This window comes from Saccopteryx leptura, chromosome 1 (assembly GCF_036850995.1).
Source record: "Saccopteryx leptura isolate mSacLep1 chromosome 1, mSacLep1_pri_phased_curated, whole genome shotgun sequence".
NCBI lineage: Eukaryota > Metazoa > Chordata > Mammalia > Chiroptera > Emballonuridae > Saccopteryx > Saccopteryx leptura.
This window is the reverse complement of record NC_089503.1, coordinates 199547360-199663523: the sequence shown is the minus strand read 5'-3', so window position 1 is coordinate 199663523 and position 116164 is coordinate 199547360. Positions and strand designations below refer to the sequence as shown.

Sequence of the window (116164 nt, the reverse complement as noted above, 5' to 3'; positions counted from 1 at the left end):
CAACCTGTTTCTAGTGAATAGCTGCATCTGGCTTGGTAAAAAGAAGTTGGGTTCACACCTCTCATTCATGCCTAGCAGAAAATCTAGAGAAGTAACTCACTGCTATTGGTCTTGGCAATAATTTTTTAGGCAAGTTGTCAAAAGCACAAAGAACAAAAGGAAAAAAAATCAACAAATGGGACTACATCAAATTCAAAAGCCACTACACAGCAAAAGAAACAACAAAATGAAAAGACGACATACAGAATTAAGAAAAAATTGCAAACCATACATTGGATAACAGGTTAATATCCAAAATATACAAAGAACAAGGTCAACTCAATAATAAAAAAACCAACCCAATTTAAAAATGGGCAGAAGAACTAAACAGACATTTCTACAAAGAGGACATAAAAATGGCCAACAGACACATGAGAAGATGCTCAACATAACCAGTCATCAAGGAAATGCAAATCAAAACCACAGTGAGACGACAACAGGTCCGTCTCATTCTGATTCCCAGGACTGCTGAAATAGCGATGTTAACAGTTACTGAGCGCTTTCTGTGCGTTCGGCCCTGTTCTCCCTCCTTCCCATGGACTCTCTTATTTCAGACATGTGCCTCCTGGATATGGTTATCTCATTCTGAACCTGTAGACGAGGACAGAGGGTTTGAGTGACCAGCTCATCATCACATGGTCCGTGAATGGCGCATCTGGACGCTGAGTCAGGCCTGCTGCCCCTGCCACGCCCCGGCTCTGCACCTCAGCCCACTGCTCCTCACGCCTGCGCAGGTGTTCTCTCTACACAGGACAAGCTCGCAGCCCGTGTTTGCGGTGGGAGAGAAGCAGGAAAGTGAATCTCTGTTGTTTGGAAAAGCAAGGGAAGTCAGAAGTAAGGAAAGTGATAACTCTGCAGAAGTGAAATCGAACAAAAAGATAATTTTTAAAAAATTAATAGAATTTGTAAATTTAGCAATAGAGAGCCATTCTGTGCCTAGGAGTAGGCAGTCAAGACAAGCAAATAGCTTGTAAGATCAGAGATGATAGGGATACAAGTTATTACTTGATATTTACATATGGCCACCCCCCCCCCATTGTTTTCCCTTGCTTTTTTGGGGATGGCTCATTTTAACCAGAAAATTTTAAGTACAAGTTGAAATACTTGTTAAATGAAATAGGGAAACAAACATCTAATATTAAGAATGTTACCCACTAAAATCAGTGGGTTTATATATTATACAAACGGAGCGTGGAGGTCACACCACTAGAGGGCGTCGAGGTCTAACCTCAGTTGGGTGAGTGAAGGGGTGCTTTGATTTACGCTTATTTTGATTGACATAAATTAGTTGAAGGATTTTTAAAAAGATCAAAATTAAAGATGTAACTTATCAAGCATAATGAGAAAAAATATATAGAAATTGTATTATTCCTGACCCTACTTTCTTGGTAGCTACTTATGTTAATGAAAAGCAATATGACGCTATTCAAAATGTAAACTGTGGGATTGGGGGGAGGAATGTGGTATTTGAAGATTTTTAAAAACTATTTTTCCTTCCAATCTGATTTTGAAGATGTTTGACATTTCCCTCTGTCTATATGAGGTAAGAATTTAATCATTTCATGTAAAAAATGACAAGAGAAGACTCACTAAACTGTTGACAATGCTTACTTCTGGAAAGGGAGGGTGTGATTTGGGAGAGAATGAAGATGTTTGATTTTTAATCTCCATACCTATGTGTGGTTTGAAGTTTTATGAACATAAGCTTTATAATTTAAATAAAAAAGAAGTTAAAAAAAATTCAATTGCTTTTGAAAAGTAGATTAGGGAGCTACTATAAAAGTAAATTAGTAATATAAGTCCAAGTTAATATAATCTGCCTAAATATTTATAAATATGGTGTGCAAGTGACAATAATAAGCATTTTATAATAATTTATCAAAAAGGAAGGAAGGGTGTTGGTTACACTTTATCATGGCTTGTACTGTATAATAGTCACATGTAAGTTCTGAAATCTTCAAAAATAAAACTTATTTAATTTGTTCTAGCCCCAAATACAGCAGTTTCATTGAAAATGGAACACTTTTTTTTCCATATTTAACAAAAGAGTTAATGACACAGGTCTATAGACTCAGTTTGGGGGAAAGTGACATATTCAAAAGAATTAACTATATATAAACAAACACCCGCAGTCAAAATAAATTCTGTTCTGGAATAAGGTTTTATAAAGGAATTTTAAGCTAATAAAAATACATAGATACACTATATAACATTATTTCTTTCTGCCTTTCTATTAGACATATGTAACTACCTTTTACTTCTCTTAGAAATACGTTGTAGATAAATATCAAATCATATAAGAATTACAAAGTAAAAAGCCCATAAAGACAAGTAGCAACCACATACTATTTCTTACTAAACACCCCTGAACTGCCGTGTCCTGAGGGGTGTTCAATGGTGAGATGCAAGAAGTGTCATGGCTTTGTGTTTCCATACGAACCCAATCAAAAAGGCCCTCTTCCTGCCCAACAGACTAGAGTTAAAAGTATCCCTTCCACCGACCTAGGAGGGGACTATTACAGAGGCTTCCACAGCCAGAGGATACAAAGCACACAAACGTTTTGCCGAGCATGTTGAAAGAAGAGAATATTTTAGGAATACTTTTATCAAGATACGATTAAAAATGAATTTTTAAAAAGGAGGATTTATGCCTGACCAGGCAGTGGCACAGTGGATAGAGCGTCAAACGGGGATGTGGAGTAGCCAGGTTCGAGACCACGAGGTTGCCAGCTTGAGCACGGGCGGGCTCATCTGGTTTGAGCAAGTCTCACCAGCTTGAGCCCAAGGTTGCTGGCTGGAGCAAGGCGTCATTCGGTCTGCTGTAGCCTCCCAGTCAAGGCACCTATGAGAAATCAATCAATTAACAACTAAGGAGCCACAACGAAGAACTGATGTTTCTCATCTCTCTCCTTTCCTGTCTGTCTGTCTCTATCTGTCCCTCTCTCTGTGTCTGCCACCAAAAAAAAAAAAAAGAGAAGGATTTATTTCTTTTACCGTAGCGGGGGTGGGGGTGGAGGAGAAGTATTAATTCATAGTTGCTTCACTTTAATTGTTCATTGATTGCTTGTTGTATGTGCATTGACCAGTTAAGCCCAGGGTTTTGAACTGGTGACCTCAGTGTTCCAGGTTGATGGTTTATTCACTGTGACACCACAAGTCAGGCTTAAAATGAATTTTGAAGAATTAGCTGAGAGTTTTGTTGTTGGCTTTTTTTTTTTTGGCAAGTAGAGATAAGGGTTCTGATGATGAAAGCAACAGATGAGAGTACTTTGGGATACACTGTACAGGAGCAGCACAACCCAAGTAATGTAAAAAGACAGTAGAGGCATTTAGCATGGTTGGCTTAGCATGTAATGTGTGTGTGTGTGTATGTGTGTGTGTGTGTGTGTGTGTGTGTGTGTCTCCCTCCAGCTGTGTATTTTTGGTAAATATGTAGTATGAAAGTATGCATAAGTTCTATTTTGTTATTAAAATAAGTTCAGTCCTCCTTCAAGTTCTTTTATATATCTATTTTTCATGAAATGTAGGTTAAAAAATTCAATCAGGTGTCTCAGGTTGGCTTATAGTACCTAATTCAGTAAAACTCCTTACCCCAACTACATACAACATGATAAAGGTCATGTGTGAAGCATGCTTATGTCCATCTGGGCATGTCAGGTGTTGCCATAGTAAAGCTTAACCTTAATGTCCTTGGATATTTCCTACCCATTGTTCCAACATATCATGGAATCCTTCATGTCATCCATTCTTCAAAAATTTAATCACTTGATTTAATTTGGAAATTGAGTATAAATAATAAATAGTTCTCGTGCTGTCCATCTACATGGAACAGCACTAAAAAATCTATCCTCCAGCCCTGGCCGGTTGGCTCAGCGGTAGAGCGTCGGCCTAGCGTGCGGAGGACCCGGGTTCGATTCCCGGCCAGGGCACATAGGAGAAGCGCCCATTTGCTTCTCCACCCCTCCGCCGCGCTTTCCTCTCTGTCTCTCTCTTCCCCTCCCGCAGCCGAGGCTCCATTGGAGCAAAGATGGCCCGGGCGCTGGGGCTGGCTCTGTGGCCTCTGCCTCAGGCGCTAGAGTGGCTCTGGTCGCAATATGGCGACGCCCAGGATGGGCAGAGCATCGCCCCCTGGTGGGCAGAGCGTCGCCCCTGGTGGGCGTGCCGGGTGGATCCCGGTCGGGCGCATGCGGGAGTCTGTCTGACTGTCTCTCCCTGTTTCCAGCTTCAGAAAAATGGAAAAAAAAAAAAAAAAAAAAAAAAAAAAAAATCTATCCTCCAAAGAATGGTAATGTCCTAATTAAAATCTTTGGGCCAAAATGAGCTATAACGAGTAAAACCTCCATTTTAAAGCTTCTTCCAACTTCTCAATTGTTTCAGAAAATTTCCAGCTCAGTAGTCTCGTTTTCTCATATTCTATTTTTTCAGAAGTGGAAAATCTGAACTCTCCTGAGTACCACTGACACCTGGAGGAAGTCCAACAGGCACCACATCGACCATGGAAGTGACTTGGGAACAGTAAGGGTCTGATGAGTCAAACATGCTCTTCCACAGTGGGATGTGATTTGCATTGTCCCAGGCTTAGAGGATGAGGTAGGAGACACAGTCTCTATGGCACATAATTAACAGACAGAAAACTAGTTTCTTTTTTTTTTTTTTTTATTTTTTTTTTTTATTTTTCATTTTTCTGAAGCTGGAAACAGGGAGAGACAGTCAGACAGACTCCCGCATGCGCCCGACCGGGATCCACCCGGCACACCCACCAGGGGCGGTGCTCTGCCCCCCAGGGGGCGATGCTCTGCCCATCCTGGGCGTCGCCATATTGCGACCAGAGCCACTCTAGCGCCTGAGGCAGAGGCCACAGAGCCATGCCCAGCGCCCGGGCCATCTTTGCTCCAATGGAGCCTTGGCTGCGGGAGGGGAAGAGAGAGACAGAGAGGAAAGCGCGGCGGAGGGGTGGAGAAGCAAATGGGCGCTTCTCCTATGTGCCCTGGCCGGGAATCGAACCCGGGTCCTCCACACGCTAGGCCGACGCTCTACCGCTGAGCCAACCGGCCAGGGCCAGAAAACTAGTTTCTAATCCTCAAGTCACCGTTGAACTAGATCCGACACTTTGGCTAAGTCACCTGGCACTCTCCGGGCTGTCCATCACAGCATGTATACCAGGACCTGTCTGAAAGCACCGTTGTGCTGCTGAATACCCGGGTGGTACGGAAAAGCATGCTTCTGTTAATAAAATGGGTGTAACCTACAGAAAATAATGCCACTATCACCATGCATTTACCAGCCAGACTTCGAGGATGCGAAGTTTGCTGAAATCGGCACACGTCTCATTTTTTATTAAGAAATAAAACATTTGCACACAGAGCAGAAGTCCCTCCCTTGCCCATTATCAGTTCCCTTCTCTTCTCAGAAGCAGTTGGTGTGTATTGTTTCCAGGCATTGTCTGTACTTTTATACACACGTACGTACGGATCCCTGAAATTATACTCTTTTGAATTTTACCAGATTGCATGGATAAAAATCCTTCTACAGCTTGATTTTTTTCCCTTGACATATTTTTGAGATTTATTTACATTGATGCATGTTAATATTGCTTCATTTCAACTGCTCTAAGAATTCTGTTATGTGAACAGTTGATTTCTCTACAGGAAGTCAGTCTGTTTTCATGTTTTTACTATTAGGAAAAACACAACAGTGAACATCCTCACATTTCCTTCATACATCTATCTGTATAAGAGCTTTTCTAGGGTAGTCAGTGCCTTAGCTCGGGCTGCTATGACAAGATATCATAAACTGAGTGGTGTAAACAGTGGAATGTTATTTTCTCACAGTGCTAGAAGCTAGATGTCTGAGACCAGGGTGCCAGCATCTTCAGGTTCTGGTGAGTGCTCTCTTCCTGGCTTGTAAATGTCACATGGCAGAGACAGGGACAGAGCAACCACTTTGTCTCTCTTCTTATTCTATGGATTTAGGACCCCACCCTAATTACCTCATTTAACCTTTGTAACCTACTAAAGACTCCATCTACAGATATGGTCACATCAGGGATTAGGCCTTCAACATACAAGTTTGGTGGGGGGGACACAGTCGTCTCTAGCATTTACCTAGTAGTAAAATCGCTGGGTTGCATACCATGTGCATCTTAAAATTTTAAAATATTTCCAAATTGATCTCCAAAGTATTTGTAATAATTTACATGCCCAACAACAAGTATACAGGTACTAAACTATTTTTAACTAGAAGAACTTTAAAATCCCAACTGGAAGACAGTATAATGCTTACAAATCTTTTTCCTACACCGCCGATACCGGGAAAATCTTCCATATGGGCTGTTGCCAATCGGCTCTTCGTTTGTGGCCATGCATGAAGAAAACTGACCCACTCAATCCAAGAATGTTTTGTTAGAGGTCAGGGTGTGGACTAGAGCTCTCCAACAGATTCGCAGTGATCGCCTGAGGTCTTGCCAGGAGAAGCTGGGTCTGGCTTCCTGGGAACAAATGACACAAGTGAAGTTTCAAGTCCACTGCTGCAGAGATCACCAGGCTCCGAATCTCTCTGGTTCCATGATTTTTTAATTTTAATTTTATTTTTTTACAAGTAGAATATTTAATTGTTCTTAAAAATGGTCTACATGGCCAAGTGCCTTGCTGTCACTCCCAGTCACAGTCTCTGCCCTCACTTAGCATACTGCTGCCTGGTCTCTTCAGCACCCAGGACCTCCAGTCTCCCTGCGTTGACGTGTCCCCTCCTCCTGCAGACGCAGGGAAGTTCTGCTCACCCCCCCTCCCTGGGGTTCTTGTCTGTAACTCGGGAAGAGTCTGGTTAGAGAGAGAGATGGTGTCTTCTGTTTTGATAGTGTAGACAGTCTGTGAATCACAAGGGACTTCTCAGACTGAGTTAACCCATCTATTTTCCTTCTCGTATGTGTCACCATTTTTTCTGGAAACTCTTACTTACTGGGTGAAACGTACTCAGGGAGGCTCCCCAGCAGCTTAACCAGGGTGCACGCTGGACCCCCCACAGGAGAGCCAGAGAGCTGAAAGTATTTGTCCTTGCATTTCCATGGTGACTGTCAGAGGGCCAAATATGGGACCATTGTTTTGCTATGGTAGACCCAGCAGAAGAAGAGACTGAGTGGTGAGGAAAACCCCTGTTAGTCAGAAAAATTTCTTTAGGAGGTCAAGACCTTTGAAAAATTAATGGAAAAGTACCAACTGATGTTTTTCTTTCCCTGCACACACTGATGCAGCATTGCTCTGAACTAGGGAATTTCACGCCTGTGTAGTCACCAACCCGCTGTGCCTCTGCTGCCCCGGGCTCCCTCTTTCCGTGCCTGTCCATCTGTCCAGTCCACGTTCTTTCCACTGTACTGTCATGCCGCTCCATACCAGCAGGAACCAGAAAGGTATTTTACAAAGTAACACATGCGTCCAGTTCTGAATAATCCCATACGCGAGCGTGTGTGGCTCTCCGAGTGATGGACCCATAAACCCCTGCCCGAGTGGTGCTCGCAGAGCCCCGGCTGTGCCTGGAGGGAGGAAGGCTCTGGGCAGGGTGCACCCTGGGGCAGGTGAAGGATGGCTCTGAGCTGGGCGCACTCTGGGGCAGGTGAGCAGTTGTCAGTTTCCTCTCAGGTCCTCATCACTCACTCTCAAAGACTATGAACTTTTAGAGGATTTCTCTGACATTCAAATAAGATTTGTGTGGATCACCAACCATTCTCTTTGATGTGAAAACTCAAAAAGATAACTATCCTGCCTCTCTGTTTGAAGGATGGTGGAGACGTGTTCAGGCCACGTGTTAGTCAATACGCAAAACCCACCAGAAAGGACTTGGATTTCAGGCTGTTGCCGCCTTCAGAGAAAACCTTAACATCTCTGCACATTGGGCGGTTTGACTTTTGATGGGCGCAGCCTTCATTTCTCCTGCTTAGGAGCTGTTGTGGGTAGCAATAGCAGTCTTACTTAACAGTCTTATTGGTGTATTTGATAGTTTCTTTAGATTTATAGCACGAGGAATTCTATAAGCAGTTAGAGAGATTTTACTATGCCCTGTAAACGACTACTCATTGTAGTTTTTCTATGGAATCTAGAAGAAAGGAATAGGCCCAGTGTTTCCAGTGAGCACTGAGGGGTGACAGGGCCAGGATGGTGCCCGCCTACACCAAAGCTCAGGAGGCGGGCATCACAGAAGACTGTGCTCTGCCACCCTCCTCCTCGGCCTCTTGACAGCTGGTGGCACTGTCACTGGGGCACTTGCGGAGTGGCCAACAGCAGTGCCAGGCTCTGGACACATGCCCGCTTCTGCAGTTCAAGGAGAGGAGGACTGATCTGTTTGGAAGAGAACTGAGTCACTCATGCCACTGTGGGATCAGGGGATCCATCTGATCCTTGGTGACATGGGGCCAGGATCAAGTTCTCCTGCGCTGCCTCTTTTCTGGGGCCTGTCCCTGCTTCTCTTGGAATGTCCCTGCTGCCTCGTGGCCCAGCAGCTAGCCTCGGCCCCAAAACCACCCCCTCTCCACCTGCCATGGACACGCACCAGGACTGTGCACGGGGCTGAGCAGGGGTCATGGCTGCCACAGGCCCAGTGTGGGTGGCATTGATCCTGAGCCTCCCAACAGCGTGTAAGAGTAGGGTGTTCCTGAGCCTGTAGAGTGCTTCTGGAAGGTATTCCGAGTTGATGCACAAGGTCGCCTCACTTGGGCTTTCAGCCCTGGGCTCAAGTCACCTGTTCTCCATAGGTGAGGGCTCCCTTTGACCTTAAGAAGTATTTCAACTGTAAGATATGATACACAGATTTGAATTTGGTTTTAAATACCAACTATATAAAAAGAAGGCTGGAAAATCTCAATATTTTAAAGGTTTTATTAAATTTTTATAGTTCAAATATATTACTATCAGTAACATGTTTTACTAGCTAAAAAATTTGTAAGGAAAGCAAAGGATAATTTACATAGTCTTTCATTCTAACCCATTAAGCTCTTACGAGACTTAGACTATAGAGAGAAATGGCTTTCAGAATGAATTTAGAAAGTTCTAATTAAAAACAGGAAGGCCACCACATGTCTATACTAAATAGTTTGAGTTGAAAAAGATGAGACAGAATTAATCAAGTTTTAGCTGAATAGAAGAGTAATGTCAGCACAGTGATACAATTGAAGACTGTCAGACACCTCGCAGATAATGATGCTGAGTTTTCCTCTTAGAACACATTTGTGTCGTCGGTTGAAGCCAAGGTCAGGGAGCAGTCAGAGCTCAGAGTTCTGAACTGAGAACAGTAAGTTGGTGCATTCTTACGCCATTTTAAAGAGGTGGGATGCAAATATACTTCCTCTCTTAGAGTCTCCAAAATCAACTCAATATTCATAGTGGCAATACATGTATGACCACTACTCCTCCATGAAAAACGGGAGATTCTTCCAAAACAGGAGTCACTGTGAAATGCAAGGGTCCCCTCCAGACACGAAAGGGGGCTGCATCCGAGCTGCACTCGGCCCCTGACTTGGAACATGGGAAGGACATCCCGCAGGAGATACGCACAGAGCGAACCGGCTCTCTCTCGGGACCCCTAAGCTGCCCCTGGGCCCTCCGGCTGGCTGGCTGACGACGTAGCCAGCGAGGATCACCAGCTACATGAGAGACACCAAACACTGGTTCATCAACCTGCACAGGCATTGTCTTAAACTCCCGGAGAGAATGGTTTGGTTACTCTGTGTTCTAGAACCCACCTTAGACCTGAGACTAAAGTGGGATTTCCTGTTGCCTTTGCAAATATGAAACATGGGTCAGATATGTCTGTGATGGGGGTGGGGGGGAGAGAGAAAGAGTGAGAGTGTGTGTGTGTGTGTGTGTGTGTGTGTGTGAGAGAGAGAGAGAGAGAGAGAGAGAGAGAGAGAGAGAGAGAGAGAAAGACTCCAGGTCCACGAACTCACGCAATCATGTGGGAGAGGATGGCAGGTTGAGAGACAAATAGTGGCGGGTGCTCACGGCCTATCGATACACTGATCCCGCCCACTTAGGAAAGGAGACCCAATAAACAGCAGGCTTTAACCAATCAGCTGCTCCTCCTCCTCTGGAAAGAGCAAACAAGGAGAAAGGGGACCCAGAGAGAGGAGACCCCAACAGTGGAAAGTCAAGTGTTTTCCCTGTGCTCCATGATGTCGTTGGCGTCACTGGGCTGAGCATGTGGTTCAATGGGCTGTTGTGTGCTCGCTAGGAACATTATATTGGTGTTTCTATGGGAGAAGGTGCTCTGAGCTCTAAGTAAGTGACTCATCCATGAACTTGTCTGCCACCCAGCAAGTAGACTTAGCGGCTTTCCAAATGAGCTGTTTGCCTCAACTGTGGCAGTCTCTGCAGGAGTCGTGGCTTTGTCAGCAACACGTGGACAGCCTCCCCACCCCAAGTTCTATAGGATGAAAGTGCAGACGCATTGTCTTCTTAGACTATGCCAGCAGATACATATATTTCAGCAAATAACACAAATCGGAGTGAATTCAATCACTTAAAATAAGCTAGCCAATGCAGACAAAGGGGAAATTATTCTAAAAGTACTAGTGTTTTTTTCTGGTTTAAATTATACCACAATTCTTCCCTGTACTAAAAGTGATCGGATTGGTTAGCTGCCAGTACATTATAAACCCCATCCCAAAGTCAGTGGCTCCAAACAGAAATGACCAGACCTGCACGTCAGGTTGGTGAAAGGTAATCTTCAAGGCCCCTGAAGGGCTGGGCTCAGAATGGGATTGTGTCATTTCCATTTCACTCTGTTGCCCAAGGCCAGTCACAGGGCTAAACCCAAAGTCAGGGGGTGGGGAACATATTCTGCTCCCTGAGGGGGAAGAATTGCAGGCCAATGGCAAAAAGCAGGGACACAGGAAGAGGCCGAGAATTGGAGCCCACCGTGCAATCTACCACAATGATTGCTGTCCGATAAAATTTTAGAACATTACTACTTGAAGATTCAGGTGACTCTATGAGCACATGGGGGCCCCGGGAACAGGGGAGCAGGCAAGCTTTTGAGAGGGGAGGCATGTCTCACAAAGGCACCAGGCCTGAACTGAGAGTCTTTGAAAGCACGTGACCCACCGGTCCTGCAGAGGGCGCTGTACAAAGCCAGCGGGGCCTTTTCCATGAACTCGAGTTACTGGGAGGTGGATGCCAGACAGAGGCAGAAACACAGCAAACGCTAAGGAACTAAAGGAAGTGGGGACGCCTTACCAGCTTCGAGTCGTCCCAGTTAATTGGGGAAGACTTGGGAACGGCCCTGGGGTGCTAGGGATATGCCTGTGGGTCACTACCCTCATCAGGGTTCCACAGAGGAAAGAACTATGGAGCGATTGGTTTGGTGACTGTGCTTAAATTTTGTTCGGAGAGTCTATAAATGTGAGAGTTATATTTTCCTAAAGCTCTCTCTATAGTTGTGCTAAGGGGCCCCCTCCCCCCACGACCTTTCCCTTCTTGTATTGGCTTAACAGTATCTTCGCCAGTTTTTACACATTTTCAGCCTATGTTGGCTGTTCATCTGATCCTGGCATTTAAGATGAGGTCCTGTTCTCAAACTAGATTAGAAGCTGATCTTCCTCCTCCAGCTCGGGCTGGATCTGGCTCTGCCCCCATCTCTTCCTCCCTTCTCTACCCGTGTTTCCATGAGTGCAGGGGGCCGCAGAGCTGCAGGGCTCTCCTGGGCTGACCGTGACCACACTGTTGCCCCATGTCTACAGGGGCTCCAACATTTTTTGCAAATGAAGGGTGACAGTGGGTGGGAAGGGGGAGGCTTATTCCTGTGCAGCTCCCCTGGACCTGGCTATCCTTGCCTGGTTGGACCATCTACTCTAGGGACCACCCCCCCCCCCCGCCGCAGTTGGGGGCATTTACCTGTAAAGCATGTGCCTCTCTGCCAGCACCCACCTTTCCAACACTCCCGCACACACATGCTGCCTACACTGCCCCGAACGACAGCCAGTTCTCACCTGCCCACAGAGGGTGAAGTCGTCAGGCAAACATGGGATCCAACTTTGAACAGACACTGACAGAGAGCTTTGGAGTCAGGCAACGCTTGTTTCCAAACTAAGCTCAGCCACTAACTCCTGACTCTGGATTTCTCCACCTGGGAACTCCTGTGCAGGGTTATTGTGATAATAAAATGGACGGATGCCATTTGGCACTCACACACAAGGTGTTGGCTACATTAGTTATGTTACCTCACCATCCCATACTCCGTGCCCACCCTCTGTGTCTTCCTTGCAACCTCTGTGTAGGTGTGTGTCTCTGTGTAGACAGAAATACATGTGTGTGTGAGTGCGTGTGTGTGTGTGTGTGTGTGTATTAAAATTTAAGCCTCTGATATTTTTGCCCCTTGAATCCATATTATATTACTGGTGCAGAAAAAGATATTTGGGACGTAATCTTCACCATTCAGTAGCAATCGTCCCGAGTTCCTATATGACTCATCAAGCCACAGTTACGGAGGGGATCAGGTATGGACCTCGGCTTCCTGCAGCACGCCTGTGTAGGTGTGCTATTACCAGAAACCCTCCCGAATGCTACCCAGCGCTCTACTGAAATGACTAGGATGAAAGAAAAGAAAGACTGAAACAAAGAAATGTGATTGTTTTTATGTCTTACCATCAATAATATCGTTTTAGTTAACATGACACCCTCCAAATGAGAATAAACAAATTTAAATAAAAAAGTTTTTATGCTGATTTCTAAACTGAGTGGGGTTTTACCTGATGAAATCTACAAAGCAGAATATTTATCCTCAAAACATGTCAGCTGCACAAAATCTTACTCATACTTTCACATGCTTCTAATATGGTAGATTTTTTAACAAACTAAATAGGTTGATACCTGGGCTCTATGTCCAGAGGAACTATTATTCATGCAACAACCATTTGCAGAATTACAAAACTTGGGGGGGCTCTGTTCGTCTTCTCTGTTGTTTTAAAGTTTAGAGCTTAGTCTAACAGAGAAGAAACAAAGTAAACAGACCAAGAAAGTCACACATCAGTGTCTTCCTGTCTCCTCTACTGCCTCGGCCAGCCCCACCATCTCCAACGACTGGGGACACCCCCAACACCACCACGACCACCTCTGCTATCATTGAGCAATCTTTAAAAGCTGTGCTGTGTAAGCCCGGCAGGAAAGTATACAAGAATTAGAGAAATCTTGAATCGTAGTTTCTCTAAGTTTCACCATCAACAAAATCTGCCCAGCATTGCTCCGCCTTCTCATATTAACCAAGTTACCAGTGTCTTCTGTAAGCCGTGTTTGGTAGAGGCAGTGAAACACACTTTGCCCACCTGCAGCCAGGTCCTGCTTCCATATACAGCTGTATGCGTGCGCGCGCGCACACACACACACACACACACACGAGAGAGGCAGAACTTGTGGTTGGTTTTATTTCTAGACAGAGGATACACTCAGAGCTATGGCCGATTTTGACAAACACAAGTGACTTCAAAAGTTCTGACATACTAGTGAGAAAAGTTCCATGAGTCTCATGTACACACATAGACCATGGCCAAGGCACCCCAGTAAGAGGATGCTGAAACTGAAGAGTCTCGGAAGTCATGAATTCAAATCTCTCCTTTTACAGGTAAGGAAATAAGCCTTTGACTGTTTCAGGGAAGATTTGAACAACATCTGAAGAGAAAAAAAATAGACTCACAGGGTGTCTTAGCTAATGTGGCCTCCCAGGTGGTTTGGTCTCCAGGGAATGAGAGCTGTCTGTGAGCTATTTGATAACTCGGTCTTAGAAAATGTACAGTAATACAAATCATTCTTGTCCACAGTAATGACTATTTTTTATGTGGAATATAATTGCTGATGGCCCTGTGGACAAGGGCACTGGTTGGACGCAGGCACCAGTGTTGGTTACAGGACAATAAATAAATAAAGACCTGGGGTGTACTGAACCCTGCCCCATCCTACGGGATCAGTCTGTGAATGTGAGGCCCACGGACACACTCTGGATCACAGAATATTCTGAGGCTATTAAAGGGGGAGGGAACAATGAATTAAATGGGGCAGGAAAAAAAATCCCTACAACTCTGACCTAGTTCCAATTTTAATATTGAATGAGCCAGAGAAAGTTACATCCCGTGTCTTCAGTGTAATGGCTTCAGACGCAGGCATAGCTTTGTCAGGGTCAGCCTGTCTCTATTCACGGGAACCACCGGCCACGCGGCTCGAGCGCAGGAACAGCCTCGCCGCCAGTGCCGAGCCAAACATGGGCAGAATGCCCTCAACAGCCCCCACTTCTTGGGGTGAGAATTAAAGTCAGGATCCTTTTCCAACGGGGATCTGTTTATTTTTACAATCAACAAATAAAAATTGTTATTCTTTGAGATTTCTTCATTGACTTGGTGATTCTGAACTTAAAACACTGCTTCTAAGAGAGGACTTGCCCCCCCCCCCCCCCGGGGTGAACTCACCCTGTGGAAGCCAAGTTTCTTCACGATGAAAGAGAAGGTGTCCTACAGGAAAATACAAGAAGGCAAAAGACGCAGGGCCATCCCAGGACCTTCGGGGCCAGGTGAACTTGAACTCTACGACCCGCTGACTGAACCTCTGGTCTGAAAGGTTCTAAAAGCATCAGTGTAACCAAATTAATTAGATCATAGAAGACTTGAGCTCTGTAGACGGACCTTAGTCGACATTAGCTGCTTCCAAATTCTTGAGTGTTGAGTTCCGTGTGCACTGTGTGGTCAGTGAGATCCTTTACGTCTCTTTGTGAATGCAAATCCAGCTGGGTTGCTCAGTACTAGCTTTGGGCCACGGAGATAAGAAGCCCATTGGCCTTAGTCATCAGCCCCCGAGGGCAGCCATAACAAAGGACCAGGGACAGAGTGGCTTAGAACAGGAAGAATTCCTGTCTCAGAGTATGGGGGGGGCTGGATGTCTGGCAGCGGGCACCAGCAGGCCTGCATGCCCACTGAAACCTGCCCAGAAACGTGGCCTTGCCTTGTCCTGGCCTTCGGTGTCCTCCTGGCAGTCTTGGCATTGCAGTTACATGACTCCAACTTCTGCCACCATTGTCTTTGTGACCATGTTCCTATAAGAACATCAGTCCCACTGGAGCAGGGCTCTGCCCAATGCCAGTACGACTGTGTGCTAACTAATCACATTTGCAACTACTCTACTTCCAAATAAAGTCACATTCTGAGGGGTTTGTCCCCTGACTAGCAGGGGGCCTGTAACAAGCTGGGCTGACAGATGCAGCAGTCGCATGGGACACCCCCCCCCTGCGCCCCGTGGGGTCCCACACTCAGGCCAAAAGGTAAGAGTTGGGTCAAAACTGATCAAGAACAAAAAACCTGGAGAAAAACAGGGAATATCCAGAAAAAAGTAGGTCAGACAGAACAAGAAAAACTAAGAAAAATCACCTTGAATTATTCTTTAATACTACCCCAAAAAAGAGAAGTCCTTAGAGCAAAATTCTTCTGATAATGAGGAAAACTAAATTCCCATAAAAATAGGTAACAGAAACTTATCCAGGCCAAATCCCATACAAAGACACAACGTACTCTCAGTAAAAAAATCCTGTTTGAGAACTTTCACATCTTGTGAGAGTGAATTAAATGATCGTTTTTGCCATCTTAAAATTTCATGAGGAGAAAAAATTCAAAATCTTGACAAATGACTTTCAATTTTGACAAAATAAGGAATGTAGAAAAAAAAGAAAATGAACTACATTGCTAAACATATTTAAAACACATTTAATTTCACTAATCAACTTTCAATTGGTGACTACTGAAATTATTATAATAGTCTAAATTTTTAGTTATTTTTCAGATTTATCCTAGATTCCTAGTTCTTGTTCTCATTTGGTGTTGGCCTTGATTTCAGCCAAATATTGACTTTAATTCTTGGCCCATTTATCATTTAAAAAAATATGTATTAGTGCACCTTAACCCTGTCAGTTTCACAGTGTGAATGACTAAAGGAGAACAGGGATTCTTCCTCCCAAAAGGAGAAAGAGAGAAGGGGTTGAACTATGGACCCTCAACCTCTCTTTCTATACTCATTAATCAGATTAAATGTTAATGAATTATCTACTGCTGGTTTTGGGGGGAGGTTGTGGCAGAGACAGAGCGAGAGACAAATAGGGACTGACAGGCAGGGAGAGAGATGAGAAGCATCAATTCTTTGCTGCAGCACCTTAGTTCTTCATCTACTACTGTTTAAAACCACCTGAAAATTTAGTGGCTTAAAACAACAATTTCACCTGTTCATAACCCAGTGGGGTGTGATCACTTCAGCTGCACATTTACTAAAATTGAGAAAATAAAGAGAAGATCAGCATGACACCTGCACAAGGATGACATGCAAATTCATCAGTGTCCTATTCTTTATGAATCGATAGGGGTCAATTCATCAAGAAGAGACAATAATTGCAAATATATCAATATATGTTCTCAACACTGGGGCATCTAAATATATTAATCAATAGTAACAGATCTGAAGGGAGAAATAGACAATACAATAATGGTACAGCACTTCAATACCCCACTTTCAGCAATGGACAGGTCACCTAGACAATCAACAGGGAATGTTGGAGTTGAACCATACATTAGACTACATAGACCTAACAGGCATTTCTAGAACATTCTATTCATCAGCAGTAGAATACACATTCTTCTCAAATGCACATAGAACATTCTCCAGGATAGATCATACGGTAGGCCACAAAGCAAGTCTTAGAAAATTTAAGAAGATTGAAATCATACCAACTCTCTTTTCCAACCACAATGTTATAACAAGAATCAACAACAAGAGGAAAGTTGGAAAATTTACACACATGTGGAAACTAAACAACACACTCCTGAACAATCAATGGGTCAGAGAAGAAATAAAAAAGGAAATAAAAATAATCTTGAAACAAATAAAAGTGGAAACAGAGCATACCAAAGCCTAACGGATGTACCAAAAGTAGTTCTGGGAGGGCAGTTTATAGCAATAACTGTGTATAGCAAGAAAATAGAAAGATCTCAAATAAACAACCCAATTTCACATCTCAAAGAACTAGAAAAAGAAAAACAAATGAAGCCCAAATTACCAGAAGGAAGGAAATAACAAAGATCAGAGTGGAAATAAGTGAAATATAGATAAAAAAAAAAACAATAGAAAAGATCAATAAAATGAAAATCTGGTTTTTCAAAAAGATAAACAAAATCGACAAACCTTTAGCTAGACTGAGAAAAAAAAGAGAGAAAAATCAAATTAATAAAATCAGAAAGGAAAGAGAAAACATTACAACTGATATTACAGAAATTCATAGGATCATGAGACTACTATGAGTAATTATGGACCAACAAATTGGATAAGGTAGAGGAAATGAATAACTTCCTAGAAACATACAGCCTACCATATCTGAATCAGGAAGAAACAGAAAATCTTAATAGGTCAATAGGTCAGGAAATTGAATCAGTAATCAAAAACTTCCCAACACAGAAAATCCCAGGAGTGGATGGCTCTGCTAGTGAATTCTACAAAATATTTAGAGAAGAATTAACAGCAATCCTTCTCAAACCCTCCCAAAAAATTAAAGAAGAGGAAACACTTTCAATCTTCTTCACTTTATGAGACTACATTACCAAGGTACCAAAGCCAGGTAAGGATTATAGAAAAAGAAAACTATAGGACAATATCCCTGATGAATATAAATGCCAAGAACCCCAACAAAATATTAGCAAGCTAAGGCCCTGGCCGGTTGGCTCAGCGGTAGAGCGTCGGCCTAGCGTGCAGAGGACCCGGGTTCGATTCCCAGCCAGGGCACACAGGAGAAGCGCCCATTTGCTTCTCCACCCCTTCGCCGCGCTTTCCTCTCTATCTCTCTCTTCCCCTCCCGCAGCCAAGGCTCCATTGGAGCAAAGATGGCCTGGGCGCTGGGGATGGCTCTGTGGCCTCTGCCTCAGGCGCTGGAGTGGCTCTGGTCGCAACGTGGTGATGCCCAGGATGGGCAGAGCATTGCCCCCTGGTGGGCAGAGCGTCGCCCCTGGTGGGCGTGCCGGGTGGATCCTGGTCGGGCACATGCGGGAGTCTGTCTGACTGTTTCTCCCTGTTTCCAGCTTCAGAAAAATGAAAAAAAATATATATTAGCAAGCTAAATTCAACAACATATTAAAGGTGTCATACACAATTACAAGTGGGATTTATCTCTGGGATGCAAGGATGGTTCAAGATACACAAACCCATAAATATGACATTAATAGAAAGAAGAATAAAAACCATATGATTATCTCAACAGATACAGAAAAAAGCATTTGACAAAATACAACATCCTTTCATGATAAAAACCCTCAATAAATTAGGTAGAGAAGAAACATACCTCTATATATTGTAGTAAAGTTCATATATAACAAAACCACAGCAAACAGCATACTCAATGGTGAAAAAGTGAAAGCTTTTCCTCTAAGATCAGGAATGAATCCAGGATGTCCACTGTCACCATTCACATTCAAGATAGTACTGGAAGTCCTAAAGTAAAAGGTATCCAAAATGGAAAGGAAAAGGTAAAATTTTCATTACTAGAAGAAGATATGATCTTATATATAGATAAAATCCTAAAGATTCAACCAAAAAACTGCTGGAACTAATCAACAAATTCAGTGAAGTTGCAGGATATGACATCAACATACAGAAATCAGTTGTGTTTCCATACACTAACAATGACATATCTGGAAAAGAAATTAAAAAAACTATCCCATTCACAATAGCATCAAAAACAATAAAATACTTAGGAATAAATGTAACCATGAAAGTGAAAAATCTGTACAATGAAAACTACAAGATTTTCCTCAAAGAAAGTAAAGAAGACACAAATAGAAAGGGATCTTATCTTCATGAATAAGAAGAATTAATATGGTTAATATGTCCATACTACCCAAAACCCATATATAGATTCAATGTAATCCCTATAAAAATCGAATGGCATTTTTTAAAGAAATGGGAAAACAATCCTAAAATTCTTGTGGAACTACTATAGACCCTGAATAGCCAAAGTAACCCTGAGAAAGAATGAAGCCAGAAGTACCATGCTTCCTGATTTCACATTGTACTACAAAGCTGTAGTAATTGAAACAGTTTGGTTCTGGCTCAAAAACAGACACATAGAAGGGAGAGCCCAGAAGTAAATCCCTGCAAAGACTGACAATTAATATTTGACAAGACAGCCAAGCACACCCAATGGGAAAGGGTAGTCTCTTCAACAAACAGTGCTGGGAAAACTGGATATGCTAATGCATAAAAATGAAATTGACCCTATCTTATCCCACTCACAAAAAATTAACTTGAAATGGATTAAAGACTTAAACAAAGGACCTGATATGAATATGATAGCAAAGCTCAAGCAACAAAAGCAAAAATTAACAAGTGGGACTATATCAGGCTAAAAATCTTCTGCACAACAAAAGAATCAACAAAATGAAAAGGCAACCTATGGAATGGGGAAAATGTTTGCAAACCATACATCAGGTAAGGGGTTAATAGCTGAAATGTATAAAGAACGCATACAACAACAACAAAGATTCATAGGGGGCAGAGATACTGAAAAGTTATTTTTCTAAAGAAGATACCCAAATGGCCAACAGGTTGTTTAACTTCACTAATCATCAGGGAAATGCAAATCAAAATCACAATAGGATATCATCTTACACTGGTAAGAATGGCTATCATCAAGACAAGAGATCACAAGTCTTGGTGAGGATGTGGAGAAAAGGGAACCCTTGTGCCCTGTTGGTGGAAATGTAAATTGGTTTCAGCCCCTATAGAAAACAGTGTTCCTCAAAAAATTAAAAATACAACTACCATATGATCCAGCAATCTCATTTTTGGTTATATATGAAATGAAATTTCATTAAAATTCATTGAAAGAATATTGAAAAGATATCTGCACTCCATGGTATTACAGCATTATTCACAATAACCAGGCTATGGAAGCAACCTAATGCCTGTCAAGGGATGAGTGGATAAGAACTTTGTGGCATTATATATAGTGGACTATAATTCAGCCATGAGAAAGAAGGAAATCTTGCCATTCGCAACAACATGGATGAACTTGAGGGCACTATCTTTAGTAAAATATGCCAGAAAGAGAGACAAATACTGTATGATACCACCCATATACAGAATCTAAAAAAGCCAAACACCTAGAACCAGAGAGTAGAAGAGTGGTCACTGGGGCCTGGGGAAGGTAAACTGGGCAGATGTTGGTCAAAGGGCACAAACTTACAACTAGAAGATGAATAAGATTTGGAGAGCTCCACTCAGCAAAGTTGTATATGCTTCAAAACCGCTAAGGGGCTCCCACATTACGTGTTCTCACCACAAAGACAGAAATGGCAATTCCATGACACATGATAGACGTGTTAGCTTAAGGGATTGTGGTAGTCATATTGCAATATATAAATGTGTCAAACCAGCACATTGTATACCTTAAAGTCACACAATGTTGTAGGTAAATTATAGCTCAATAAACAATACAGTGGGTCATCAATTTGCACTGGACCCCATCAAGGGCAGGTCCTTCTGCTGGTCCTGTATGGGTCGCATGAGCAGCTGCAGTCCTCAGCGGCTTGATGGTCTAGGGAAGGGGTCAGGAACCTATAAAAAAATAATAACATTAAAAATATAAAACATTCTCATGTATTATAATCCATTCATCTCCTACCATTCATGTTCATGGTTGCGGGTGGCTGGAACCAATCACCGCTGTCCTCTGGGACAACATCAAATTTTTATTGGATAATGTGTAATGTACACGGGTCATTGTAAGGTCAGGAAGTAACTTCTCTCCTTTTAATCAAGTAGTCAGCTAGCTAATTGCAGAAACCCTTTTGACGAAGAAGATGGCTAAAAGAAAAAAAGATGAGGAGTATTGTACTTTTCAGCAGGAATGGACAGAGGAATTTGCCTTTGTGGAGAGAGCAGGTTCTGCAGTGTGTCTAATATGCAATGATAAAATTGCATCGATGAAACAGTCAAATATAAAGCAGCACTTCGACACACGCCATACTACATTTGCATTGAAATATCTGGCGGGGGACAGCAGGAGGAAAGCATGTCAAGAGCTACTGTGAGAGTGCAAGCTAGTCAGCAGCAATTCTGTGTTTGGACCCAACAAGGTGACTGGAATTCGGCTAGCTCTGCTGGTGCTTTAGCAATTGTGAGAAACAGAAAGCCATTCACAGATGGGGAGTATGCCAAAACATTCATGCTTGATGTTGCCAATGAACTTTATTTATTTTTTATTATTTATTCATTTTAAAAGAGAGAGAGAGAGAGAAGAGAGAGAGAAGGGGGAGGAGCAGAAAGCATCAACTCCCATATGTGCCTTGACCAGGCAAGCCCAGGGTTTCAAACCGGCAACCTCAGCATTTCCAGGTCGCTTTATCCACTGCACCACCACAGGTCAGGCCGCCAATGAACTTTTTAACAACTTTTCGGATAAAGACAAGATAATCAAACGAATAAAAGACATGCCTTTGTCGGGAAGAACTGTTCACGATCGTACCATCATGATGGCAAATCAAATTGAGGCAACACAAGTGAAGGACATAAATTCAGCACCATTCTTTTCTCTCGCTTTGGATGAGTCAACAGACGTAAGCCATTTATCCCAGTTTAGCGTGATTACAAGATATGCTGTCGGTGACACACTACATGAGGAAAGTCTTGCTGTTTTGCCCATGAAAGAGACAACAAGAGGGGAGGATTTATTCAAGTCTTTCACTGAGTTCGCTAAAGAAAAAATCTACTGATGGATAAACTTATTTTTGTATGCACTGATGGTGCTCCGTGCATGGTGGGGAAAAACAGAGGATTCATAGCGCTTCTTTGTGAACATGAAAAGAGACCCATCCTAAGTTTTCACTGCATCCTACATCAGGAGGCACTTTATGCTCAGATGTGTGGTGAGCAGCTTGGTGAGGTGATGTCGCTGGTCATTCGGGTGGTCAACTTCATTGTTGCCCTAGCTTTAAAACATCGCCAGTTTAAAACACTGCTGGATGAAGTTGGGAATAATTATCCTGGTCTGCTTCTTCTGCATAGCAATGTGCATTGGTTGTCAAGAGGGAAGGTGCTCAGCTGTTTCACGGCTTGTCTGAGTGAAATCCGGACTTCTCTTGAAATGAAAAATGTCGAGCATCCTGAGTTAGCTAACACTGAGTGGCTCCTGAAGTTCTACTATCTCATGGACATGACTGAACATCTGAACCAGCTCAATGTGAAAATGTAAGGCGTTGAAAATAGTCTTATCCCTTCAACAAGCAGTGTTTGCATTTGAAAACAAGCTGGAACTCTTTATCACTGACATTGAAATAGGTTGTTTACTACACTTTGAAAAACTGGGAGAGTTTAAAGATGCATGCACAACAAGTGACCCTGCTCAACATCTTAATCTCCAGCAGCTAGAGGACTTCACATCTAATCTCCTGCAGTCATTCAAAGTGTGCTTTGGAGAATTTAGTGAGCACACTCGTCTTTTTAAGTTCATCATCCATCCACATGAGTGTGCAGTGGACAGCACCAACCTGAGTTACATCCCCGGTGTCTTTGTCAGAGATTTTGAGCTACAAGCTGCTGACCTGAAGGCCTCAGACATGTGGGTGAATAAGTTCAAGTCACTGAATGAAGATTTGGAAAGACTTGCATGACAGCAAGCAGAGTTGGCGAGCAAACACAAGTGGGGAGAAATAAAAAAAACTTCAACCCGCGGACGAGCTGATTGTCAAAACTTGGAACACGCTTCCCGTCACATACCACATACTGCAGCGTGTGAGTATTGCTGTACTGACAATGTCTGGCTCTATGTATGCATGTGAGCAGTCTTTCTCACATCTAAAGAACGTTAAGACCAACCTACGATCATGTTTAACAGATGAAAGTCTCAACGCCTGCATGAAGCTTAACTTCACCACATATCAACCAGACTACAAAGCCATCAGCAAAACCATGCAGCACCAGAAGTCACATTAATGGTAAAAAGTACTTTATTCATCATTGGTTAGCAACAGCATAACAACATTTTTAAAAAGAATTCAGAGACTTATTGTACTTTAAAAGTGTTGGTCATACATAAAATGCACACATTTACTTGTATTTAGTGTTAAACATATTGTATGGCTCTCATGGAATTACATTTTAAAATATGTGGTGTTCATGGCTCTCTCAGCCAAAAAGGTTCCCAACCCCTGATCTAGGGTGAGTGCTCTTGCCTATGTGGCGGTTGGTGTTGGCCATTGTTGGGCCTGACCCTCACGTCTCCCCATGATTAAGAAGTCTAGTCGTGGCTTCCCTACACAGTGGCAGCACACACAGGACTGGGGCAGAGGGGGCAAGGTCACTTGAGGTTGAGAGGTTCAGAAGCCCCACACCACCACTTGCACGGCATTCTGGCGGGGAAATCAAGTCACAAGGGCAGCCCGACTGAAGGGCTGGAGAAAGTAACTCCATCTTTGGGTGAGGAGTGGCTCACTCCCATCATCCTGGGCCTGGGAAGGGAGAAATGAGCATGATGGCTTTCGCAAGTAATCCTCCCCAGGTGAGTCAAGGGACAGAGAAAGGCAGGCAGTAGGCAGGGCAGGGGGCCCCCTGAGAATGGAAGGGGACAGCAGGCCGAGGAGGAAGTGTCTGTTGTTTGCAGGCACCCCATAAACAGATGCAGCAACATAGAGGATACATACCCATCAACCTACGAGCAGCAATGTCACACACTTCCAGAGAATAACGTTAACTCTAATAACATTATTCTCTGCTTATCACTACCTTTAAGTCTTTAAAAACCATAATCAGAAAATATATTGAGTAGTGATTCTAGATTTTTAGATTATATCTTGTTGTTAAACTTTGGTATTGTTATGGAAAGTTTAATTAAAGAGAGTTTAAACATATTTTTCTCTTGAGGTAAAAAGTAAGTCAATGAACAGGCCGGGCAGCAGGCGGAGGGTTCCATATACACACAGGTGATCCCTAAACGCTGGCATGATGAAGGGAAGCTTCAGGCTTCGTTTTCCTCCTCAGGGCTTTACAGATTGGACAGCTTTATCTGTATTTAGATGGTTTAAATGGTGGCCTCATGCCCAGGGAAGAGGGGATGAATATGCCTAACCATTTCTGCCACACAGGGTTGACCTTGCTCACTAATGAGAAAGACCAGCCTGTGAACTTGGCTGGGGAGAGGAGAAGGTGGTTCGCACCATCAGCAGCAGCTGAGACAGGAAACAGAGTCAGGGAGGACAGACTGCATGTGGGTCACTATGTCGGGGCTCTGTGGTTACCAGGAAGGTTGCTCCACAGCAGCTCCAAACCCTTCCCTTTGGTAAAATCCAATGCCTGTGGAGCGCAGCTGGACCCAGAGTAGGAAAGAGTCTGTACTGAATGTCTACCAGGGGTCCCCAAACTTTTCACACAGGGGGCCAGTTCACTGTCCCTCAGACCATTGGAGGGCTGCCACATACAGTGCTCCTCTCACTGACCACCAATGAAAGTGATGCCCCTTCCGGAAGTGCGGTGGGGGCTGGATAAATGGCCTCAGGGGGTTGCATGCGGCCCACGGTCCGTAGTTTGGGGACCCCTGGTAGGCCTTGTTTTTTGAGGGCTCGGCTCTTGTGCATTCTGATCATGGAGGAGGGGGAGAGGGAGGGGGGGAGGGGAAGGGGCCGGGGCTATCTCCCTCAGTATGTTCTCACCTTCAGTTGGAAAATCAGAGCCCAGGAGGGGGATGAAAACTCCTTCCTCTGCCAGGGCTTTCCTGGTGCTGGGTGTGTTCTGAGGGCAGAAAGCTGGTGGGAAGGGAGGCGCCCAAAGGAGCTGCTGGCATCTGGGGGGCTGTCCCCACATGGGAAGGTCCCAGAAAGACTAGCCTCGCCAACAGTCTCTCCTTCCTTTTTGTTTGTGGTGACAAATGGGCAATGGTCATTTCCGTTACTTTTTTTTAAATTTCTCATGACTATTCACTATGAAAAGGGTAAGAATGACCGTGATTGAATGTGACTGGCATCCACACAGCTCAGGGACATCCACAAAAGCCGTCTGAACCATAAAACTGTCAGAAGGGTGACTCAGAATATCTTCTTCAATGTGTGAGAAATTCTGAATTTTGCATGTCTTTTGTTTTGGGTATGCATGTGCATACACACACACTTAAACCTTTAAAGCAGTGGTAGTCAACCTGGTTCCTACTGCCCACTAGGGGGCGCTCCAGTTTTCATGGTAGGTGGTAGCGGAGCAACCAAAATATAAATAAAAAGATAGATTTAACTATAGTAAGTTGTTTTATAAAGATTTATTCTGTCGATTCCCGGCCAGGGCGCACAGGAGAAGCGCCCATCTGCTTCTCCACCCCTTCCCCTCTCCTTCTTCTCTGTCTCTCTCTTTCCTTCCCACAGCCAAGGCTTCATTGGAGCAAAGTTGGCCCGGGCGCTGAGATGGCTCTGTGGCCTCTGCCTCAGGCACTAGAATGGCTCTGATTGCAGCAGAGCGATGCCCCAGATGGGCAGAGCATCGCCCCCTGGTGGGAGTGCCAGGTGGATCCTGGTCGGGTGCATGCGGGAGTCTGTCTGACTGCCTCCTTGTTTCCAGCTTAAGAAAAATACAAAAAAAAAAAAAAAAAAAAGAAAAAGATTTATTCTGCCAAACTTAGCGAAAATCTGACATAAAGTACTTGGTAAGTAATTATTATTATATGCTTTAACTTGCTGTAACTCTGCTTTATAAATTTTATAAAGTAAAGTTACTTCCTTACTTTATAAATCACCATTACTGTGGAACCGGTGGGCAGTTAGAAAATTTTACTACTAACAGAGATACAAAAGTGGGTGGTAGGTATAAAAAGGTTGACTACCCCTGCTTTAAAGTAATGTTTTCCCCCCTGAATTTTGGAGAATCATAGCAAGACTGGGTTGTCAGAACAATCAGAAAGTGGATATATTGCATCTTACGTCTTCACTAAAGACACATCTGATGTTCAGTCTGCCGTGGTAAGAGCTGCAGCGCGGTGGAAAACGTTTGCTTCTTTATAACATGCTCTTCAATCATTTTAGGTACTCACTTTTATCAATTCTTTCCAAAGCAGAGATGATCATCGCTGCTGTTGACTTATTAAACACCTCCTTTCTGGGCTGACGTTTGTGTAGCACATCTGTACTAAGTAGTTCGAGGGAAAAAACGGGTCACCAGCACAAAAGGATGGGGGAAGGCCGAGGTTCATTCCCATGAGGGCGACTCCCTGCAGAGAGGGTCACCCTGCACACGGAAGGATGCTGAGAGAGCTGACCGCTGGCCACCGCTGTGTAGTTAAGGAGTGAGATGGTAAAGTAGTGGTGTTATGGGGCTTGTGTTCACTTTGTAGTTGTTTTCTCGTAATGTTTTGGAAAAGGTAGAGAAAAAATTCACCCAACTCCTTACCTTCCTACATCAGGCAATGTGTACAACCCTCTACCCCCACCCCCACCACCATAGTCCCTGGAGTAAGTCTCTGTAGCCAGAAGAGGTGCTGGTCCAACTCTTCTCTAATAACGGTGCTGTTGTAGATCCCATTCCTCTCGGGTCCCATTCTTATCCTTCCCGTGGGGTGAGGATCCTGAGGCAAAGAGGGGCCACTAGCATGTCCAAAGCCACGCCCCGACAGGCAGTGACATCAGGATTTGAGCCCATTCATCTTCCTCCAGACACATGATGCCACATTGCATTTGTACCGTGATGTCAAAGCAATTTATGGAGGGGATCCTACTTAACTCATCCTTCCAGTAGATAGCGTTTCAATGCAAGCGCACTGACATGTTTCACCTTGGGAGGCGGAGTCAAATGTGAATGAGGCAGAGGAAATTCCGCTAGTGTCATTGTGTTAGACGGGTCATCTCCTTGTTTCAAGACCTCTGGCGGCTCCTTACTGACCCATACCCTCGTGGTTAATTGAAGAAGTGAACCATGGTGAGAAATGAGAGCACGCTGTAGACGCCCAGAGCCTTGTACACTGGACGGGCATCGTGGGCAGCTAGCTAATGCAACATCAATTATTTTAGGTTCTCACTTTTATCGATTCTTTCCAAAGCATTCTACTTCGCTGTTGCAGAAGTTCCTGTCCCATCATGCCCCGCACACTCCTATTTCAGCAGGTTCCATGGCATTTCATTAAACTACGTCATTCCGGTTACGTATGAAGGAGACAAACAGGCTCAGAGCAAAGGTAACCGCGCCTTGGTTAGCCCTGTGCTCTGGTGGGTGGCAGAGGCAGACGTCCCCAGCACTGGGGGCCGGGGAGGTGTCTCCCAGGCTCAGGTGCAGGAGACATCAGTGAGCATACTCCACAGAGCAAACGAGGAGCACAGATTATCCATGGAGCTGACTGACGGAACATCAGTTAGGAGAGCTGCTGTTCAGATTTCTCCATCTGGCCTTTGTCGTCCTCAACTATGACCCCAGCATGCCCCCCCAGCATGGACCATCCATGAGACCCTTACCCACACCTCTGCTGCAGAAGTACCCACACTCCCTGTGTTACAAGAGACTTTGTCCACACCCTCCCTGCCGTGGTTAAAGCTGTCCCTGCTCACCACTTCACTGAGTTAGAACAAACCCCTGGACACACAAAACAAAGTGTGTCTTGGGCAAGAGAAAGACGGTTCTTGAGTAAATCCCTGACGGTCTGCTCACACAGGCAGGCTAGTTCTGCACATTGAACCCACAAAGAGATGCTCATAGTATTTGTAACTTTGAGAAGAGCCAGACGTTAGAGCTGTGCTCTCTCTCTCTCCTCCTTTCTGCCTCATAAGCAAAGACTTCTCAATTTAAACATTTTGTTCTGTATTCTTATGATGCTGGCAGACTGCAGCACTGGGGGCTGGCTTGCTTCTGCTGGTTTGCTCGTGCTGTCTTTCCAGGAACGCCCTTCTCTCTGGCATGTGCTCCCCTTGCCAATCCCCCCTCCCAACTTCCAGCTTTCCCCGGGAGACAGATGACTGACCAGACCGTATGCCCAGCCTGAGTCCACATACAGTCCCGTGTCGCCATTGACGATGGGCTGCACCTCACACGCGATGGTGGGCGCGCACAGCTGCGGTGTGCAGTGGGCTGTGCCATCCACAGCGACATGGCCTAACGATGCACTTCCCAGAACACATCCTTGTTGTTAAACTCTGCATGACTGCATGTGCCGCTCATGTTCCCAAAGGATTCCCAAAGAACTTGAAAAAATTCAAAACAATGTACAACAGGACAAGGGAAAGAAGAAAAAAATGTGCTCAAGTATTTGGGTTGCTCCTTGACCTCAGCGGAGTTCCTAATTTGGTTCTTGGTTTTTCTCAATTTAAAAGACAAAAGGAACACATAATTTTTTTTATCTGATAAAGGACTGTAAGCTTGTTCACCTTCAAGACTAATGCATTCCTGATAGACAATCCAGATACTGTGAGACTAGAGGTCACATGGTCAGTAAGCGGCACAGAAGGGGCAAGGAGAGAAGCCTGGGGACATGGCTTGACAGCTTTGCTGAGACCATTATGGCCCTGTAAAAATCCCTGAAAGCCTCCCCATCTTATACACAGGTGCCCGACATCACCCGGCTGAGGTGCCAGAGCCCTGGAGTAGGTTCTCCTGCGCCTGCACTGTTGTCAGACCGTAGGGCTCCCTGAAACGGTTTTACACACAGTGGGATGGGTTCTGTCCTGCCAGATCCACTGGCTGGTCCTGTCAAGTCACCTAATTCCCTGACTCTTCATCTCCTCACCTGTGACATGAGTACCATGATTAGAAAAAGACAACTGGAAATGACCAATCAGTGCCTGATACATACTCAACCGCATTTAAAAATATTATTATTATTACTAGTTTTCTAAAAACAAAAACAGTTACACACACACACACACACACACACACACCCCTCCCAAACAGACAAAACAACACCAGCAAGAACTCGTTCCCCTCCCTGGTTCCTTTTCCTGATTTAAAAATGCACAGTCTCCCAAGTCCTGGGGAACCATCAGTGTGCCCGCTGCCGTGGGGTGCCCTTCTGTAAAGCCAGTATCCACGGCCAGGGCCACCATCACAGCAGCCTGGCCCATGCAGGTTCGCATTGGATTCGGACAGTCGGTAAAGAAACAACGGAGCCACAAACTGGTGGGCCATAGTCTTTAATTCTAGCTTGCACCCGGCGGGCAAGTAAAAATATACACTGGGCTCCAAAACCCACTCACATTCAGTGCTCACAAAGCCACTGAATTATCCGAGTTTCCTAGAATCAAAGGTTTCTAGCTCACCAGCCTTATTCTCCTCAGTTCCCCATCTCCTTCCTCATCTCAGATACAAACTCTACACAAACTGGCATCTCACTCAGCACTCTGTCATCTTGGCTGCTTTTCCTGGCCTACTCCACGTGGCCTCCTTCCGCTGCTGGCTCTACTCTCTTTGCTCTCTCATGCTAATCTCAGGAACCAAGAGAGCAAGTTCTCGTTCTGCCCCCATTTTATAGTGTAGAAATCCAAACCCTTAATCCAATATACAAAATAGGGAAGTCTCTAATACAAAGTCACTTCTCTGAGGCATGATTGGATTGTACCACCCCACATCAAAAAGGGTGGGAAAGGCTTAATCCCAAAACCAAGCCCCAGGCTACAGGGATTCTGCCTGCCCACAGAGACACACATTAATATCACCTGGGTGACGGCCTCCTCGTGGGCAGTGCCGTCTTTAACAAAGTGAGCATAATACATATTTTATCTGCCCAACACCTTCCATCCGCACCTGCCTTTTAACCCCCTTTCCTTACTGACTGCTTGTAAAGCCAGTAGCCGCGGCCACCATCACAGCCACCTGGCCTGTGAAGGTTTGCATTTGATTAGGACAGATAGTAATGAAACAACAGAGCCAAGAACTGGTGGGCCATTAGCTTTAATCTTTGTTTGTACCCGATGGGCAAAAAATACACACAGTGGGAAAACACTTCCCTTTCCATTCAGGGCTCCCAAAGCCACTGACTCATCCGAGTTTCCTAGAATCAAAGGTTTCTACCTCATCAGCCTTATTCACCTCTGTTCCCCATCTCCTTCTCTCTGCACAAACTCTGCACAAACTGGCTTCTCCTTCAGCACTCCGCCATCTTGGCAGCCTCTCCTTTGCAATGCTGATGGCAGGAACTGAGTGAGCAAGCCTTTGGTCTGCCCCATTTTATAGTGTAGAAATCCAAACCTTTAAGCCAATATACAAAAAAGGAAGTCTCTGATTCAAAGCCACTTATTTGAGGCATAAATGGGATTCCTCATGAGAGTGCACCACCCCACATCATGCAACAGTCAAGGGTGTGGGGTGTGGGGAAAAGCTTAGTGTTGACAAGATCTTAGTATTAAAAGGGTGGGAAAGGCTTAGTCTTAAAACTTACAGCCTGTCTTCCACACCCAATGCAGACTATAAGGAGCAAACGTATACATTATATTTACAAACTTATTTGACCCACACTGCTGTCTCATGAACACTTACAAATCTGGCTGCCCTGAGGCTTCTTCACTCGATGGACACCTCATGACCCCCAGGGAGCCTGCCAGTCTGCACAACATCAAGAGATTTTCAGGGACATGGAGATTTCCCCTTCTTGGACACACACTACTTTCCTGTCTTTCTCTCTCTTCTCCACGCAATTTCTCCTACCTCAGCTCTGTCCCAGGGGTGGGTATTGCCAGGCGAGTTGTGCTCAGACCTCTGCTTTACGTAATCTCCACTCCCACTGAGTAATTTTTAAAAATTTTTAAATTTATTTATTGATTTTAGAGAGGGGAGAGAGAGAGGGCAGTGGGAAGGAGAGAGAAGCATCAACTTGTATTAGTTGCTTCTCATATGTGCCTTGACTGAGCAAGCCCAGGGCTTCAAACTGGCAACCTCAGCATTCCAGGTCAATGCTTTTATCCACTGCGCCACCACAGGTCAGGCCCACTGAGTAATTTTATCAACAGGTACCTTTTTGAAGATGCCTCCTGAATCATTCTTTTCAGACCCAATTATCCTCCAGATCCCAGTTGCAAAATGTGTAACGCCATGTGAATGTCTAACAGACGACGCAGACTCCGCACGCTGAAGCACATCACCTTGCCCAAGGGTGATCTAGAAGTCATCTTTGATTCTTCCTTATCTCTCACATCAAATCAGATATGAAGACCGACCAGGTCTTCCTTTCTTAGGTGACTCCCTTGCCACACCCCCCACAGCCACCACTTGTCCCTCCTGACTTCTGGGATTATTATAACTTTCCCAACTCCAGTTTTCTCCCATCTCAGTCTATTCTGCACACCAAGTTGGTATTTGTTGGGCAGATAATATATATTATGCTCACTTTGTTAGAGATGGCACTGCCCACGTGGAAGCTGTTGCCCAGGTGATATTAATGTGTGTTGGGGGTGGGCTGTGGTCAGGCAGGATCCTTGTAGCCTGGGGCTTCGTTTTAGGACTAAGCCTTTCCCACTCTTTTTGATGTGGGGTGGTACAATCCCATCATGCCTCAGATAAGTGACTTTGTATTAGAGACTTCCCTGTTTTGTATATTGGATTAAAGGTCTTGATTTCTGCACTATAAAGTAGGGCAGACCGGGAGCTTGCTCTCTCAGTTCCTGAGATTAGCATTAGAGGAGAGAGGAGAGAGGAGAGAGGAGAGAAGAGAGAAGAGAGAACAGAGAACAGAGAACAGAGAGCAGAGAGCAGAGAAAGGCCAGGTGGAGGAGGCCAGGAGAGGCAGACAAGATGGTGGAGTGCTGAAAGAGAAGCCAGTTAGTGCAGAGTTTCTGTAGGAAGAAGGAGATGGGGAACAAAGGAGAATGAGGCTAGTGAGCTAGAAACCTTTGATTCTAGGAAACTCAGATAAGTCAGTAGCTTTGTGAACGCTGAATGAGTGGGTTTTGGAGCCCAGTGTGTGATTTTACTTGCCTGCCGGGTACAAGCTAGGATTAAAGATGATGGCCCACCAGTTCGTGGCTCTGTTGTTTCTTTACCATCTTTTCAAATCCAATGCGAAACTGCATGGGCTGGGCGGCTATGATGGTGGCCGTGTATACTGGCTTTACAGTATTCTTTAAAAAAACACTGCTCTATCAAACACATGGAATGACTTTTCACCTCAAAAACATATACGACTCCCTACATTTTTTTTTTTAATAAGTGAAAGGCGCGGAGGCAGGGAGGTAGACTCCCGCATGCGCCCAACCAGGATCCACTCGGCATGCCCACTACCAGGTGATGCTCTGCCCATCTGGGGCGTTGCTCTGTTGCTCGGCAACTGAGCTATTTTAGCATCTGAGGTGAGGCCATGGAGCCATCCTCAGCACCTGGGACTAACTTTGTCGAACAATTTGAGCCATAGCTGTGGGAGAAGAAGAGAGAGAGAAAAAGTGAGAAGGGGAGAGGGGGTGTGGAGAAACAGATGGTCACTTCTCCTGTGTGCTCTGGCTGGGAATCGAACCCGGGACCTCCACATGCCGGGCTGATACTCTACTACTGAGTCAACCAGCCAGGGCCATGACTCTCTAAATTTTAAGGGAGAAGAGATGACCTACTTTGGCATCCCAGAGTTAGAGTTACTAAAACTGGATTTAAATTAGCCTTTTTAGATTTAGCTACAACTAATTATTAAGACTGATATGCCTACTTGTCATTCATAAAGGCTCATGGTGTTTTCAGAGTCCAGCATCCATTCCCTATCTTCCCTTGCTTCCCTGGCTTAATAAAGACAAACCAATTCCAGTTTCTCTTTGGACTGTCAACTCCCCTCAGCATCAGTCCAACTGTCTGCCAAAGTTCTGCGCCCAACTCCAGGGGTCCAGGATGGGGCCCAAGCTTGGTCAGTCAACACACCAACTCCCTCTTGGCCACAAGCATTGCTTCAGGGGTGGTTGGAGGGCCCATGTGGGTTCAATTAGAATAAGCCCTAGGATTTATGAAGCTGTTCCTGACAAAGAAGCCAGAATGGGATCAACCAGGCTCAGCCCGGGGCGGATGGGATTATTTAGGAGTGTGGGGAGTCAGGCCGGACCATGAATTCTGCTTTCCCCAGGTCCGGCCCATTTGCCGTTGGGCTCTTCTTACGTCTCTGGGACAGAGTTGGAAACAGAAGGAGGGATGAGTCAAGAGGACGAGCCTAAAGAAAGCCGTGGAGAACTAGAAGTCAGACCGTCTCGGGGACCGACTCGAGGAACCCCACAGTTTTAGACCATTGTTCTTAGGACTAGGAGGGGAGGAGCTGTAAGATCCCCGAGCTTGGAGGAGAGCAGTTTCACCGGCTTGGCTAGCAAGGACAATCGCTATTGATTGTCATTCCACAGTTGGAGGCAACAGTTTCCCCTCTAAATTCCCATAAATGCAGGAAACCAAGTTTTAGTTTACAAAAAACATAAACAAATTCTAGCTAAGCCAGAGGGAGACCAAGAGTTGTGTTTGACACAGTTTATTAAGGGACTGCTGTACTTATTCTACTAAGGTGGACAGTGGGCTGGGGGCAATGATCTCTCTCCAGGGAGTATCTGGCCTTCTGTCATCACAGGAAGCCAATTCTATATGTCAATTCTATACATTTATACTCAATTCTATACGTCAATGTGGCTAAGTCATAGTAGCCAGAAATGTAGTGCAACATGATTCTCGATGTTTCTGTGAAAGTACTTTTAGATGACATTGACATTTTAATCAGCAGACTTTGAGTGAAGCAGATCACTGGTACTCCACGACATGGGGGGGGGGGGGTGTCTCATCCGAGCCATAGAAAGCTCTAATGGAGAAAGTCAGCTCCCTGAAGAAGAGGGAGAGCTGCCGCAGACTGCCTTTGGACTTGAACTGTAACACTGACTCTTCCCTGTGTCCCTAGCTTTTCCATCAATCCTGCAGCTTTGGGATTCACCACCCTTCACCAATCATGTGAGCCAATGCTTTAAAATAAATCTTTCTCTTTCTTTAAGCATGTATATACATCCTGTTGGTTCTGATTTTCTAGAGAATTCTGACCAGTCCCCTAGTCTGCAGAAGTTGGGAAACTTCCCTGAAGGGTGAGTTCATGATGCCTCGACATGGACTCGTCTCCTACCTTACCCTCAGAGGCAGCTCGTTCCGATACCCCCGTCTGCCTCGGAGAAAAACCGCAGGCGTTATCTGTAGACAGGTAGAAAGGGCAAAGGAAGCCAAACAAAACTCATTCTGATAGATATTAATGTTGTAGTACCATATGGGATTTCTTTGTAGGAACTAATGTTAATACTATCCAAAAATGAAAAACAAAAAACTAAAAAGAAAGAGGAGGAGGTAGAGGAGAAGGAAGGGGAAGAAGAGAAGGAGAAGGAGAACAAGAATGAGAAGGCAAAGAAGAAAAGGAAATGAAATTGTTAAAATTAACATGAGGTCTTTAAAAAAAAATCTAAAATGAGAAGGAAAAAAAAAGCATCCGTCCAGGATGAATCAATAGGTTGGCTAAGCCCTTTTCTAGTAAAATGATATTTAGTTGTAAGAAAAGCAACCACAAAGGGTTTTTTTCTTTTCTCGCTCTCTCTTTAAAAAAAAAATTATTTATGATTTGTACACTGTCTATTCCAAAGTCTCATTTAAACACTCTATGGTGAATCATCCCCACTACCACTACTTATTTTCTTAGTAATAGTAGTGAATCACTTTTGAATGTTTTAAGTATCTAATGCACCCTAGCATTCCACACCTAACAAATTTGCTAAATGCTACTGCATAAATACTGCTAAACCACGTCACAAGGTCATGATTTCCCATAGAACCGAGTAATGAAATGAGATATATACAAGGATACTGTCTTCGTGCTGATATTCCTGAAAATATATAAATATTAATTGTTGACCAGATCTGAATAGCACAGCCTCAACAAATCCTGAACTGGAAGCCAAAAGACCTAGATCCTAGGCCTAGCTGTTGCTACCGGGGTCACCTTGGGCAAACATATTTGGAGTCTCTGAACCTCAGCCCTGGTCTTATCCACAACATCCAAACATTACTGTGAGCATTCAGTGAGAGGCTGTTTTGTGTGAGTGTGTTTGGTACAGACAGGGATTCATGTACAGCAGCCATCTTCAACAGTCTTCATCTCGCAGCACACAGAAACCAACTACTGAAATTCTGCAGCACTCAGAATAATACATTTTTTGCTGATCTGACCAAAAAAAAGTATAATTTTCATTCACTCACACCGGACAGCTATTGTTGTGTTGGCTATTGTCATTTTTCTTTTTTAACTTTTCCATTGATTTGAGAGAGGGAGAGAGAATGAGAGAAGAGGGGGAAAGGGAGAGAGAGAGAGAGAGAAAAGCATCAACTCATTATTTTACTTCGTTGTTCCATTTAGTTGTATACTCACTGATTGCTTCTCCTATGTGCCCTGACCAAGGGTCAAACCTGTGACCCTTGGGGCACCAAGTTGATGCTTTATCCTCCGAGCCACCTGGCCAGGGTCAGCTGTTGTCTTTTTTTATTGGACAATCTAAGGAAACAGAGGTCAGTGCCCCTGGCTAAACAGTCAGGTGCTGTGGCACACTGGTTAAAAAGCACTGATGCGCACTGATGACTTGTGAGGACACGTGAGACCAGTAATGTTCTGTGTAAGGAAGAGCACAGGGTTGAAGAGGCGTGGGATTTGAGAGACATTCAAGGGTCTTTCCCAGAGCTCTGGGCTAAGAACAGCTGGCACGAAGCACTAAGGACCTCTCTGGGCTGACACTGAAGGGCTACAATTGGGCCATGGTTTTCCCTGTGTCCCAGGCAGGGATGGGGGGGGTATGGAAAGTATGGCCACACAATGTGTCTAAACAGAATAAATTACCACTGATCCCTTCGGGTGAGGGGCCTCTGGCTGGCAGAACCGAATAATCCAGAAAGCTCTCTTCAAAGGGAGCCCCAGATAATTCAGGACTGTTGCCTTGGAAGGGATAATCTTAAGGTCAAGAAAGCCATGTGTAGACAAAACACACATCTCTGAACTGTAGGAAGGATTAGGTAGTCAAGGACGTGGTACAGTGGTACATTGCGGGTCTCCGGTGAATGAGAGCTATCACCCTGTTTACTGTTACCATTGCCACCACCACTAAGTGACAGGAGGTGGGGAACGCACCACAGAGAGGGGCCCTCTGTGGCTTCTTTCTGAATTATTCTAGAAAGGATTTAAGAACATTTGGTTTTCTCCAGATGAGCAGAACAGTCACTGAAACTGGTACAGCTCAGTGCCTGTGTCTGAATTATGTGACTTCAACGTGGGGTGGGGGTCGAGGTGATGCACACATCACCCCGAAGGCCCCCAGAGTGGTGCGAAGAGTTTAGAAACTAGTGATGCCCCTGGCAGTCCCTGTGCACCCCATGTGAGAGCCCAGGGTGGCATGTGCACACGCGTGGAGAGCCAGGCAGGGATTTGGTGGGACCATCGGCACACCAGCATGCATTTTCTCATCGATGTTGGAAGCCAGAGAAGTCCGTCTAGAACCCAGACAGTGAGCTTAGCATGTCAGGTGTTTTAATTAAGTGCCCGTAACAGTCTTCTAAGGCTGAATATGTCCTCCCATGTAAGGTAGGAGAAGTCAGGGTGCAGACAGCTTTGTGATTTTCCCAGCTGGGACTGGAACCCAGGGCCATCAGTGACCCCAAACCCTGCCCGTGTAACTGGGACCAGTCCTGTGGGCCCTCTGGTATGCCCTCCCTGCCTGCCAGCCTGGTGTCCTAGGCAGAACAGCTCTGTCTAGTGTGCAGTGTCCTCGACAGAATTGTAGGGCAATTCTGATTCTGCTCACAGCACTGAACTGGGCTGTTTGAAGTGGTTTCCTGGGAGCATTGTTTACTGTTACCGAGTTGCCTGTTGTCTCTACACGTGGCCAGCGCGGGCCAGTGCTGGCAAGCACACGCCATTAGGCAGTCTGCACTTTCTTTGGCCACAAACCACTTGTGCCACTAAACAGAAGAAACAAATGGGAATTAAGACTACAGCAATGGTACAGGTGTTAAATGCCAAGAGTCAGAATTCTTGGTTCCCTCCCCCATACATGTCTCGAACCCAAGCTCTCTCCTCCGGCCATTCTCTCTGCAGATTTCAGGCCGTTAGACACCCCCTGACACTATGCATATTTTCTCTGCTTTCCAGTGGGTAGGTTCTTCTTTGTTTAAAAGAACATATCTAAATTTAATAGGATGTCAAAATGGAATATTGACGGCAGGGCTGATTTCTCCAACTCGGCAGGCTCTAAAACATGCAGCCAAGCAGAAGGAGGAATTCTTGTTCAAGTGGCAGGATTATATCTTTTTAAGAAGAAAGTTACAGTTGGATCTTCATATTACTGTTTTCTGTTCACTCTTGTCTCCACATCAGAGAATTAGCTGGAAAGAAAGCATCCCCACTTCAGATTACTTTTCATCTCTAATTAGAAATGCTTCCAGGTAACCAAAATTAGGTCACACCCAACTTTCCAAAATATGACACTTCACAATTTTGGTTGACTTTTGACATCCCCATAACGTCTACATACAGAGTGAAGAATAATCCTTTTTTATTCAGAACAGAACTCCCACACTGACTGTCCTTCCAGGCCTTCCTCCGCGCCCATCAGAGAAGGACTTTTTTTTTTTTTTTTTTTTTTTTTTTGAGAGAGAGAAAGAGAGAGAGAGACTGAGAGAGAGAGAGAGAGAGAGAGAGAGAGAGAGAGAGAGAAATGTTCGAGGAGCATATGAGTTGTTTTTCCAGGCAGCCAGTCACCCACTCCCTTTCTCTGATGGTTGGGAGTTTTAGCATTTCACAGGTAAAAACATCCCTTCAGTTCAGACTGTAAGAGAGACCTGGATCTTGAACAGGAAGGCTCAAGGCAACAGAGTATCTCATTCGGTAAAAGAAAAAAAAAAAGGTGAGTTGCTAGAAACCATTGCACCCCCTTCACTGCGGCCCCTCACTCCCCACCCGGCTCACTGAGGGTGCAGGGGCCTGGGGGCCGCCTTCACAACTTTCCGCTTGCGTGGAATTCCATTTGTTTAATCAAACTGAAACCGATTGTAGTGTCAGGTCCCTGTACCTTAGAAGATTTCCTTCCTATTATCTTGTTAACCCATTGCATCATTCAGAAGAATAAATACCCCAGCTCAGCACACAGGAAATGTAACAGAAAAAAAAGAAAAAGAAGGAAACAGAGAATATTAAGATATATATATATATGTATCACACACATACATACACACACACACACACTCTCTAAATATATGGTCTTTGTAAACAACAGAAAAGTCAGTAATTTATTTATTTTTTTATTTTTTTATTTTTTTGCATTCCTCTGAAGCTGGAAACGGGGAGAGACAGTCAGACAGACTCCCGCATGTGCCCGACCGGGATCCACCCGGCACGCCCACCAGGGGCGACGCTCTGCCCACCAGGGGGCGATGCTCTGCCCCTCCAGGGCGTTGCTCTGCCGCGACCAGAGCCACTCTAGCGCCTGGGGCAGAGGCCAAGGAGCCATCCCCAGCGCTCGGGCCATCCTTGCTCCAATGGAGCCTCGGCTGTGGAAGGGGAAGAGAGAGACAGAGAGGAAGGAGGGGGGGGGGGTGGAGAAGCAAATGGGCGCCTCTCCTATGTGCCCTGGCCCGGAATCGAACCCGGGTCCCCCGCACGCCAGGCCAATGCTCTACCGCTGAGCCAACCGGCCAGGTCCGAAAAATCAGTAATTTATTAAGCACGAGTAATGTCATCTGCCTAGTGCATTTAAAATGATAAGACCTGCTAATTAAAATTTGGTCTTGCCTTCCCATTTTTCAAAGACTGGAATGAGATGTAATCCCGAATTTGTGCTAGAATTGTATAGCAGGATTCCAGATTCACTCACAGCACACCTCCCAGGTTCAAGGAAAATGCAGCGTTTCCTCCTGTTGGGCCCCTGTTCTGCCTGGTGGAGGGGACATGTAGACACACCAACAATAACTGATGGCTTACACAGTCCCTTTCGGGTCTATGTTCCAATCTATAAAATATGATAAGATAACCATCAATCAGAGCTGATTTAAATGGTTTCTTTATTTTTTTAAAAATTTTATTTGGAAAATTAAATATAAAGGGGTGACATTGATCAATAGGAGTACATAGGTTTCAGGTTTAAATGGTTTCTTTGGGTGATCTAATTCTTCATGAATGCTCAGACTTTTCTGAGTTTTTCCTTTTCCTTTCTAGTAGCTGCTGGGTTTGTAGCTGAGGGGTTTTCCTAGGCTCTCTGGGGCATCCCTGGCCATGTGCTGGCTGCTGTCCCCGACAACACTGATCTGCTTCTGCCCCTGGGCATGCTGCTGGTGCTGCCCCTGAAGTCTGAAGCTGGTGTTCTGTGTTCCACCAGCCCGGTCTGAGACCACCGTTTCCGTCTGGTGACTTGGCCCCGGAAGGTTGGCTGCAACGTGGCTCCAGGGCCACTTGGTGCTTGTGTGGGGACTTCTGCCAAGCTGGACCGCTGACACCAGTCCTTCCTTCTGCAGCTCTCCTCCTGACGGCAGGGACTTCAAGACACTCTGTGTGGTCCGAATGCCAAGGGCAGCTCTAGAGGGCTAGCTCAGACCCTGCCTTAACACCCTACAAGGCAGTCCCCTGCCACAGCACCAATGGGAGCCGGCGGCCCAGTCTCTGCAGCAGACCCGGCCCTGCTGGGGCTTCAGGGATGAGAAAAGAGAGCGGCCCGGGCTCCCCGCACCTACATCCCGGTCACAGGTGCTTACCATACTCCTCCTATTGCTCTCTGACCCTCCCGCCCTCCCTCTGCCACCACTCAGGGTCAAGTCACCAGATCAGGTTTGTCCCATGCAAAGAGAATGAGGGTTTAAAAAAATTGTTTTACTTTCCAGCGAAATCAGGCTGTCTTGTCTCAACTAAGCCAGAACAAAACAAAACAACAAAACAACACCCTGTTTGGTTTTTCAGAAGGCAAACAGTGACTCTTGCTCTTCACACTCCTGCCACAGAGGGTTCCACACACGAGCCCCTCCCCCACTCCAAGCCCAGCTCTCTCCGGGTCCCAAACAAGGAAGCCCACTGATCCACTTCTGAAAGGTGTGGCCCGAGGTCCAAGTGGAAAGGGGGCTGTGATTTCAAAGGTCTCTTGAATGTTAATACATCAATAGAGGCATCCCATTGTATTCTGAAAGGCAAACAGCCTTAAAACCAGAGAAAGCCCCTGTAGTCAGGACTCATTCCAGCATTTTCCTGTAGAATTGGTAACTTTGACATCGGATGAAACTGTTTTTCACCTTATTTTATAGGATTGTTTCCTCTTTCATTTCTTGTTTGGGCATCCTAAAAATAGCTTATGACCAGAGGCAGATTTAATGGCGGGCGCATGGGCGCGCCTTGGGCCCCAACTTCTGAAGGGCCCCGCAAAACCCCAGCTTGACACTTTTCTAATGACAAGGGGCCCAAGATTTTCTTCTGCGCCTGGGACCTCAACCAACCTTAATCTGCCTTTGCTTATGATCCTCTCCATATTAATAAGATATGAGTTAGAGTTCTTTTAATAAAGAAGTCTTCAAAAAAAATTCAACATTTCACTCTGAATTTGGAAGATGATCTCAGACTCTATCACTGAAATCAGATTTTGATTTCATTCTTTCGAACCTAATGAGAGGTTTTCGGTAAGTACCTAAGGCTCTGTGTGTAATTTCTTATTTTTACATCAAAACAAAACTGCCATTTGATTGTTTATACAACTTTTGAACTCAGGATTTTTAAAAGGAGATCCTTGAACTCCCTGGAATCACACACACTATATATTTATATTTATATTGAATTTATTAGGGTGACACTGGTTAACAAAATTATACAGATTTCAGGTGCACAATTCCACAACATACCTTCTGTACACTACACTGTGTGTTCACCACCCCAAGTCAAGTCTCCGTTCATCACTGTTTATCCCATACACTCCCCGCTCCCAGAAATCACCACACTGTTACCCGTGTCCACGAGTTGTTGTTTTTTACTTTTTGCTCTATCCCTCCACCCCCTCACCCAGCAGTTCCCTTGACAACTGTCAACCCACTCTCTATGAGTCTGTCTCTATATTGCTTGTTAGTTCGTTTTGTTCATTAGATTCCACATATGAGTGAAATTATATTGTTACATAGTTTTTTCTTTGGCTTATTTCACTTAGCATAATGATCTCCAGGTCCATCCATGCTGTTGCAAAAGGTAAGATTTCCTTCTTCTTCTTCTTCTTCTTCTTCTTCTTCTTTTTCTCCTCCTCCTCCTCCTCCTCCTCCTCCTCCTCCTTCTTCTTCTTCTTCTCCTACTTTTAAGTTTTTATTGCTGAGTAGTATTCCATTGTGTAAATGTATCACAACTCTTTTTTTATCCACTCACCTAATGGTGGGCACTTGGGCTGCTTCCAAAGCTTGGCTATTATAAATAATGCTGCAGTGAACACAAGAGTGGCAAATATTTTTTGAATTAGTGTTTTGGGTTTCTTTGGATGAATTCCCAGAAGTGGAATTGCTGGGTCATAAGGCAGTTCCATTTTTAATTTTTTTTTTTTGTATTTTTTTTTTTTGTTTGTATTTTTCTGAAGCTGGAAACGGGGAGAGACAGTCAGACAGACTCCTGCATGCGCCCGACTGGGATCCACCCGGCACGCCCACCAGGGGCGATGCTCTGCCTACCAGGGGGCGACGCTCTGCCCCTCCGGGGCGTCGCTCTGCCACGACCAGAGCCACTCTAGCGCCTGGGGCAGAGGCCAAGGAGCCATCCCCAGCGCCCGGACCATCTTTGCTCCAATGGAGCCTTGGCTGCGGGAGGGGAAGAGAGAGACAGAGAGGAAGGAGGGGGGGAGGTGGAGAAATGGGCGCTTCTCTTATGTGCCCTGGCCGGGAATCGAACCTGGGTCCCCTGCACGCTAGGCCGACGCTCTACCGCTGAGCCAACAGGCCAGGGCCCATTTTTAATTATTTGAGGAAATGCCATGCTGCTTCCCACGGTGGCTGCACCAGTCACCATTCCCACCAGTGATGCAGGAGGGTTCCCTTTTCTCCACTCTCTCTCCAGCACTTGTTGTTTGTTGACTTTTTTTTTTTGACGCTCTACCACTGAGCCAACTTTTTGATGACAGCCATTCTGACAGCTGTGAGGCGATACTTCTTTGTGATACGCAGTATTTTGTATCTACATTTTTACTGGAGAAAAATTTTTTGCTTTCATCAACTCTTCAAACTTGGGATATTGATTCCCAAACAGGTTTAGAATTTGTGCTTTATATCTAATAACATCAAGCAGGCAATCAGTTGTTTGAGAGAAGTAGACAGGAGTAAGTAGGTTGAAAAGGTCCTTATTCTGAATAAAGTCTTCATCTATTAGAGGTGAGTAGATATGTAAGTTCTCTTTCACAGGAGACGTGAAATCCAAGGATGAACAGACCCACCTTCGACAGTGCCTCCATATCCACTGCACAGCATACAGGCCACGAAGCCTGGCACCAAACACCATTGCCAGCCTGACCTGCCAGCTGCCCACCCTGGGTCCAGGCCCTGGGCGCAGCCACACCCATCACTCACTTCTCTCTGAATCATTCCTGAATTTTCCAGCCTCTCTGTTCACCAATCCTCTGTCTGGAAAATTTCTCCCATTCCCCACTGTCTCCTTCCTCTGCGAAGACAGTCGCCACCAGAGCACCCCGCACGCGGCTGCCCGCAGGTGCGGACGGCAGTGGTTGTTTCCACGTCCTTCCCGCTATCAACAGTGAGTCCTGGTGCTAGGACGCTATGGTCACCCCGAATGCCCAGGATGGACCACAGTGCCCGGCACAGAGGAGACACTCTTTCTGTGCATGGTTGAATTAATAACAAGAGGAGTCCAGAGCGCGGTAAAGGGTCCCGGCAGAGGGCAGTGGAGGGCGGCTCAGTGTTTGGACAAAGAGACATGAAACTCTCTAGAATGAAAAGTCCTTGTTCTGGCCAAGATCTCACAGGCAGCGGGGCACAGGGGTGAGTGCCGGCTGCTGGGGCCACCAGGCAGAGAGGAGCGCCCTCCACAGGACGCACCGCGCCCATCCTCTGCGCCCTTGGCCCTTACTGTCCCCTCTCGCTTCTTTCCTCTCTGCTCCCGCTACTGTCCCTGTCGCTGCGTCAAGGTCATCAGACCCATACACCTCTCTTCTCAAAAACGGGCCAGGGAAGGGGACTGCCCCAAGCGAGGACAGTCTAGGTGGGTCGCTCTGCGTGCTCTTTGACAAGCCATGCTCTGAGGGTCAGCATGTGGAAGTTTACAGTTGGCAAAGCATTGTCACTGTCACATACATCATTTCTTTGACTCTTCATCGGGGACTCATTTTCTCAGGTTAGCAGAGGTGGAAAAACTCCAGGCAGCTTAAACCTCCGCAGGCAAGGCGCTGGGACAAGCCGTGCTGGGTCAGTTCTCTAGCTCCACGTGCATGGGGCGCTCATGCCGGAAACGGGCTGAAGGCGCACAATGGTGTCCTCATAGAACTAGTCATGAAAATGTTTTTGAGGTTCTTAAAGTAGCAAATGGACAGGAAAAGAAATTAGTAAGACCATTAAACAAAATACAAGTGTATCCTTCCACATCCCATTGCCAAGAGCCCATTCCTACATAACAGCCGGAAAAGTTTCTGTGCTTCCCCTTCATGCATGCATACAATACACGTTATACAGAAACACTGTATCTAAGTGGGCAATATAGGGACATACATTTGTGTACAAATTATAAGACCCTTACATTATAGGAATACAACATCTAAAATCATACACGTATAATTCTACATAAAATTCTACCTGAATGTATTGTTTGTAGGCAGGTATACAGATGTGTGTGCATGTATCCAGATGTATATACACATCCACAGTCAACCGTGGACCTACCCCTGGCTGTAGGGGCGTGGCTGCTGGTGGAGGCTGGTGACATTATTGTTGCAGACAGTACACAGAGTTTAATGAAGTGAACCAGTAGCATTAGTTTGTTGGTAGAGAAGGCAGCTCATACGCAGGCCCGTTCTCCTGCTGGCCCAGGTTGGTTTGGTAGACTTGTCTTCCTTAGGAAACTCGGTCTGTGGGTCCCCTTATTTAATGACTCTCGGAAGTTGCTCTGCTGGACAGCAACTGCTTGTGACCATTTGAACTCCAATATTCACCTGCTGGTTCTGTTGAAACACATCCATCCAAGCATTCCATGGTGTTGTCTGGAGTGTTAAGTGACTGTCTATGGAGGCCACCGGGCCTCCCTGCTGGTGATGGCAGCTGGAGTAGTGAAGACAATGTCTTGATCATCTTTGTGGGCCCAGCAGAGAACACGTAGTTCGATGAGCGTCTGTTGGGCAGATCTGACACTGTCCCGGGTGCTTCATGGAGCACTGCCCTTGTGGAGTCCCCATGGAACCCCATGCAGGGGCAGATGTATTGCCTCACTGAACAGTTATCAGCACCCTCTCTTCCAGCTGCCATTTGGAAGCAGATCACTTATTTTTAAAGCTTCTAGTTTCCTCTCCTGTCCTCACACTGCTTTCAAACTGGTGAACTAACGCAAGCCATTCAATGTGATTTCTGCATTTAGAAGCCCGGGTTATTGTGAGTGTGTGTGAGAGAGGATTGCTTTATGTTCCGAAATATCCATGCAGAGCACATGGCACACGTAAACTAGGAGAGAGGAGTCTAAGTGGACACAATAGTGGCCTCAGTGCTCTCATGAAGGCCCAGGTGGAAGAGGCACTACCCTCACCCTGAGTTTGGAGAGAGAGCACAAGTTGCAGGATCGGGATTTTGACCTGGGCGAAAGACCTTCCTAAGAGAAAGCTTTCACAGATCGGATCAGACCACTCTGTAAGGTAATACACTCTTCAGTATCGGAAAGATTGGAGCCATACTGAGCATGTGAAATGTGGCTGGTTAAGCAGAGAACTGCATTTAAAAAAATTCCTTTATTTTTTTCAATTACAGTCTATACTCATTATTCTTTGGCATTAGTGTCAGATGCACAGCAAAGCAGTTAGGAAATCATTTACTTTGCAGAGCGGTCCCTCCTCTCACCACACACACACTGCTTCTAGTATCCACCTGGCCCCATACAGAGTTACCAATAATTCTAGTTCATTTCAATCTTTCTGTATGTTTTAGAAGGCTACTTCATTTTTTCATGTTCAGCCATTTTTATTTTATTTTAATTCTTTTAATTAATTTATTGGGGTGACACTGGTTAACATTATTATACAGGTCCCAGGTGCCCAATTCTATAACACATCTCTGTCCTCCGTGTTGTGTGTTCACCCCCCAACCCTCCCAAGGTCAAGTCTTTGTCCATCACCATCTACCTTCCCATCCCCTCCTCCACCTCTGTCACAGCTGCCACGCCAGCCCAGCTTGGAAACCCCGCCCTGTCTGTCCAGCTCCCATCCTCATTGTCTGCTACAGGACCGTCACACAGGGTGTCCTGGTTGTTTTCGGACACGCTCTTTTTTTTTTTTTTTTTTTTTTTTCATTTTTTCTGAAGCTGGAAACAGGGAGAGACAGTCAGACAGACTCCCGCATGCGCCCGACCGGGATCCACCCGGCACGCCCACCATGGGGCGACGCTCTGCCCACCAGGGGGCGATGCTCTGCCCATCCTGGGCGTCGCCATGTTGCGACCAGAGCCACTCTAGCACCTGAGGCAGCGGCCACAGAGCCATCCCCAGTGCCCGGGCCATCTTTGCTCCAATGGAGCCTCGGCTGCGGGAGGGGAAGAGAGAGACAGAGAGGAAGGCGCGGCGGAGGGGTGGAGAAGCAAATGGGCGCTTCTCCTGTGTGCCCTGGCCGGGAATCGAACCCGGGTCCTCCGCACGCTAGGCCGACGCTCTACCGCTGAGCCAACCGGCCAGGGCCCGGACACGCTCTTGTTTTAGAGGAATCACCTCCCAAGAAAGAAGGAGAACCCATGTGAAGACAGGGATTCAGACAGGAATAAAGAATGAGAATAGATAGCAAATAAAAACATCACCAGACTGGACAGAGCTCCCAGACAATCTGCTTGCGGCCACAGTGCTGACAGGACACGGGCATTTCTAAGAAGCATGAAGGCGTGAGCCCCGCCCACGTCAGGGTGGCAGGGAGCGGCTCAACCCGGGGAGGACCCATCCCACCCATCCCACAGGCACAGGCCGAGACTCCCAGACGATTGGAGAGAGAGAGAGAGAGAGAGAGAGAGAGAGATTTAGAGCAGTTGCTAAGGTAACCTCAGGCTGCATGCTGCCCCACCAGAAAGAGGAAGTTGTTTGAATTAGAGTTTATCGTGTCAGATCAGGAAGGGGCCTCAGGGATTATATAATCTGCCTGGGCTCTGTCTGTCACAGAGAAGACTACCAAGGCCTGAAACCCAGAAGAGGCTGCTGATTGGCTAGTCATGTGGTTATTTATAAATAGTAGAATATTTCATTTGCGTTAAAAAACAAAAAAAACAAAAACCACTTAATAGGTAGTAAAGTAAATAACAAAGAGTTGCTGATCTAAAATGTATAAAATGTAACCTTTTTATTTTTTTTACAAACAAAAACTAAACAGTGTTTCACGGGCACCAGGGAGCCCTGAAGGAGGTCAAGGCCGCCATCAATGGCTGGCCCGTGGGCCGTGCCTGCTCCTGGGCCCTTTGCTGGAGCTGGTGTGAGGACCGAGCCCGCTGCTACCTGTGCTTGCCTCTCCTCCGACAGCATCCCCCAGGACGGGGCCCGGAGGGCACCCGGGCAGTGCCCCCCACCCAGGGCTCTCCTTGGCTGCGCCCTGGAGGAAGTCCCCCTGGCCACTGACTGCACCGCCTCACATGGCCCCTGGAGAATGGTGAAACCTAAACACACAGCTTCTGTTTTCAGTGTGTCTTCCTGAAAACCATACTGCACCCACGTGAAACCAGTAAGCCTGCTTCAAGGGCTGAAGGCTTCTAGGTACTTTCTGAGTTTGCTCTGACTCACGTCTTACCTACATATTTGTCCTCAGTGTAAAAAGAAAATTAGATGCAATAAAGTAGAGGGATGGGGGCTCCCTTTCACTGTAGAACACTCTGCTGCCTTCCTCATCCATTCCCATCACCACGTGAAACGTGCTTTTCCCTTGAAATGAGGGGAGAGTTCAGATAACTCACATGTTTGGGAGATTATTTAGGGAGCATTCAGACTTCAGAAGCCAACAATTTAAGAACAAGTGCTATCACATCAAGTGCTATGATCAAATCAAGATTTCTTTTCGTGACAACTGATAGGTTTTTATGATGTCACTTGTCCATATAAAGAATGTCACAGGTCTTCTACCGGGATCCCTTTGGATTGATATAACCTCCTGGTCCCTGCAGCCTAGCATTACTGCCCCCCCCCCAACCATTCCTTCAGCTCAGTCCCAGCCCTGCTCCATCCGGTGCCACCTCAGCCAGGCAAGTCCCCTCCCCCCACGCTGTCCTCCACCCCCGCCACCCCCTGGTCTTGGTGTGGTCCCACCGGGCCTCCTCGCAGACCACTCCATGCCTCTTTCCCTCTACTTGGGCCTCTCCCCTCCTGCTTCTCTTCTGGAAATCTTCCCATCTGAGCCCAGGCAACATCCGTTCTATCACTTGTCCGCTCTGAGAGTCTCCACACGTTTGTTCATTTGACCTCCCCGTGGAAGCCTGTACCCCCTGAGACCCAGGGTAGTGGTGGTGGGTGGGGGCGGACCACACACTCACCAGCGGCTCTTGCCCAGCCTCTCCCCAGACAAGGGCTGGGGTTCACCCTGGCTGAGCCGTGTGGCCAAGATCACATGGGGTCAGGAGCCACACCTCCGAGACCACGGCTCATTTCTCCATGCCACAGTGCCTCTCAGATTCGTACCTGTGTCACCCTAAACACTCAGAAAATAGCGTCATGTAACACACAGAGAAAATCCCTAACTTCATTAGACTTACGATGCTCCTGTTGCTATCACAACAGAGGCTAACTGTTGTGACAAGTGACATCATAAAAACCTATCAGTTGTCACGGTGCCCAGTCTCCGCAGCAGTGACATGCAGCCACAAGACTGAGTCCTGGCCACGGGGGCGGGTGTGGACGTCACGGGTGCAGCTGTGGACCTGGCCCATCAGAACCTCCTGGCATACTTCCACACCCGCTTGCCCTGAAGTGGACGCCGGGCTCTAGGGCAACCTCGGAGGCAAGAGCAGAAGATGGCGGACTCCTAAGATGGAAGAGGCTTTCTTTTGAAGCACCACCTGGAAGACAGCGGCCTGGTGGTTCAGAGCACGCGCTCTGAATGGCAGCATGAGTAAGAAACTGTCATGTTAACAAGAGGGACTCTCAAGCCACTGAGACTTTTGCCAGCACTTACACGTATACACATTTGTTCATGGCTTCTTACACTACCCCTGTGCACTAGATACGATCCCCATTTTCCAAATGGGAAACCAGGAGTGAAAGTGGGCACACTCCTCACGTGAGGCACAGCAAAGACTCGAACCCAAAGGTGCACCTGAGTCCTCAAGCCTGTGAGGGACATTCAACCTGAGGGTTTCTATGGGCATGAACCCTTTTATGCACCTCAGCTCTGCCCACGGCCAACAGAGGGCAGTAGTGGCCGCCGATTGGCTGTCAACTTCGAATTGATGAAGAGATGGATCCAGGAGCACCACAGAAGGAGATGTGGGCTGTCGGTGCAGAGAGAGTTTCTGAAGGTTCCGCCTTCTTGAGAATTAGCTTTGCGAATTACTCAACTCCTGGGCCTCCCGTTGGAAAATGAGGAAGTTGGCCTAGAATCCGATAATCAATATGCTCTTCTCAGATTTGGACGGTCCATTGTGCACATATGAGAAAACACGAATGACTGCCTTTGTAAAGGAAAATTATACTTATGGTTCACACTGGGCTGTCCCTCTCCCCAGAGGAGAGAGGCTGGGTAGTAAATTATATTGTATTACTTTCAACAGTGGGTAAACAAGGCTAACACTAAGGACAAAGTTAAACTTTTCTTTTCTTCCCCCTCCTCCCTCCCTCCCTCTTTTTCTTTCTTTCTTTCTTTCTTTCTTTCTTTCTTTCTTTCTTTCTTTCTTTCTTTCTTTCTTTCTTTCTTTCTTCCTTCCTTCCTTCCTTCCTTCCTTCCTTCCCTCCCTCCCTCCCTCCCTCCCTCCCTCCCTCCCTCCCTTTTCTTTCTTTCTTTCTTTCTTTCTTTCTTTCTTTCTTTCTTTCTTTCTTTCTTTCTTTCTTTCTTTCTTTCTTTCTTTCTTCCTTTCTTCCTTCCTTCCTTCCTTCCTTCCTTCCTTCCTTCCTTTCCTTTCCTTTCCTTTCCTTTCCTTTTCCTTCCTTCCTTCCTTCCTTCCTTCCTTCCTTCCTTCCTTCCTTCCTTCCTTTCCTTTCCTTTCCTTTCCTTTTCCTTCCTTCCTTCCTTCCTTCCTTCCTTCCTTCCTTCCTTCTTTCTCTGTCTTTCTTATTTCTTTCTTCCTTCTTTCCTTCCTTCCCTTCTCCTTCCTTCCTTTTTTCCTTCCTTCCTTCCTTCCTTCCTTCCTTCCTTCCTTCCTTCCTTCCTTCCTTTTCTCTATATTTAAATTTTCTCCAATGAACACCTATGATTGGATAATTAAAATAATACTGAGAAAAAAGAGTGAGACACATAGACGCTCAAAACCAAGCGAGTGGTGTGGAGGACGTGTCATGCAGAAGGAGGCGGGAGTGTGGACAGCTGAGCAGAGAGGCTTTGGATCATGGTGGTCCCGGGCTCAGAGCCCTGCTGCCACCCACTTACCATGGGCCCTTTAGTGAGTTTCCCAGCCTTCCAGAGCCTCAGTTTCCCCATCTATGAGACAGAGTGGGGTAGCACATCCGCTTTGTAGGGCTTTGGGAGGATTAAGCACAATCAGAGGGTTGGGGGCTGGGGTGGGGGTGCACAGGGGCCGGACATCCATGAGATGACGTTTGAGTGGTTTCAGTTGGCAATAAGATCAGAAAGAGCAACTATGTGCTAATTATTTTCTGTCACTCCTCACATTAGCCTGAATTATTTTCTGGTGTGCACACAGTTTGACTTCCCTAGGGGGGTCACCCCTTCCCTAAACAGAAGCCACATCTCTTTACCTCAGGTATGCCTGGCCCCTGGGAGCAGAAGGCGTGTGCGTCAGCCTGCACTTCCCGAGCAAAGGCGTGGTCGCAGGCTCCTTGCTCTGTCTGCAAGCGCTTAGCCTCAGGGAGTCTCGGAGCCATTTCCACAGCACTGCAGCTGGCTGGGTGGCCGTGGAGAAGGTGGGATGCTGACCCGTCATCACCAAGCTGCAGAACTATGGACCTCACACTGCCCTGAGGACCACAGTAGATGCTCACCACTTGTGGCTATTTAAATTTAAACTAATTAAAAGGAAGTACAGGCCCTGGCCGGTTGTCTCAGTGGTACAGTGTCAGCCTGGCATGTGGAAGTCCTGGGTTAGATTCCCAATCAGGGCACACAGGAGGAGCGCCCATCTGCTTCTCCACCCTTTCCCCTCTCCTTCCTCTCTGTCTCTCTCTTCCCTTCCCACAGCCAAGGCTCCATTGGAGCAAAGTTGACTGGGTGCTGAGGATGGCTCCATGGCCTCTGCCTCAGGCGCTAGAATGGCTTTAGCCGCAATGGAGCAATGGCCCAGATGGGTAGAGCATCGCCCCCTGGTGGGCATGCTAAGTGGATCCAGTCAGGCGCATGCAGGAGTCTATCTGACTGCCTCCCTGCTTCTAACTTCAGAAAAATACAAAATAAATAGAATAAAATAAAAAATAAATAAAAGGAAGTACAATTAAGAACACACATCCTCAATGCCAGGTCATGTTTCAAGTACTTGGTAGCCCATGTAGCGGCGGCCACGTGGACCAGCACACAGGCACTTCCACCAGTCCCCAGGGATCCGCTGGACGGCGTTGCCGGTGAGCTCCACGGAACGCACTCTCGGAGTCAGGGCTCCCCGCCAGCCACGCCCTTCTCTATATTAATGGACTAGGACATTATTAAGTGCCCACTATGGGATATCGTAGTGGCTACCATTTATTAAGCATTTACTATGTGCACGACATAATGTTAAGCCCTTTGCATACATAATCTATCCCATTCTCATGCTCTGAAAAGCAGGCATTATTAGCTATTATAAGAGTTATTACTGATGATTACAGCAGTCATGATCATTATTATGCTTTAATAATTATGATTAACTTGCTTTTTGGAAGAAGGAGACTCAGAGAGGTTTAGTAACTTACTTGAGATGTCCAGCTTGGCAGAGCTGTGGTGCCCGCCCGGGCAGAGAGGGAGTGCAGCTGGGGAGACGGTGAGAAGTGGTCAGATACTAGGAAGGCTTTACTGTTCTCAGTAGTAGTTCAGCTCAACTCCTGTGCCACTAAAATGCTATAGAAATCTTCTGCAGTTGATGGACCTGAGTGTGTTCATGTGCTGTCTCCTATTGTAGCTTTTCCCTAGATTAAAAACAAACAAAAAACCGCACAAAAGACTAGTGATTCTCAGATAACAATCAGCTGATGAAAAACATTCTGGTACTCTAGGAATAAAGTTAGGACACATCACCTTACCTATTTAGAAAATGCTCGTATACACTAAGGTTGTTTCCCATCCATTTGGAAAAAAGCCACCTTTAAACGAATGACGTGGTTGTGAGCGATCCTCGGTTCTAGACCCAATTAGCCTAAATACAGAGCAGCTCTCCCCAGCACCCCCTCCCGCAACACCTCACGCCCCCCGCCTCCTTCCCACCATGCAGTGCGGAGCTGTGGCGACCACAGTGCGATCGATCGATCCATCGATCGATGAGCAGGAGGAGAGAGCCAGGGAGGCCCTATGCTGGGCCTCACCAGGGATGGGTCCTGGAAACACACTGTCATTTCCAGTGGCGTCAGCCATTTCTCTGCCTCCCAGAAAAGGAGTAAGAGGACCGGGCGCTTCCTTCCACTGTAGCCCCTTCTCCCAAAGGGCACGACCACACTTTGTCCTCTTAGGTCACACGGCCACCCTGCCATACCAGTCCTGTCCCTCTATGAGAAGTGCAGGGTGTGCCCAGGAGGGGCGTGCAGAGACCAATAAAGATACCAGGCCAGTATACAGATGGGCGGCACAGAGGTTCTGCGCATCTGGGTCCGGGCTTGGTGCTCGGGGTCTCTCTCTCTCCAGGGACAGTGGTGACAGGTAAGTCCATCTGCAGAGGACTTTCTTCGCACACGGCCAGAGCAGTGAGGCGATGAACCTGGGGCCTCAGTGACAGTGAGTCCGGTCAGGAGTGAGAGCTTCCCTAGATCCTCAGGTTCTCGAGATTAATCCAGTGCTTTCCAGTTGTTCTGAGAGCCACTGGGGGCCCTTTCAAGCTCATTAGATGCTTTCCTGGACGCCCCTCACATCCATCCATTCAGTCCACCTTCCAGGACGGACACTGGACACTGTCCCTCGCCCCTTTCCTCTGCAACGGTCAGGGCTCCGGCCAGAAGCAGAATCGCTGTGCACACCACGGATGAAGGAGTTCGGGACGGGAACTGCACCTCGCACAGTCATGGGGGACGTGAGGGAAGGGACGGCTGGGAAAATCAGAGAATGCTTACCACCCCGCTGCAGCAGGGGACATCTGTGGAATCCTGGATACCACCGGGGAGGGGCTGTCCAGGAGGGCTGGCCGTCGGGAAGGAGCAGTGAGGAAGAGCCGGAATCACAGGATACACTGACACCAACCAGGAGATGCTACAGCTGCTGCCCGAGTCTCAGTGCACCGACCCCCGGCGACCAGCAGGACAAGCTGCCCCTGGACCCCAAGTGCTGCTCACACCCAGCCCAGCCCTTGGAAGGGTGCAGGGAGGAGATGTGGGCTGGCCGCTGCCCGGGTGACCAGCAGGTCAGCAATATCATGAGGGCTGCTCATTCACTTCCAAACCCCAGCCGGACACCTCAGGTGGCCACCACTGACCAGAACCACACAGGGAAGTAGTTCTGGGAAATGTAATTGCAGCTAAGCTGACAGAACACAAATCAACATGCTCTGTAGAGAGCGATCACTCCAGTCCCTACAGGTGTCCCATATGTGCCTTCCTTTTCCGCTCTGCAGCCTCTGTGCTCGCTCCGACCCCTGACCTCTCTCCTAGCCTCCCTGCAGAGCAGAGACAGAGCCCTGTGATGAGGTTCAGGGTCCTGGTTGTAGGTGCTGCAGAAAGCATCCGCTATGACAAGAACTGCCGCCCACCAAGCCCTTTGGGGCAACCAGAAATCTTTGCAACACACTGGACTGTGATGGCTTCATTATCATTACCAGCCAGTACTGCTGGCCCTGCCCTGCCCTGCCCACTGCTGACCCCTCAGCCCTGTGTCCTGCGGACTCACCGGGACTCAGGAGCGTGCACGGGCCAGAAAGCAGAGGGGAGGTAACAACAGCAGCTGGCATTTACTCTGCTGCGTCCCCAGTCCATAGATAAATATTACTATCCTCACAACAGTGTTTTGATTAAAACCTCCATTTTATAAAAAAAAAAAAGAAAATTTAAGTTCGCAGCAGGTAGTCAATCACCCCAAGTTGAACTATTAGCAAGTGCTGCGCTCAGACTTAGGCCCGGGCGCTGGTTTCCAGGGCGGGTGCTCTTTGCATTATGCCAAAGAGCCTGGGCAGCCTGGTGCCCTGGGCTCCCCTGCCTGGGGTTTCCACAACCAGCAGTGGGCTGGGGTTCCTGTCAGCTGGGCTGGCTCCCCCGTGGGCGCTGTGGAAGAGGGCCCAGCACAAACGCCCGGGCTGGACCCCGCTGTAAGCGGGTACGGAGGCCAGCTACGGAGGAGGTGGGGCGCAGGACAAGGGACCTGCCCCATGCAAGGCAAGTCCGCCCCACCTGGTGACTGTGGCTGGAATGCAGACTGTGCTGGCTCCTAACTTTCAAATCGACTCAACGGATTTGCTAAAGACAAACAAAGATGCCGTGTGGGCTAAGGGATGGGGACAGTGACCAGCAGCAGCTAGGGGCAGCCCGGAGACCTGGTCCTGGGTTCTCTAGAGTCACACATACTGCCGCACGCTCCTTGAATGCTGACCCGAGCATGAGGCAGGGGTGTGGAGTCACAGGCGCACTGCGGCTGGTTTGGCTGGTCCGGACTCCCAGAGGCCCGCAGACCCATCGGCTGCGCTGGTGAGAGTCAGGCCGAGCTGAACACCAAGACATCTGGATAGATGTGGACGTGAACGGAGCCACAGCAAGCGGCCGTGTGGGTGACTGTGAGAACGTGAGTCAGTGGGAGGCAGGTGGGGGTGGTCAGGGCACCTGTGCGAGGTCAGAGTTCAGCATGGAGGACCGTAATCAGGATGAGAAGCAGGAGAGCGAGGGCCCCCGACAGCAGGAGGAAAAGGAGAGGTGCATATTGCGGGTCACAGAGCCACGTCCTGCCTGCTCTGTCTACTCCCTGGTACACACAGGACCAGCAGGTGTGAGTGCTCACCAGGCAGAGACAGGAGCCGCTCGGCCAAGGCAGACGCAGTAAGGAACGTCGTGTGGCCACTGCCCTCAGCAGAATCTGTCCCTCCCCGCATAGTACGAATGGTTCCCTGCGTCTAACTGCCGACACGTGTCTTGGCGTGGTCCGGCCATCTCAGCATCCCTCCGGGACAGGCAGAGGGTGGCTGAGTGAGGTGAGGCTATCATTATAGTGCCAGTTTCCCGGCCATCCCTGCCCCCCCCCCCCCACACACACACACAAAGGACCGGCGAGCAGACGTGGGCGAGCATTTTGACATGGAACCAGTAAACTGACGAGAGCGAGGGGACGAGAGTGTGGACGCAGCGGGCACAGCACAGGAGCGGCCGGCCATCAAGGCCGCAGGGAGGGGTCTGCGCCCAGGGCTCCCCCGACGCTGTGACCCCATTCTTAAGGCACCTGGTTCCTTCGGGAGGCTGGGGGAGGGGCCGAGTGCATGATCTGTAACTTCTTTTTTTCCACTTGGTGAGAGAAAACTGCACACTGTGAGGTGAGGCTCACACGGTGGAGGTGCAGTTTTCACATCATGAAAGGCAGGTGCTGAGTGAGTCCGGGGCGGCAGGACTCCCACACAGACACCAGCGGCAGAGGGAAGGCGGGGGTGTCGCGTGAAGCTCACCTGTTAGAGGGAGGGCGGGGGGCCAGCGACGGCCTGGGAAGCCCGGCATGCAGGCCAGCCTCGTACAGCCCACCTCACGGGGGCTTAAGGCCCTGCTGAAGTTTTGGAAAAAGACACCACCATTCTTACTTCATTTAGTATTGTCCTCAGATTTTAACAGACTCCCTTTTCCCAGTTCTCACCTCTGTCTCCCATAAAAAAAATTTTTTTTTAAGTCAATAAAGGTGAAGTTTTCTCATCAGGAAGATAGGAGACTTAGTCTTAACCTTCTTGAGTCAGGAATATTTTTCAAGACGGGAGTGAAAACCGTGGACCATGCCATAACAATGCATGGGCCTCCAAGGTGCAGACCTTTTCCGGCTCCTCCCAGGACAATGGCTCCCAACTGGCCGAGCCACAAGAACCCCCCCACCTGCCCTGCCCTGAGAACCTTAAAAACACAGATGCCTGCCACCCCATGCCCTGCCCAATGACATGAGAGTAGCTCACGGTAGGGTCTAGATGAGGTACAACGGTCAAGACTGTTTGCAGCCGATTCCAATGCACAGCCCGGATGGGAACGAGAGCCCCGGGGCCCGAATGGACAAAGTAGGATAAAAGGTTAGGGCAGAGGTCCCCAAACTTTTTTGGGCCATGGGCCGGTTTAATGTCAGAAAATATTTTCATGGACTGGCCTTTAGGGTGGGATGGATAAATGTGCCGTGTTGTATGTGCCGTGCCTGCCTGGAAGGATCTGCTACAGAGGGCGCACGAGACAAAGGGGGAAGAAGCCAGGCCGGCTTGCCTGTCTGGCTCATTGCAGGTGATTCCTGCTTTGTCCTTCCTAAGCACAAATCGCCTGCCACCAGCCACACCACCAGAGGGTCCACTTTCAGTTCTTACATTCTCCTCACCCCTCAGGGTCCCTTTCCTTCGGTTCTTTTTTTTTTTTTTTTTTTTAAGATTTTTTTAATTGATTTTACAGAGAGAAGAGGGGAGAGAACAAGAAGTATTAAGTCGTAGTTGCTTCATTTCAGTTGTTCATTGGTTGCTTGTTGTATGTGCCTTGACCGGGCAAACCCAGGGTTTCGAACCGGCGACCTCAGAGTTACAAGTCAACGCTTCATCCACCGTGCCACCACAGGTCAGGCTCTCTTGTTTCTTGAAATTTGAAGTCTTAGTTAACAGTCACTCCCTTCCTCCAACATTGTGCCTGACAATTCCTGCTGATTTAAATGTTCGTGTAGATAATCCTGTTGACACTTTGTCCAGAAGTGTCTTGACCTTGTCTGTTTCAAAGATCTTGCCAACACCATTCCTCCACCACTCACTGCCACGGTGGGACCCCAGCAGACCACGTCATTATCAGTCACTTTCATCCCTTTATGACCTCAGTTCCAGGCGTCCGCCCTCTGTTCACCTCCTGTCTTCCCAGCTTATTCTCTCTGGTTCCCAGCTCCACTGCTGACAAGTCTACTAAGTGTGGACTTCCCCTTGCTCCACCCTCATGCCATCACTGCCCTCCTCCTCCATCAGGATGACCATCTTCACTACCTTCAGTTAGCCAAGAACAGCCCGGGTGAAATGCACCTCTGCACCTGCTCTGCACTCACGTGCCCTCAGCTGAGGCTGGTGGAGAAAACCACGCACCCACGCCAAACGGTCTCACTGAAAAGTGCACAACCATCCACCCCAAAGGGGCTGTAGGGCTGCTCGGTAACCTCACGAGGTCTTCTCTCACTCCCACTGATGATGTCACTTCCTAGCCACCTGTCATTATCATGTGTGTGTGTGTGTGGGGGGGGGGACAAGGTGTGGGGCCTGGGAACCATCCCAGCTGACCATATCCGGGGCGGCTGTTACCACATGTAAGAGCAGATGTGGTCAAGAGCTGCAAGGGCTAGAGAAAAACAGGGAAGGAAATGATGGCACTGTTGGAAACCAGGTCTTACAAGGAAACATTAAACCCATTTGGCTAACAGGTAGAGGCAGCAGACCAGTGCTGTCTTCAAATACAGGAGGCTTGTTCAAGGGTGTGAGCCACCATGTTGCCACGGCAGATCTAGAGACTTAAGCTGAATCAGAAGCTGCATTTGCCAATGTTGAGGGTCTTTTTTAAGGACCCTAATGCTAAGGTCGTGATGAGTGTAGAAGGTGGAGGAGCTGCAGGTCATGCTAACTGCGGTTTTGCAAACCGGTTGGAACCGGCTCTCTCATGGTGGTTCTGCTGCCCTCTCCGAGTTGCTTCTCCGCAGCCAGGACACATGAATGTCACCAAGGGGGGCTGGGGGTCAGCCTTCCACGCTGCCTTAGTGGGGACCCCTCGCCTCTGGCCTGGCTGCATGCTCCAGAAGTCACCCTGTCTCTTAATGTTTCATCCACCTTAGAAGGACTTTGCTAACTGATTTCTGAAAGATCGAGTTATATATATGACTGAATATGAAAACAATAAAGTGGACTCCAAGAGGCGTTTACAAGCTAGACATCTTTACAGTAATCTGGGCCGTGCGTGGTGGGTTGTAGTAGGGGCCCCAGCCTTGCATGCCCCCTCGACCCATCTCCCCCGGCATAACCTTCCACGCTGGCTGGGGGCTTGGCCACATGACTCAGTTTGGCTAATGAGATAGCAGTAGTACACTTGACTTGGGCAAAGACCCAGAACAAGACTCACTTCTTCCACTTCCTCTCTTGAACCTCTGCCAACACCATCAGAACAGGCCCAGGCTGGAGGGGCGTGAGAGTCACATGAAGGAGAAGTTGGCTGAGTGAGGGCATGCGAGCTACTCTGGCCAAGATCAGCTAAGAAGCCTATCCCAGCTCACTAGAGCTATGGAGCCATCCTATAAACACGGGAGAAATAATAAATGGCGTCTGCTTCTGGCCACCATGTTTGGAGGTGGTTGTTACACAGCAGTAGCTAACTGACGTGCTGTGTGGCTGCTTGATGCTTTAGGAATTCATCTGCTTGAAGGATTATTTCAGAAGACTCTCTCGCCACCGGCTGATTTTGAGCGCATGTTGAGGTGTCAGTAAACACCAATTATTTGATTCAGGCACTTGGCTCTTCTCTCCTAGAAAGAGAACAAGTGTCTGTCGGGGCATTGAGTAGTAACAGGAACATAGGACAGTAGTTCTGTCGAAGCTGATAAACTGCCAGCCCTTATTTGCTATAGATAAATGACCAGAGGGTGTGGTAACTGGCTGAGTGGCAAGTGTGGATAAACTTTTAAGTGCTAGTGAGACTGATCAATGCCAGGACTCTGTTAGGGAGAATGCAGGAATTGGCTGGCTCGGTTTTCTGGAGGTTTGGAACAGATGGATGATGACATCATCATCATTATCATCATCATCATCATGGCTCACCACTATTGAGCACTTACTCCCGATAGTACAGTCGTCCCTCACCACATTGCGGTTCACTCTTTGCGGTCTCACTGTATCGCAGATTTTAAAATTGTATCTATCTAATTTTGTATCACAGATTTTTCGCTATATCAAGGGATTTTGAAGTATATAGGTATTTTTATATATTTATTATTTTAATTTTTTGTGGTAAAATAAGCAAAATAAAGTGTGGGAAAGGTTAATAACAGTGTGGCAAAGGTTAATAAGAGTGTGGGGAGGGTTTATAAAGCCTTAAAATACATACAAATAATAAAATAAATATAAGGTTGCTACTTCGCGGATTTTCGCCTACGTGGGGGGGGGGCAGTTCTGGAAACTAACCCCCGTGATAGACGAGTGACCACTGGACTTCACGTGCTTTATCTCATTTCATCTTCATAATTACTCTATCAACTTGGTACTTGGTACTCTCATCTCCATTTTACAAATAAATAAACGGAAGCGCAGAGAGACCCTCCGAGGTCAAATGGCTCTTATGTCCTAGAGCTAGCATTCAAACGCAAGCAGTCTGACTCCAAAGCCCATGCTCTTGACCTCTCTACTATGTAATCAAGACACAAGATATTTAGCAGAAAAAAAAGGAATCTCATCCAACTTCCCGCATTTGGCAGAGGAGTTGAGACCAGAGTCTTCAGCTCACATGAATTGAAGGACGTCTCCCCACTCTTGGTCCGAATTACCAAAAGCTACGCAAAACGCACGGTGTTTGCGAGGCTGCATCTAAGTCCGGCCTCCACTGGCCTGCATGTCCAGTGAGCGGCATGCACGCAGTCCTTCCCCCAAAGGTACCATCCGTGCTAGGCGGTTTCCGCTGCGCCCCCTGCAGGTTGTGTAATAACACGCAGCCGAAGACCACCCCGCTTTTCCAGGGATGGAAAAAAATAGAAGAGAAAGTGTGGCTAGTTGATAATGAATACTTGAGTGGATACATTTTGAGTGAACAAGGACAACTTCCCGAGACACAGACATGCAGGGACGAAAGCACACGCCCGTTCAGTCACCACGGCCCGCGTCTCCGGCACCTCACCTTTCACGGGAAATGACGGATGCGATCTAATTTGGCACACTCTTTAAAATGAAAAAAATAGTCTCTACAAGGCTGTCCTGAGACACCACCTGATTTCTGTAAGTGAGGCTTCCATGAAACTCAAACTCAATGAGAGTCCAGCGCCACATTCCTCCCCAAGCAACTCTTCTATGACGAAGGAGATCGCCGGCCCTTGCCAAGCCGGGCGCTTGGCCTACTGACATTCATGCCTATCTGATGCCAAGCCAGGCGAGCCAGAGCCGTCCCCCACTCTCACATCCTCCCGGCCGGCCAACCCACGCCTCTGCTGATGGCAGCGATCCGCACTGCGCGCTCCCGGCCAGTCTCCTCTCTGCCTCTAATAACTGGGTCTCACAACGTCCCTGAGTCATTTCCCTACCATTCCTGTTGTTTGCAAATGCTAACAATGCTGCACCATGCAGATCACAGATCAAGCACGGCAACTGAAAAAGAAACTACCGAAATTATTCTTTTAGAGTGATCATCAAAAGAATTGCTTTTCTGCAGGAAATTTCTTTGTAACTGCTCAGGCATTTACAAAGCGTTCTGCTTGAGTGACCGCTTCTTTGTTACTGAGCAAATGCTTCTGCTGCAGGAGCGGAAACAGTTCTGTCTGATCTAGGGTACACCTGCCGCCTCTTTGGGGTAACTGTAACTGCAGGGACGTCGCCGTCTGCTTTCTAGAGCCTGCGCTGTCTGTTCCGGTGATGCTTGGGCAGGGTGGAGGGTCTCCTCCCATGCGGGTGCCACTGAATCTTCTATTGGCAAGAATCAGGGCTGAGTTGCTGACTGGTTGCTGGCTATGTCCAATTATGTTTCTAGTATGGGCCAGTAGTTGGTTATTGAATACATTCATCCATTCAATCACCAATCGTGCATTCAGGCAACACCTGTCTATTAAATTTGTTTCTGTGCTGGGCTTTGTGCTGATCCCTGGGAAGAAAGCTGTGGGCAAGATGGTCACACAGAGTCTCAATACCACACCATGGTGGGAGGCAGTTATCTGAGGTGCTCCTGCCTCAAAAGGGAAAACATGACCAAGGAATTTAACCTGATATTATCAAGATGAATTCTAGTGCAGAACCGAATAAAGGAATTCCACCGACCAGCATGTTGAATGGCTGACATGGTTAATAACGTCATGATAATAACCCCGGTGTCGTTTCTTGGGTAGTTCACAGGTAACTATACTACCGCATGACTGCCGTATCTTCCTAGGGTTCTACACCAGTGTGTGTTTTACTAGCCTCCGCCCAAATTCATCTAAGTCTGGACTCTTTCTCCTGAAGCTTCAGTCATACGATGTAAGTGCATGGTTTTAATGACTACCAAGCTCTCAAAGACAAAAACCATTTTAAGGGCAAAGATGACACTTCTAACTCTTGGTACTCATCATGAAATCCTAAGTCCTCCAGGAGGAAGTGCACTACAGAAATTACGGCATGAGAACCCTGGGCGACTGGGAACCAAACCTCAAGAGCACAAGCGCCCGATCACACCGAGTGTCCTTTCCACACATCCGGGCCAGCACGCTTTCAGTTTCTCAAGCACACGGGTGGGTGAGGCTGACCACGCGCCTTCACAGGGCAGTGACCCGATGGCCCTCAGCGGAAGAGCAAACACACACAGGCTCTATCCGTGTTTTCTATTTATTGCTTTCAACCGCAAGCCATTTTTATCTCTCAGATGGGTGCGTTTTCACTGGAAATGCTGAATAACGCCTTCAAGAATCCTCAACTTAAAGAGATAAAGAAAAAATTCCTTGAAAGCAGTTTAGTCACCTTGCCTCCTAATTTTCAGAATGCTGTTTCATCTGCCAGTGACTAAGCTGTTGGAAAAAACCTCTTTCTGTTGTTATGTAAAGGAAAATGTGGGTGGAGGGGATGAGGTCTGGTTTGTGTCCACCTCCGAGAGAGGAAGAAGGAAATCTCTGCTCCCCCCAGATCGGGATGGGAGGTTGCTCCGAATTCCACTTTTGGGGAAGTCCGCTGTCAAGGTGATGTAAATTCTCAAGTAGCAAGTTGAGTCAGCGTGTTCCTAAGCCACAGACCTCTTAGGTGACAGGTGCTACACGCACGTCACTTGCCCGTTTGCTCCCCCGGGGCGACAGGGAGACCATGTATTTTCCCCACCCCATGCACACACCAGGCGGAAGTGTGTTGCACACCCCTTGCTGGTCCTGTTCTTATTCATGTCTCTGACAACTGGGACAGTCTGTCGCGGGTCAGAACCCGCTCCTCCTCCTCTCCTTGGTCTTCACTCCTGGGACTCCGGGGCACTCACAGGAAACGACCACAGGGGATCCTTCTCAGCCTCCACGCTTCTCTCTCTTGACAAGGGTGTTTTACCTTCCAGACTCTGTTTGGAAGACAGCCGGGGTTGTCAAAGCTCTACCCCACAACATTCCTCAAAGCTCCCGCTTCCCTTTAGTGGATACCATGGACCGCAAAGGCGGCAGCCGCCGCCCGACACTCTGCATGTCTGATCCACACAAGAGGTCCCCCACCACCCTCCATGGAAAGACAGGGAACTAACACTTAATGGGTCCCTGTGCAAGGAACAGTTTTCATCGTGGACTTACCTATGTGGTATCCTTTATAGGCAAAAACGTCCTTGCCAGCGTTTTCATGGAGAGAGGTGATGCTTTTCCCTGGAAGGATTTGGTCAGCAAGGGCCCAGGTGATAGAAAATGTATGGGAACGTAACAGTGATTAGATGATAAATGTGAGGATTAGGTGGCGTATTGTACTTGTTTGAATCTTAGTTGTCCTCGATTCTATGAGGCAGCCTGATTTCTGAGATATTAATATAAAATAATGCTGTCCTAGAATTTATGAAATACAGCAATAACTAAAAGACTGAGTAAGTGCAGAACTCAGAATAATGGCGGGCACGTCCATGTGCCCAAGAAACTGACCTGTAAACATCGGGGATCAGCCTGGGCCACCGCACAGGTGGGGGCTTGCTGGCCCCGGGGCATCCCTCTGGAGGCAGAATGGGAACACAGCAGGAGCCCCCACCACCCTGGGCCCATGATCAGGGGCTCTGTCAGTCACTTAAAAACCTTGACTTTCTACTGGGTAAACCCATTTTCCACCTAAATCTTCCACAGGGCCCGATATGTGGAGCAGATGAGCGAGGATTTTCTCCGGTTAAAGCAGGGGTGGGGGGTCCAGAGCTCCCCGTCTCCTGACCCTCCCCTGCAGGGCAGCCCCTCCAAGGATCCCTGTAAGGGCCACAAGGTCACTTTGTTGTCCTAGTTAAGAGAACGAGTCTCCTAAAACTCTTACAGGTGTTTGTCAATCACTTACTCCAAGCCCTGTCAAATTTCATTGTACTGAAATGTCACCTTACCTGTGGTACTCCACCCAGTGCCCAGGTGCACTGGTGAGCGCAGGGCACACTTTCAAGGACCCTGCTCTCTCCTTCCCCCACGTTGGTCCCCACACTCCTGCCCTTCTGCCGCATGTGACTGAGACCATCCTCTCCTTTCAAATAGGTCACGCCGGGCCCTCCTTAGGGCCGTCCGAAGGCAGACCCTGAAGCATGTCGCATGTCTGTCCAACACAGAGCATTCTGCCACCAGGGACTTCTCATTCTAACATCTTCCTCAGGAAACCCTCCCTGGGTTCCCTGAGGACATGGCCACAGCCTGACCATTGTTACTGTATGTCAGTGACAAGTCCACGGGCAACCTCCTCTTTCTAAACAACCTCCTCTTCCTGGATTATCTGCAGAGGACTCAGCAGAACGTTTTGTGCGGTGTCTGTCACACACAGGACTGCCAGGCACGTTCACCTCCCTGGTGGCACCTGCTCGCTGCTGTGAGAGGACCCGGGTGCAGACGAGCTGTGTGCTGAGAGCGACTGGCCGCGCAGAGGCTCTCCACCCCTGGGGAGCATGGCGTTTAACCCATTCCACTCTGACATCTAGAGGCTAGGAAGCCTTCCCTAACAAAACAATTACAATGAAACTATTCATGAACAAGAAACAAACATATGAGTGGAAGAAAACAAAGCGAGAGAGAGAGCAGAAGGCTGCAGTGGACGAACAACGGAAGCAGGAGCACCCAGGGTGAGGAGAGGACGACGGGGGGGGGGGGGGGAGGCGCGTGGCGGGCTGGCCGGCTCTCCTAGGCGGTGGTCCTCTCTCTGCTGGATGACAGCCGACCTCAGCCACCTGGCTCCTTGCGTTCCTAAGGCACCCGTTCTAAGCACAGACCCGAGCACCAACCCACCAGTGGAAGTGGCTCTCTGAACCCAGCATGAGGGTCAGGGCCGTGGTGGTGAGAGCCGGGTGCAAGTCAAGTCTAGGGCCAGAGACCCATCCCCACCCATGGTGACATTAGAGCTTCCAGCTGACACACACACGACAGCAGCAGTACCAGGACCTGCGATGACGTGACTGCCGATGACCACGGGCCCGCCGTCTCCTAGTGTCACCGAGCTTTCATTCTGACTGTCTTCACAGGCACGTGTCCGTTGCCTCCCAGAGCCCCCGTGGTGGCCGTCTGAGACTCCGGGAGCTCCTGGGAGCGGGAGATGAGTGTACTTGTGTTCTCACTACCACAAGCAGGCCCAGGAAGCCTGGCACCCCAACAACACTTGATTACATACATGTGAATTACTTACTCATACTTTAGCTATTAAATTCTCAAGACAGCTGACTTCCTGACTGATTTTGTCCATGTTACTCAAGAAATACGGTGTTTTTCTAAACAGAGACCCTGGGCCTCCAGCAGGATGAACGAGGGGATCTCAGAGCAAATGAACCCTGAAACATGGCTGGAGGCAAAGATGGCAAAACTGAAGCTGCCCTCCTTGGGCACATGAAGAGAGGGGGGAGTTCTCTGGAAAAGACAGGAATGCTGGGGACAGGGCAGGCGGCCGGGAAAGGGGAAGAGCAGACACATGACAAGGATGGATGGACTCCATGGGAGAAGCCACGGGCTGAGTCCCCAGGGCTGAGTCTCCAGGGCTGAGTCCCCAGGGCTGAGTCTCCAGGGCTGAGTCCCCAGGGCTGAGTCCCCAGGGCTGAGTCCCCAGGGCTGAGCAGGGCCGTGAGGACAGGACACAGTCAGGGGTCTGAGTGGACTCAGCAGCACAGAACTCACGTTCAAGAGGAGTGCAGGAGTTCACTCACTTCTTTCTCTCCCCTTTTGTGGGTACAAAAGGCCAGGAAACGACCGTCCACCCTTACACTGGACCAGGGGGTCCGTGCGTAAAGCAAATTAGAGGCAACGAGGCGTTCCAACCCAGACTGGAAGCTGACCACTTAATTAACCCAGACGAGACATCCATTTACATCCTGCACACCACCAGGAATAACTTCGCAAAAGGACTGTGTGCCCTACCCCAAACCCAAGTGTCAGAAACATCCTCGCTGTTACCCAATCCCTTCCCAGAGTCTCACAGACTGTGCTGTCCTGGCCTGTGGCCCAGGCCCCACAGTGAGGGGTCAGGCTCTGCGGTCAGTTCCCCCAGTCGTGCCAATGTGTCATTCAACATTTTTCTGTGTCTCAGTTTCCTCACCTGTAAGAAGAGAATCACAGGACTGCTCTACACATTGTTGCTTTAAATGGCAGAGTATCTACACAGCACGTGGCCGGAGAAGCGGGGGCCTCAATAATTGTTCATTATGTTACCTTGTTCATTGGTCCCGGGTCCTCTCCTGGAAGGAGAGCCCCTGGACCCCTCTGTTGGCAGCGTGGGTGCCTCCGGGTGGGACTCTGTTTCAAGGTAAGGACAGATCTCAGGGCCACCTCTGAGCCCACCGAGCCAACCTCCCGGTCTGGGTCTCCCTGCCTCACTTTGTTCCCAGGCTGCTCTCACCGGCAGACTTACCATGCACACGGACACGGAGAAACCATGTTACAAGAATTCAGGTGAAACGGAACAGCACTAACACTGTAGCAAACACGGCTGGTGGACGGCTCAGGTGCCGGTCAGGGCTCTGCAGGGCCCTGTCCCGAGGGTGCTGTGAAATTGTGTATGTGGACGTAAGAATTCTGTGTCACAGCCCACTCCGTCTAAAACAATGGTGTTTGGTACGTCTGCGAACCCACTAATGCAAGGGCCATTGTCTACAAACTGATTAAATCATGCTCAACCACACATGGAGTATTATTTTTCAAAAAATATGCCGCTAGCCTGGTGATGCGTTCAATGCAAAGTCATTTAAAAGCTCTCCTGAATTCAGAGTTACCCCCTTGGCATTAGAATTCCTCAGGTTAAGAGGAAGACTAAATCGATTCCTACCATTTACTCTTACAGAAGGTGAGATATTTTTTGATATTAAACAGCAGTTCCTTCCAATAAAACATAAGATTCTCAGATACAATAAAAAACTTATGGTAAAAGACACAGAACATCATTTCAACATGTTTAACAAACATATTGTTAACAGAATGAAAGCCCTTACAAGAAGATTAGAAACAGCCCCAATAGCTGGGCCAATAATAGGAACAACACTGTTCGCAGAAACAGAAATACACCGATAAAGGTATGAAACTATACTAGCTTGACTGTTGATCAAAGACGGACCAAAGATAAACGAACTCTCCGCCTGAGAATTCTGGCAAACGTTCAACATATTCATGATGTGTTGGCGAGGATGAAGGAGGAGGGAACAGGCTCTTGGTGGGAACACAGACCGGTATGAGAGGTGGGCGAGCAGTTTGGCAGTTCCTGTCAAATTTTTAAAAGGATATCGTCTTTCGCCATTTAGAAAGTAGAATGTGGGGTAGGGATCTAAGAGGGATATTTTTCACGTGTGCTTAAAGAGACAGAAGTTTAAGGATCTTCATGGCAGTGCTGTCTGTAGGAGATGAAAAGGGAGAACAGGGTAAATGCCAACCAGCAGGTCGGCCTCACTACGGACTCTCACTCCACGGACTCTCACTCCATCTGCTTACACGCAGTGTCCAGGCGGGAATACTGCTGGAGCTGCTGTCTCTGACATACTGTTGAATGACAAAGGAAAGTTGTAGAATATGTACGGTAAGATTATATTTTTAGGTAAAACCCCCACATTTTTTTTCTACGCCTACTATCTCTAATATGTCTTTTTCAAGCCATTTTTTTTTTCTCCAGGTCTCATTCTACTTCCTTCAACCTCTCTGTCCACATCTATTCCTCTGTATTGTTGGACGTACATGAGAACAGAGTCGAGAATGATACACAGTGAACTCTCAAGAATGTCCCCAGGGAGTGAAAATCAGAAAGAAAAGGGAGCAACTTTTATTTTTACTTTCTACCATGGCATGTTCTTTGAATTCTTTGTTTTGTGACATGTGTATAACTTTTATAATGATAAAAATGCCAAGTAGTGATTTTTCCAGAAATGATCATCATTCCTGGAAACAGAAAGAAGTGCCTAGACTGAGGGGCAACCTCGAGGGCAGAGCGAAAAGGATCTCTTTGATGGTCAGCACTGGACAGGAGGCTGGGTGGGCTCCCGGAGTGGGGTCAGCAGGAACCTGGCTGAGCACCACAGACCTGCCTGTCCTCTCCCTGTCTCCTCCATGCTTGCTGCCATGGGATGAGGGACATCCAGTCGCTAGTGTCACTGATGAGTGTCACGGTAGCCTAGAGACAGCCACCTGTCTGAACACCTTTGCTGTGCAGGAGTGGTGCATATCACATAACAGCTTAGCATCACTCTGAGCACTGGAGGCCCCTCCTCCCAGAGTGGGCCACGCAGACCACCTGCTTCTACATGAGAGGCCAAAGCGCGTGGAAACAGGAACGGAGCACATGGCATGCAGTGGTCCCACGGAAGGGCTGTGAGGACAGGGCCAGGGAGCTGGACACTGGTCGTACCCAGCACAGTTCCACACCTGGCCCAGCTGTCCCCTGGCACAACCGTGAAGTGGCAGTGTCCTGTCAGACATCAGCTCCTCTGCCCTGCTGTCCCTGACTCCAGGACACACCGGTTCCCTGGCCCGTTCCTATCCTGAGCAGCTGGTCTATAAGACAGTCCATTAGAAAAAACTCTTGAAATATGTCCATGAATCCCCTTGGGTAGGTGACTAATGTTTCCCACTCTCATGGGGACAACCTAGGGTCTCATCCAGGAAAGAATACAGGTAGCAGACCCAAGTTACCCAGGAGTTGGGTGTGGGTGCGAGCAGTGTGCTTGCTGCATGCCAGCAGCTTCTGACCAGAGCCGCCTCTTGGTGTCCCCTGTGCAGAGTTTGGGGCTGCCCTGCCTGTGCGCAGATGTGCGCACACACTGAACAAGCACGGGGCGCGGGTGGGGGGGGGGGTAAAAAACCTGAGCTCAGATGGCCCGTGTGCAAAAGTAGGAAAGAAACAGTTTGCTTTTCATTTGCCCTCCCTTCCTCCATCACCCCCTTTTCTCTCTGTCCTTAAGAATAAATCCTTCATTCTACTCTCGTTTGTCACCTGGCCCCAGCGAGTTGCGGTGCAGGCTTCAGGGTGACTGCTTCCAGACAGATTCCAGGGGGTTCTGCTCTAATGTGACCTGCTTTCCTAACAATCACTGTGCAGTACAAAGCTGCACAATGGCTATCACCAAGCCTAGGGGGGGAATGGGACTGGGATTGGGGCCCCTCATTCAAAACCACATAAAAAAAGATGATAGGAAACTACTAAAAATGACAGCTATTTGACACATGCTAAGTGGTTAAGAAATACACAAGTACTACAATAACGATGGCACTTTGCCTAGAAAAAGACCTGCAGTTGCCTCAGGACAGTGAGCTTGGGGAGGGCTACAGCTTGTGAGGCCCCCTGGGTGGAGAGTGCACTTCCCGGTGTGGACGGCTGGGGGCGGTGGTAGTTGGGGCGCGACCTCCCCATGCATCCGTCCATAGCAGGTCACTGGCATGCGGGTTCTGCGCTCACCTGGAGTCCCTCGCCAGAGACAGGGCGCAGAGGCAAACACAAAATTCATGCCATACCCAAACGGTCCTCTGCTGTATAAATCACGTTGAGTAAATTCTCACCCTCAGTGCAGGTGTCATGGCAGGACAGACTGGTGCTAGGTGACAACAGTAATTAAAGAGAGGAGGAGGCTAGGAAGACAGGAGAGGAACGCACTGCAAAGCGGTGGTGAGGTCGTCGTCTGTAAGCAGAGCCGGAGCCCCTGGGCAGCCTGAGCTTCCTCGGTCCCCCTCTGACGCCCGTCCCAACATAGCAATAAACTCCACTGAAAGGCAAATCGGGCTCTATGATTTTGAAACATTCCGCCAACCCCGAGCAAAGCCGCCTGAGCTCTAGGAAGAGGTTGTGACGATGCACACCATCCAACATCTGGACCATCGTTCCCCACACCATGTGGGGAACCAGCCTCACCTCCTTCTCTTCCTCAGGGATCTTTGTCGCTGTCCCCTACCCCAACCACCCACCTAAAGGCCCAACAAACAAAAACCCAGCCGTGGCTGGTTCTCCCTTATCTCCGCTCCCATTTCTCCCACCTTTTTTCCGAGAGTAAAGATTCCGTTCCTAGGTGCACTGCTCTCCTGCTGCTACTGTAACAGTGAGCAACGGTCAGGGGCGCAGAACAAGGCGGAACGGGCTGCCTCCCCTGAGCCGGCTCCTTCTGGGAACGGACCCGCTGTTTCCAGCTTCTGCGGGGCCCCATCCTGTGGCCCCAGAGCACGCTGTGCTAGGCTCATCATCACACCTCTGACTCCCACTCTGGCCCTCCGCTCAGGGGCCCCCTGGGCACCCACCAGCCTGGGGCACTCTCTCGTCCCAGCAGCTTTTTTTTAGTCGCACCTGCAAAGATTCTTCTGTGACCTGGGAAGGCAGCAGGTCCAGAGGTTCCAGGAATTAGGTTGGAAGCATCTTTGGGGTGCTATGACTCAGTCTACCACACCAGTGATGATACACACTGCTCACAAAACTTAGGGGATAGTTCAAAATGAATAGGACGCGATGAAAAAAAAGAAACATTTGATTTTTTTATTTTATTAAACAAGAACATCAGAAAAGCAAACGACAAGTCAAAGAAAGTTGTTGGATTATGCAAATGAGATGCAAAAGCAACTTTGATTTCATGGGTGAAAACGCACTGTACAAAAGGCTGCAAGTACTAGAGTGTCTGTACGTTCCCTGATCCCCTGATTTTTATGAGCAGTGTATATTCAAAATGCTTAACAACTGATATGCCACTTCAGGCAGCGGGTGTGATGCTCAGAAAGGTCTTCAGTCACTCTGCTGGGGCAGGACCCTGGAGGGGAACAAAGCCAGGCGCCCCTGGGCACAGCACAGGAAAGCCATGAGCAGGTTCCCAGGTGGTGGTGCTTGGGCGGAGAGATCTCTCTGGGCCGCACGAATGGCTTTCCACTTGTGCCTTTTGGCCGAACACCGCCCTGCTGTGCTCCCCATCCCGTGGATCCAGCCGGCCTGCGACCTCCCCTCCCACCCTGGTCTGCAGGCAGGAGCACACATATCTGCTGGGACGGCAGTGCGCGCTGCACTTTCCTCATTTCACTCGGAATGTCTATTTAAGCCGCACCACAACCCAATGATTAAATTCTACGCTTAACTTTCCTTTTGCGAGAACACCGCCAGCATCCTACGAGCTATTAATTGTCAGGGCCTGGGCTTACACCCCAGCACTGTGCTTTAGACTTTGAGCTCTTAACCACTGTGGTTAGTGTCTTCACGGAGACTCAGGTTAGGCAGATAAGGGACGCACTCACGGAGACGCTGCAGGCAGTGCTGCGGTGCCAGGTGGCGACCCCCAGCCCCGACCCGGCGCACCTCGGAGGCCCGCACAGAGCCCTCCCCTGTGGAAATGAACGGTTACAGGGAGGACTTCTTATTCACAGAAGATAAGAAGTCTTATCTCTCCGTTAGACCAAACCTGAACACTCCTGAAGAGACAGTCTATGATGAAAAGATTACAGTCAACCTTCAAAGCAAACCAAGTCCAAACCAATGTATCTCAGCTAGGTAACATTCTAGTATAAAGTATGGCTGTAAGCTGGTAAAGAGATAGAGGAATAACTATGCTCCCCAGTCAAGAGGTGTGTTTGTGAGACCTGACGGGCACCAAGCTGCCTCTGGCTGGAACATTCTATCCAGTGTCCTTACATGGGCAGAGCGGCAGGGACAGAAGGGGCAGAGCTGGGAGCAGGACAGAGGAGCTGGGCAGGGAGCAGGACAGAGGGGCAGGGCGGGGAGCAGGACAGAGCCATGGCTGGACGTGGAGTCCTTCGTTAGCTTCTGCCTGGTCATCGTTAGGAAGCCCATTCATACCAGAGAAAATAGTATCTAAGAGATAAAAGTAACACTACACAAAGAGAAAAAAGAAATAAGTTATGAGTATGTTTAATTCTGTTTTTTAAAAAAAAGCCAACAACTTTGGTTTGGAGAGCAGTGTTAGCACTTTTCATTCATTTAACTGAAACATTGTATAGAAGAGATGGTCATGAGAAGGTGTTTTTAAATGAAGGCAGAGTGAAATCTTGAGTGAATTTCTGCACAGTCCCTCAGAGTCATCTATTCTGTGCACAGGTCAGCTGGCTAAGCAAATGCCAGTCGCCGCTGAGAGGGGTGTCATTGGAAGAGGCTTTGAGGAAGCGGTGGGAGCCAGTTCTACTCTGAACCCCCTTCACCTGACAGGGAACCTACATTGGTCTTGCTAATTTGGAAAATACCCCTGATATTTAAAATTTCCTACCCTTTCTGATGGAATACTGGGTGATTTCAGTCAAAAGGCATAATGATTACCATAAGAAAAGTCCTAGGAGAAAGCACTGAGGCCACTTTAGTCATTACTGAAGCGCCCTATGACTGTCAGAGGGAACAGGTGAGAGGCCAGGGGAGGCAGAGAGACAGAGAGAGATCAGAGTGTTGTTGTTTACTCCTTTGAAGTCGGGTGCACCTACTGTTTACAGGGCACACTTTGCGACTCATGCTATAAGCTGGAATTCACCCGTGCCTCCCCTTCCTGTCTGAGATGCCGATGGAGCACATTCGTGGGGTCCATCCATCCCTGCCCCCATGCGTCAGCACACGCACACCTCGCCAGTGGAAAAGAAAAAAGAGTTACTCACATTCATCCACTTTACAAAGATTTCCAGGCGGCGATGGGAGGGCTCTAGCTCTCCCTGAAGGATGAATAAATACGTCACTCTGCTGACAACCTGGTCACAGTCAAACCGAAGTGAAAACTGAGACCAAGGTCTTGCTCGACTGGCACCTCTGAGACCCAGTCCTGGCAGTATGCAGGGGACACTCATCTGCCTGCTGGTCATCTTCTTGGGGACGGTGGCTCATAAGTCAAGTCTCCAAGGGCCAGATCGCCTCTTGATTAGACTGCGTCAACTTATTGATGTTGTTGATGAGCTGAAAAATTATGTGAATGACTTGGTAAGGCCATACTTGTCAGAACGAAATTTAAATAATATTCTTCAATTAATACAAAAGGAGTTTTTTGACATAAGAGTAACTCAGAACTGATTTTCTTTTGCTCTAGGACCCTGAGTTTCTGCTAGCTCCAGAAGATGTAAAGGTAAGACTAGTTGAATTTCTTTGTGAAGATATATTTGATATGCTTTTAAATCCAATTAAGAAAGGCATTAACGTAATTGCTTAGGAATATACTTAGTTTCAATGAATTTGGAGGTTTAATAACTGATAAAATAGCTCTTTCTATTTTGGTCAAATATTCATCAATTTACCAACAAGCCAACCAATAAAATGCTACATAGCTTATAAAATATATTTTTATCTCCGAATAGCTCTAAGAGTATATCCAAGTAGTACTGATGAGACAGAATAACAAGACTAGAAAATAAATCCATATTGTGATCAGTTTCTGAGCAATGACCAACTAATTACATTTTAAGAGCCCTTGTGCATGAAAGTTCTTGAGCCCTCTAGTAGACCTAAGATACCGTAAGAAGCAGAATTCACCTTTTAATTACAAGAAAGGATAGAAAGAAAGAAAGAAAGAAAGAAAGAAAGAAAGAAAGAAAGAAAGAAAGAAAGAGAAAAAGAAAGAAGGGAGGAAGGAAAGAAGGAAAGAGAGGGAGGAAGAAAGAAAAGGGAGAGAAAAAGAAAGGGAAGAGGATGAGATGACGGGAGCAGCATGGAGGGCGGACAGGAAGGCCGGCCGGTAGAATGGAATTCCCATGTACTGGCCTCTGTGAGTCTCACCTTTGGCCTTCGGTGAGGTCTTTTGAAAGAACCATTTTGAGCAACTCATCCCATTCTCTTAAGCCATTTAAATCCATTGGGTCAGGGGAAGAAGAGGTCTAGCATCCAAGTGTGCTGTGTCCTTACTTAGTCTTCAGGTTTGGTACCTTGAGGATATATACGCAAGTGGGGAAGTGTTTTCACTGTCACAGACCTTTATAACTGCATAAATTAGAATAACTATAGAAGTGCTACCAGTAATTGGGACACTACAGAGGGGGACACTTACAAAGACACATTGCAAAGAAAACAATTACTGTAAATGCCCTACGTGTAAAAGTGTAGAAAGTGAATGAGTCACAACTATTGCTTTTCTCTAAAATTCACTCACTCGCTCTGAGCCTAACCACTCTCATTCACTAGGCCCTTTTCTAATAAGCAGCATCTAAAATGAAAGTAGCACATTCAGTTTATTGGAAAGACTTTTCCAATAAGTAAGAATTTGTCTTAATCAATGTCCTAATTATTGATACATATAACATGTTCCAGCATCTCATGCCTTTTGTTTAACTCCTGGGGCTAGAGTGCTTTCTGAAGTCTTTGAGCTGCAGCCTAGAACTTTCAATATAAGAAATAAGAAAGAAGGCCCGTTTTCTAGCCTGAGCTGACCTAGTGGGTGCTTTTTTTCACGAGCTCTGTTAAAGAGAGATATTTTTAGCTACCACCACAGCGCAAGGGCTTTGTCTTAGTGACTCTCTGTGCAGTTCTGGCTGTGAGGCCGCTGGGTGACAGGGTACCTAAGATTGTAAGCTCTGCCAGCAGGCTGACTCGGGCAGGAAGGAAATAATTCAAGGCCACTGTAGTGTGATCTCAAGTTTTCCAGGGCTAGTGTCAAAGCAGGGTCTATAAGAGAGTTTAGGAGAATAAATTAATTTAAATTTTGCAGATGAATCTTGCCATATAGTCATGATCTCCGATTGGCCTCAGCAGGCATCTTTCTTTCTCTTTCTCATCATAACCGATGGTGCTGAACTGGTGGTGATTCTGTCTGCTCCCCCACCCTCCGGACATCTGTCAATGTCCAGAGAAATATTTGCCTTTCACAGTTATGTGTGTGTGTGGGGGGGTTCTATTAGCACCTAAGAGGGGGAGGCCAGAGATGCTTCTGAACATTCTAGAGGAACAGCCCTGACAATACAGACTTCCCAGCCCGGAGTGTCAGCAGGGCCTGATCTGAATCTAGTTTGTGTGTGGAACAGAGGTTATTTCATTCATTCAGCAAGACTTCCCAGTGTGAATGGCTGGGGCTTTCAGGTGAAAAGTCAGCTGTAAGGCAACCATTTTCAAATAGTCAACTGTAAAGTGACCAAGCTGTGTGCACCTCCTTGCGAGAGCAGCACTCGCTGACTGGTCTCGGGCTAAGGACGGGTGGACTCCGCGAGAGGAAGGTGAGACAGCTGCGTCCTGTGTCTGCGTCTCGTGTCTTCCTCTGTTAAGGGAGGAGGGGACAAAGCCTTGCTCTGCTGGACACAGCACAGGAAAGCCACGCTTTGGCCCCCAGGTGATGGTGCTGCACATGAACTTAGGGTCGTCTGGGAAACCCCATGGGTGGAGGGGGGGGCCCTGCGGCTGCCTGGAGCTCAGTTCTTTCCACACCCCCTCTCCACCACCCTCACTGCAGCTGGGGCATCCTAACAACTGCTGCAGGGCGGCAGCCCCTCTACCTCTCTGAGGCTGCCCCTGCTGTGCTTCCGCAGTCAGACCAAGCGAGTCCTAGCGCCGGGCGTGCTGCTGGTGCCCGCCCTGCTGCTCGCAGAAAGCACCAGGCCACAGCCCGTGGTCCGTGGACACAGGGAGGGCGGGAGGGAGGTCCATCCGCACGAGTAGCCGTGACCGGGCTGTCGAAGCTGTCACCGCTGCTCATGACCCCTCCCAGCAATGTTGTCTCAGGGGGGCTTGCTCGGTGGGGCCCCTCTCCTTCTTTGAAACCTGATTTTCTTTCAACACACACGTAAATGTTAACTCAGCAGAATGGGCCTCTGTGAGAAATGCTGGTTTCTCAGATCAGCGCAGATGAAGCAGTTCGCGTTTTCAGTTTCAGCTGGAAAATTTACCTCTTTAAATATGAATATTATTTTTTTCCAGTAAGTTAAGCCGGTTGTGGTCAAAAAGAAGAGAAAAGAAAAAACCTCCAACAAACAAGAGCATGTGGTTTTCAAGGAAAAAAAAGTGCTATAATGAACATTTATAAATAGTTTCTATTAAATAAGCATTTTGGCAAACATGGAAGGGACACTACCTTGCCCCCACGACAGGCGAGCAGCTCAGAGGGAAGGAAACTAGATAAGCTGGCTTTCGGCTTGTGGCTGCGTATGCAAAGCGAGCCCGTGGGGTTGTGTCTTAACCATGCATGTTATTAATCAACATCCATATTGGGTGAGCAGATGGGTTGGAAAATGCAAAGCAGCCCCAATGCTGTTTTCAGCTGACTGTCCATGGGAGAGCTGGGCAGCACCGGTAAGTGCGGGTCCGCCCACAGGAACCTGAGAGGGTGAGGTTTCTGGTCTGCGGCCGTGGTGTCCGCACACACAAGTGAGATGGAGGTGCAGCAGGGTCAAGGGGTGCGACAGCGTTACATGCCCTTCTTGCCGAAAGAAAAAAGAAACTTGAATACAAGGTCTTAGGGTAGCATTAAAATGCTTTCAAGAGGTTGGTATAAACTTTGTTCTTCTGATAAATTCCCTTTTTTTTTTGCAATTTTTAAGATTTTGACTTATTCACTAGTTGCTAAGTATTTGACTAAAACCAAGAGCCACGTTCTGATCTCCACTCTGTCCACTTCTCCGTCCTCTGAGATGACAGCTTCCTGGTTCTCTCACTGTCTGAGGAACCCTCTTCCTTCCCACCAGCTGGGCAGGATGCCGCCTCTGTTCCCTGACTGCTTGACTCAGGCAGAATCCTACCCGATCTGACCTGAGAGTATGGACAGCACTGTAGAAAAGCTGAGCATGGTGGCCAATGGCGAGGGCCTGAATCTCAGATGAGGATGCAGGCGCCCAGGTCCTCTCCCGGCAGGAGGGGCTTCAACGTCTTCACTTACTTTGTTGACTCCGCGGATCCTCACTGGGACCCGGACTTGGCCCGGTGTTGCGCAAACGAGGATGCTGCGGTCAGACGCTCTCGTGCACATCACAGAGTGAAACAAAACACAAATGCAAAGATTCCGGATCAGACGACAGCATAGCTCACATGAGCGGCTGCTAGTCAGTGTGACTTTTAGAGCCTCGTAATTCAGAAAACGTGCTCTAAAACCAAACTAACTCTCCGATACAGAACAAATTCCCGCCCACCACCCAGACCACCAAGGCATTGGGAAACACAGATGTGTGGAGAGCGAGGCTTGCCTCCTCTCTGCAGCCCAAGGGCTAAGTGGGACGCGACGCCATTCCTCGGGTCTGCTGAAACAAATGTGACCCAAGGCAGTGCCACACACAAGTAGATAGAGAGGACTGGGAAGAACATGTTTCCTTGCTGAATACCTTTTATGAACTTGTCCACAAACTATTTCTCTTTCAGACACACTGTGAGCGGTCAGCTTTCTCATGTTTTCAGGAGGTTCAACTCAAGTCAGTGAACGCAGGGAATAACGTGACAATCCGCGCGTTAACGAAGAAGCTGAAGAGGAGACTGCCTCCCGCAAGTGCAGGGAGGACGCAGAAGCAGAGCCTAGTAAGATTGTTACTTGTTGCCCATTTTATCTGTGCTGAGTCAGTGTATCTAACACACACACACACTCTCTCTCTCTGTCACACACACTCACTCCTGTAGCCAGAGCTGCAGGGCTTTCTGCCAGTTACACTTGATCTACTGGGTTGTTTTGAGATGTGAAGTCACTTCGTCTAAGTCCACACTTGAAAGTGCCCAGCAGCCCAGCTGGACCTTGGAATGGGCCCGGGTAGCTGGAACGAATTAGTACAGCTTCCCACAACGAGGGAGTCACTATGCAGAAGGTGCAAGTGTGACTTGGGAGTTTCCCTCTCGTTAGATGGTCACATATAACTTGCAGTCTTATTACAGGCCCTGGATCCTAGCTCTCCTACAAGGAAGAAGACAGCCTCACAGAGACCAGGGGAGTCTCACACCGGGCCTTCCTCTCTTAGAGAACAACCTTTTCCCGGTGCGTCCCAAGTTCATATTCATCGAAACGCCTGGGCACTGATGTTTGGCTAAAGATTTTCAACAGTCCCTAGTTTGGGGAGAGGACCCTGAGACCCTCTTGAATATCTCTTGTTTTGCCAACTCATGAGCAATGCAGACACTCTCATGAACGATTTAAGTATTAATCAAAACCAGTGGAGAAATACATATGATAAATTTATCGGTTCTCTTTCCTCCAAGGAATTTCACAGGTAATTCAAATGAAATCTTAGTTACATTGTCAAAATGATTTTTATTTCCTTTGGCTGGTCACCTGGCCTGGTCACAGTGTAAAAATGATCCTCTCCAACCTTCCTCAGAGAGCAAGGAGCTGTGTGTGTCCCTGAGAGCCAGTGTGAAAGTCACAGGAAACGGTAGTGAGCTAGCAGTGGGCTTGGACAAGTCCTTCCTCTGATAGAAGGGAAAATGACCACAGAGAGGCCAAGTGACTTGTCCCCTATGAACAGTAAGAGCCAGAATGAGAACCAGCGCTCTGTCCCCCTACCTATCAGTCAAGCACGCTCCCCACACCCTCGGGCCGGCACTGCCAAAGCCAGAGACCAGGTGCGGGGCTCTCAGCAGGAATGAGGGTGAAGTGTGCAAACCAAGAAATAGTTTCCAAAAATGAGATATAAGTGGACGATACATACATGAGATTGTTCACTCTCCCTGTAATCAGGTAAGTGAAAATTAAACTGAGAAAACCCTATTTATCCAAAAAAAATTTCTAATTACCCAATAATGGTAAGAATGTTCTATGTGAATAGAAGTAAAACTTTTTACAATGTGTAACAAAAGCCTTAAAGTTTGCATCCCTTTAATTTAGTAATTCTACTTCTAGAAATTTATCAAATAATAAACAAAGGTGCATCTGAAAAACTACTAGGAGCTGTTCTTTGAAGCACAGTATAAAGTAGTGAACTGTTAGAAGCAATCTAAGCATTCAAAAATAATAACAGTTTAATCTTATGTTGGAATGCAAAGCTACCATTGTGAATCACACTTTCGAAGAATATTTAACACAATAGAAAATGCTCATGGTAGGTTAAGTATAAAAAAACAACAAATTACCAATCTGCTTAAATAACATAAATGCAAAGAAAAAACTCACTGGCAGGGTATATATCAAAGCTTTGCCGAAGTTAACCCTGCGGATAGGGAACAACTGGTTTTTCCCATTATTATTTCCTGAACCATTTTATGCGTTTCTCCATTTTTTTCACTGAATATGATCTTATGTCTCTAATTGGAAAAAAAATGTTAAATTAACATTTTATTCAATAGGAAACATGTTTTAAAAAAGAATGTTACTTTTTCATTGATTTCTAGACGTGCCCTTCATGTGATTCCTATGAGAAAAAAACACCCAAAGAATTCCTAGAGAGACTGAAATCCCTCATCCAAAAGGTATCATCTGAATTATACTTGATTTCCTCCCTCATCTTTCTCCCAGTCGCCTCCTGTGTGGAGGGGACTCATGGCACACTCTTCCCACAGATGGTCCATCAGCGCCTCTCCTAGAGCCCCATGGGACACGGCGGTTCCTGAGGACCCACCTTGCAGATGGACACTAGATGACGTACTCTAACACTGCGGTGACTCACTTCCAGGCATTCCACGTGGAGGAAGGCAGTAAAAAGTAGTGATGGCGGAGAGGCTCAGCTAAATGTTCAAAGTCAAGACTAGCTCCCCCTTGTCACTCTGCGATACTTCAGTGTCACCCACGCACTCTGCATTTTGTCCTTGAAAAAACTATCTATTTGTTAGAATGCCCATGTTCTAGATTTCTGTGACATAACATGTTTATACAACTGCCCAGCTATCCCATTTCTTAGTTGGGGAGAAGCCTAAAATTTTTAACTGAAAGCAGAGTTTGGGAATTTATTGATCTTATGTTAACTTTGATCTTGATTACCACCACAAGAATGAAGTCTCTGATAATAATAACTTAAAAGTTGTACACTTTCATTCAAGCTGAAAAATATAGAGGCATAGGATTGAAACGAAAAGTTGAAGTCTTTAGTCATCTAATGAAATGAAAACTGAGTGTTTAAAAATGTATATTGAAGAGTTTACTTTTTATCTCAGAATGTCTAACATATAAATACATAATTTATTTATGTACCAGGAAGATATCTTTACAAGATGGCTACACAAAAATGTCTTACTTCCTTATTGGGATTTATCAAATATTTAAATACTATAGATATGAATGTATTTATGAAATAGACTCTTTTAGGTTTTTTTTTTCTTTAAGTGGGTTTCATAGTACCTTTCCGACTCAAGTTCCCTTATAAGCTAACACTTTATGCTTGTGGAAATGGCAATTAAAATCTATAGGGGGACATCCTTCAGGTGGTCTTCTGGAACCAAAATGAATTTTTAAAAGTCTTGTAGCTAGCTAGCATTCCTGTGAGATCATACCGTGGTTGCCTGGGGGTGAGCCGTTACCTCCAAATGCCCGTCTCCTCCTTGCTTTCTTCCTTCCTTTTCTTTCTTCTCTTAAAAGTGACAGACGATTTGTGTTTCATGCTTCACATAAGGCAAACTCTGTCACCTGTAGAAAGTCAAAGTTGGGGTACAGCTGGGGCAGCCAGGGCTCCTGCCCTCACAGAAAGCAGACTCGGGCATAAACATGCCCTCTTCCCCGCCACGGGCAGAAAAAACCAGCACTCTGCTCTGACTGCCAAGTCATGTAGACTCCAGCAGTTACTCAAGTAGAAAGGTACAAACTCTAGGAGAAGAAAAACTTCATTGGAACGTTATAAGCTATTTGAGAACCTCTTCCCGTTAGAATGGCTGTGCGTGTGCAAGAAGATGTTGTACGGGAAAGGCTTTATGCTCTAAGAAGTGAAAGGATCTACTCGAAGGTGTTTTAAAAGCAAGTACTTTTAGAGTTCTAAAAGGTGTGTTACGAATCAACGATCTCATCAAACCTCCATGAAATGTTTTATCATCAGAAATGAGGTGTTGTGTCTTCAGATGCTGTGACAGAGGAATCCCGGAACGATGACGCTGTGCATCCTGAGCCCCCTCGGCGTGCCATGGCCTCTGGCCAGGTCGCCCGGGAACACCAGCAAGCAGGCGCAACATTGATCCCAGCAAGTGGAGTCTTGACTTCTTCTTTCTCACTTTCTAGTTGTTGACTTCTCTGACACTGTGATTTGGTATTTAAAATAATGTATTTATTTTGGTATGTTTACTGTTGTTCATAAATCTCTGTTCTAATCCATTTGATCAGAGATTCTACCTTCACGATAGAAATAATTTCCTGGGCCGTTGGCTAAGAGCGTGCACTAACCTGAGGGCAAAGACTTGGGCAAAGAAAGACGGGCAATGTCCCGGGAGAGGCCAGGTGTCGGAATAACCGAGGCAGCAGTGCCACCTGAATGGCTCCACCCTTGGTGTTGAAGACTTAGCCAGCCTTCCGAAGCCCCGAGGTTGACCCACGGCATTACTGTTCGCCCACGGATAGTGACACAGGAGACCTGAAATCTGGCTGGCTGTGTCACTCACTGCAATTTTTTGGGTTTCCATTTCTTATTTGTAGAATGAGGTTGTTGGATTTAATTTCCAAGGTCTATTCTGCCCTCCTCTCCTTTCTTAGAGCTTTATGTGTTCTATGAGTTGCTAAAATTCTATAGGAACATCTGACCATAGTTCTGAGTAAAATTTTCTACTGAACCTGATATTTAGTTGATTGACATTATTTCAATAGGATTTGTAGCAACAGTGTGGGGACAAGGAAAATGTTCTAAGAAAAAAAAAGAAGAAGAAGAAGAATAGAAAGCATTGTTGTAAGTCACGGGAGTTCAGGGAAATGAGTCATGATATTTACTATTTTAGCTGAAAGTGTCTTCTGTGGACACTTGCATAAAACTATAGCATTATTATCTCTATTATTGCTCTGTTGTATTGACATTTGCATCTGAGAAGTTAGTTTTAATATGAACTATGTACTTTATAACTTAATGATTATTTATTATATATTTGGTTTTAAATGTTTATGTTCATGGCTTCTTATTTAAGACCTGGTCATATTAAATACTACCCAGTCAGTACAATCGTCTTTTGTGATTCCCTGGAAACCCTTAATTCAACCATCTTAGCAGAAAATAAAATATGATTCCTAGTTTCTGGAATTTATAATTTTTACATGTGTATGCTAAAGATGATCTTCTTGCCTTATGTATTTCATTTCTGTTTCCTGTCCCTTCTTCCTCTAGGGCAGTGGTAGTCAACCTGGTCCCTACCACCCACTAGTGGGTGTTCCACCTTTCATGGTGGGTGGTAGCAGAGCAACCAAAGTATAAATAAAAAGATAGATTTAACTATAGTAAGTTGTTTTATAAAGATTTATTCTGCCAAACTTAGCGAAAATCCGACATAAAGTACTTGGTAAGTAATTATTATTATATGCTTTAACTCTGCTTTATAAATTTTATAAAGTAAAGTTACTTCCCTACTTTATAAATCACTATTATTGTGGAACCGGTGGGTGGTTAGAAAAGTTTACTACTAGCAGAGATACAAAAGTGGGTGGTAGGTATAGAAAGGTTGACTGCCCTGCTCTAGGGCACCACACCTGTGCAGCCCTTCCAAATGGGCGGCAGGTCCGGGAGGACCTGAAGATACTCTTCCCAATGCCCATTACTTTTGAGCCAACCTCCCTCCTCACTTGCCTGACCCCTGACTTCTTATTGACCACTGTCATCTCATGAACTCTCCTCCATGTTCACCGATGATGCAAGCACATTCTTTTCCTTGAATCCAACTTTTGCCACCAACTGGGTGACTTCAACGCCCACGATGAGAATTCCACCCATGCTATAGCTTCCCAGAACCTTAATTGTCTCAGTTGCAAATGCCTGCATCTTTCCTCCCATTCTCATCTGCCAGACTTTACCACCTGGACCCGCTCTCTGTCTGAGATCTTTACATCTATGAAACCACTGCCTGCTCCTATTCCATTGGTCCTGAGATCTCATCGAACAGCTTGGCCTCCCCCCCCCCCCACATTCCCTCTGTTTATTATTCCCCTCTGCCCCTTGGAGCCTAGGCCCCTGACCAACCCTTGAACCACAGATGCATCAGCGCACACAGCGCATTGGGAATCTGCTCACAGACTCCCTGCCTAGCTCTTCTGTCTTGGTTCCCTCATGGAGCTTTAGACCCTGGCTCTGGCCCCTCACCTTTGGGGACTCTGGCTTACTGGAGTCACTTTTCCACGTCACTCTCAGCTCTGAACACTCACCTGCTCTAAACATCTTCCTGCTTCTCCTCCAGTCCACAGGTGAGCAGGGCATGACCTCGCCTCCCATGGCGGACAGAGATTTGACTGTTCAGAGCCAAGCTCACTGCAAGAATAGTCTACACCTGTGTCTACATCCCTCACTTCCTACCCACTTACCAAACCACCGTAGTCTGACTTCTACCAATCCCACAGCCTACACTGCATCACTGAAGCTGCCCTTGCCCTGGTCAACAATGACCTCCAAATGACCCAACTCTGAGAAGTGTCTGAGTCCTCATCTCACTTGATCTTGCCATGACTCTTGCTACTTTGATCACGCTTCTGCCCTCCCTGGCTGTGGAGACCACACTTCCTCCAGATTCTCCCCTCCCGCTTGGACTACACATGCACGGTGTGGCTAGCTGTTGCTTTCCTGTAACCCCCCCCCCCCCCTTGGAAGTGGATGCTCCTGAAGACTCTATCCTTGGTGACCTTCTCACTTTAAATCTTTTCTCTCAACCATCAGATGAGTTCCTATGCTTTAAACACCCTCCTGTATGTTGCTGACCAACTCTATAGACAAAGGCTAATTCATTTATCTGCAAATTCCCGGACCCATGGACCCACCTTCTCCCTGGAGATTCTCATCTCTGTCTCCCTGGCCTGGCACCTCAATGTGCCAAAATTGACCTCATCGCTATACCCACGTTCCAGAGTGTCTATATCCCAGTCCCCCCCCCCCCCCCGGTCTCAGGGACGGGAGTACACTGCACAGCCTCGCAGACTTTGCCTGCTCTCTCCTGCACAATGACCAGGTGGCCGGCGGGCCTTGCTGCTTCCCTCTCTCAAGTTCAGCCTTTCTTGTCTGCTGCCCCTGCCATCGCCTTAAAGCCGGCTCTCTGCAGCAGTCGTAACCACTTCCACTTTGGTGTCTAGCCTCTTGCCTCCTCTTCTTCCCAGTCGATCTCCATGTGGCCACCAGAGAGAGGTTTTATAAAACCTAAGCCTAATCACAAGATTCTGTTGTTAAAACCCTGCCCTCTCCTTGGGATGAAGTGTCGGCCCACAGCAGGGCGTGCAAAACCCGCTGTCCTGTGCTGCGCTCAGCCCCCGGCCTCTCTCCACCTTCAACTTCACACTCTGGCCGACCCGGCTACTTCTGGCTCCCTGGGCCCCACACGCTGTCTCACTGCCCTGTGCCCTGCACCCACGGCGATCTCGCCCAGGAATGTCACTCCTCCACCACTCCCTCGACACCGGGAAGACCCCCACGCGTCTGTCAGTACTGAAGTCAGTTATCACTTCCTCCAGAAGGGTTTCCATCACCATCTTTCCCTCTGGGGAGCGGCAACCTCTCCCTACTTTCACAACTCAGTCATTCTGTGATTATTAGACAACGCAGTGTATCTGAATTGACTGATGGCTATGTCTGTTTCGCTCTCCAGAACGTAAGCCCCTTGGCAGAAGGAACTGCGTGTTGCCGGCACGGTGTGTCACATACAGTGGATAACATAGTATAAAATAAACGTGTATGAAATTGACTTGAACTACACACAAACTATGTGATTATGCATTGGAATTTTCCTTGGTATCTTCCTTCTACACATGACTCCAACGATCACAAAGCCAGTGATAATTGCCAGCTGTTTCCAAAATATCACTACTCATCACCATCTCCAGCTTCCACTTTGTCTGAGGCCACCACGGTCTCTGACGCTGATGACTATGACTCGTTCCTAAATAGTTTTCCTGCTTTTGTCCTGGTCCCCTCACCAAAATCTGTGTGCTGCAAAGCAACCTGAATAACCCTTTAAAAAACTGAATCACCTCTCAGCTCAAATCCTTCCAATGGCTCCCGCCCCATTCAGAGCAGAGCATGGGTCCTCCAGGGGCCTCCTGGGGCCAGCCCCTACGCCCCTCCCTCACCGCTGTCACCTCAGGCGCACTCTTTGTCCTTACCCCGCCCACACTGTTGCCCTCTCCCTTCTCCGCGCCCCGGGAACACTGCCGCCTGAGGCCTCTGCCCTCTCCAGTCCTTCCATCTGGGGGGGCTCCTCTGCCCGATGGGCCCATGGTCCGTCCTTCACCTCCGTCCTTCGTGTCCACGCTCAATGGTCACCTGCCACTAGGCTCTCTCTGACGACTGCTACATTCTACATTGCAGCTCCCCTCCGAAAGTGCCCTGCCTCCATAGCACTTACCACCCAGGACATATATATCTCAGTAATTTATGTGTTTGCAGTCTCTGTGAGCTCAATGTGGGCCAACATGTGGTCTGTTCTGCTCACTGCTGTAGCTCCTGGCACCCAGGACAGAGCCTTGAGCCCAGAAAGAGCTCATCCAGTGCCTGTAGGAAGAGCAGGTGGGTAGTGGTTGGCCGGCATCGGAGCTGTCCCCCGGGGCGCTCAGTCCCGACACCTAGTCCAGTCCGCCTTCTCTTTCTCGTGTTGGGGTGCACCACTGCTTTTTCCTTTATAGCTTCTCCTTGATCTCTGGGGAGCGTGTATTTTCTACACATTTTCCCCCATCCTCTTATCAGATGTAACTACACCTCTTGTTTTTGACACTGGCCTTCAGCAATCTAAAATTCGGAAGATTAAAATGAAAACATTATTCCACGTAGCTTTAAAATTTTAGCAAAAAAAAAAAAAAATTACACATATTTTTTCCTAAGGCAAGCTTCCGGGTTTCTGTCCTCTGTGGTTTTTTTCTGGTGGGTAAAACGTCCTGATGCCTCCTGATTTGACAGCCAGGAGTCTTCCATGCTGGATTCCGTCCCCCTTACAGAAACAGGAAATTCAGAGCATTCATTAGGAGTTTCCAGAGATGCTTTACTCTGCCTTCATTCATAATCAGACAGTCTTTTCAAGAAGGCTTCCTTACATGTTTCAAATTATTTTCTCTCTTCTACTTTCCTTATCTCTCCTGAATTCCCTCCTCCCTCCTGAGATGGTCACAGGCAAGGAAGAAATTCCACAGAAGGTGAGAGGCGGGGGCGGAGCACGAGTGGAGCAGACGAGGGAGCGATTTTAAATAGGAAGGAAACTATGCTCCCTGGATTCTTCCTCGCTTTCAGGGAGGTTAAATGCGAATGACATAGAAGGTTCGCAGTATTGCCATGGTTACTAAGAGACGTTCGGACAGAGGACTCTTGGAGACGCAGTGTTGGAGTGGACTCCAGTTCAAACGAATTATCTGACAGGTGTCAACAAATTGGCAAGCGGTCCTCAGCCCTCGCACGCATCATTGTCATCTGGGGACCTTATGAAAATACCACTGGATATTTCATCAGAATTAAAATGTCCCGGGCCAGAATAAAGGTGTTTTGGGAAACTCTCCAGGTGACTGTAGAGTGATCCAAGGTCATGCTGACAGAGAGAACAGGTCATCTCAAACCTGCTCGGGGGGCTGTCAGCCCAGGAGAGAGATATGCACCAAGCAACTGTGAGTGCATTCAAGTCCTTTTTCTAAGTCTTTTCCTCTTTGCAACAATTTAGTTCTCTCTGAAGCCCTGACCACAAGAGAACACCCAAAAGATGTGCTTACCCTTTATAACAAAAAGATAATGTTGGAGCTGTTTCAAGTATAATTGATTACTTGTTCACAAAAGGAAAAGTAGACTGTGGAACGATCATGTAGTAGAGTTCACGACAGCAATAAACAAACGGACAGTAGCTACGCGGCTGGATCTCAGAAACCATGGAATGCTGAACAAAAGATGCTAGACACAAAAGAATACATACTTTATGATCCCATTTTTATAAAGTTCCCAAACAGGCAAAACTACTAGCACAGCTGACCCTTGAACAACAGGGCACTTAGGATCACCGGCCCCCACGCAGCCAACAATCCTCATATAACTGTGACTCCCCCCCAAACCTAACTCTGAATACCCTACTGTTTACCGGAAGCCTCCCGACATCAAGTTAATACATTTTTTGTTATTTTGTATATATATTATTCTTATATACTGTCTTCTGATAATAAAGTCAACTAGAGAAAAGCAAACATTTTTCAGAAAATCGTAAGTTGTGAAAATACATGTGCAGTACTATACAGATTTATTGAGAAAATCTGTGTGGAAGGGGAACCTGCACAGTGAAACCCACGCTGCCCCAGGTCAGCTGCATGGGCAGGCGGGTGGCGGTCACCCTAGGAGGAGAGGAGGAGGGGACCTGCAACAGAAATATAGTAATACGGCACTTTGCGACCCAGAAGGAGGTGATTATTGAGCTTATGCTATACTTTAATAAAAAGTTGAAAATGAATAAGAGAAGACATGTTTCACAGAAATCCTCTCTGTCAGAGGAACGGAGCACAGCACTCCTAGAAATACAGAAGCAGAAGGCGTGGAGAGGGCGGACAGGCGGCCGCCAGGGGCAGGGCACAGACCCAGGGGAATCCCAGCAGCTGACATAAAGGAAGATTCTAGGCTCTGATACGTTAATTCACACTAGCACCTTTACAATCATCTTTTTAAACGGGCTCTGACCAGGTTACCAGCTTTCCATTACCCTGAGAGATGACTGATTTGGAGAAGAAAAGTTTGTGCCACTGTGTGTTTGTTCCTTATCATCTTCATTCATGCAATTTTCCAAATCGAAGTTACAAAAGAGAAGAAAGAGAGAGACAGAGACAGAGATAGAGAGTCAGAGAGAACCAGTAAGCATCTCTCCTTAGTCTGGTTTTCCCTGTAGAATTAGAAGTAGAAATGCCACCATACGACTTCGACTTCTGCTCTGAAGTTATCACTACCAGTGCATCGGAATCTGTTACCTGACCCGGGTTGTGACCTTGAGCAGTCCATTCATGGTGGGCCGCAGGGAGCATCGACCCCTGGCCTTAATTATGATTGGTACCCCTTAATTTCTCAACAGAAGGTTTTCACTGGGTATGTCCTTTTCAAAAGACACGCTTAAAAGGAGAGGACATGCTGCCCCCTACTGACAGGACACAAGCACACACAGATGCCCGAGTCTAATGTCAGGACCTTGTCGCCTCCCCCGCACCCGGAGAGACAGAGACAGAGACATCAAGGGGACTAGAGTAGGGTTTTTTTTCTCAGCTCTGTCAGTCCTGGACTTCTCTGGGACTGTTCCCACCGCTGCGACCATCGCTAACCAGAGCTTCGGGGCCTGCGGAACGTTTCTCCTTCGCAGCGGAGCCCAGTGTGACCACGATCCGGGACCACCCGCCCACGGCCCGCTCCCTGAACCGCAGGACACTCCAACGGGCAGGATGCCTGCCCCTCCACCCCTGGGCTCCCGGGAAAGCTTGGGGTCCTTTTTAGAGGTCCCTGAGTCAGGACATGATTCTCCCTTATCTTTCCTTCCGATGACGCCCGAGACGGCGCAGAGCGCCTCCCCCGTGACCGAGCGGTCCCCCGTGGGTGAGCGGTAGCGATTCTGCGCTCTCACAGATAGGAGGCTCAGACACAGAAGGAGACCGGCCCGGGAGGGAGCCTGGGCGCATGCGCACGTTGGCTGGAGGGGTTTGTTTTCAGGCTGACCTCGCCACTATGCCAATGCCCTCGGGCGGCTCTCACTCCCTGCGTCTGCTTCGGGAGTTCCTCTTGTGACAAGCAGCTCACGTGGGAACCTCTTTCCACAACCCTGGCCTCGCTGAATTGTACTCTAATACACAGCTTCCTAACAAGTGTGAAATGTTCCTAGTGGTGGCCACAAAATAGGGAGAGTTGAGGCCACAGCACTTTAAACACATCAATGACACTATGCGTGGCTGCCTTCGACCTGCCTCCTCCTCGCAAAAGCTTACCGCTGTTCTCTGCGTAATACAGTTCTCCGCAATGGAGTCCTTTATGAAGAAAATAGATTAAGTTTCACAGATTCTTTCAGGAAACAGAGGTGAGGGGACACTTCCAAACTTATTTTGTGAGGCCAGCATCATCCTGACACCAGAGCCTGCGAGAAATCTTCCAAGTAAAGAAGTTACAGACCAACAGCCTTTGTAAACAGAACTATAAAAGGCACTTCAAACGGGCTGATTGTATCCAGCAATACGTAAAAGTGTCTCAGTCACGGCCAACTACAGTCCACGCAAAGAATGTAAGAACTGCTCAACATTCAATCCATGGAATCCAACATATTCATAGGACAAAGGAGAAAAAGAAACATCTTTTCAATGATGCAGAGTAAGCTTTGGATAAAATTTGACACCTAGTCACCATTTAACAACAACAACAACAAAAATCTCTGCAAACTAAAACAGTGAGAGACTTCCTTATTCTGATAAAGTTTTAGAAAACCTACTGCTAACTTCAAATTTAATGGTTCTTTTCATGTCAGGTCAGGAGTGAGACAAGGCGGTCTATTCTCATCTTTATTCAAAACTGTTCTGAAGTCCAAACAAGTATAATAAGGAAACAAAAGACACAGAAAGCATGCATTTTCAAAAGGAGGAAGTAAAACTGTTTTTATTTCCAGATGACATGATTGGTTATAAAGAAAACCCCATGGAAATCTAAAAACTCTACTAGAGCCAGTAAGTAAATTTATCAAGGTCTCAATATATAAAAGTAATTCTATATATACCAGCAGCAAAAGCTGGGAAATAATAAAGGTTAAAACCTTATTTATAATAGTATCAAAGTTGTAAAATGCTTAGCAACACACTTACTGAAAAAATATGCAAAGCCTCTAAACTAAAACTATAAAACATTACTGAGACAAATTTAAGATCGCAGTCAATGGAGAAGTATATTTATGTTCATAGATTGGAAGACTGAATATTTCTAAGAGTCAATTTTCTTAAAAATTGATCTATCAATTCAATGCAATCATTATCAAATTCATGATTCAAATAGACTTTTTGAAGGGAAGAAGTTGGCAGGTTGACACTAAAATATATCAAAAAGCAAAGTACCAAGATGAGCCAAAATATCTTACAGAACGAAGTTGAAGGTCTCATATAATCTGAATCCAAGATTCCCATGAAGCTATGATCATTAAGACAAGTGTAAAGATAGGACAACTAGATTATGGGATTAGAGAAGAGAATCTAAAAATAGATGCATGGACCATATTATTCCATTTATATTAAGTTCAAGAACAGGCACTACTACTCTGTAGCAATAGAAATTTGACAGTGGTTGCCTGGGTGGGGGGTGCCTTGGTGGGGCCTTCAGTGTGTAAAGACACACTCGGAAGGAATATGGGGAATATTCTATCTCCACAGAGGAAGAGGTTAAATGAATGTTTATACATCTATTAAAAATCCTGGAATTATACATTTAAGATAGAAATATCTCACTGTATGCAAATGTTTCTGTATCAACAAAACCTAAGGAGTCAGGAGGGCCTCCTGGAGGAGGAGAGTATTTGAAGAAGAACTTGGAGCTGGCTAACTGAAGGCTGGGGGAGAAAGTTGAAGCAGAGTGTGACATGGGGAAAGGACAGACATGAGAAGTGGCGGTGTGCCTTCAGGGGGAGGAGAGAGAGAGCGGGAGGAGGAAGCGAAGGCCGGAGTGGAGAGGGGCTGCAGGTAAGGTTAAGTTCCTCCTGAGCACCAGAGGAAGCCGCAGGGGCATGTTGTGTTGATCAAACTGAGAGCAGACCAGGGTGGCTGTGAGGGGACATTGTCCAGGGTCGGGGAGGTCAGGCTCACAAGTGGACACAGACAAGAAGAGGCGAGGGTCATGGCCGAGGTGGAAAGGGACCCCGAAGGGCAGGGAGGAGGCAGCTCTGGGGGTTTCCACAGGAGCAAGAGTGGAGGCAACACAAGGAAGAAGAGGCAGACGCAGGGCGGATGGGGCCTGTGTCCCGAGGACCCCCGTCTCCCTCCGGCCTGTCTTTAGCCTTTGAGAGTGGGTGGCACACGGGGCAGACGGCGGGCAGGAGCTGTGAGCACCAAGCGGATGACAACAGTTCTCATCGAGTTATCGACGATGTCAACTAAGAGGAAAGACTTAAAAGGCAAAATGTGTTTTGTCCCACAAAGGTCAAAGTTTTACTGTGAAAGAAATACTTTCCTGTGATATAAAAAGTGTTTAATTTATAAAATGAATAAATAAAAGGAGTAGTAGTCTAATAATGCTGACTTCAGTGAACGCAGAGTTAGTGCACTATCTCCGCAGCTGCAGGCACCAACCTCAGAGGCTGATACGATGGCTGTCCCTTCTTTGCAGCAGAGCTGGGGTGGCCCCGGTCACTCAGTGCTGTCTGCCTCCAGTCACAGGTGGAAGGCTGACAGCTCCAAGGTCCCACCAGGGATTTTCATTCTGACCCCACTGCCCCTGGTGACCTGGAGGCTGGACAGCTGTTGGAGAAAAGGCAGAATTGGGAGGGACCGGGACGACTGCTCTTCCTCAGCCAAAACACCTCCTATGGAGCTGAACCTCAGAGTGTTAGAGACGACGAAAATCCATCTGTTGTAGGTTGAACGGCGTCCCCCCCAAAATTCGTATGTTGGAGACCTAACCCCTATCACCTCAGGATGTGACCACATTTGGGAATGAGACTTTCAAAAGGGTGATTAAGTTAAAAACTAGAGTAGGCCCTGATCCCACTGACTGGGGTCCCTGGAGGAGAGGAGACGTGGAGGCTCACACAGAGAGATGAGGCCGAGGGAGGACACACGAGACGACGGTGACCGTAGGCGCACACACGTGTGTAACGCTAGGCTGCTGTGCGTGGTGCTGTCGGCAGGAAACGAGGACCTGAAGACCAGTGGGGGAACCTGGGCATTTCTGTATTGGGTTTGGCGAAGTTCAGAAAGTCACGGAAAACGTCACAGTACAAAGGGGACAATCGGAGGACGGTGAACTAGGGGACCCTTAGCAAGGCCTATTGGCGTGAATTCGTCTCAGTGTCCCTGTCTTCAGAGATAAGGACTCTCATTTCCTGAAGGTGTAAGAAGGGCACCTCTCACACGAGGGTCTTTTCTTTTTTCTTTTTTTGTATCTTTCCGAAGTGAGAAGCAGGGAGGCAGACAGACAGACTCCCACATGAGCCCGACCAGGATCCACCCAGCATGCCCACCAGGAGGCGATGCTCTGTCCATCTGGGCCATTGCTCCATTGTAACGGGAGCCATTCTAGCACCTGAGGCGAAGGCTATGGAGCCGTCCTTAGCACCCAGGCCAACTTTGCTTCAATGGAGCCTTGGCTGTGGGAGGGGAAGAGAGAGACAGAAAAAAAGGAGAGAGAGAAGGGTGGAGAAGCAGATGGGTGCTTCTCCTGTGTGCCCTGACCAAGAGTTGAACCCGGGACTTCCACATGCCAGGCCGATGCTTTATCACTGGGCCAACTGGCCAGGGCTCACACGAGGGTCTTAACACCTGCTTCAGGGGAGGCGGGGAGAGTCCTTCCTGCACCTAGTACCTCTTGAATCTTTTACTTAAACTATTAAATATGCCAGGGGGCAGTAGTCTGGGACAGCGCATCCAGAACCCTATTATCACTTTGGAATAAGGATTATTTTGAACTGAAGACATCTGAGATGGAAGAGATGCAGAAAGAAGCCTCCCAGAGTGTCCCCTATCTGACAAAAGGCAGACACTCTTAAGGAATAAGGACCACCACCACCACCACCACCACCACCACCACCACCACCACCGTCTCTGGTCCCAGGGGAGTTTAAGGTCGTGGGAAAGATGGAAAGTCGGCCCTGAGCCGGACCTGCACCAACAACCCTTGCTGAAATAGCCCCGTCTCCCATGAGGCTCCTCCATGTATTTATCTTACAGGGTCTGCTGCTCTTGGAAACCCCAAACCCTTCACTTTATCTTATCATGCCGCCGCAATTTATTGTTCTTGCTTAAAAATGGAGGATGTCTCCCGTGTCCTGTAAAAATGAACAACAAATAAAATCGACACGCCTTTTCTCCAGTTCACCTGACTTTTGTCCGTCTGAGCTGAGACCTCCCAGTAGGTAGGGAACCCTCGAGCGTAGAGGAAATTCTCCTCCTCTACTGTTTGCTTACATGGTGTCACAACTGTCTCTTTTCTGGACCTTGTTTACAGGTTCACATTTTGCCATGTTTGTGCTGTCTGTCCTTGTATCCACAATCCATGCATCTGTTTAGTGATTTTACTGAGTCATTTCAGAGTTACTTGTAAATATCATGACACTTCATCTGTAAATACGTTAGCAAGAATCTCAAAAAAAATAAAACAAAAAAAACCCCAGCAAATTTTCCTATGCAAACATGATTATCACACTTAGATATTTAATATCGAACTAATACTGTTAGTTAATATCTTGCTACTCAACCTGTGGTCCCAGGGACAGCAGCATCTGACCTCACCTCTAGGGTCTCTCAGATGGGTTGTGTGTGTGTGTGTGTGTGTATGCCTGTGTGCACATGTGTGCTGGGTGGGGGAGGCACTCTATGTCTTAACAAACCCTCCAAGCAACCTGATGCATGCTAACCTCTGAGACCCATGCTTCTAGGTAAGAAGAGACTGAAGAGTCTCGTCAGCTAAATGCAACAACGTGTGATCCTTGACTAGATTCAAATTTGGGGTGGGGTGGGTCAGGGAACAGCCAAGAGGGATGCCGCTGGGATAAGGGGGACATCTGAAGGTGAAGTGGACATGGGGTTATAGTGTCTCAGAACCGACTGTGCCCGGGACTCAGCAGGGACCCTGTTAAATGTGGCGTTTGGCTCTGAGTCTGGGGTGGGCCACTGCATTGCCGGTGAGCTGCCAGGCGAGGCTGATGCCGCTGACCTCGGGGCCATGTTTTCAGAATAAATCTAGGACGATTCTCTAACCTTTTTTTTTTTTTTTTTTAAATCACACTGACATTTCTGCAGAGCCCTGGCCAGCTATCCTGCAGACATTTCGTGTTCAGATGTGCCTGGCTGTCTCCTCGCCCTCACATTCAGAGTTGGGGTTTGAGGCAGGAATACAACGTGGGTGACACGGTGCCCTCTTCTGCTGCACTGCAGGGATATGCGAGTAAAGGCTCCTTAATACACAGGCGACATCAACCTGCAGCCTCCCTTCCTCTGCCCCTCCCCCCCGCAGAGGTGGTGCCAGGGGGCCAGCACCTGCAGTGTCCCCAGTGCTGTCAGCAGCAGCCACAGAGAGGAACTGATTGGACAACAGAGATAACATTCCTTGATCTGTCCCCTCCCCGAACTCCAGGGAGTCAACACATGCCGCATGTGTGTTAAAGTCCCCCCTGTGCTGGGATGAGCCACCAAGTCGGCCTCAGAAGTGACAGGAGATGGAATCAGAGGAGCTCTGCTGTCACAAATGCCCCACGGAGGGGGCTTCAGCACAGAACGGAGGGCGAACACACCGAGGGGAGCTGACCGGCGACCCCCACCTCCTCGTTCAGCTCTGCTGTGTTGTGGTTAACAAAGGGCCATCGCAGGGAAAAGGCTTGAATGCAAGAGAAGGTCAGGGGTGCAATCAGCTCTGCAGATGTGGGGGACGTTCATGAAGCTGCCAGAGAATCAGAATCAGCGACCTCATCGCTCTGGCCCATTTCTCCCTCCGCACCTGCACCCGTCAGTCACTCAGACCATTTCGGTGCCTCGAACTGCACACTCCTCCTCCAGGCTGCGTCCCAGCCTTTCCCGTCAGCTGGCCTGCTTCGGATTAGACACCTCTTCCCAGGGAGCCTCTCCAGGGCTGTCCACACCACGCTGTGCACATGGTCACGGGGGTGTCTGTCTCTTCCCCTAGACCAGTGGTCGGCAAACCGCGGCTCGCGAGCCACATGCAGCTCTCAGATTGAAGACATATTTAGCAAAGGCCAGCTTAAAAGTACCCTAATTAAGTTAATAACAATGTACTTACCTATATAGTTTAAGTTTAAAAAATTTGGCTCTCAAAAGAAATTTCAACCATTGTACTGTTGATATTTGGCTCTGTTGACTAATGAGTTTGCAGACTACTGCCCTAGACTGTTAGCTCCTGGGAGGCAGAAACCCTGCTGCTTCTACTCTGAAATTCTTTTCTATTTGGAAACTTCAGCATCTAGCCCAGTGCCTGACACATGGTATTAGTCATAATGGAGACGTGCTTATTGCATGCCAGGCATGACTCTTAGTACTTTACATTGGAGAATTTGTTTTATGTTCACAACAATGTCATGGGTTCTGTTATGATCTCCATTTGATGAGAAACGAAAGACAAAGTTTCCATTGGACCACCTATCCATGGTCTTCCAGCTGGTAAATGGTAGAGCTACAACCTATGGCCCATGCCCTTAAACTCCATGCTGCTCTTAAATACTAGGTGGATGGATGAATGGATGGATGGATGGATGGATGGAAGGGTGATTGGAGATAATATATGTAAGGATGGATGGATGGATGGATGGATGGATGGATGGATGGATGGATGATTGGAGATAATATAGGTAAGGGTGGATGAATGGATGGATGGATAGATGAATGGATGGATGGATGGATGATTGGAGATAATATATGTAAGAATAGATGGATGGATAGATGGGTGATTGGAGATAATATAGGTAAGGATGGATGGATGGATGGATGGATGGAAGGATGGGTGATTGGAGATAATATATGTAAGTATGGATGGATGGATGGATGGATGGATGGATGGATGGATGATTGGAGATAATATAGGTAAGGGTGGATGAATGGATGGATGGATAGATGAATGGATGGATGGATGCATAGATGACAGAACGGGTGGCGGGTGGGTAGGTAAATGGATGGATTAGTGTTCAGGTCTGTAGCCCATTAGGAGGGCTAGGACATGAGGGAAATGTGCCCACTATAGGCCTTTTCTAAGGAAGACCCATTTAAGCACAAAATTTTAAGCACAAACTATTTCATGCTAAGGCAGGAATCTATATCTTGGTGAACACACAAACGTACAAAATTAGACACGAAGGAGCTCCCGGAAATGCTTGGCTGTTAGAATAGAAGATCAGCTCTGAGTCATGGTGCTGCCAATGTGGGACCCATGGAATAGGCGCAAGTGTCCAGCTGAGGGGCCTTTTCATGAATTCAGTTCCTTTCCCACTCTGGGAAAGGGCGTTCCCTGGATCTGACTTATCACAAGCAGGAAAATACTGAGAAAAGGACTGCAGTGGCTGGAGGGCAAGAAGGAAGGGGTTTTCTGGCTCCCCTGTTCCCTTTCCTGGGACTGGGCTTTGGGGTTTTTTTAATGTGTGTGTGACAGAGACACAGAGAGAGGGACAGACAGGGACAGACAGACAGGAAGGGAGAGAGATGAGAAGCATCAATTCTTCATTGCGGCACTTTAGTTGTTCGATTGCTTTCTTATAGGTGTCTTGACCAGGAGGCTACAGCAGACGGAGTGACCCCTTGCTCAAGCCAGCGACCTTGGGTTCAAGTTGGTGAGCCTTGCTCAAACCAGATGAGCCCGCGCTCAAGCCATCGACCTCAGTGTGTCAAACCTGGATCTTTCACATCCCAGTCCAACGCTCTATCCACTGCGCCGCTGCCTGGTCAGGCTGGGCTTTGGATTTTGAAAAGAGAGGTGGACTCCCAGCTTCCTGAGCTTTACCAACTCTATAGGTTCTGGAACTGGCTGGCAGTTCACACGCCAGCTTGGGAACACGTGAGATCTTTGAGGTCAGAATGTTTGATATTTATGTTTTAATACCTTTTCTCAGACAATAAAAGTGCTTAAAGTTCACTGCAAAAAAAAAAAGAAAAATCAAGAGATGCAGAGAGGTATAAAAAACAAGAGACCAGTCTGTGTCTATCACCTTGGAGGATCTTCCTTAATTTCTTTCCATATAGATAAGCACGCACCCTTTTTAGAAAAACAAGCAGAATTAGACTGTACGCGGCACTCTGCTATTGTCACCTGATGGTATATTGTGGATCTTTGTCCCAACACAGGCTCTCATCAACTGCGCAGCGACCCAACAGACGGCTACACCACAAACTCTTCAGCAACTCCGTCACTGACATTTATAGAAACAATGCTTCAATGAAAATTTTTCTGTGCACCCCTTTGAGTCCCCTTTCCATTATTTACTTTTAAAAGTTCCCCAAATGAGGATTAGCAGGTTAAAGGTGGGCATTTTTATCTTGATATCCATTGCCAAGCTTTTCTAGAAAGATGGCATTTCATCAGTAGAGTAGGAAAGTTACCTATACCCTCACTAACACTGGGTATAGCCATTTTGAACCTTTGTCAAACCAACCAAAAAAGGAATGACTTTTCATTTTAACTTATATTTCCTTAATGCTACTGAGTCACACATGTTTGGATGTTTCTCGACAATTTGAAATTTTCTTTTGTGAATTTCTAGTTCCTGTCCTGACCACATGTTCCTATTAGTTCGTAAGAACACATGCTCATCTTTGCACATCTGATGCCCAGTGAAGAACCAAGTACATGACAGTCATTCAATATAACTTGTTGAATCCTTATTCACTTGCTGTGACATTCTGTTTATCCCCACAGGACACAGGGACAGAGGTTCTTCCACACATCCTGCATCTGCCCAGAATTTACTGTCGAACTCTGAGAAAATCAAATTCTTGGAATCTGAGAATGCTGGCCACAGTCAGACCCCACTGGCCTGACGTCATGTATACCCCAGCCCGATACCTTCAAGAGAATAGCTCCTATGTAGAAATGTTAACGGACCAGAAGGGAGAACAGGGCCACCCCCCAGCCACCACTGAGAGGGGCCGCAGGGCTGGTCTGTCCGCAAACCTTCCTCTTTCTTGGTCTACACATACACCAGGCAGAGTGCTTGCATTCTCAGAGACAGAAAAAAACTGCAGTCTCAAAGGTCGAACTTTCCAGTGGTACAGCTAAGAAGCCACGAGGGACAGTGGGAGGGGCACAGGTGGCTAGACACGCAAAGGTATGTGTGTCTCCCAGAACCCTCAGTGTTATAACTGAAAACACTTGGCGATCCCAGTACCTTCCCTAGCAGGAGTGCAAGGCAGTCCCTGGGCAGGTGCCGGCGGCCGGGGCTGGACCACACGCTGCAGTGCCGCCTCGCGCACAGGCTTTGCAATGGCCACGTCAGCTCCAGACTTGGCCGCATCGTCCTGTCCTCAAGCGGCGGAGCCGAGCCACTGACCGTCACACCCACCCCAGCCCCTGGGCGGGGCTCAGTAGCAGTCAGCGTCAGTGAGCAGACAGGTCGTCTTGACGGGGGGGGGGGGGGGGTGTACAGCGCCTCGCAAAAGTGACTGTCGCTGTTGTACGCGCCGCCCGGCACACTGCCCACCTTCCTCCGCTCCCACCCGGAGGGTGCCAGGGAAGAGAGGCTCGGTGTCGGTGTCGATGAGCTCCGTCTGCGCCCACATGAAAGGCAGGGAGCGGCTGCGAGCTTGCTGGGGAGCAGTTGTCTGCCTGCGGGGGTGCCCCCAGCCCGGCCCCCCAGGGCCCCTGGGCCCCCCGGGCACCAGCTCCTCGGCGGCCTCTCCTCCTGCCATCCACCGGGGCAGGAGCAATGGCTTGTGCCAGCTCCAGAGCTTCAAGGGTGTCATTTCTGAAACCACAAGAAGTCGGGCAAGCTTCCTGAGGAAAGGGCTCGGGGTGGAAGGCCCTGAAACCACAGAGCTGACTGCTGAACACAGCCCCCTGGTGCCCGGGCCTGCGCCTCGGAGCTCGGCTGGCCACGTGAGCGCCAGTCACTGAGAGTAGAGAGTAGTGACTGGGGGGTGGGTGGGGGGAGGGGGCGTCTTATCTGCTCAGAGCAGTCACACCCACCAGACAGTCCCTGCCTTCTCAAGCACAAGCACCTACTTGTAATACCAACATGTTAGGAAGCGTATTGTGAGCAGAATCTAATTCAGAAAATGTATAATAACCAAAAGCTGGCATCAAGTCAGTAGTTACAGCACATCAATTTGTATTTTACTAGTTCCTCATATTTTAAAAAATATATCGGTGCATTTGCGCAAAACTGTTTTTGCTCCTGAAATAATGCATCTGGAATCCAGATGCACGCACACCTTGCAATACCGCCGTTGCCCACTAGGGGTCCTACGGGAGGAAGGAACGGCGGGTCGATTCCACAGCACTACTAGTCACACCTAGTAGCTAACAGGTAGAGAAACAGGTGTGCCAACGCCCAGGAAAGAGAATTCACCAGACATTTGGATGCCCTTCAATTCAGTGTTTATTGAGGGGTCTAGAATTACTGGAATAAAGTCTTCTTGGAATGTAAGGCCAGAAATTAGGTAAATCATGCTCTCTCCCTCTCTCTTTTAAATCATTAAAATATTTCCCGGCCTTATTGAGATATAATTGACATCAAACACTGTGTAAGTTTAAGGTACACAACATACCAGTTTGATACCTTAACGCACTGCACAGTGACACCACCATGGCACCAGCCCTTCCCCATGGCAGAGGGGCTAGGTCGGTGTTTCCCAAAGTGGGGCCCACGCCCCACAGGGGGGCACTTCGATAGTTAAGGGGGGCAATTTGAAAATGGACTCGACAGGACTTTAACTCTTTCACCCCGGGCCATTTAAATGCAATGCTAGATATCGGTGCCAAATTTAACAAAAAATGCAATTCTTAAATAATTGCGGTAAATAATTATTAAGTATAATTTCATTTGACGAGACCAAAATATCAACTGGGTGATTGGCGTCATCAAGTAAACTTCGTCCTGGGTTCACCGCGGAGCATGCTGTCTGCCGTGGGGAACCTGGGACATTTTAAAAACTCGCTAAAGCCCTGGCCGGTTGGCTCAGTGGTAGAGCATCGGCCTGGCGTGCAGAAGTCCCAGGTTCGATTCCTGGCCAGGGCACACAGGAGAAGCGCCCATCTGCTTCTCCACCCCTCCCCCTCTCCTTCCTCTCTGTCTCTCTCTTCCCCTCCCGCAGCCAAGGCTCCATTGGAGCAAAGATGGCCCGGGCGCTGGGGATGGCTCCTTGGCCTCTGCCCCATGCGCTAGAGTGGCTCTGGTCGCAACAGAGCCACGCCCCGGAGGGGCAGAGCATCGCCCCCTGGTGGGCAGAGCGTCGCCCCCTGGTGGGCGAGCCGGGTGGATCCCGGTCGGGCACATGCGGGAGTTTATCTGACTGTCTCTCCCCGTTTCTAGCTTCAGAAAAATACAAAAAAAAAAAAACAAAAACAAAAAAAAACCTCGCTAAACAACGCAGTTATCCTCACCTAATTGGCCCATTGCAACTTCTGCAGTGTTTCACATCATTCAGTTGGTGTTAATTTGAAATGTCAGTTAAAACTGTTGTAAAAGCTCGTTGATTTAATAAATATACATATATTGTATAGATATAATTGGTAAGTATTTGATTTTATTTTTATTAATATTAAACTCTTTATTAAGTACTTCTTGCATGGGGGCTAGAAAGCACTAATATTTTATAAATATTATTGGGGCTATAATAGTGCATGCACGACAATTTTAAATTTAGAAGCATAACTTTCCAGAAAATTTTGTCAAGTGGAAAAAATATAGATACCTTTTGATTTGTGGTGGTAGTGTAGTAAATGTGTTATATACATTTAAATAAATATGAATTTTTAGTATACGTTTACTCTATGTCACATTGAATATATTTTAACACATGTTTTAAAATTAGTTTTTAATTGATCTTATTTTTATTTCTTATAGCCCATAGTAAAATGAGTGGTGCAAGCAAGAAAAAAACTCGTCAATATTCAGAGGAATATTTAAAATTTGGGTTCATACCCGCTGTTCACAATGAGCGGATTCCTTTTTGTCTTTTATGCCAGCAATGCTTGACCAACGAATCAATGAAATGAGGTCGTCTTGAGGCGCATTTGAAGGCGAAATATAGTGCTCATATTAATTCAGATTTGAGTTACTTTAAAACTTTAAAGAAAAATTTTGAAAAAAGAACATTAAAGTCTCTATTTACTGCTCATACTTCAACTAATAATCGTGTTCTTGAGGCTAGTTATCAAATTTCTTTATTCATCGCTAAAAGTGGAGAAAATCACACTATAGGAGAGAATTTAATAAAACCGTCAATATCAGCATTTCTTAAAACGGTTCTTGAAAAAGATGACAAAGATGTAAAAGCTATGCCACTCAGTGACAATACTGTTAGCAGAAGAATAGACGAAATGAGTGAGGATATTGAAAAACAACTTATTGAAAAGCTAAAAACAAGAAAATTCTCCTTGCAAATGGATGAATCAACTTTGAGAGACAGTGAGGCAGTATTGATAACTTATGTAAGATATATTGATAAAGGACATTTTGCTGAAGAAATGTTGTTCTGTAAAAGATTAGAAAGCACCACTACCTCCAAAGATATATATAATAAGCTAAAAAACTACTTAGATTTCAATGATATACCAATGAAAAATATAAGATCTTGTGCTGCAGATGGTGCTCCCAATATGATGGGCAAAAAAATGGCTGCTTAAAATTGATGAAAGATGCGAATCCAGAAATGATTCTTGTGCATTGTGTTATTCATAGGGAAAACTTGGTAGCTAAAAACATCTCACCTGTTCTGAATGAAGTATTACATACAGTAATAAAGTGTATTAATGCTATTAAATCTAGTGCCAAATGTGAGCATCTTTTCAAGCTATTTTGTGAAGAACAAAATAAAGACCATGTGAGACTTTTACTTCATACTGAAGTAAGATGGCTATCTAAAGGAAACTGTTTGAAAAGATTTATGGAACTGTATGATACTCTTAGTGACTTTTTTAAGCGACAAACCTGAAATGAAGTATCTGTTAACAATAGATGGTAAAGCATTTGTGAGTTATTTAGCCAATATCTTTGAAAAACTAAATATATTAAATAAGCAACTTCAAGGAACAAATAAAACTCTTGTCGATGCAAAACAAAGATATTTGGTTTCATTACCAATATTGAGTTATGTCAGAAACATATTAACAACAAAAACTTTAAACAGTTTTATTGGCTCCAAAAATGTGAAGTAACTGATACTGCTTTACTTGTTATTGTCAATCATTTGAATATTCTATTGGCTGATTTAAAAGAAAATTATTTGGAATTTAAATTTCTGTTTTTCATTATATGTTTTGAAATTTTACTTACTGTGTTTTGTTAACAATTTCAGAGTGATTTCTTCCTAGAACCTATCATTTATGTTTATTAAGTGAATAAATCAATTTTTTAATGTTAAAAATTATGTATGTTACATAGGGGGGGACATAAAAATTTTAGAAAGGTTAAGGTGGGGCATGGCACAAAAAAGGTTGGGAAACACTGGACTAGGTACTTCTGAGGACGGTAGCCTTTCCTCCTTCCAGGCTGTGCAGGCTACAGAACGTCCTGTACTTGCAGGGTTTCCTTGGCTCTGATGAAATTGACAGCTGGATGGAATGCTCGTCCACCCCTGACAGTCCCCGTGGGCCACCGCCCCTGCCCTTTCTGCCCCTTCCTCAGGCTTCCTTCTTTATTTTTAAACATCTCCTCAAATGTGATAAGACTGAAGCGTCCTCGTCTTGCTGGAATTAGATGGGCATGAATTATAAATAAGCACAAGGCCCTGGGGTGGCCGTGCGCTTCCGAAGTAGTTAAAAAGGGTCAAATGCCCTGAGCTGGTCGCCATCTCCGTGCCAAGTGTGCCCAGTGCCCTAGGCTACATTCCCGAGATGAAGGGAGGGAGGGCAGGGGACCGGATGGCTGAGCAGGGGGCTTGGTATGACAACCCCTACCCTCCTCAGGGCTTCGGAGCGAAACAACGCAACAGAGCAAGACCTCTCTGCCCCAAGGAACCCGAGAGAGCTGACCAATGTGGGTGAGCAGTAGAAGCAGCTCCTCCAACGTGCCCGGGACTCCCCCCCCCCCCCCAGCCCCCACCCCGCGTCCTCACAGGCAGCTTCTCCTGAGCAGTCTGCCAGGACACCACTTTTCTGCCTGAGTTCTCGTCTGACCTGCGGGGCCCCTGCCTCTTTCCAGCCTCCCCCTGTCTCCCCGACGGCCACCCTGCCTCGCTGCCCTCGGACCCGGCCATTCTTCCACTAGGGGGCAGTGCCGCTAAGGAAACCGAGGATGGGGGCTGCAGCTCCAGGCTGCGAAGTTTCAGCAGTGCAGCCACTCCATACAGTCCTGCTCCACGATGGTGTTTCCTCTGTTTTAAACCCACGTTCTGGTGAGATGCAGACATGTGTCTATAAATATGTTGCCTGTACTGCGGGTCTGGTCAGTGTGAGTCAGACCCCCTAAGCCCACTGTTTCAGGCCCCAGCCGCAGCTGCTGAGTGGCGCAGTGACTCTCAGGCCCCGGCTCAGGGCAGCTGCTCTGTCCCTGTCCCTAGCCTCTGCTCCGATTCTGTGCACACTGCTTTGCTTTGCCTTTAAGAGTTCGTCAGGATAAATAAAGGTATCGGCCACGGGGAGCCAGTGGTAGGACACCCAGGGCCTCCGCACAGTCATTTACACCTATGATGATTTAGTTCTTAATGAGCACCAGAGGATTGCTGGGCATTTCTTTGGAAGCAAAGACAAAAGAACAGGCCTGCCCTCTGGTTTTAGAACAGGATAAAGGGCCAGTCCGCACTACGGAAGTGGCCCTTGCCCCTTGGAGAGGAAACTGGACTGAGAGACAGGTTGTCCCTGGGGGAGGCTGGTGGTTCCCAAGAAAGTGCTGGGGAATTCAAGCACGGTGAGGGGTTCCCAGGTGTCTTACGTTGACACAAGGACTCATTGAGACCGAAGAACAAGGACTTGGTGGGGGACCGCTTCTCAGTACATACAAACCACATTGTTGGGTCGCACACCCGAAACTCCTAAAGGTTATATATCGATTATATCTCAGTTTTAAAACTTGCTAAAAATGAAATACTGAAAAGAAAGGAGCATGCTAGGCGAAGCAGAGCAGAACGGGGGGGGGGGCACCCCCACCCCCAGGTTCCGTGACAGGGCGGGAGCCTAGCTTGGACTGGTCCCTTCGTCCAAGTCACAAAATGACTTCCTATCGTCAAGATGAGAAGTATTTTTTATCCCACCAGATAAAGTCAGTTAGCTGACACAGATGGTCACCTGAACTACTCTGTGTGTGACCACGGGGCTAGCAAGTTGTGTGGTTTGCCTTGAACACACACAGTGATTGGCTGGATCTGCTCGGCTGTGGGCGGGGCTGGGATTCCCTCCTGCTGGGCACTCTCTCCGCTGACTGCTGTGATGTGCCTCATGTTCAGAAAGAAATGGACTAGGAAAGAATAGGAACGGAAGGGAATTTTACAGAGGAGAGTGTGCTGACCAGAGGCTCTGCACTTGGATTTACATAGCTACCCTACGAGGCAGGTATTATTAATTAGTAGTAGTATTACCCTCGTACAAAGGAGGGCATCTTGTGAGGGGAAGTAGTTTCCCAGTGAGAGGGGTTCCGATCCAGCCCACATGAGTGCTACCTGACCAGAGTCTGCATTTTTAACCTCCTCTGCAGAAGGGTCTATGGATCCGGAACAAGGCACCTTGTCAGGGGAAGTCAGGACCGAGGCTCCAGGGAGTGGTCCCAGGTCCAGCCATGAGCATTCCTGCCACGCTGATTGATGAGGATACTTTATTCTCATTCCTTTGGTGGTAAGCCTCTGTTTCTTTATTCCAGTGCTATGTGCCTGAGGCTCCTTACTTCCCAAGTGACTCAGACATCCCACAGAGAAACCACTCGGTAGATACTCCGAGTGTCACCACCCTGTATTGGGAATGAGGAAATCTACAAACAGTTTGATAGCAAACTCACCTCTGAGAACCAAAGTCAACAACAGCCTCCTTCATCTCTTTAGTCAAAATTATGGAAATAACACCACATACATCCCGGGAGGAGGCAAGCATACTATTTAGTGAGAGGGAAGTATGTGCTGAAAATATTCACGTCAGTGACAACTGTAGTGATTCAGAGTCGGCATCAGAACTAACCAGGGACACGCAATGCGGGGCATCTGAACTATTCATCTCGACAGTGCATCCAGGTGAAGGAAACCATAAAAGACTGAACAGTGTAGCTGCGGGTTACACAAACCAATACAATAATGGACACATGTCATTCCATAAGAGTATAGTTTCAATTTAACTGGACTAGAGTGAACCTAGTATTAACATTAAATGACCCAGAATTATTGTTATGGATACGAACCCCCAGGCCATTTAGATCTGTCTGTCCCGACGCTTTGCCATACGCTTAAATTTCTGTGTCTGATTCGTCAAGTCTCTTTCTTTCTCTTGTTGACAGGGTGCGACAACATAAGGTTGCCTGTGACAGATGTGCTGTGCGGAGGCAGCCTCATGCGCTGTGGCCCCATGACACCTCCCCAACACACCAGTGCAGGCCCCCAGAAGCACGCTTGTTTGTGACATGCCCGTGTGTGCTTCATGCATCGACTAGAAGGCTAATCAGGGGCCCTTCCCAGGTAATGTGGAATCTGGAGCCGGAGTTGGTATTCAAATCACTGCGTGTCTGTAACTGTCATACGTGAACTTGGGAGCTGTAGGGTGCTGTCTTCTAAGTCTCTCCTAAAGGACATGCTTCGCAAGGAGAAATAAGAGACAGCGAAAACCATGCCTAGACCACAGCGAACTTCTCCTTACTGATTCCATTCCTTCCCGTGGCCCATCTGTTCCTGTCACCAGGTCCTGCAAGGCATCTCCATATTCCGGTAACAAAGTCTGCCTTCCCCTGTACATGGCTTTCCCAGCACCCACTCTTTGCTTCCTCCTCCCTAACAGCTCCCCAAGCAGGTATTTTGTCCCTATCTATCCCTCTCTCTGTCTCTGTAAATAATAATAATAATAATAATAATAATAATAACAATACAGCTCCATTAAACGACCTATATTACTGGGTCAGTACAGGATATTCGCACTGGAGGGCCACTGTTGTGTTGATTGTTATCACTGTTTATTTGACAATCTAAGGAAAAAGAGGTCAGGGCCCCTGACAGATAGTCAGGTACTGAACGTTTTAAACATTCCTGTGGCACACGGGTTAAAAATCGCTGCCTAAGATCAGTATTTCTGTCTACTATACGGCTCACAAAAATCAGGGGGCATTTCATTGCTTCATATTCATTTTGAAATATCCCCTAATTTTTGTGAGCAGTATAGACAGCTCCACCTGAACGACTGACAGACACTTAAAACTCTTTCTTCAGAAATTACGCCAACCCTTGATGTTCCATCCAACAAATAAAGTTAGGAAATAAATAATTCTTAACCTTAAGACTAACATTTTTTTAAAACCGGCCCAGTGTTTCTTCCTAAAGGAGAGAGCCCCCAGAAGTCACCGGCCAAGAACCATCATGTGTACACCTGTCGTCCGTCGGGACAGCTTTGAGTTGGTCCTCCCTTTCCTAGCATGGCCTTCTTTCCTTGGTACAGCAGCAGGCTCGTCAGCACAGGGGCAGGGGCTTCCACTGCCCACCCGTGTCCGGCACGTGATGCCCGCACTGCAGACTCAAGAGAACATTACTGACTCCACGGTGGACCACTATCTCTGCTCCAGCCCCGCACCTTTCGGAGTGACCGCAGCCTCCAGTTCCACCGTGATGCTCTTGGGTGGGAATGGAAAACTCCTGCTCTTTGGTGGCTGATGGGCCAACATGAAATTAGAGGGTAGGTGGTTTCTGTTTATTACTGTAGGTAGACAACTGTTCTTTGTGAAGACATTGCCTTTTACCGTAATGAGCACTCCTGGTGTTTTTGGCTGGGAGGCTGAATGAGTCATGGAGGCCGCAGGTCACAACTGAAGCAGATTTTAAAACCACATGGGAAAAACATTTTACCTAAAGAAATCTAAGTACATAACTCTCTGTCGTGACACCATCCCCATCTATGCTTGTGTTCATTCAGCCCAGAACTGTGCGCCTACTGGGTGCTTGGTCCCATGCGCGGACAGTGGGTGGGATGATGAACGAGAGAAACAGACAAGCTGCCCTCCGGGCTCACAGTCTAGTGGTGGCTACCGACAAGCAAACAGGAAGTTTGCATAGAGTGCAATCGCAATGCAACTCACAGACAGTTACATACAGGACCGCCAAGGCCACACTGAGAATCCCTACCTCTAAGAGAGGGGGACGCAGAAGACCACAGCATGGGGCTTAGAGGAGCTTGGGGCAGAAGCCCTGTGATTTTTGTGATGCTCCAACCCACAGCAACAACAACGGCAGCAAGTCTGTAATTCCAGGAAAAGTTCTGAACTGTTGTAACATATTAACTCATTGATCCATATAACCACCTTTCTGAAGGCTGTTTCATTCTAACCCTTTACGAGAGTGGGAACTGTGGCTCAGGGAAGCTGAGTGGGCTTGAAGGACAACTTCCACGTTTCTGTGATCAGCTTGCGGCATCGGCTATGACAAGAGTGCTCTGCACTCAGTGTTATTCGATCACTGGTATCCATTTTCTAAGCTAAAGCCCTGTAAATAAGATTTCTTCCTATACAAGCAGGGGCCAAAGATAAAAGTACCTTATGAGAAATGATTTGGGGACTGTGACTAAAAGACCCAAAACTACTTAGAAATTTCAAGTCTCACTTTCTTTTATCTTGGAATTCTTTTTAACTTTCTCAATTTTAAAATGTTCCACTCTCTCCTACATGGGAAAAAAGTAAAACCCGTCTTTCTATTTTAAGTTTGTAAAAACATGTTGAACAGCCCTTCCCCGCTGATGTTCTTGGGCCCCATAACTCCAACAGCCCCATCGAGCAGCACGTCACAGCCCCCTTGGGATGACCTAACTCGCCACATGAGACTGCACAGTCTCACAACACGACCGCTTATAATCACAGGAACAGCAGTGGGTTCATCCTTCAAATCCACTTTTCCTCCAAAGCACGAGGGAATGGGAGAATCGATAAATTCCCTTTCTGATACCAGATGTCCAACATTTACGCGCACTGGTTGGAGGTGGGTTGTGTTCCTAGTACTTGTCTAGACTTAGAACATTTAGAAATGAATTAAAAGTTGTTTTCCAAAACCAATAATTAGAGTAATATATTGACGACCATATGAACATTCTAATTATTTTAAATGTACTCTCTCAGTCACCACTGCAAAACCAATGAACACCACAATAAAACTTTATCGCAAAGAATACACTGTTATAGGACAGAATGTACTGGCACCACGCCCAAGAGGCCATAGTTGTGAAGTCAGAGGCGGAGGGTCTGGTCTCTCTGCAGGTTCCTCACCGCCTGGCCTGGGACTGGGGCTTCTCTGCTCTCTCCGACCTGGCGTAAGCAGATGTCCTCTTCTGAAGGGTCACAGGGACATGAGGACACCTGCCTAGCTTTCTGAAGGGGGAGTGTGTTCAGGCTCTTCCCTGTGACTGTCCTACGAGGCCACAGTGGCTGTTGCCATGTTGGCCAGGGTAGATTTACTAGGAAGAAAGAGGAGGTTAGGGCTGGGGACGCCCCACTCAAGCTGCCCCCTCCCTAGGTACTCAGTGGGGGAGTCCCTGTCATTGTGCGTAGCCTGGTCTTGCTTCTCTCCCTCCCAAATTCCCCCACCGTGTCTCCCTTGGGCTCGGTGGCATCACAGTGGCTCGATCACTCGGGGGCACATGGCCAAGGCACACTTTCTCAGTGGGGGTGCCACTGTACCCAACAGGGGGAACGGCCTACTCCTTTTACGTATGAAGCACAGACACACGCTGCCTAAACACATGCACAGTGTGCCTTTGGGACTGGGGTCTCATGGGGGGAAGCGGGAGGGAGGCCTGCACAGGTGGCAGTGACCACGGGGTGGGCGGGCACCGAGCTCAGGGCAATGTCTTGAGTTCAGCCTCATGGAAGGTCCTGGCATGGTCCGCGACTCCCTTGTTCACAAGTAAACTGGTGTCCGCGTGGCCTCCAGGAACGCCCTTCTCCCCGTGCCCACCTCTGTACTATAACAGGGCCAGAGGCAGTATCACGACATGATGGTGTCCCGCCACGCCTGGCCCAGAGCACGCAGGCAGCAGAGGAGCGAGTGTCTGAAATGTACAGGGGCAGAGCCGCTCTGTGACAAACTCCGTCGTCACCAGGCACATCCACGTCGGAGTGAAGGATTTAGTGCGTCCAGGCATTAAGTCAAAACTGGAAGTTGTCCATGCCATGATAAGGCACCACGTACGATGATAAAGAGGCACCCCATACGATGATAAAGGCACCCTGCATCTGGGTTTGCCTGGACTCCCTCTTTGTGGGACTCTGCCGCGGCAGGACTTGTAAGTAGGCAGTCTGCTGTGTGAGCCCAGCGTCTTCTGCGTTTTGGACATTTTACTATCAGTCGTAAAAAGAAGTAAAGTGCAATCAACTATGCTACAAAAAGTCTGAATTATCATTTTACTTTCTCGGTAAAGCGAGATTTTCAGACACCGAACATGGTTGCCCCTGGGAAGCGCTTTGCCTTCTGCTCCTTTCCTGTTGAGCTGTTTAGAGGGGGACGTCTCCCCACTGCTGGAGAGCTGACCAAGGGAATGCGGTCACTGGAAACGCGGAGGGCACGGCTTTCCCGGCACCTGGTGCCCACACCGCCCACTCCCAGGGGGGCCAGGGCCTGCCCCACCCCATCCTGCTCCACGACCACGTGGGAGGGCCACAGCTTCCCCCGGTGCAGAGCTGCCCCTGGGCAGACGCCAGGATACACTCGTACCCAGGGGCCCTGGCTCTGCCACTCAGCAGCAATGCCACCGGACTTCTCTGCTCAGTGCCCACATTTTCTCGCCTGGAATGTGCACTCAAGACTCCGTTGAGGATCCACAAACTAACCTCAGGACTGAAAACCATCTCGAACTCGAAGAATTTGTGCATGGTGGTGCACGCACGCAGCGCAGTCACGTGTATGCGCCCCGACACAATGGCCCTCACGCTGCAGATACCCGCTGAGGCAACAGGAGTGCCTACCCTGGTGGCGTCTGAACTCTCCTCCTTTTTGGTGCTGGCTTTGCGTCACCCTCTAATCCACTTCTGCTTTCCGTGGCTTATTCGTTTCCTCAGGCTGTCACAGTAAAAGATCACACAGTGGATGGGTGGCTTTAAAACAGAAATGTATTGTCTCCCACTTCTGAGGCTAGAAGTCCAAACCCAGGAGTCACCAGGGTGGCCTTGCTCTGGAATCTGAAGAGGGTGTTCCCTTGCCTCCCCCCTTCCCCCCCGTGTCTGGGGTCACAGGGGCCTCTGACTTCCATGGCTCACATCTGCACCCTCCAGTTTCTGCCTCTGTTGTCACACGTGTCTGCCCTGTGTGTCTGCAACTTCACACATGGCCATCTACTTATAAGGACACCTGTCAGGCTGAACGAGGGGGCCACCCTGCTCTGTCCGGTATGACCTCAGCTCACTCATTACTTCTGCCATGCCCCTCTATCTGAGTAAGGTCCCAGTCTGAAGTAAAGGCGTTTGGATATCAACACGTGTTTTTGCAGGCAGGAGGCTACAGGCCCTCTAACACGTGGCATTCCACACCACAGGCTGACCCACACTGAGTCAGGTCCATCTGGCCAAGTTATCTCACCCTATTTTAACTACCTTGAAAACCTTCCCAGGAGATTAAAATCATATTGAATGTATTTGGATTTGGGGGCAAAAATGAACCTACTTCTGACCTGTTGTTCGTGCTGCGTAACTGCAGGGATGCCTACTGGGAGACCAGCAGAGGAGAGTGGAGGAGGGGAGGGGGTGGGGGGGCACACCCAGCCCTCCCTGTGGAGATGGCCCTGGGAGGACAGCCCATGAGCTGTTGATGGGAACGGAGACTCCCGGGAGCTGGCACCCTGGCCCCGGCTGGTCACGCAAGTGAGGGTGCCTCGACACTCCACCGCCCAGGGAAATGTGACTGCCTCCCTTGTGATCTTTATCCTCTACATTGACTATTTGAAATGAAGTTTTTGTTGTTGTTGTTTGTTTTTGTTTTTGTTTTTTTGTATTTTTCTGAAGTTGGAAACAGGGAGGCAGTCAGACTCCCGCATGTGCCCCACCGGGATCCACCCGGCATACCCACCAGGGGGCAATGCTCTGCCCATCTGGGGCATCGCTCTCTTGCAACCAGAGCCATTCTAACGCCTGAGGAAGAGGCCACAGAGCCATCCTCAGTGCCCAGGCAAACTTTGCTCCAATGGAGCCTTGGCTGCAGGAGGGGAAGAGAGAGACAGAGAGAAAGGGGAGGGGGAGGGGTGGAGAAGCAGATGGGTGCTTCTCCTGTGTGCCCTGGCCGGGAATCGAACCCGGGACTCCTGCACGCCAGGCCGACGCTCTACCACTGAGCCAACTGGCCAGGGTGAAATGAAGTTTTTTAAAGGCCTTTTCCTCTCAGTGTCACCCACGCAGTCAGTCAACCTGAGGTGCAGTAGGGGAGCCAGGCCCAGACCCGGTATGGCACTGTGGACCCTGTGGTGAAATCAGCTGGAGGAGCTAGGGCATGCACTGCTCTGCAAGGTCTGTCCCAGGTGTCCCCAGGGCCTCCGCTTCCAGAATGGTCCACAGCTGTGGGAGCCCCCCATTCCCCCTGCCCAGGACAGGTCTGCCTGGGACACTGGCTCAGCTCAGAGGCTTGGTGAATTCCCTCCTTACAAGTCATGTTCTGATAAGTCACACTTTGCAACCGGAAGTCCAAGTTCGAATTCCCCCACGGGTGAGGGACTGCTCTGTCCTCAAGGACACACCACGGAAGGATGTGGACAGGAGCAGGGGGCAGAAGTGCATCCTTCCCAGGAAGGAAGAGGGGACTTTGGAGTCCCGACAGGGAGAAGACCGGGTTTCGCTCAGTGACCTCACCTCTTGTCTTTCAGCAGCAGCGATGGAGAAGACAGTTTCTTCCCCATTTTAGAAAGTAAAGAAAGAACCAGTTATGAGCAAAAAATTAAAAAGAGAAAAATCCTCATTTCAGGGAAGTGAAATCCCATAGCAATAACATCAACAACAATAAAGAATAATAATAATAATAATAATAATGAAAACTAAAATCCAAACATATATAGATTCCTGGTAAAGGGTTTCCTATTCTGGAATAGTTTTCAATTCTAAGTATAAAGATTCAAGGTGAAGATGAAAAAATACATGCATACATAAGCCCAAGGGAAAACAGGGTAAGATTAAATAAGATGATGGTGAAGAGCTTGTAAAGTTTCTAATTGTTCCTAAGTGTTTTTATTTATTTAATCATCTTTGCTGTATTTTTAACAACATGGTTCATGTGGAGGTTTATTTTTGCTTTGCGGTGTTTGTTCGCATTTAAAAAAAAATTAAGTGGGAAAGGCTACATTTTTTTTTTCATTTCCATGAATTATATCTGAAAAAATTCAGCCATTGCATTAATAATAGTCTTCCCACTGGAGCCTGTCAGCACACTCAGCCACCTCCTCGCCCACTGAGTGAGTTTTGATTTACGGAGATCCACCTGCAGGATGGAGTGGAGGAGGTCACTGGGTGGCGAGCACTCTGCTGCTGGGAGAGGGGTCCACAGGCCTCAGACCCTCAGGCTTCCAGCTCCAAGCCCTTCTCCCCACCCCCTCAGCCCCAGGCACACCCTCTTCCTGATGTCACCACGGGCATTCTGGATTCTGGGTTCCTGCCTTCCTCTCTCCACCTGAAAAGTCCTGCCCACTTCTGCGAGGAATTTCTTCTCACAACAAGGTCCCAGCAGAGCCCAACGGTGTGACCCACTGCGCCCTCACTGCTCCCTGACTGCTGGACGCTCTCTCTAAACCTTTCTCTGGGCTCAGCCCAACATTCCTGCTGCCAGGTGCACCCTGACGGACAGCTGCCCGTACGACCGGAGGTGGACCGAGGCCACTCGGTGTGAAGCTCTCCCACATCGGTCATTTCCAGCTTCCACTTCTCAGCACATCGCGCGTGCCCCCCCCCCCCCCCCCCCACACACACACTCCGCGCAGGCAGTCCACGGCAGGAGCCCGGTGTCCCAGCCAGCCCCTCTCTCTGGGCTCTCATTTCAGCGTCCCCTCCTCGCTGACATCTCTTCTATCAACAGTACACTCGAGTGCCTCCCAGTCCTGTTCTTTGTGAAGAATCTTTCTCCCGTGTTAACTGTGCCGACGTTCCTAGTGTCCACGTTCCGTGTCCTTTACTAGAGTGAAGAGCCCGTAAGACCAGGAAACACAATGTAAACATCTTCTATTTCCTTCCAAGTCTAAGGTCGACCTTACTCCCAGTCTGTGTGATGAATGCTATCTACCCACTTAACCCATCCTCGGGCTCTTCCTGGCCCCTGCAGCGAGACCCGGGGAGTGTGACCCCGGGAGTGTGACCCCAGGAGTGTGACCTGGCTCTAGCCAGACTTCTGGGGGCTGAGGATGACCGCAGCGGCCGGGCGCAGGTGGGGTCAGCGTCTCAGAGAGCTGCCTCCCTTCCTACTGTCACTTGCCACCGCGCCCCGCGCCCCTCAACCAGGGCTTCTGGGTCCCCTGTAGTGACGCTGACATCACGATTAGAAATCAGCTCCCGGGACTCACTTCTGCGATCTGTCTGGAACAGCAATGGGCTCTGGGAGAGGTGTTGCATTTAGAATGGAGGAAACTGACTTCTCTGATGGTTTTCTTTGGACTAAATGAGATACATAGGAGAAGATAAATATCACCTCTTGCCCATGGCGAGTCAGAGCGGAAATAGATGGTCCGGGGTTGCTGCATGGACCCTCACTCACCAGGCAGCCTGTGATGCGGCCCAAACCCCAGCAGGCGGCGCCCCTGCAGCTGCTCCGACAGCCTCCCATGCGGTTCGCCTCCTGCGTGGTCCCCTTCCTGCGCCTGCGCGATCCGCCTGCTACATGGTCCGAAGTCCCGAGGGCGGTGCTCTCCAAGGCCTGGACAATAAAAGCAGAGATACCGTGTCCAGGAGGCCACTGCAAAAACGTTGTCAGAGTCAGACAGAGAACGACCAACGCCACTTCCATGCAGAATCTAAACAACAAGATCAATGAAGAAACAACATAGAAACAGACTCATGGACACAGAGAACAGATTAGGGTCACCAGGCTAGGGGGCCGGGGGAAGGAGGTGAAGGGAGGAAGGAGGACGATGGAGTGGCAGTTACAGAACAGTCATGAGGATGTCAAGTACAGAATAGTAGATAGTATGGTGATAGCTACAGACGGTGTCAGGTGGGTCCTAGAGTGATCGGAGATCACCATGTAATGTCTAACCACTGTGCAGGAATCTGGCTTTAGCCCTCTCTCTGCCATCAGTAAGCTGAGGGGCGGCCCTGGTGTGCACCCCAGAGTGTGTTGGCCTCCACTCTGAGCCTGCCCGTGCTGGGCACCTCCTCTAACACGCACCTACGGAGTACAGGATTTGTGCTCTTGTTCCTTCCAAGTCTCCATAACTTCAAATGTCCTATAATCCATATGCTTTTATTTTACTGGAACAGTACACGATCTGAAGAGTACATTAATTACAAGCTCAGGGGAGAACAACATGGCAATATCTCTAGAGCTAGGATGTTTGTCCTAAAATGAATTTTTTTTTTTTTGTATTTTTCTGAAGCCAGAAACGGGGAGGCAGTCAGACAGACTCCCACATGCGCCCCACCGGGATCCATCCAGCACGCCCACCAGGGGGCGATGCTGTGCCCATCCAGGGCGTCGCTCTGTTGTGACCAGAGCCATTCTAGCACCTGAGGCAGAGACCACAGAGCCATCCTCAGCACCTCGGCCAACTTTGCTCCAATGGAGCCTCAGCTGCGGGAGGGGAAGAGAGAGACAGAGAGGAAGGAGAGGGGGAGGGGTGGAGAAACAGATGGGCGCTTCTCCTGTGTGCCCTGGCTGAGAATCGAACCTGGGACTCCTGCATGCCAGGCCGACGCTCTACCACTGAGCAAACCGGCCAGGGCCTAAAATGAATTTTGGTGAAAAATATTCTCTATAGTATATAATGTTGTAATCAGACCTAGTCTCCACCAATTCTTAAATACCAAATTTAAAGAAGGTTAAAAAAAATTATATAGGAAAGGGAAGGCAAGGAAGATTTATTGATACAAAACAAATATGCTCCCCCCCTCCCACTGTATGGAATTATGCTTGATATTAAATCCTGGCCACATTTAACACACACAAACTCACAGACACACACAGACGGAATTATGCAAAGGACATTTCTGATTTTCCTAACAGGAATTCCCAGAGTATGATGTTCTTATGCTTGATTGCAGGGTTTGAATCCCCTGAAAATCTCCCAGTTCATTGCCAGCCCCTGCCCAGAGGGCGGACCCCCACCGCCTGCCCTGGGGCTGCCACCCTTTTCCAGTGTCATCAGTCCTGAGGCCTTTGCTGAAGCGTGGCCTTCGCCCTTGGGAGACAGCAAGGCCACCTCAGGGTTGCTTCCCTGGGGCTGCCGGAGCCCACATCCTTGGGGCACATGGCAGGCTGGGTTCCACAGGCAAGCAGGCTTGTCGGCAGCCTGGTGTGCTCTGTCACTCAGTCTCCCCAGGCTCAGCCCCTGGCATTCTCCTCCTCCTCAGTCCCGGGGGGCAGAGGACAAGCCCCACGTCCTCCAATGCCTGGGCTCAAGCCAGTTCCAGGAGCGGGGCAGGGGACATGAGCCACCCACGCCTCCGCTCTCTGCAGCGCCTGCCCTCACCCGCGGTGGCTCAGCCCCCGGAATGCTCTCCCCCTTCCTCTCCCCAGGCCCCCTGCATCTATTTTGTGGGTGCCACAGCTCTGCTGGGCTATCGGGGAGTAACAGAGGAGGCCCTCTGTGGGCCATGTGCAAGCCCTAGCTCCGTCAGTCAAATGCTGTCTTATAACTCAAACACCAGAACACTGACCTGTCCTTCGGTCTGGAAGATCGTGTCATGGGCCTCGTTCTGAAACCCAGGACCATGTGTCCTTTGCCACCACTCAAGACTCCACCTCCCCGAAAGCACATGTACACTGGGGAACCTAGCAGACCTCTCCCCACACGTTCTTCCTCCATTTCTAGGACAAGCATGGCTTTCTGTCTGCGCGGCTGCACGCCAGGACCGCTGCCAACCACTCTGCACCATCCACCTGCCCAGCCGCCCGCTCCGGCGTGGCCAGTGGCCCCTCGGGCTGGTGGCAGCTGAGCCCGTGCCCTGCCAGCTGCTCTCACATGACAGGCCACCAGTGGGCGGGTTGGGACAGCTCCTGAGTCACTCAGCTGCGCTGACTGGCCATCCACAGCCGTGACTTCCTACCCTGTGTAGAGATTTTCAATTCAGAAAACCAGCAGACAGAGATCCCTGCCTCTACCAGTGTTCCATCGGACTTTTCGATCAGATGAGTGTGTTTTTCCTACCGCCTCCGTCTGTTCCCCACCCAAGAGGTTCTTGGGGATGAGGGAGAGGAGGGAGGGCAGGTGGGTAGGAGCAGGCGGGGGAAGCACTGGGACCAGGGGAAGTGGTTCAAGTGTGAAAAAGAAAGAGAAAGGGAGGCCCACGGCAGGGCTGACGCTCCTGGTGTCCAGAGAAGAAACTGGGAGCCCAGGTGCAGGCTCTGGGCTTCCCGCTGACCTCGGACTCCCACAGACAGCGCCCAGGGGGCTGGCTCCCCCTCCCCTCGTCCCCCGCTGCCGACGTGACACACAGCAGAAGCAAACAGCTTTGTTTTCCCCCAAGTCGTTCTATAACCAGACTTCACTTCTTCCATTAAGTGGGCCTCTTCAAACACAGTCCTGACTCTAGGAACTGAAACTGAAAATGCTGTTCACTTGCAATCGAGAATCCTTTACAGGTGGTGGCTGGGTACCAGGGAGGAAGTTCTCTTCCCGTGGCCCTGGCCTTCTTTGAAGGCTGTCGGGTCACTGAGGCAGCATGGGGTCTGGGCCCACCCGTCCTGGCTGCAGTCCCAGAAGAGCTTTGCTGGGCATTCTCATGTGAAAGAAAGTTGGTAGGCTGCAGCGTACACCCACAGCCCTCCGAGATTGAGAGTGAATCAGAGTTATAAATAGTTGTAAGACCTGCTTGTCTCCTTGTCTGTGTCACCGACCCCAGGGGTGAATAGGTTAATACATTCAGAGAGTGAGAACCAGGACAGGATACGGAGACCTTGAGAAGCCCTTCCTGTCGAGAAGGCAGCAGCGGCCTCCAGACCTCAACTTTCTCAGCCCTGCCACAGGTCGTCGTGATGTGGACTGGCAGGTGACAGACAGCACAGTTTTCTAGCTCCGAGATGGTGCACAGTTGTGCAGCCAGCTGATAGTCAAGAAGTGCAGCCAGAACAGCTGTCTCTCCACCATGTCACCAATGGCCTTTTCTGATTAAGGGCCTGCAGACAGCCCTACAT

The 116164-nt window shown here is 47.8% G+C and overlaps 1 protein-coding gene, 2 long non-coding RNA genes and 1 other non-coding gene across 4 annotated transcripts; 2 read left to right on the top strand and 2 right to left on the bottom strand.

Annotated features, from left to right (window-relative positions):
- Nucleotides 1-16291: 16291 nt before the first annotated feature.
- On the top strand, nucleotides 16292-16400 carry LOC136390279 (U6 spliceosomal RNA). Its single transcript, XR_010748701.1, has one exon. It is a non-coding gene; the product is annotated as a U6 spliceosomal RNA (small nuclear RNA).
- A 33353-nt stretch (nucleotides 16401-49753) lies between these two features.
- On the bottom strand, nucleotides 49754-112727 carry LOC136405387 (uncharacterized). The gene is made up of 3 exons (XR_010751510.1): nucleotides 112571-112727; nucleotides 51221-51433; nucleotides 49754-49799 (listed from the first exon to the last, which is right to left on the bottom strand). It is a non-coding gene; the product is annotated as an uncharacterized lncRNA (long non-coding RNA).
- On the bottom strand, nucleotides 61206-63486 carry LOC136405392 (uncharacterized). The gene is made up of 3 exons (XR_010751511.1): nucleotides 62873-63486; nucleotides 62100-62161; nucleotides 61206-61876 (listed from the first exon to the last, which is right to left on the bottom strand). It is a non-coding gene; the product is annotated as an uncharacterized lncRNA (long non-coding RNA).
- On the top strand, nucleotides 71468-78387 carry IL21 (interleukin 21). The gene is made up of 5 exons (XM_066384738.1): nucleotides 71468-71865; nucleotides 71972-72007; nucleotides 76210-76362; nucleotides 78160-78237; nucleotides 78328-78387. Exons 1-5 carry the CDS (start codon nucleotides 71719-71721, stop codon nucleotides 78349-78351), a joined length of 438 nt encoding a protein of 145 aa, XP_066240835.1. The 5' UTR covers nucleotides 71468-71718; the 3' UTR covers nucleotides 78352-78387.
- Nucleotides 112728-116164: the final 3437 nt, after the last annotated feature.

Bases quoted from the DNA above. Each gene is read 5' to 3' on its own strand.
- IL21 (XM_066384738.1), top strand. From the start codon at position 71,719: ATGCAGGGGACACTCATCTGCCTGCTGGTCATCTTCTTGGGGACGGTG. The intron at 72,008-76,209 runs GTAAGACTAGTT...TTTCTCTTTCAG, and splicing joins TAGCTCCAGAAGATGTAAAG to ACACACTGTGAGCGGTCAGC. The intron at 76,363-78,159 runs GTAAGATTGTTA...ATTGATTTCTAG, and splicing joins GGACGCAGAAGCAGAGCCTA to ACGTGCCCTTCATGTGATTC.